Below are 144,179 nucleotides of genomic sequence, written 5' to 3'. Positions count from 1 at the left end.
CATAGTTTATTTGGATGAATACTCAATGAATTTGTCTCAGAGTAAACCTAACAAGTAGTGTGCTGTAATCTGTGTAATATATCACAACACACATTTAAAGATCCCAAAATATTTTAATATTTGTTCGATGTTCATGTTTGGTATCTCCCATAATATATGGAAGACTGAGAACTGGATTATACTGTAAGTGGGATATGTATAAAGATCATGCATTAAATTAATGAAAAAAAGAAAAATAGTTATGTTGTGTGTTTAGGAAGTTAGAGAAAGGGAGAAAAACTAGTAGCTCAAGTGGCCTAATGTTATGGAATGGGATTGATAAAGACATGTTGGGAAGTGTAAGTTTAACTATGAACAAAAAAGGGCTAAAATGCATGTTAGAAAATATTAATTGGTGATGGTGATGGTGATGGTGATGATGATGATGATGATGATACCACAGAACTCCTTAGTTTACCAAAATGCTGAAGGAGATGAAATGATATAAGAGATGCCTAGAGTACCACTGGTGAAAAACAAAGAGTAAAATTGTCTGAGTATAAGTAAGACCTTTTATTAGAACTAATTTTGTGGCAATAAGAGCTGCAAAGCATGCTTATTACTTATTAGACAGCAATTTCTCAGTAATGGCCCCTTCCCTTTGCACCATCCTTCTTCTCGAGATTCAGCAGGACTTTACTCTCTTAGCCTTCCAAAAATTTGAGAAAACCTGGTTTTCCCTAAAAGCCTTGGGACACTATGAGGCTGGGACCCTAAAGCTCTATTTGTTTTTTCTGAATGTCCAGACATGTATTGTGTTTGCGGGCATTGGGAGATTCTTTATTGGCTTTTATGTTGTTTTACTGCTTTTATTGTTTTACTATTGCTTATAAGCCACCCAGGAATATGCTGCGTAAGATGGATGGCTATACAAATCGAATAAACAAGCAAATACATACATAAATATATAGGATTCTGACAGGGTTAGAAATTTCACTGATAGGAAATTTCTCCCTAGTTCTGGGTTGAATCTCTCTTTGTTAAGTTTCCACCCATTACTAATACATAATGATGTTCTCAGGTAAAAGATAGAATTAATTAAACCATGATTTCCTTAGGTGATTTCTGAAGTTTATTCCTTAAATATGGCATGTATAAAAATGTGGATTTACCAGGGTAAACCACTAGGTTGATGCCACTTCCAAATGTAATTTTATTCCATGCATTACGGTCACACTGTGATACCATACTTTACAAAATGGCAACCTTTAGAAAGAGGCTTGTAGGTTTAGGAGAGGAATAGGATAGAGCAGAGCAGAGAATAACAAAGTTGGAAGGGACCTTGGAGGTCTTCTAGTCCAACCCCCTGATCAGACAGGAATCCCCATACCATTTCAGGCAAATGGTTGTCCAATCCCTTCTTTAAAACTTCCGGTGTTGGAGCACCCAGAACTTCTGGAAGTAAGTAGTTCCATTGATTAGCTCAATTTCCAACTACAAGGTCTCACACGTTGTATCCAGGGGTGGGCTTCAAAATTTTTAGCAAGGGGTTCCCTGCCTGGTTGCTGGATGGACGTGGCCATGGTGGGCATGGCCTAGTCAGCCTCCTGCACCATGGGGGGGGGGGCATTTTTGCCCTCCCTGGGCTCCGGAGGCTTTTCTCGAGCCTCTGGGAGGACGAAAACAGCCTCCCCAGGCTCTGGAGGCCCTCTGGAGGCTGGAAATGGGCCCAGAAACGGCCTTCCCAAACTTTCAATAGGCCCATTTTTCATCCCCCTTAGTCTCTGTGTGCGCCCTGCACTTACCTGCATCCAAAATGGACCAAGTGGGGACTCCTGGAAGGGGCGGGGTTGGGTGGGCCGGGCCAGCCAGGAGTGGGATTTGGGGGTTCTCCAAGTGGCACAGAATCTTAGCTAGAGGTTCTCCCAAACCCCTGCGAACCCCCAGCAGCCCACCCCTAGTTGTATCTCCACTAAACCTATGCCAGAATTTGTGGACATTTTGAGCCAGTGTTTGTTACAAAGTCTAAGTTTTATATAGTCAAGTTTGAGGCATTTGGGGCTCTTTGGGGTTGAAAACCTTGTTCCATGTTGCAGATCCAATCTGAAATTGACAAAAAATTGTAATGTTAAAATATAAACAGGCAAATGTTATAGCAAACTACCAATCCTATAAGAACTTCACTGATATCTAGGGAAATGTTATGAAATGCCAGATTGTCATATATATTCTTTCAGGTACAAGTGAACAGTCTATTATATACTACACACTGCCTCAAGCCTTACTATTACTAAAAACTTTAACATGTCTTCCTCTGGATCAAGATGGACCAGATGAATCTAGCACGTCCCATGATCCTTGCACAGAAGATTCTGAGCCTTTCAAAAGTTTGTGTAACCCTGAACAGAATGCAGTCAAGGCAAACACACACCTGGAATTCCATGACATGAGACAAGGACAATACCAATTAACTGATATAAAACAGAACATACAATAACTTAACTAGAGACACCATTTGGAGTTGAACCAAAATGTCTGAAAAACTAATAGCTTTTGAAAGTAATTAGCATCACAAAACTGTTTAGGATCTGGAGATATTCCAGAATACACTGGTTTAAAAGACCACAAATCTTTTGACAAAAGCACAGTCTAGATATAGAACTAGGAATTAGTTCTTAGCTGAGACCTTAGAGATAGAGATAGAATGTTAGATAGAGATAGGGATAGAGATGTTTAATATTAAGTACAAGCCCTTTGAGAAATGTTTACTTGCCAAAAAGTAATACACCAAGTTAAAAAAAATGCAAAAAGTGAACTGGTATACTGATTATTATTTTTTTGTTAGACTTTCATCATGAAATGAGATGTGGAATGACATAGTGACAAACCATTAGTACGATGTTTTTTAAAAGGCTAGGAGCTGCCATTCTTTTCATCAAAAAGAGACAAATTTGAGGTAATGGGTGTACAGAGGAAGCAAATCTAATCCTTTTTACGTTGGCAGCATCTGGTTTAATAGCTGGAAAGTGTTTTATTGTATTTTAGACTGTGCTGTACATTTCTCTTCAATTTGGATTGCTAAATCTTCACCAAAATTAGTGCACTTGCCTTTGAAAACTTGGAGTCCGTCACTATGTTGCCCCTTTCCCTGACCTACTGTTCTTCCTCATCCATTCTGCTTGTTTCTATGAGTGGAAAGCATTCACCTAACAGCAAGATGAAAATCATAGCAAATGCACTGCTCGCTAGTTTTCAGGCTTGTAAAGGAAATAGGCATGAGAGTGATCAAAGAAAATCTGTTGCCTAAAGGCAAATTTAAGACTTACTTTTTCTTTTTCTTTCTTTCTCATTCATTCATTCATTCATTTATATTAAATTTCTACATTGCTCATCTCACCTTAGCAACTCTGGACAGTTTACAATAAAACCATAAAAACATAGTAAAAAATAATATTGAAAATGTTTAAAAGAGGGAGTTGACGGCAAGACTTCCGGTGGCTCCACGTTCCCTGAATGGACACTCCTTTAGGAGCTCCAGCCCCGTGATTCCGTTTGCCGCTAGAACAGCGAAAATCAGCTGTTCTGGCGGCTCGAAACTCTCCCCCAGGGAAAAAGGGGGAGAGAAGAGCAGAAGGGTCTGGGTAGAGCTCCCCTAGACCCCCAGGCTTTTTTTTTAAGCCTGGGGTTTGCTCCCTGAAAGCCCTTCAGTGCTCCGGATCCGGGACGATTCTGCTCTATGCAGAACAAGAGGTCGCGACCACACCAGCAGTGCAATTTTAAGGACTATGAGGAAATTTGAATCTGGATGCTGGCAGAGCAAATCAGGAGAAAAGAAAATGGAAGTATTAAACTTTAACTCCGTTTAAAAGAAAGAAAAAAGATGGTGCTTACGGGTGTTAAAATGAAACTTACAAGTGAAAGTGATCGTTAAAGCTGCAACATTGTAAAAGCTACTGGATTACGTGGCAAGAAAAAGATTTAAAGTGCTAGTGAAATGAAAAAGACTATGGTATTGACCTCAACTACTTTATACTTCTAAATTGTGTGGAAAATTATTGGATTTATTGACCTGATAGCTGAATAAACTTAAACTGGGAATTGAAATATGGCTGACATCAAGGATGGAGGATCATTACTATATGAGCCAGCAAATTCACAAGTTGTGACTGTAGAGGTTTTACAAGAACTTTTAAATTTCTATACCTCTGCTATACTGGAATCAATTGAAAGGACTATTCAAAATTATAATCTGGAGAACAACAATGATTTGCTGGCTGGAAAAGAGGAAGAAAATCAAATTAATTTGTCTTTGGAGCAGGGAAAAGAGGCTGTCAGGAACACGATGGAAGTTAGCACATTGAAAACAGAGGTTTTGGCAGAGGCTTCTATGCAGTTAACTGAAAAGCAGCAAATAGACTCTTTCCTGCAGACTGATAAACTTTATCGTGACAATTCTTGGTTTTATAGACAGAATCAATCTTTAAGGAAGGTAGTGACTGATTATATAAGCAGGAAGAGTCGAAATGGAGGTTTCAAAATGAAGGAGATAACTTTTAGGAGAGAGCGATTTTCAAAGATGCATCAGTCTCAAATCTACATTCAAAAATTTTCAAAAATAAAAGCAGGGGGAGGAGCAATGCTGAAGGAGAAAGTATTACTGAAGAAGAAGGATTGGAAAAAATATAGAAAGAAAGGAAGAATTGAAGATTAATTTCTTTTGGGGAGGATCTTAATAATACATTTGAAAAGTCTATTGAAATTAGTATTTTTTTTAAGTTTAAGTAAAAATGTTTAACTAAAAACGGATAGCTTTTTTAAAAAAAATGACTGTGGTATTAAAATGGTTAACTTTAAAGTTAATGGATAGTTTTCTGAAAGTTTTGAAATTGATATTTTGAAGAATTAATTTAAGAGTTAGAAATAACTAAACTTAATGGATTAATAGTATCTTTAAGGTTATATTCTGAAGAATATTTTATTGAAGTATTTTTTCTGAGAGAGAAAAAAGAACTTAATGAAGTACTAAAATGGTTAATTTAAAATTGAATGGATGCAAAATAATATTTTCTTTTTTTTCTTTTTCTTAAAAACATATGCTTTAAAGAAAGTTTTAAAATGTTTAAATTAGAATTTTAAAAGGGGAGGCTGATGAACAATTTTTAAAAGAGGAGTTAAAGAGGGTGAGGGAGTTTTGAATCTTGTAGCAAGTTAGTATATTTTAGCTTATGTTTAGTTTAATGCTATTCCCTGTTTTTGCTCTGGGAAGTCGGGGGTGGGAGTGGGGAGGGGGGGTTGAAGGTTGTGTGGGGATAAAATGGTTGTCTAATTTTTAATATAATTAAAAGATAGATTAAGGTATTAATAGAGAAGTAAGAAAAATGGGGAAAATGTTATAATAAAGGGAATGAAAATATTAAGATATGATAAATATTGGAGGAGTAAAAAGAAGATTTAAAAGATGTATCCAGAAGATATATTGAATGATTGATTATGCATTATTTGTTTGTTTGTTTACAATATTAAGATATGATAAATATTGGAGGAGGAAAAAGAAGACTTAAAAGATGTATTCAGAAGATATATTGAATGATTGATTATGTATTGTTTGTTTGTTTGTTTATAAAATAAAAAAAAACTTTTTTATGAAAAAAAAAGAGGGAGTTGACGGCATTGTTGATGTATATTCAGTTACATTTCATTGAGAGCCTAATTATACTTTTCCAACAACTTAACATATTTGATGTAAGATGCCTGCTGCAAAAAGGGCAGTCTCAATAAGAGGTTCCAAAAATTTGGATCCTTCACTATTACTACAAGAAATTGCTCCTGTGAACTTACTTCAGGCCAGGAACTAAGGATGGCAACAGAAGTGCAACAGCAGGAACATGTGTTCAATGTTTAGAGTGTGGGACAACCCTGAGCATTTCACTTCTGTCTTTTATGGGGCCTTCTTCCCACTTCCTGTACACAACATGGCTGTGTAGAAGAAGGTAACTGTGGCTGTTCAATACCAAAATATGATGAGAGCTATTAACATTTCTATATCCCATTCCAACTGAAAGAAGACTACAACTGCCAGCAGCAGCAGGAAAAAAAATCTCCACTTTATTCGTCAGCCATAGGGAGCAAGAAAAGCTTGAAAGATAAAAACTTTGAAAAGAACATAAAAATAAAAAGGATAATCCTGAGCTAATACATCAAACTAATGTTTGCTTGGGACTCGACTTACTTGTTTGTAAACAGTCAAGTCAAATCAATGTTTTTGGTAGCTCTTTGGAACCCACAAGTCCACCGAAGGATCAAAGGGAGAGGGTGGGCTGCAGCAATTGTTCCCAACCCCCCCTATAAATTTGGCACTAGCATATCATTTTTCTAGAGTGGCCAGCCAGAATCTTTCCTTCCTCATCTGTACATGAAACAGTTCTTCAGAGGCTAAAGTGAGATTGAATAAGTACAGCATTTCCATTGCCACTTTTAGCTTAAGAATGACAGGAAATCATTTCGCCTTCCCTTCCTCAATTTCTATAAACTAGTAATTCTACTTTGCACTATATTTTATAGCTGATATTTTGGTAACTCTTCTAAGCTACAGCTTCTAGGTCAGTGATGGCTAACCTTTTTGCCGTGGTGTGCCAAAACCAGGAGGAGTGCGGGGGGGGCACACGTGCATGCCCACACCCATAATTCAATGCACTCCACCACCACCCCGCGCATGCATCCGCAACCCCCCCAGACTCCAGAGGCCAGGGCAAAAATGGACTTCCCCACGCCCCCGGAAGCCCTCCAGAGGCTGGAAATAGCCCATTTCCCGACTTTCGGTGGGATTGGAAGGCCCGTTTTTCACTCCCCCCCAGGCTCCAGAGGCTTTCTAGGAGCCTGGGGAGGGCAAAAATGGCCTCTCCCCCCCCAGAAGCCCCCCAGAGGCCAGAAACAGCCCATTTCCCAACTTCCAGTGTGCCCAGAAGGCCCGAAAATCAGCTGGCCAGGAGCACTGATTTCATGAAAATCAGCGCACTGGAGCTGAGTTAGGGCAATGCTCAGGTGCCCACAGATATGGCTCCGTGTGCCACCTGTGGCATGCATGCCATAGGTTCGCCATCACGGTTCTAGGTCATCCATTCTCCTTACTGTTTCTAGTTCTTCACTGTCTGAGTCTGCAGCATAGAAAATCTTTCCCATATAAGTAGAAACATAGGGAATAATTTCTTGAAGACGAAATATGTGAATACTGTCAATCTATTTACCACTTAGAGAACAAATCTACATCCATAATTAAAAAAAACCCATTATATATGGAGTCAAAAGAAAAGAACCAAAATATACATATTGGAATATTTGTATTCTTATATACAAATCTTTTCCAATGTTTGGTTGTGCAATTTTATCCTTCATTCAAGCATATCATTTTTTAGGTCAAGATGGCCTCCTATCTGCTTTCATTGCTCCTCTGAGTATATTGTATTTATTAATATTAAAGTATATTACTTTGATGGCTTGTTAATAATTTATGATGACCAACTAATGCCTCATCAGTGAAAACTAATGGGACATTCTCTTCCTCACTAGGAATCTCTTTACTGCTTTTACAATCTAGTTATACTTCATATGCTCTTCATATTTGGAGTATCAGGGGACTGTGTGGAACTGCTTTAAGATGTTTAAGAGCGTCTGCCAAATTCAGCAGCTAGTCAGGGTACAAGGAATGTATCACAGTTAGGGTTACTAGATATCTGAACAAATAAAAGAGGACATGGGCAATTGGGAAGGAGAACAAATGCTTAATTTTCTTGGCATCTGTCACAAAAATTACAGCAAAAAATGAAAGAAAAAAAAACCCTTTAGGCCTAGATATATACTTTCCAGCATCAGAACAGCTTATTTTTCAATTGCAATTTTTTTTTCCAACCAATCTTTATTTTCAAAAACATACTCTAGTGATAATATATAATTGACAACGCACTTTTTTCATTGCACTATAGAAATCTACAATGAGTTAAGTGATCTACAGTGATCATAGATTTGAGGGGGCTGGATTGAAGCCAATTGCTGCAATCAGGAAATAAGTCAGATAAGGTAAATCTAGGCTGCTGTGGTTGTCCACAGAAAGAAGCAACTTACAAGTTTACAAATGACTATCGTGAACACAGTTCAAAGGGTTTTTTTTAAAGCAAAACATTAAAAAAGCTAGGGAATATTTGATTTTAAGACTGCCTTTTGGATGAAGGATATGTCCTCCTTTTGAGATATCTAGTAACTGTTAAGTCGTGGGCGCAAGAATGGACAGGACACGCAGTAGAACCTAACACTCTTTATTAGCTCTGTAATCGCAATGGGGAATCCTAGCCATGGCAGCTCCTTTTATAGCTAGGAGTTGTCCGCGGCTTCATCCACTGACGTTACTCTGAGTTTCCCGCTCTCATCCCTGATTGGTCCGTTCAAATCTGTCATTCAATACTCAACACTCCTCCCCTCTAGTTCAGCATAACCAATCCTGAAATCTCTAGGCTACATAGTCCCGTAAGTAGGTGGGTCATCGTGATGCACGACTTGACCTGCGCAGATCAATAATCCTGGCGTTCTCGGAGTGAGAGGTCGAGTTCCGTGGCTCTGCTGGCTCTTCCTCTGGAACTCTCTCGAACTCGCTCGCTGGTGTGGAATTATTTTCCTGGGTGTTACTTCCTTCCTTCCCCAGACGACATGGTGGGTCGTAGTTGATGTTCGATTCCTCCTCCTGGACTTCAGGTAAGTGTCCACTGCCTCTTCTCGGGTTTGAGTCTTTTCCTGTGCTGTCTTGTGTTTGTGCCTGTGGTAGGTTCTGGTTTCTTTCTGTGCATTTTTCCTTCCTTTGTTCCTGAGTGTATTCCGGTGGGCTTGTTCGTTCCTGGTCACCCGGCCTCGTATTTGGTCAATGTGTCGCTTCCACTGCCTGCCGTCCTCTGTCTGTAGTCTGTAAGATAGTGGTCCTGTGACCTGGATTATTTCTCCGGGTATCCAGAGTGGGTTACCGCTGAAGTTCTTCGCGTAAATTTTGTTGCCCACTTGGAATTGTTGGACCTTGCTCATGGAATCGGTAGGCTTTTCCGTGCTGTACTGTGGGTGCAGTCTGTCCAATGGGGATCGTAACTTTCTCCCCATTAGTAATTCCGCCGGGCTTCTGTGTGTGGATGCGCTCGGTGTGATGTGTTGGATAGTGAGCAGTTTGTCTATTTTGGCCTGCATGTCCCCTGGCCCCAGTCGTGCCAACGTCTCTTTGGTCGTTCTCACCATCCTTTTAACAAGTTCGTTCGTGGATGGCTTTCCCAGTGCGGATAATGCATGCCGGATTCCTTGGTTGGCCAGGAACATTTCCAATGTATTAGCTGTGAACTGGGGCCCATTGTCGGATACTAACAAATCCGGCAGTCCATGTGTTGCAAACAGTCTTCTCAACACTCAGATGACGGTCTCCGTGGTTGTTGATGGCATTAGACACACCTCCAACCATTTGGAGAATGCGTCCACTATTATTAGGAACATGTTGCCCTGGCATGGCCCCGCAAAGTCTATGTGTATCCTTGACCAGGGTGTCCCCGGATTCTCCCAACCGTGTGTGGGTGCAGTGTGTGGTGCCGGTCGTGATTCTTGGCAGGGTGTGCATGTTGCCACCCATGTCTCTATCTCCTTATCCATTCCAGGCCACCACACATAGCTTCTTGCCAATACTTTCATTTTCACTATTCCTGGGTGCCCCTCGTGTAATAAGTTTAGAATGTCCTGTCTCAACACCCCAGGAATTATCTCTGTCTCCCCACAAAATGCACCCCTTGAGTCCCGACAGTTCGATTTGTCTGGCTTTAAATGGTTGAAATTCCGTGTCCACGTTCACTTCCGGCCAGCCCTTCCAGACCCAATTCAAAACGTGCACCAGGGTTTTGTCTTTCGCGGTGGCTCTTGTGATGTCTGCAGCAGAGATTTGAGCACTTTCCATAGTCTCAATGAGCAGTGTGGTTGATACTGGAGCTGGATCTTCTATCTCCGGAAGTGGTCATCTGCTGAGGACGTCAGCATGGTCGATTGTTTTGCCAGGCTTGTATTTCAGCTGGTAGTCATAGGCTGTTAAGAACTATACCCAGTGAAGCATTCTTGGTGATAGGAGGGGGGGTGTGGGTTTGTCTCTGGCGATGATGCTCAGTAATGGTTTATGGTCAGTGATGAGTTCAAATCTCCGGCCGTACAAATACTCATGGAATCTTTTTATTCCGGCTACTGCAGCCAGTGCCTCTTTATCTAGTTGGCTGTAGTTCCTCTCCGGCTTGGACAACATTCTGGAGTAAAATGTTATGGGGGCCTCTCTTCTGTTTGGCATGCAATGGCTCAGTACAGCTCTGATGCCGAACGGCGATGTGTCGCAAGTCAAACGGATAGGCAGTGTTCCGCTGTATTGGACTAATACTCTGCCCGATGTTAGTAATTTTTTAATTTCTTTGAATGCCGTTCCTTCCTTCTTCCCCCACTTCCATTCTGTTGTCTTATCCAGTAGCCGGTGGAGCAGTTCAGCAGTTGTAGCTTTCTATGGTAGGAAGATATTATAAAAGTTCAGTAATCCTAAGAAAGCTTGCAGCTCCGTTTTGTTTTTTGGTGTGGGTGCCTCTTTGATTGCCCTCAGCTTTCCAGGAGTGGGTCATATTCCTGATTCATCAATTAAGTACTCCAGGAATTCTACTTGCTTTTCTGCCAAGTTGCATTTATTCTTTTTCACTTTAAGCCCCACCTCTCAGAATCTAGATAGCACTTCTCTTAGGCGTTGCTTTAGCTGGTCTAAATTCCTTGCCGAGATGAGTACGTTGTCGAAATATGGGACAACTCCCTCAATCCCTTGTAACAATCGTTCCATCAGGCTTTGGAACAATCCTGGGGCTACACTGACTCCAAATTGTAATCGCTTGCACTTGAAGGCACCCCTGTGCATTACGATTGTTTGGGCTTCGGCTGTGGCATCATCTACAGGAAGCTGCTGATATGCCTGTGCCAGATCTAGTTTTGCGAATATCTTCCCGCGGCCTAACGAGTGGAGCAGATGTTACACCACTGGCACCAGGTAAGTGTTCTGTTGTAGGGCCTTATTTACTGTACTTTTGTAGTCACCACAGATGCGCACCGACCCATCTGGTTTAACTGGGGTGATAATGGGTGTCTCCCACTTCGCATGGTCGGTAGGCTCCAATACTCCTTGAGCAACTAGCTTGTCTAGTTGCTCATCTATTTTGGGCCTTAGAGCAAAAGGAACCCTCCTGGATTTAATCCAGACAGGGGCAACTTGGGGGTCTAGATTAAAGGATATTGGGGACCCCGTGTACTTGCCTAATTCGCCGTTGAAAACTTCCGTGAATTCTGTCATCAGTTCTTCTTCCCAGCCGCAGTCATTGATGTGGTCGATGCCTGTTACCGCCAGTCCTAATGGCTCGAACCACTCCAGACCCAATACACTAGGTCTGTCCTGGTCCATGATGGTGAGGGTTAACTTTGCCTTGAAGGTTTTGTAGGCAACGTTGAATCTTCCCGTGCCAACTACTGGGATTTGGTTCCCTTGGTAGTCTACAAGGGTCAGCCTTTGTTGCTTGAGTGCGCTGGGTTTGATGCCTGGAACCAGCTGCTGGATTGTTGTCCAGGAACCCGAATCAACCTCCATTTTGCAGGGTCTCCCCTCTATGAGTACGATCACCGCCATCTTGTTGGATTTTCCCACGCTTGCATGACCCACTATTAACATTTGGTGGGTCTCACCTCGCTCCAATCCAGAGTCCTCGCTTCTGCGACTTCTTCCAAATGGTTGCTTTTTTCCTCTTGGCTTGAATGATCGGTTGGGTGGCAGTGAGCTTGGTGGGCAGTTCGGGCGGCTTCTTTGGGCTGCTGGTTGAGATGCTCTGCAGGCTCTTGCTATATGTCCTCTCCGGTCACATCTTTGGCATATAGCATCGCGGAATCTGCACTCTGCCCTGGAGTGATTTCCCTCGCAGCCTGCGCATCAGAATTCTAGCTTCCCTTTTCCTCGCGGCTTGCCCCTCCGCTCTGCTTGTAGGTGATGGACATCATCTTCCTCTTCTTCCTCTGATTCCATTTCCACGTCCTCGTAGTGGATTGTGGATTCCTCTTTTCCTTGTGGCCCCTTGTTCACCTTTTTCATGGCTGCTGCAGATTTCTGGGATGCTTCTGATGCTGAGGCTTCTTCCAACGCCTCTTTGAATGTTATTTGAGGCTTGGCAGTAGCCTGCTTTGCAACGTGAGGTCTTTTAGTCCCAACACTAGCCGGTCCCTCATAGCTTCTTCTAGATTTAAGAAGTCGCAGGCTGCAGCGATCTTCCTCAGGGTCATGACGAATTCACTGATGGGTTCACCTTCCCTCTGATCCCTCCGGTAGAATTCATGTCTCCTTACCAGGGATGAGGCTTGGGGAGTGTAGTGTGCCTTGAGGATGCTCTGTAGATCCGTCCAGGACATCGTTCTCAGCTCGGTAGGGGCTGCGAGTGCTTTTGCCATTTTGAACACAGCGCCTCCGCAGTGTGTAAGGAATATTGCTCCCTTTCTCTGCTCCGACAGGCTTAATAGGTCATCTCCTTCCATGTATATGTGGAATCTTTCCATGTAGGATTCCCAGTCGTCTCCAGCCGGGTTGAATGGTGCGGGTGGGCTGGTTGAAGGCATAGTGGTAGCCGATGATCTGACCGATGCTCGTGGCCGTTGATCTGGGTGGCTGATGATTGCTTGTGGAGGTTTAGTGCTTTGTTCTTTGTCCTAGAATCCCACCTTCGTTGCCAGTGTTAAGTTGTGGGTGCAAGAATGGACAGGACACGCAGTAGAACCTAACACTCTTTATTAGCTCCATAATCGCAATGGGGAATCCTAGCCACGGCAGCTCCTTTTATAACTAGGAGCTGTCTGCGGCTTCATCCACTGACGTTACTCTGAGTTTTCCGCTCTCATCCCTGATTGGTCCGTTCAAATCTGTCATTCAATACTCAACAGTAACCCTAATCACAGCGGCCTTAATTAAACTACAGTAACTGCTAGTTGACTGCTGAGCAGCTTTAAAAGCATGTATCAGTCATTGATCTCCCTTAACTTACTTTAAAAACCATCCTGTCTGTCTGCTTGTTTACTTCTTCTCCAGGGGATATTCTCTGGAATCCCAGTAATGTGGTGATCAGGGGAAGGACCCTCTTGATGGTGACATCCAGACTTAGACATTCTCTTCCTACCTGTTATAGAATTCAATATCTTTCAGCACCAGGTGAGGCTCTTTTTAGAGTTCTCCCATGCCATTTAGAGGTGTCTGTTGATTGATCTTCTTTGCTTTTTCCTTGTATGTTCTGCTATTTAACTGTTTTGCTTTTATTTTACTTTTTCTAAATTCATAGAATAGTGGTAAATGGCACAGTCTAATCCAACTCTAAGATAAACTGCTAGCCATCATGATGCCACTGGTATAGAAATCATTTTTTTTAATATTATTATTTTAGAAACCTTGAATCTGGGAGAAAAAAATGTAATAGCCCTGAAAATCCTTGGCTTGGCAATTTATAGCTGAAAATAATTGAAAAACCTAAAGAAATCACTGCAGATTTGCTAACTGTATGTGTCAGACACATTCAATTACACACACAAACACATAGCATATCTATGGAATTAGTGGGAGAGAAGAGATGGAGTGAGACTGAGAACAATCTTTATTCCATTCATGAAAATATCAGTTTCCCTCTTCTTGCCCTGAATGAGTCATGATGGATAAATTCCAAAATATCACTCGAGTCTGAAATGCAGTTTTCCCTAGGCAGATACTGAAATACACCAATTCCATCAGCTGAGGACAAAGTGAGCTGTAATACTGTTCATTACTCTCTTCAAATAAGGAAATAGGTCTCCTACAGTAACCCTGGTTGTTTTTCAAACTAGCTAACTAACTAACTAACTAAATAAATAAATAAATAATTTTATTTCTATACCGCCCTTCTCCCGAAGGACTCAGGGCGGTGTACAGCCTATTTAAAAACACAGAAACAAAACAATAATTAAAATTTAAAATCATTAAATAATTAGGCTCCAATTAAAATCCCAGAAATTTAAAATACCCCAATTTAAAACGTCATGTTAATAGCCCGGCCTGGCGGAACAACAGGGTCTTCAGAGCGCAGCAAAACACCCGGAGGTCGGAGATCTTACGTATTTCCGGGGGCAGTTCATTCCACAGGGCTGGGGCTCCCACAGAGAAGGCCCTCCCCCTGGGTGTCGCCAGCCGACATAACTTGGCCGATGGCACCCTGAGGAGACCCTCTCTGTGGGAGCGGACTGGTCGGTGGGAGGCTATTGGTGGCAGAAGTCGGTCTCGAAGGTACCCGGGTCCTATGCCATGGAGTGCTTTAAAGGTGGTAACCAACACCTTGAATCGCACCTGGAAGACCACTGGGAGCCAGTGCAGCTCGCGCAGGAGGGGTGTCACGTGGGCGCAACGAGTTGCACCCATAACCACCCGCGCGGCCGCATTCTGGACCAGTTGGAGCCTCCGAGTGCTCTTCAAGGGGAGCTCCATGTAGAGAGCATTACAATAGTCCAACCGGGAGGTGACAAGGGCGTGAGTGACCGTGCTCAAGGCGTCCCGATCCAGAAAGGGCTGCAACTGGCGAATCAGGCGAACCTGATAAAAGCCCCCCCTGGCCACGGCCATGATGTGCTCTTCTAAAGACAGCCGTGCATCCAGGAGGACACCCAGATTGCGAGCCCTCTCTGTGGGGGGCAAAGATTCACCCCCAATAGTCAGCGATGGCACCTGCTGACTATATTGGGGCACCGGAAGCCACAGCCACTCGGTCTTGGAGGAGTTGAGTCTGAACCTGTTCCTCCCCATCCAGGCCTGCACGGCCTCCAGGCAGCGGGACATCACATCAAGGGCATCGTTGGGGTGGTCTGGGGTGGAGATGTACAGCTGAGTATCGTCAGCGTACAGATGACACTTCACCCCAAAACCACGGATGATCTCACCCAGCGGCTTCACATAAATGTTGAACAGGAGAGGTGAGAGGACCGACCCTTGCGGCACTCCCCATGCGAGATGCCTCGAGGTCGACCTCTGTCCCCCTGCCAACACAAACTGCGAGCGATCGGAGAGGAAGGAGGAGAACCACCGCAGAACGGTGCCCCCTATTCCTAACCCCTTCACCGCTGCAGCATGATACCATGGTCGATGGTATCAAAAGCCGCTGAGAGGTCTAATAGGACTAGGACAGAGGAGCAACCCCTGTCCCGAGCCCTCCAGAGATCATCCACCAACGCGACCAATGCCGTTTCTGTGCTGTACCCCTGCCTGAAGCCCGACTGGTACGGGTCCAGATAGATAGCTTCATCCAGGTGCCAGGGAAGTTGTCGTGCCACCACGCTCTCAACAACCTTCGCCACAAAACGAAGGTTGGAGACTGGACGATAGTTGGCTAATTCAGCCGGGTCCAGGGAAGGCTTCTTGAGGAGGGGTCTCACTACCGCCTCTTTCAAGGCGGCAGGAAAGGCACCCTCACTCAAAGAAGCACTTATAATCCCCTGGAGCCAGCCTCGTGTAACCTCCCGGGAGGCCAGCACCAACCAGGAGGGACACGGGTCCAATAAACACGTGGCGGCACTAATCTTACCCAGAACCCTGTCCACATCCTTGGGAGTCACAGGATCAAACCCCTCCCAGATAACATTCTCAAGACCTGCCCTCGTCTCCTCCCGTGGACTCATCCAGTCGGAGTCCAAGCCATCCCGAATCCGAGCGACTTTATCATGCAGGAATTGCACAAAATCCTCAGCACGACCCTGCAAGGGGTCTTCCCGCACTCCCCCCCGGAGAAGGGAGTGGGTCACCCTAAACAAGGCAGCTGGGCGGTTCTCTGCAGATGCGATAAGAGCGGAAAAGTGGTTAGACTTTGCCGCTTTTATCGCCACTAGGTAGGTCTTGATATAAGACCTCACCTGTGTCCGGTCGGAATCGGACTGACTAGTCCTCCAAATGCTCTCTAGGCGTCTTTTCCGACGCTTCATCTCTCTCAGCTCCTCAGAGAACCGAGGAGCCAGTTGAGATCGGCATCGGGTCAGAGGCCGCAAAGGCACGACGCGGTCCAAAGCTCCGGCGGCCGCCCTTTCCCAGGCGGCCACCAGCTCTTCAGTCGAGTCGTGTGTTAGGGTCTCAGGAAATGGCCCAAGCTCCGTCAGGAACCTTTCAGGGTCCATCAGGCGCCTGGGACGGAACCATCTGGTTGGCTCCGTCTCCCTGCGGTGGGGGAAGGCGGTAGGAAAGTCTAGTTGGAGGAGCGAATGATCTGTCCATGACAAGGGTTTAATATCTAGGTCCCCTCTACCAAGATCATTCAACCACTGACCAGAGACAAAAATCAGGTCCAGAGTGTGTCCCCCTATGTGAGTTGGGCCTTGAACTAACTGGGTCAGGTCCATGGCCGTCATGGAAGCCATGAACTCCCGAGCCGCCTCTGACGCCTCACCCGTGGATGGAAGGTTGAAATCCCCCATGACGATAAGTCTGGGGGTATCAACCGCCACCCCAGCAATGACGTCGAGTAGCTCGGGCAGGGTCGCTGCCACGTGGCAGGGAGCCAGGTACGTAGTCAGCAAACCCATCTGCACCCCACGGCCCCACTTCACACAAAGGGACTCACATCCGGCTATCTGAGGAACAGTGGTCTCCCTTGGACAAAGACTCTCCCTAATAATCACCGCCACTCCCCCACCCCTCCCCTGGGCCCTTGGCTGATGAAATGCACGGAAACCTGGCGGGCACATCTCAACGAGGGGGACCCCCCCTCCTGGCCCAACCAGGTCTCCGTAATACCTGCCAGGTCCGCACCCCCCTCCAAAATAAGATCACAAATGAGGGGGGCTTTGTTAACCACCGACCTGGCATTACACAACATCAGCCGCGGACCCTGGGCCTGAGACTCTACACAACCCAGGACACGAGTCACGCATTGGGGGCCGGAGTGCGCAATCGCTCGTAAACAGCGTATGCGCACCCCCGACACTTGATATGACCCCCTGCGTCCATCATACCTGCCCCTCCCACTCATTATTTCAATTTCACAGCCCTTCCTGTCATCCCCCTGCTCCCCGGTTAAATTTCCTTTCGCGACCCTCCTGCTGCAACTAATCGACCCATCATCCCGCTCAGTCGCTATCCGGACCCCCCCAGGTCTGCTTTTACAACCCCCACCCGCCCTCCCGGGTCCCCTTAAGATTTTCTTTAAAAATTTAACTAAAAAACCCCTCAACCCCCTCTTCGCTACATGCCATCTCTCGGGGTTCCAAAGCCCGTCATCAAGATAGGCCCTCGATAATGTGGAGGGCCAGGCCTGCGAGAGGGGGGAGTCTCGCAGCGCGAGAAGGTCGTCTTTTTGGAGCATCAACCGAACCAAAGATGGGAAAGAAAGGCCAGTCCGGGGGTCTATCATAGTCCAAAGGGATAACTGAGCATAAGGATCACAAAATGTCCATTTGTAGAGCTGGACTCCACTGTCCTCTCACGACAGGGAGAAGGTCCAATGTTCTTTTTCTCCAACAGAGGCTAATAGCCAACCATCCTCTCACGACGGCCGGTCCCGTTACAAGAAGTTAACGGGGACAGTGTTCTATCCTCCCCGTTGGGATACAAAAAATCCCTCAGTTCTTTCAAATGGTGCTCAGTCTCTCCTGCCAGCGAGGGCATGAGTGGAACATGGTGGGGGGGGTCCAAAGTGTCCAGAGTGCAGCAGTTCGTAAGCCCCTCCCCCCATAAAAAAAAGGGGGGGGCGGGAAGGCAGGGAGAGGGAGGGGGGAAACAATATCCCCAGAGGAGGGTAACATCTCTTCCTCTGCCGAACTATAAGTCCAGGCCTCCTCACTTCAGCTTCTCCTCTTCATTCTCAGCAAACTACCATTGCAGCATTCTGCGGCAGACGCCATCACCGGCGCCAGTGTCACCCCCCCCCACCCCAGCACCGTAAGAGATGCATGGGGGGGGTCACACTGGCTAAGGGGGGGGACACTGGCTAAGGGGGGGGGGTGACACTAACTAAGAGTTAACATTCTTCTGGCACATCAGGGAAAACACCAGCTTAATTTGAAGACACATGTGGAAGAATAAGAATGGCTGCTATTAAAAATTGTATTGGCAGAAGGCTCTTGTCCTTAAACTAAGTTTCCACTGCACTTAGGATCCACAGCCCAGTGCACTTTTTATTTCTATTCCATTGCAAAACAGAAACTTATCCAAATCTAGCTAGCCAGAATTGTTGCTAATGGATTGCATTCAATTTGTTGGGAAACCATTTGTGTAGCCGTTTTGGACCATTAAATATGCTGTCTTTGGATTGCTATTTTCAGCATTCTGATCCTCTCAAGTGTCCAGCAGACTAGATAAGACACTCTGGAATCCTTCCGTGACAGCTGAATTGTAATGATCTGCTTTCTCCTGCTCACAGATCCCATGGGAGACAGAGGTGGGGTGGGGAGAACCTCAAACCAAATACGTGATATCATACGTATTTTCTCACATTTTAAACTGGCATTTAGCTCACTCTCATTTAAGTACTGATCTAAGACTGCCATTTGCAGAAAGGATTTGTTCTTTATTTAGCTGGCATTAAGCCAATGGGGATTGCATCTTACGATGGAGACGTGACACTCTGGTTGAGCGTGCTATAGTTACAAAACCAAGCTGCTGGAGATCTACTCATGAAATTATAAGAAGGATTTTAACACTTCCTTCTCTGACTGTGCTAGGCATGCCTCTCTCTCTCCCTCCCCCCCCATCTCTGTGTATGTATTTGTACTCACTTATTGTATAAAAATAGTTCTGAGAAAAAAAATCATATAAAGAGGAAAGGACATCCAACAGCCCAAAAATGTTTATGGCTTAATATAGAATTGGAATAAAATATTGCTAAGATCTACATAGTTTGCCTTGCCAAGCAATATGTGGATTTAATACACTTCCGTCAGTGAAATTGATTAAATAAAACCCTGAAAATAGGCAGGAGATTCTATATCCAACAATGCATCATCTTCTCCTTTTGCATTGCACTTAAAAAAAACAGAAAGCTTCAATCATACCATACAGACACTATCTCAATTTTTTTTTACCAAACTGTGCAGACAATCCTGTCTAGAATGCCTGTTGCTAAGTATTAGCAAGAAATCTGATTGTGATTTTGATATAATAATATCAACATACTCATTTTGCTGCCCCATTTACCATATTCAAAAGATAAGTTATTCCGTCTTGATGAGAATTTTTCTGAAACCTGCTTTTATTTCCATAATCAGAATTTCAATTTTAAATACCAGCAGAGGAGGGGAACTCAACATAGCAGAACAGTACATAGTGGCAGAATTGGAATTTTCTCTGCATGCTTGCTTGTAAGTGTATTTCATGGACTGTACATTCACTCTTTCTCAATATGAACAAAGAGGAAGATTTAAAGCTAGGACCAACAGCAATACCTTCCTATTGAGAACACTTTGTACCTCATCAGCTGAAAGGCAGTTGGGAGGTGCACAGTTCATATTGGGATATACAAACTGTGGAAATATACTTTTGTTTTCCATTTCATTTTGGTTGCCTCAAAATAGCTCACCATAAAGCTACAGACCATATAAATTGCCTCCAATTCCCATGGGGACTGTAGTTCAGGGATAGTTAATATAATTTCATACAAAACATAGCAACAACACTTATATACTGCCCCTTAGTGCTTTACAGTCCTCTCTAAGTAGTTTACAGAGTCAGCATATTGCCCCCAACAATCTGGTTTCTCATTTTACCGACTTTGGAAGGATGAAAGGCCTCAAGGTTGACTCAGGAGTCAACCTTGAGCCAGTAAGGATCGAACTCCTGGTAGTGGGCAGAATTAGCCTGCAATACTGCATTCTAACCACTGCACCACCATGGCCCCTGTCATCTCAAATTCACTCTCTGGTCTGGTATAGGAAGTTAACAGCCACCCCTCTCCTAGGAAAATGAAATATTCTAGGAAATATTAAAAAGGCAGAATATTATATTTTCCCTAAGGGAGAAGCATGTTTCTAAAGACAAACTCAGAGCCTGAGAAACGGCAGTAGAGTTGCCAGCAGTACAATTGGAAAAAGCCTCCTAAATAGTCAAATTGTACACGTATACATGTCCATATACATGTCCATGGTAGTGATAAGAGCAGCAAAATGTATTTATTTTTCCATCCTTATGGCATCCAAATGAGGACTGAGAAACAGGAGGAATATCTTAAATGTTATAAATTAAATTCCAGGCATTTCATGGAAGCGTCCTTTGGATTCTTTCAGAGTTGGACTGGCTAGGCAAATCTTATGGGAGGAACTTACTCTAACAAAGGAGAGACTTACTCTATTATCTAGAAATTTTAGCCTATGAATCCCAAGGAAATTGACAGGATCTTCAGGAATGTTAAACTACCAGCAATATATAAGATCATCCTGAGTAGTTAAGAACACCTGGAGGGTGTTTTGTACAATTGAGCTCAATCATTAAGGTAATTAATTCATCTTTGAATGAGGACGTTGTGCCACCAGCACTAAAGGAAGTGGTGGTATGTTCTGTCCTCAAGAAGCTATTACTGGACCTGGCAGGGTTGATATCAAATCTGTCTCCAACGTCTCTTTTTTCAGTGAGGTTGATATCAGTCTGGATATCACCTCTATGTGGGAGCAGAATTCTTATTATATTGGCTATTTTTGCTAGTGGTTGCTTATTAGTTTGATTTTTATAATGATTTCAAAGTGCTAAATTGCTGTAAGATCACCTTTATATGAAGTACTAATCTAATATTGCTTTGAAAATTCTTATTCAATTTTATACAGTTTGTAATTCTTATTTCTACTCTGTTGCTGATTAAGTTGTTCCTTTATGTCTCACAGCAAAATATAATTTCTTCTTCTCCTCCTTCTCCTTCCCCGTCTCCATCTCCGTCTCTGTCTCCTCCTCCTCTTCCTGCTCCTGCTCCTGGTCCTCTTTCTCCTCCTCTTTCTCCTGCTCCTGCTCCTCTTCCTTCTCCTCCTCCTCCTCCCATTGTCTATCCACTGCAGGTTGAAGGCCTCTTCCACATGTTTTCAACCAATATGGTCCTGAGCTTTCTTTTGTGAATTGGGCTCACAATATCTGCTGATGTCATTGATCCATCTTGTTTTAGGTCTCTTTCATGGACGCTTTTAATCAAGTGGGATCCATTCTATCACACCCTTGGTCCACCTTGTTAGATCAGGCGCAGGAAATGAAGACGTGACCAGCTCGATACATTTAGTAACTTTATTAGCTACAGTAACAAGACAAGACAAGACTGGCTGCGCGCTGCCGGAGCGCTCCTTATATTCGCTCCGGCAGTCGCACCGCCCCTGACAGAGATTCAAACTTTCCCGCCCGATGGCTGGCAGCCAATCCGGGCGGATGTCCTTATAAGGACATAACACTCCTCCCCTCTTAGTCCGGGAACTGTCAATTCTCGTTAATAAACGTCACGTAATCACGCAGGTACGTAGGACGCCTCGGCACCCTAGTTGACATGCGCAGTCTCACTTCTTCCTCGTCCCCGACCTGGACGGACGGGGCTCCTGTGTCTCCTGGTTCCCTCCCCGGAACCGGGGTGGCGGTGGTCTGCCTCGCAGGGGTGTGGTAGGCCTACTTTGTCGGGGTGTCGCAGGCCTACCTCGCCGGGGGGTTGTAGGCCTACCTCGCCGGGGGGGTTGCAGGCCTACCTCGTCGGGGTGTTGCAGGCCTACCTCGTCGGGGTGTTGTAGGCCTCCCTCGTCAGGCTGGTTTTCGTGCGCTCCCCCCACCTTTTCCGGAGCTGGTCGATGTGACGTCTACAGACCTGTCCATCTTCCAGCTCCGCGGTGTAGGACTTCGGGCCGGTTGTGCTGTGTCTTCCCCTTCAGCCACTTAGGAGAGCCGTTGAAGTTTAGCGCGAAAACTGAATCTCCCTTGCTGAAGGCGCGAAGTGGGCGGCTGACCATTGCGGTCACTTCTGGGCTGTATTGGGGGTGCAGCCAGTCCAATGGTGACCTCAACCTTCTGCCCATCAACAGTTCGGCTGGGCTCTTGTGGGTGGTGGCATGCGGTGTGATGTGCTGGGTGAGGAGGAAGTTGTCTATTCTTTCCTGCCAGTCTCCCGTGCCCATCTTGGTGAGTGCCTCCTTGGTGAGTCTCACCATTCATTCCGCTTGTCCGTTCCCAGCCGGCCTGTATGGGGTGGACAGGGCATGGCGGATGCCCAGTCCTGCCAGGAATGCTTCCATGGCCAGGGATGTGAGTTGGGGGCCGTTGTTGGAGACCAGCACATCCGGTAGTCCATGGGTGGCGAAAAGGCAGCGCAGGGCCCGGATCGTCGCTTCCATTGTGGTAGATGCCATGGGTACCACCTCGAGCCACTTGGAGAAGGCATCTACCACGATGAGGAGGTGTCGCCCTTGCATCGGACCCGCGAAGTCGATATGGATCCGTGACCAGGGGTTGCTGGGGGTCTCCCACTTTGCTGTTTCGGTTTGTGGCGGCGCTGGGTGTAATTCTTGGCACGGGTCACCTCTGGAGACCCACTCTTCGATGTCTCTGTCCAGTGAGGGCCACCAGACGTAACTCCGTGCCAGGGTCTTCATGCGGACGATGCCCGGATGCCCTTTATGTAAAGTCTCTAGCGCCCGCCGTTGCAGAGTGCTTGGGATCAGCACCCTGTCTCCCCATAGCAACCAGCCCTTCATGGTGGACAGCTCCTTCTGCTTCCTGGCGAACGGGCTGAACTTCTCCTCCGTCTTCTCAGATGGCCACCCCCTGAGGATCCAGGACTTCACTTGGCGGAGTGTGGGGTCCTTTTGGGTGTGGACGGCCACATCAGCAGACGAGACTGGACAGCTGGCGTCGTCATCTATGTGGAAGAGGTGGAGCATGGGGGCTGGGTCTTCTACTGGATCCTCCAATGGGCATCTGCTCAGCGCGTCGGCGTTTCCTATGGCTGTGCCTGGCTGGTGCACGAGCCTGTAGGAGTAGCCGGCTAGGAAGATGGCCCATCTCGTCATCCGCGGGGACATGAAGGTCGGGGTGGGTTGGTCGCCTGCGAGGAGCCCCAGGAGTGGCTTGTGGTCGGTTACTATGGTGAAACGTCTCCCGTAGAGGTATTCATGGAAGCGTTTCACTCCTGCCACGATGGCCAGAGCTTCTTTGTCCAGCTGGCTGTAGTTGCGTTCTGTGCCGGACATGGTCTTCGAGAAATATGCTATGGGGGCTTCTGAGCCATTGGGCAGTTCGTGGCTGAGGACTGCCCCCACCCCGTAGGGCGACGCATCGCAGGTTAGCTTGATGGGGAGCGTCTCATTGTACTGGATGAGGACGCTTTTGGAAGTTAAAAGTCCTTTTATGGCTCGGAATGCTGCTTCCTCCTCTTGGCCCCACTTCCAGGAAGCCGCTTTCCCCAGCAGGCGGTGGAGTGGCTCAGCAACTGTGGCTTTCTGTTTGAGAAATATGGCATAGAAGTTAAGCAACCCAAGGAATGCCTGAAGTTCCGTTTTGTTTTTTGGGCTCGGAGCTTCATAGATTGCTTTCACTTTTGATTTGGTGGGGTGGATGCCAGTGCTATCTATGAGATAGCCCAGGAACTCGACTTCCTGTACTCCTAGGATGCACTTATCTCGCCTGACCCTCAAGCCCTTGGCCTTGAATCGCTGCAGGACAAGCCTGAGCCTTTCAAGGAGTTGTGCCTGTGACTCTCCGGAGATTAGTACATCGTCAAAGTAAGGCACCACCCCTGGAACGCCTTGGAGGAGGTGTTCCATCATAGATTGGAAAATGCTGGGGGCAGCGCTGACTCCAAATTGGAGACGGTTGCATTTGAATGCCCCCCTGTGCGTGACAATTGTTTGTGCCTCCGCCGTTTTTTCGTCCACTGGCAGTTGCTGGTAAGCCTGGGCCAGGTCCAGTTTGCAAAAATTGAGCCAGTTCCCAGTGAATGCAGCAGATGTTGCACTACTGGGACTGGGTATGCGCTCTGTGTCAATGCCTTGTTGATGATACAATGGTAGTCGGCGCAGATGCGCACAGACCCATCATGCTTCAGTGGGGTCACAATGGGGGTCTCCCATGAAGCATGATCGATCGGTTCCAGGACGCCCTGGGCGAGCAGCTTATCCAGCTGCTCGTCTACTTTCGGCCGCAGAGCAAATGGAACCCGTCGGGGCTTTAGCCTAATTGGGGTGATTCCCTTGTCCAGATTAAATGAGATTGGCCTTCCCACAAATTTCCCCAGCTTACCATTGAAGACTTCTTTGAACTCTTTGATGAGGTTGTCGAGTTCATCGCTGCGGATTTGGTGGATGCCTCCGATGGATAGCCCCAGCGGCTTAAACCACTCCACTCCTAGCAGGTTCGGTCGGCTGTTCTCCACGACTGTGATGGGAAGGTAGCCTTGGAACTCCTTGAAGGTGATGTGGAGGGTGGCTCTGCCCAGGACTCCGATGGGGTTTCCGCTGAAATCCACGAGCCTCGACTTCAGGGGTTTCAGCTGGGTCTTCTTGTAGGATGGCTTTAGGTGCTTCAGCTGCTGCCAGTCCATGATGGAGTAGGCAGACCCAGAGTCTACTTCCATCTTGCACGGTGACCCCTCTGTCAGCAGTGTCACGTTGAACTTGGTGGCGCCCTCGTCGTTTGTGTGGGCGATGGTAGTCTGGTGCGCTGCTCTGCTATGGGGATATTCCTCATCTCCGCGCCTGGACTGGTTCGAGGACCGTTTGGATGTCCTCTGGGTTTCTCTGCGGTTTTCCCGGAATCTTGGCCTGGGTGGTTCCGGGGCTGGATCTGCTGCTCTGCATGCCTCGGCGATGTGTCCCCTCTTCAGACAGCGGCGGCAGGTTGCGTCCCTCCATCTGCAGGTTGCCCTGGGGTGGTCGCCTTTGCAGCTGCCGCAGCGTTCCTCCCGGTTGCCATGCTGGGGGTTTTCCCGCCTGGGAGGGCGGGAAACCTTGTGGACGGCCATTTCCTCATCGGACTCTGATGGCGTGGTCGAGTCATCTGATGAGTTCAGGCCGGACTTGTGGATCTCTTGCCTTTACCATTGTGGCGGCTGCTTTTTCGGACGTCTCGGCGGCTGTGGCTTCTTCGAGGACTTCCTTGAGTGGGATCCTCTTGCGGCTCAGGAACTTCTTCTGGAGACCCACATCCCGCATTCCGAAAACAACGCGGTCCCGGATGGCATTGTCCACGTTGTCGAATTCGCAATTGGCAGCGATTTGGTGAAGCGCTGCCACGAATTCTTTGATGGATTCACCTTCCCGTTGATTCCTCTGTTGGAAGGTGACTCTGTTGGCGATCGGGGTGCCTGTGGGTGCGTAGTGTTCCTGTAGGACTTCCTGCAGGTCATTCCAGGACATCTCCTCAATGTCCCTGGGCGCCATGAGGTCAATGGCCATTTCCAGGACGTCGGACCCGCAGTGAGCCAGGAATAGGGCTCTCTTTCGCTCGTCGTCGAGGTTCTGGTATCCGTTCCCTCGAAGGAATTGCCGGAATCTGACCATGTACGACCTCCATTTCTCTCGTGCCGGGTCGAATGGGTTCAGCGAGGCAATCGGTGCTTGCGGGTTTGCCATTCTGAAAGCAGCTGCGGTTGAGTGACTTCAGCTCGGTTGGGCGATCGTGCCACGAGTCTTGCTCAGGTTCTCTTCTCTAGTCCTTCGTCGCCAGTGTTAGATCAGGCGCAGGAAATGAAGACGTGACCAGCTCGATACATTTAGTAACTTTATTAGCTACAGTAACAAGACAAGACAAGACTGGCTGCGCGCTGCCGGAGCGCTCCTTATATTCGCTCCGGCAGTCGCACTGCCCCTGACAGAGATTCAAACTTTCCTGCCCGATGGCTGGCAGCCAATCCGGGCGGATGTCAATATAAGGACATAACACACCTGCTATCAGTTCTTCTTGCTATGTGACCAGCCCATTTCCATTTCACTCTCTTAATGATATCGTATACTTTTGTTTGTTCTCTAATCCATGTGCGGGTCTTTCTATCTTGTCTTATAATGTTGAGCATGTATCTTTCCATGGCTCTTTGCACCACTCCTAGCTTTTGTATCGATTGCGAGGTTAGTGTCCATGTTTCACTGGCATATGTTAGAGCAGGTAGACACACTGAACTATATAAATATAATTAAGAATATAGTTAACTAAAATCTGGTTCTTCCAGGCTGAATCTTTAATTGCTTCTAAATGGTCCCTGGAACAAGTTTCAATTATTATTTTTTAAGTCATATTAATCTGTTGTTCTATTCCTGTTAGCACTAATTCTTCCTTCCAACTCCTTTTTTGCTTTGTTTCATCTCAATGAGATATAGTTTCATCCAACTATCTCTGTGGTGATAGAAACTCACTATTAATTAGTGCTCTAATACAGTATTAGTAACTGGGTAATTCTGGAAATTTCCAGTGCAGAAATGTTCACAATCTTCCAGTCCTCAAAAGGGCTGGTGTTTGCCAAATAAACCATAGCAGATTAACTGAAGACATTTTACTGCAAGAGACATGTGCACACTAATCTTTAGACTTTTTCCACATAGCTACTGTTATAAATGTTTCTAAATTAAAATGGATTAATTGGCCTTCAAAAAGTTACAGCAATGGAGAAGCATTTATTTCTCCTAGGAAAAAAATTGAGCTGTAGTCAGCTAAGCAGAATTTACTTCTTAATGTAGGTGGCATCGCCCAGCTGACTTCAGTAAAAGTCAAAAAGTTTAAAGTTAAGCAGAGTTGGACGTGGTTATTTCTTGGGCAGGAAATTGTGTCTTTTCGATCAGGCAGCTGAGTGGGGGGGGGGAACCTCACAGAACGATGGCAATCCACTTTTGTATTGTTCCTAGAAAATTGGTAGATTTGTCATGAGAAGTCAAACTCTTTGGAACGGAATTTTCACATTTTAGCTGCCTCTCCTATAAGACCACTTGTTTATTTTTATCTTATTTATATAGACAAGTGCAATGTACTTGTGAACCAGTGGTGGGTTTCAATTTTTTTTACTACCGGTTCTGTGGGTGTGGCTTGGTGGGCGTGGCATGGTGGGCGTGACAGGGGAAGGATACTGTAAAATCTCCATTCCCACCCCACTGCAGGGGAAGGATACTGTAAAATGTCCATCCCCACCCCACTCCAGGGAAAGGATACTGCAAAATCCCCATTTCTTCCCGATCAGCTGGGATTTGGGAAGCAGAGAATAGATGGGGGTGGGGCCAGTCAGAATTTTTACTATCGGTTCTCCGAACTACTCAACATTTCCGCTACCGGTTCTCCAGAACTGGTCAGAACCTGCTGAAACCCACCTCTGTTGTGAACTTACTGAAAAGGTGTATAGGTAGTCCTTGGCTTATGATCACAATTGAGCCCAAAATTTTTTTGCTAAGTGAGACATTTCTTAAGTGAATTTTGGCCCATTTTACAACCTTTCTTGCCGCAGTTGTTAAGTGAATCAACACAGCTGTTAATTTAGTAACACGGTTGTTAAGTGAATCTGGCTTCCCCATTGACTTTGCTTGTCAGAAGGTCGCAAAAGAGGATCACATGACCATTGAACACTGCAACGGTCATAAATGTGAGGCAGTTCCGAAGCGAAGGAATTTTGATCATGTGACCATGGGGAATGCTCCAAAGGTCGTAAGGGTGAAAAATGGTCATAAGTCACTTTTTTCAGTGCCGTTGTAACTTCAAACAATCACTAAAGGAACTTTTATAAGTTGAAGACTGCCTGTAAATGGTTCTCTTGTGGAAATTATTGGTTTATTTGTTTTTATCCAGTTCGCTTTAGATGCAGTCTGACTTCATGCAAACATTGGGTGACTCACAATATAATAAAGAATAAAAACACAATTTTGGAGATTAGGCGCAATAACAAGCCAAACTTGTAGAAATCTGAAGTTTCCTCTGCCACTCCGAACATACTGTATGTGTCCAACTCCAGCTTCAGTTCAGATGTTACATCCGGCCTTTGGTTTTCCAAAGAGGGGCTGAAGTGGTTTTAATGCTCCCTAAGTGGTTTTCTGCGTGTAGAAATCAAATGAGTTTTATGTACTTACGGTTCAGGAAATGAAAATGGGCAGGTTTGAAAAAATAAGAGATACAAATTCAATTAAACCAAAGACAAACTAACTGTTTCATTTCCAGCTTCCTCAAGAGACTAACATAAATACCTAATTGCTGTGATTAGGGCCTTGGGGAAAAGCTGCAGGAAGGGTCTTGGAAATTTCTGCTTGACATATATGCTTCTAATTGGAGAGACCCGCATTATCTCATAATTTCACTGAGGTCTGTCTCTTGGCTTAAAGTTCTTGAAGGCCAGATCATGGGGAAGTAGGCTGAGCACATGGAAATAGGTAATTATAACTTTTTAAACATATCCATGCTCTAAAAATGCTCACGATTAAATTGGAACATCTTATTGCATTCCAAGAGGGTGTATGAAGACACAGGAAATGATCTCATCTGGAGAGAAAAACACGGCCCAGTTCTTCACATTATCATGTAAAAATAAATTACAGGTAGCCCTTGACTTACCATCACAGTTGGGACAACAATTTCCTAAGCAAAGCTGTTTCTGTATGAGTCACACCTGATTTTTATGAGCTTTTTTGCCACCGTTGTTAAGTGAATCAATCCAATCTTAAGCAAATCCCACATCCGCCAATTTTGCTTGTCAGGAGCCAACTGCAAAGTAAAATGGTGATCATATGACCTGAAAACATCACAATCATTGTAAATAGATGTAGGTTGCCAAGTACCCAAATTCTGATCATGTGACTGTGGGGATGCTGCAACACTCGTAAGTGCAAGGACCAATTGGAATTCACTTTTTTCAGTGCTGTTGTAACTTCAAAAGTCACTAAATAAATGATTGTAAATTAAAGATTGCCTCTACTACCAAGTAAGAGCATGCAGGGTTGCAGTGCCATGTTTACTGATTCATACAGGTAGTTCTCGACTTACAACAGTTCATTTAGTGACTGTTCAAAGTTACGACAGCACTGAAAAATGTGACTGTTTTTTACCGTTTTTTACAGTTATGACCTTTCCAGGATCCCCACGATCATTGTGCCCAAAATTCACATGCTTGGCAACTGGTTCATATTTATGACCATTGCAGTATCCTAAGGTCATGTGATCATCTTTTGCAACCTTCTAACAAGCAAAGTCATTGGAGAAGCCAAATTCACTTAATAACCATGTTACTAGCTTATCAACTGCAGTGATTCACTTAACAACTATGGCAAGAAAGCTTGTAAGATGGGGAAAAACTCACTTAACAAATGTTTCTTTAACAACAGAAATTTTGGGCTCAATTGTGGTCGTAAATCAAGGATTACCTGTACTTATATAGGATAATGCAAAATCTAGTGACATTATAGACATTGTTATTTTCTTGACAACAGTACCGAAATGGTTTATATGTAAATGTTGCTTTAGCAGTCCTAATTTTTTGTAAACTTTTCCAGAGTCACTGGGAATGTTTGGACAGCCATATAAAATTTCTACATAAATAAATAAATCCTGAGAATTTTGGAATGTTCTCAAATCCACATACTAACTAGGTTGACCCTGCTTAACTTTGCAATATAAGATTGGCTAGATGCTTGAAATATTGGAATAGCATGAATAGAGGTCATTGATAGCTCTCTTAAACTTGGAGATGTTATATTAATGTAACAGTAACAGAGCATCAAGATAGTGAGCAAATGTACCGGCGGCACAATGTATTTGTTAAATGGGGGTATTCACTTCACCTGAACTTACAGCAGCCCAGGACTGCTGTGGTAACAGCTATATGAAACTGAAAGAATGAATTATGTATATTTTTCTAGAATATAAAATACAATAGTTACACTAAAAATATTTAGTTGTAAGTAAAAATGGTGGAAGTAATTATAAATGTAAAACTCTCACTTACTGCTCTTCAATACTTATGTATATATTCTGAAATCATGAAATCAAATATCACTGGCGGTTTTTAAGAAGAGATTGGAAGCCATTTGTCTGAAATGGTATAGTGTTCCTGTCAGGGTTAAGGAGAGGGTTGGACTAGAACAGGGCTGTCAAACTCCCGGCCCACGGGCTGGATGCGTCATGTGCTGGCCACAAATATACCCGATTTAGTGAAGAGGGGAAGTCCCGATATATCACGTGATGCTGCCGTGACAACCTGAGTTTGATACCCCTGGACTAGAAGACCTCCAAAGTCCCTTCCAACTCTGTCATTTTGTTATTCTGATATTTTGTAAAGCTTAGTAAGAAAAACATAGGGCTGTTTGTGAAGGCAATCTGAGCAACTGTTCTTACAGCTGCAGTTCTTACACTTGTTTGTAAATCCAGGGGGTGGGAGAGAGAGAGAAATGCTAGCCTGAAGAAGGAGGGGTTCTCCATTTGAAAAGATGCCATAAGCTCTATAAACACCATTTGGACACCAAATAGGATCTAATCAACCACAAGACACTTTGGTTTATGCCTTATATGTAAAGATTAACAGCATGCTGGGACAAAAGAGCTATTTAAACCATTCAAACTTTAATACCATAAATCTTAAGCACTGTTAATTCATTTGTTAACATGCCTAGAAATTTCCTAGCTATAAAAACAAAATGATGGTTTTACTTCCAAAATAGCTATGCATAAACTGAAGTCATCAATCCCAACATAAATATGAGGTATTACCCTAAGGTTATAGGGCAGAAAAACCAAAATACAACAGACTTTCTAACTCTGGCTAAAAATGCATCTAGTTCTTTAAGTTATAATTAAACGTTTTAATGTTGAAAATAAGATTTAAATTACTCTTCAGGCTTGCTCTCTGACGTGCAAAATTGGCAGTCTGTCAGACTTTGATATTATTAAGCTTTGAAAGATTTTACCAAGGTTTTTTTTAACTTTAAAGCCACATGTTGCTTCTGGGTAGTCCAGACATATCTCACCAATGAGAAAAAGAAATCCTGACCGCACAGTTATGTTCACCAACTTCTTTTTCCCTCTCTCGGCCGTTCTTCTCAGTGGCAGCTCCATGAGCAAACCCCCCCCCCACATTTCAGTAGAATGTATGTGTTTCATGTCACTGTGGTCACTCTCTCTCTTAAATTCCTTCCTTTATATGGTTGCTTCTTTCAGACAACTGTATAAATATTATATATTTAAAAGTTTTATGTTCCTCCATTAGCTTTTAAGAACTTCCAGGGTGGGCTATAGTACAGATTATAAACATATGCAACAAAATTACAATAGTAGAAATCAAATTCAAAGAGGCAGAGATAAAAGAAGCAAGGGGAAAGTTAAGAAGAACCCCAAAACCTCAAAAAATGGGAGTGCTTTGATTTACAATCCAGTAATAAAAATTAGGGTAGATATCATCCAAACTGGGGAAGAACAGGATTCCACAAGGACAGCAAGGATATGTTCTCTTATTTTTATCATGGCAACAACCCTGTGAGATGGAACCTGTCAAAATGTTGGAGTCGTGGAAAAGCAGCAAGTTCCTGCCTTCCACACTAAAGAAGAAAATCTTGTGTGTCTAACAACAACATGAAGCAGTCAGTATGTTCTTAAATTGCAACGCTATTTAAGAGATGTAAAAATCACTGCAACCCACAAGTAAAGGGAACCACAGAAAAATGACAGAGATCAAAATGGTTGCAACAAAATGCAACCAAAGTCACTTGTGGTTAGGGAGGAGTAATGCAAGTCTTTTAAAAATACCCCAATTTTTAATTCCCAGCCTCTGATTTTAAAGATGAGCTGGACGGTTATTTTTGTGTTAATGACAAGAGAAGTCTACCATCAAAAGTGCTTTTGACAACAGTTGGGAAAGAGCAGATGTTTGCTCATAAATTAGAGCGTTGGCCCCACATATTTGTTTGATAATTCAGGCTTCTTTTTTCTCTGCAAGATTCTTAGGTAAAACATCCATAATCCTACCTTTGCTGTTTGAAGAGATTTTAGAACTAATTCAGACTCCAGTTTGGAAAACCTAGGCCTAAAATGGGTTAAATAGCCACAGAAATATTTACTGAAATCAGAGCAGTGCCCTGGCATCCTTTTCTCCTTTTAGTTCTGTCTAAAATTATTCTTTCATTTAAGTTGGTATTTGCTTGACATCTGAAGTGTCACTGACTAAGGCAATGTTTTTAAAACTTTAAGATGTGTGGATTTCAACTCATAAAATTCTGGGAGTTGAATTCCATACATCTTGAAGTTACCAAGTTTTTAAAACAATGTGGTAAGGTATGGTGGGAAGAATAAAATCCCCTGTAGGTATGGAATCTCATTATGTTATTCAGGGCCAGTCACTCATTCTCAGTTACGTTGTTATTTCAACAAAATGTTTTTTTCAAAATTTTGGTTTGTCGGTCAATGACACTAATAGGGACTTTTTAGCCTGTCACACTTCTTGGGTTCCGAGTGCATGCTAATATTTTTGTGAGATGCAGTGAAGACAAGGGAATTTTTGTTGCTATAGAACTGCATGTCTTCCACTAATATCTATAGAATCTATTCCTTCTTCAAACATAATTTGAGATGCATCTCCTTATGTATTCTACTCCAACCACTGTGAGAACAGACAACCATCCTTACAACCATAGAAAAGAAACCGCTTTTTGCAAAAATGATGGCCCATAATTCATCCTAGCAATCTGCTTTGAAGTGCAGTGGAGGAATTATAGATTGGTGGTAGCTTTTCAGCTATTCCTTTATAGCAGTGGTTCAGAAGGCACGCAGTCTGTTCCAGATATGTGAACGGGGAGGAGCCCTAGCATTTCATGTAGTTTTTTTTCATTTCATTTTATTTCATGCCGTATCATGTCATTCCATATTATTTTATTTAATTTTATGGAGTAAGGAGTGAAGGGATGAAATATTTGAAATTGGTCTTGGACTGAATGAATTTTTGCGCTTTCTTTTTGGCCAACTGGAGGGCACTAATTCTACTCCTGATTCTCTGCATTCCAAGAATTTGCAACAATGAAGAGAGTCAAATGATTATGTTCCATCAAGACACTTCTGACTCTTAGATACCACACAAATAGATTTTTCTCTGTGGAGATCTGTCCCTAACCTCTCAGCAGTGCACTCATTGCCATTGCAACAGAATCTGTCCACCTTGCTGCTGGTTGTCCTCTTCTTCTGTTTCCTTTCACCTTTCCCAGCATTACAGTCTTTTCCAGAGAGATACATCCTCATGTAATGTGCTCAAACTAGGATAATTTCAGCCTGGTTATTTGTGACTTGAGTGAAGGTCTCATGGAGGCTTCAAAATGGATTCAAGGGACTGGAGAATGGCAGTCATACCAGTGGTGGGTTGCCCCCGGTTTGCACCAGTTCTATAGAACCAGTAGTAAAACGGGAGCGGGGGGCTCTGCCCACTGACCCTGACATCATCAAAATGCTTCTGCACATGCACATAAGCTTCTGCGCATATGCGAGTGAAGCAAGCAAGTGTGCGCAGCCCCATTGCAAACCGGTAGTAAAGGTAAGTAGAACCCACCCGAGTCATACAGTGAGGAAATACCCACAGTGTCTGTTGTGCCCCATTAGCAGCCTGTGCAGCTAGTAGCTGATTCCAACAGTGAGGAGGCTGGTGTGGTGCTGCGCCAGCAGCCTGTGCAGCTGGCACTTGAGTTGGACAATGAGGAGGCTGGAGAAGATGTGGTGCCAGAGGTGGGAATTCAGCCAGGGCCTTCAGAACCTCCAGAAGCTCCCATAAGTGAAGAGGAGGAAGAGGAGGAGCCTCTTCTCGATGCACGGGCGCGCAGAGCTGCCAAAAGGCAAGAGTGTCTCCTCAGGAGGAGGTCTCCTCAAGATTAAGTCTTGGGGCTAATTGGCCACTCCCTTAGCCTATTTAAGGAAGGACGACTGAGGCAATTTGCAGGGAACAACTTTGTTCACTCTCCTTCGTGTCTTGATCTTAGTTCTTGCAAATTGCTTCTGGGCTTTCTGCCAATCATAATAAGATTACGATTATTTATTCTTTAGATTCTTGTAGGCTGTTAAGAAAGTTAATTAACAGCCTTTGTTTGAAAAAGACTGATTTAATTTAGTAAACTAAGGTTTGTACAGACTTTGTGTGTACTGTGTTCTTTGGGGTCCGTAGCTGGGGTAGAACAGTATCTCAATATTCCAATAGAAGTACAAATATCAGGCTCATCATTTCTAGTAGGACTAACATGAGTATGGGTATTCAGAGATGGAAGGGAAGGGATGATGAAACAAGGACTACAGGTAGTCCTCGACTTACAACCACAATTGAGCCCAAAATTTCTGTTGCCAGCGAAACAGTTGTTAAATACATTCTGCCCCATTGTGCGACCCTTCTTGCCACAGTTATTATGTGAATAACTGCAGTTAGTAACACAGTTGTTAAATAAATCTGGCTTCCCCATTGACTGTGCTTGTCAGAAGGTCGCAAAAGGTGCTCATATGACCTGGGACACTGCAACCATCACAAATATGAACCAGTTGCCAAGCATCCAAATTTTGATCACGTGACCATGGGGATGCTGTAACAGTCATAAGTGTGAAATATGGTCATAAGTTACTTTTTTCACCATGATTGTAACTTTAAATGGTCACTAATGGTTGCAAGTCGAGGACTACCTGTACACCATCATAATACAAACACAAGTCCTTTGCTTGTCATGATATCATATGGAGATACAAAGGGAGCAGAGCTTGTGACAGTGCAACACTGCTTAGACATTTGGACAATATCAGATACTTCCGGTGGAAACCCATTGTTTTGAGATTTGCCTCTGAGATGCATTCAGACTCTCTTGCTCAAAGAGTTTTTTAGGCAGCCAGTATTGATTCTTTATTTGTTTTGGATGTTTTCATTTTAAGCACCATCAAGAATATTAGTAATAAAGAAAAATGTCTGTAGGTCTTTTTCACTGATGCAAAATGTTCTATGCAATAAACAAATGCACTAGAGGGGGATGATAATTGTAGGACTCTAAGTAACTCTTGGTTGGCAGAGTCTCAAGTTGCGTTGGTGCATGGTCCATGCTACTGTTTGAGCACAGTAGCATGTTAAGTCGGATTCAGTGGCATGCATCTAATCTTCAGCAATTGTGTGAGGAGAAAAACCACAACCATAAAGCCTTACAGAGAGAAAGGTTTAGGAGTGATATGCTCTTGCCGTCATATGCCAGGCTGCCAAGATCACAATTCTAATATGGAACATAGAGATTAGTTTCAGACAAGCAGATTAATAACCCCATAATAAGACTTAATCAAAACTCACTGACAACATGAGAAATATAATGTGGCACATTAATATCCTTTGGCAAGTCTGAAATAAATGAGATAACGCATCTGGCACTTGAAATGGGACCAGCTGGAGAAGGACAACTTGGTTTCTACATATTTAAGCATTTGGCATTTAATAGCTAAAAGAGAACACAATTCAGTGATAATAAATAACAACCTAACACTAACAAATTGCAGTGATATAATTTCTTATGGCCTGGTTAATCCTTAAACTCATCAAAATTTTCAAAACCATCTGTCCTGCAACTTATTTTCTTTCTCAAGTCTTATGTTTACATGTATCTTTTCAGTTTCATAAGCATATGGATGCAACAGTTCTAAGGACCATTGCTAACATCATTATTTTAAAATGATTGTTCTAAGATAACGGAATTTTTATATTAGCGGTCTAATATTGAATGACACCAAGAGGACACATTCATTGACATCCTCAAAGAATGAGGCTGGAAATTATTTTTAGATAGGTCATATTCATTTATTAATGAAATCAAGTTATTGAAAATAAATATTAAACTGAAGAGTTAAGTTGCTGTATATTATAAATACCAGTCTTATTGATTCCAATTGACCATCTTCTCTGCTTAGTCCCCTTATGTAATGGTAAGCAGTCTTTCTGAATAAATGAGTAGGATTATATTGATAGCATGCAATTCTGAACAATTTGCTAAGGAGTAATCCAAAGACCAGGTCATGAATTCTATGCAAAGCAGCAATGTCTTCTGTTTAATTTTTAAAAATGCATTGTTAGCTGAATTAGTCAGAGTTCAAACTATTATGTCAAAGGAGTAATGAAAAAAGGCAAATAGTTAGGCTACATATTATGGCAAATGGGCATGTTAGATAACCATAACTGACTGGTGAGCATTACTTAATCGGAATTGATAATGATTAAATTACATGCAAGAGAAAAAAATATACAAATGATCTGTGTGGTACAAATTTAACAGAATTTTAATGAAGACACTGAATATAATAAAAAAAATACCTAACCTATAAAATTTATAAAATATTGCTGTCTTCTACTTTATAATATGAAATTCCAAACCTGTTATGTATAGATCTGTGTGAGAAAATTTGCATCAGATAAGAATATCAATCATTTTTTTTAAAAGGCTTCAAAGGGATGTAAGATGATAGGAAAACATTATCTTTTCTCTTGAGATCCATTAAATTGGGAAACAGCCAGGTCACCTACATGTTTTCCAATCAGCTGTGAAAAATTTCAGAGCCATCACAGCTTGATTATGTTCAGCTCAGACCAACAGGAGGATTCCTTTATACCAAGGTATCCTTAAATCAGCCAGTTTGTGCCATTTCCTGTTCATGTGTTCTAATCAGAGTCCTAAGTGGACACTAACCATATTCCCACCGTACCAGTTACGGCCAAACTGTTTTTCTGCTCTGTAGAGGAAACTGACACTGCCACCACTTCCACTCCCCAAACCCTCAGATTTGATTTATGACTGCTTTCAAACCTGCTGACCTTATAGTGCTGAAAGCAAGGAACAAAACTCAAGGCCCCACCCAAACTGCTGCAGGTCATATGGTAACAAAAACCAATTCACCTCTGTTCCCTACAAAAGGAAAATAAAATAAATCTGGTATAACCTAGCCTTTTGCTTCATGTTGGGTATGTCTGGTTGTATGCAACATGAAAAAGAAAAACAAAACTCTCCTAGGAAAAAGATAATAAGCTACCTTTTTACTTGAGCCTCAGGAATCAGGAGGAGTGGTGGGAGAGGAAATCCAGACCATTTTTAAAGAATCTAATTTTATTATGGTTGCAAATACACAGTGATACTACCGGAATCAAGAGAGAGCTGAGTAGTTTTTAGACTGGCTCAGAGTCCTTGATTCTTTTAGCTTTGAGTTACAAATCAATACAGATCATTCTTGCCCTGCAACCATTTGTATTCGAAATTACAATGGTCATGTGTAAAATGACTTATGACCATTTTCACACTTTACAACTGTTGCAGCGTTCCTGTGGTCATGTGAAGTGTGCATGTATTTATGACAGCTGCAATGTCATTGGGTCATGGGATCACCTTTTGCGACCTTTTGACAAGCAAAGTCAATGGGGAAGCGAGGTTCCCTTAACAACCGTGTCAGTAACTTAACAACTGCAGTGATTCACTTACGTACTGTGGTAATAAAGGTCATAAAATGGGGCAAAATTCATTTAACAACTGTTTTGCTTAGCAACAGAAATATTGGGCTCAGCTGTGTCATAAGTCATAAGACTACCTACATATCAGTTTTATAGTACTAACTGCACTATTTAGGGCGCATGTTTTTGTTCATGGAAGATCTATTGTACAATTATGGCAGAGTTCTTTTTAAATATCTAAAAAAACGATGTCGTTTAAATACATCTGAAACACGGTAACAACTGCAGTCAAGAGATGGCGATCTGCTTTTTTCCAGCTAATATGCTTCAAAGGGACAAAGGACTCTTGGGATCAGGCTGCATTTCTCTTCCACACTAGACAGATGGTGAGATGCAAGATACAATATATTTCCAACTGCTTCTTTGGCAGTTTCTTGATTGAGGTATTGTTTACTTGATTGTTGGATTGATGTTGATCTTGGAGTTAATCTATGCTGATCTGGGTGCTGATTGCTGCTGGAGAGGTGCTTGGAAATTTTTCTTCCTTTCTGGGTTGGGTGATAGCATCTTTTGCATAATTTATACATGTTGTTAATGTTTATGAGTCTATTGGTGGCTGATTTGTCAGAGTGCCAGGCTTCTAAAAATTCCCTGGCATTTTTTGGATTTGGTTTGGTCTAGGATGGTCACGTTCTCCCAATTGAAACTATGGTTAAATCTGTCTATATCTTGTGAAATTAAAGAATTTTCATCATGTCTTCTGATAGCTGGTGTTCGTGGATGTGTTCTGCCAAAGAAGCCAACAGTAAACAGCCCAATCAAAGAAACTCTAAGACCATCCACACCAACACTGACAGGCAAGCCACTAGAACAATGGTGTCAAACTCAAGGCCCACGGGCCGCATCCAGCCCGCGCTGAGGCCAGATCTGGCCCGCATGGCCAACCTGGAAACTGTAATGGTCCAGCCTGTGTCACTTCAGCCCGGGCCATGCCATCCCGTCATGCGTCCACGTTCACAGGCCTAGTTCTCTGTCGCCACATGCAGGGCAACTAAAGTAGTCTATGGGACTAAGGTAAAACGAATAGTTCAGACCTTTCAACCCTACAAGATCTTTTTTTTTTTTGTGAGAAGTTGGAAAGACTGAACTAATTTTTTACTATAGTCTCACAGACTACTTTAGTTGCCCTGCACATGGCAATGGAGAATGGAGCTGGAAAGCAGGTTAGTGAAGGGATGTGGTTGCCCTGGGAGTGGGGGTGGGGGGTGTGGGTTTGGCATGGGTGGCCTGACCGAAGGGCCCTCAGGTAAGCCGGGGTGGGGTGGGTGGAGCAGCTCCACACTCCCTGCCTTGCTTCGTCCTCCATCCCCTCTACTGCCTCGCTTTGTTCTTCATTCTTTGCCACTTCTCCTTGCTCGCCACTATAACCTAGCACAGTAATGGCGAACCTTTTTGGCACTGAGTGCCGAAAAGGGAGCGTGTGTGCAAACAGCACCAAGTGCCAAAAAGGGAGCACTTTGTGCGCACTCGTCAGTGCCACGACCAGCAAGAGGAGCTGCCCAGGGGGCATGCGTGCACTAGATATGGTACTTTTGGTTTCCTGTGTATGCATGTGCACCGGCCATCTGGTTACCAACCAGTCTTCTGGTTACTGCCACGCATGTTCTGCAGACAGTTCTGCAGAGAGAGAGAAGCGGAGAGAGTGGGAGGGGGCCTGAATAACCAACTTGGGCTTCTTCTCTGCATGGAACTCTCTCCTCCATTGGGTGAAGTCAAGGGAGGCTCTGCCCGGAGACCGATGATGCTGCAGAAGGGAGAATTCCCTTTGGTCCTTCTTCTTTCTGGACACTCCCAATTCTGAAGTTCGAGGAAGCCCTGTTTCTGGCTCACAGACCAGCTCTTCCGGTTTCTGGCACTGCCACACACACAAAGGCCAGCTGATCATCACACGCACATGCACGCCAGAAACCCGGAAGAGGAACGGGTGACGCCGCACATGCCAGGCAACATGGCTCCACATATCACTTTGGGCACACGTGCCATAGGTTCGCCATCACGGACCTAGGAGGAGGCTGAGCAATGCACTGGTGCGGCGGCCACAAAGCAAGGTGATGGGGGATGGCAGATAAAGTAAGGTGGGGGGCGCAGAGCTGCCCCCCCCCCACACCCTACACTGGCTTACCTGAGTGCCCCACCAGCCAGGCACTGAAGCGCTGCAACTGCCGTGTGGCAAGAGAAAGAGAGAGAGCAAGAGCAAAAGAGCTCTCCAACCTCCAAACTGTGTGTGTGTGTGTGTGTGAGAGAGAGAGAGAGAGAGAGAGAGAGAGAGAGAAGAGAGAGAGAGAGAGTGAGTAATCCATGCTTCAGTCGAGGCATCCAAGCTGCTGGCAGCAGTGGGGGTGGCAGGAGCCACCATGATTCCCCCCTCCCCAACCAGACAGCCCCACCTGACCTGCTCCCTGCCTGGCCAGCTGGCTGGCGCAAAACATCACTGTTCTCCTTGTCATCGTCATCCCCGCTCAAGCAGCAATGGGCTCTGCGGGACAGGGTTTCATTCTTGCCCCAGCATGGCGAACTCTGGTGGGCTGGACATGGCTGTGAAGGGACTGGCCCCACTGTGCTTCTTCGCTCAGTTGAAGGCTTCATTCAGCCTTCAAACAGTAAGGCCGGCCGTGGAATCAGAATTGGCTGGGCACACGAACCAACGCCATCCGTGGCCCTGGTGCTCTGCTCACTTACTGTTTGATCGTACTTGTCTTTATTCAAGGACTAGCTTTATTTCATATGGACACGGTTTTACTACTAAAAGTTTTACTACTAAAAGATTTGCTAGTGGGCAGGAGACACAAAAAGAAGTTTTATGTCTTTGGTTCTAGATTTCATACTTTAGCATGTCAGACATGCACACCAAGTCTTTTTAGTATGAGAATTTTTTATTAAAAAATTGCCCACACATTGCAGAACATAATAAATATTTTAATAGCCATTGTCTTATTTGGCCTGATTTTATTATCAGGTGCTGTTATTGCTGTATTTTATGTCACTGATAACATTTCTCATTCTAAATAATTCCGTACCGGATAATGGAAGAAAAGGCTCTTCCTAGCAATTGTCCGTTGACTCACTCCTTCCCAAAGGTGAATATTAGTTCAGGAAATTCCATTTCCACTGCTCCTCTGTTCCCAGTTAGATATTACAAAGCTCCTCTTGATTTTTAAAACTAGAATTCTTAGGAAATTCGCACTATTAAAATAAAACAACTGACATGTTATTTGTTCATTATTTTAATACCTTGCATCACTTTGATTGCTAACCAGTAGAAGGTTCAGTTCAAGAACATTAAGTTGGAAGCAGAATTTTAATAAATAAGTGTAGGAAATATTCAAAACCAAAATATATTATTTATTTTGGCTTTAAGAAATAACTCTGAAAACAATTTTGTTGCCAAATAATTTTGCAAACATGTTTGCGATTTTGATTTCTAGAATATTTTAAAAGATTCTATTCTGGCCAGATTCTACCTGTGAGTCATAATGCATTTTTATAATATACAGAAAGTAATTTCTCAGGAAAAGTACATTAATAGAAATATCACATCATAATACATTGTAACTTCTACTTTTGTAGAGAAAAATAAAATGTAAAGTTTTCTTATTCTTTGGGCTCCCATGTTCGTTTTAGACTGAATTACCTTAAGATTCCAAGACCTGCAGGCCCCCATTAAGTACAAAGAGCCGTTGGAGGCAGTAGTATAGGTACCTCAATTTACAACGTGTAAACTTCAACTAGAAAGGATACTGCATGTGGCAGATTATCTGGTTCCTTTTCAGCCTGGGCCTGGGATGGGAAATATGCTGGTCACTCAGGTGGATGACATGATGGGACATGCTAGAGCTAGCACACTTCTTATCTCAATAGAACTTTTAGCTGCATTCATTGATTATGGTATCCTTTTGAGAGGGGATTGGATGATACAGGTTCCTACAATGGTTTCATTCCTTTCTATATGTACAGTCCCAACTAATTCAATTTGCTAATGGTACCCAACTTTAAATCACAATCCACTTAGAGCAGTGTTTCTCAACCTTGGTAGCTTGAAGATGGGTGAACTTCAAGCTACCAAGGTTGAGAAACACTGACTTAGAGTCAGTTTGAACTAGAATGGTTTATAACCCTTGTAAATAAAGTAATAAAAATAAATAACTCCAGGCTAGTCACACAGACTGGAGACTGTGAGGGACTAGGATAGAGTGAAACAGAATACAAGTAGTCCTCAAATTACAATAGTTCATTTAGTGACTGTTTGAAGTAACAACAGCTCTTAAAAAAATAACTTACGACTGATTTTCACATTTACAACCATTGCAGCATCCCCATGGTTGCATGATCAGAATTCAGACACTTGGCAACTAAATCCTATTTATGACAGTTGCAGTGTCCTGGGGTCATGTGAACAGCGTCTGCAATCTTCTGACAAGCAAAGTCAGTGGAGAAGCCAGATTCACTTAACAACCATGTTATTAATTTAAAAACCACAGTGATTCACTTAACAACTATGGCAAGGAAGGTTGTAAAATGGGGCAAAACTCACTTAACGGCTGTCTCACTTAGCAACAGAAATTTTGGGCTCAGTTGTGATCATAAGTTGAAAATTGCCTATATTGCTGAATCCCAGCAAACTGGAATTATATATGTAGCTCTTGATGAGGTAGCATTTCTTCTGAAGGCACTGTTGTTCAATCAGAGGGCTCTCCTGGACTTTCATCTGCTGCTGGAATAGCAGGTAGGAGCACAGCCAGAAGAGCTTCATTCTGCCTTTCTTGGTGCACAACATAACCCGTGGCATAAATGGTGGATCTTCCAATTTGTCAGCTATGACACTGTAATTGAGTCACATGGTGCTGCTCTTCGAGTTGACTTGGAAGCTGACACAGAATATGGGAGCCTGCTTGCTGACCAACATGAGGTACTTCAACAGAGTAACACTATTCTACAAGAGATGCATTGGTTGCCAGTAGGCTTCCATGTCCTTTTTGCAAGTCCCATTCAAGATGATTGAGGCCCTTAATGTCTTTTAGAAAAATGGTGAAAACACTAAAATAGTCTTCTAACTGTAATAGATTTTTTTTTACTAATTGCTTATTATTTTAATGAATGTTTTTAGTTTTAATACTATAAATCTGGAGTTAATAGAATAGGTAGCATACCCAGGGATGTAAAAAAAAATAATTAGAGCAATTCTGTCTCTTTATAGTTTAACTGGTAGAGAGGGAGGAAGGTACGTGCAGAATCCTTGACAGAATCCATCCTTATATCCAACATTTTTAACATGTGAATGAACATTGTGATATAAAAACAGTTTCATAAAAAGGCACCATTATGTCTATGAGAATTATTTATCCTTCCTGAATCTTTTAATATAGAAAAATCAATTCATCTAAAAGCATAAAAATACATTTCTTTCTAGACAGCTGTAAAAAAAAAAAGAGATATTGACTAGAAAAGAAGGAACATACAGATCAAATAATGACATATGAGCAATTCTTTCGTAAAATTAAGTCGGAAAAATACATGGAAATGTTTGGAGAAATTGGCTTAATACATTTACAGACATAAACAATATGTTAATTTTTAAAAACCCTTAAGCATCTCCAAACATTTCTTCATCCTTTTTAATGGAAAAAATATCCATTATATCAAGGCTTAAGTATATGGACCACTGCTATGGATCAAAATGCAGGACCTTCCAACTCTACGTCATCTCTCTAATGTAGCATGTGAGATTTCAGATCTTAAAGAGAAATTATTGTGAAGGTTCTTTTTCTTCTTCCATTTTTTTCACCTCTTCCAGTAATGCATCATGATTGTGCAAGTAATATTTTAAGCTTGAAAGAGTGCTGTCTTTTATTTGTAATGAGTGCAGTGAATTAAATGCACTTTTAAAATGGTTTCAAAAGAGTAGAATTAAATAAGTTGATTGTTTGTTCACTGTCAATTACTATCCTGTAGGTTTTTGACAAAGCTTTCATTACAACACTGGATTTCAATTTTTTTCTTTAAAACTTCATCTCACTAATTCTAAGTTCTATTTGGCTTGAAAAGTTACTTGTATATTCAGTCTAACGTTTCATTTATAATAAAAGCATGGAAAATTTAAGTGACTAAAAATGGTAATCTTAACACTTATTGAAGTTTAGTTTAGTGGCAAGAAGCTTAGTTAAACTCCAGCCAAGAGAGCACAGTAAACAGTGGCGCATTTTCCCCATATACAAAAATGCCTGTCCATATCTGCCATTTCGATTCTCTTTTCATTTTCCTCTCAGGTGAAAGAAGACAGAACAAGCCACATCTCACTCACTCTGTTAAGGCTAACTTCTTTGTTCTTGATTCCCATTATGACCACAAACCAGTTTCACAGGGATTGGACATAAAGCGGAGCTGTGTTTTATTAAAAAATAAAACCAGAAATACAGAGGTGAAATCTATTTACCTTCCCAACTGGTTTGGAAGTGTACACGCCATGCACATCACGTGTGCACATGCCATGCACATCACATGTGCACATGCCACGCACATCAAGTGTGCGCGCTGACCCTCTGCGCATGCACAAGGGTAAAAACCAGGTTACTTCCTGGTTAAAACCAGGTTACTTCCTGGTTAAAACCAGGAAATAATGATGACTGAGCGGGTGGGCAGAGCCTTGTGCCGCCATCACTACTGGTTCTCTGAACCACCAGCCGCCATCACTACTGGTTCAGCCGAACTGGTCCGAACCGGGAGCATTTCACCCCTGCAGAAATATCAATCACACATCTGAAGACAAAGAAGAGGAATGGGGAACATACAGAAGAGTGCAACTTACACAGAGTCATTCTCATAAGTGGCATCTGTGATTTCTGAATAAAACCATTACATTAACTGCCTTGTTTGTGTACCTTGTTTGCCACAGGATAGTCAAGAGCAGATGCTTGGCCAATATATGTTATGACCATCTGGAATTGTATTAATAGAAGTGAGTAGGCTAATACCCAGGATGCCAAAGGGTAAATATGGAGAACATTTCCTTTAGGCTTTCAAGTAACTGCTTTTATAACATTTTGGTTTCACATATTTTTTCTCATAATATATTCTGTTTACATGGCTCTCATGTGACATCTAAGATCTCTTCATAGCTCCCTGTTTTAACATGTGCTGTCTTTCATGTGTGTTTCCTGAGGCATTTTTATTCTTATAATTGTATCATTTTAACTAAGCTATAGAACAGAAAATGTGAAAAAATGCATAATGCTACTGCATAGCATTACAATGTTTCTTGTAATGCATCATTTGTTGTTTCGAAAGAGATTTTAATTTTATCTAATAACAGCTGCATGGAACAATTTAATGCCATACTATTAATAAGAGGAAACATATTGTTAGTTATGCATAATATTCATACCAACCACCAGCAATGACTTAGAATGGGGGAAATGGGATCACTAAAATACATGGAATGGTTTGCAAGCTTTTTATTAAGAGGAATTTACCACCTGTCAAATTCTCCTCTTAGCTCAGGTCAGTTGCTCAGTTTTGCACAATATATGGCATGAATGAGATTCAGAAAACAGCATGGGAATGTCCTTAAATAATCTTATACCAAAACATTTTACAGCATTATATTGCTCATATAATCTCTAAATAGAATACAGTTCATAATATCAGTCACCAAGCTACTTTTAATCATGGGAACATTGAGATTTCCATCAGAATTTCCATCTTTTACAAAAATTTCCACTGAAGTCTATATAGTTTTCCATTCACAGTGGCAGATGAAAACTGGATTTGTTTTTTCAGGAAAGCTACTTATACCACTTATACTTTATTATATTTACAAATACTCATAAACTAGAATTTCTTTCTATTTAAACTCAACTTGTGAAAATTTCACAGAGAGACTGATGTAGCTTTCTTGGCAAAAGTATAGAAATGGTTGCCATTGCTTCTTCTTCTTCTTCTTCTTTTTAAATCACAGTTTATCCTACAGGATTGACATTCTCTGGAGATTTCCACCAAGTTCTAAGCAAGTCCTGACCCTGTCTAATTTAAGAGCTAAGACAAGATTCCATAAGTTCTCCCAACCTGCCAAGACACAAACATCCATACTTCTATAAAATATACTCGAATTGTATGTAACATGTACTATGCTTTCATTCCGATTTATAGAGACAATTATAATTGTTAATTAGGATAAGATGGAAAATATACATTCATGTTTTCATATTTGCCTAATATAAAAGTATGTTTTTCTATATACAATCAAATATATTAAAAAATAATCTCAGTTTGCAAAGTTATTATCCTGCTCAAAAGATTATAAAAAAGCACTATATAAGAGAAATATTTGCAAAAATCATATACATTAGACAAACTTTACCCAAAATTCATTTTTTGAGAACTGTGCTTCAAACTATACACAACTGATAATGCAACATTTAAACAATCTCACTAAGCAGACTCATTAAGTAGACTTTTCAAAAACGAGAAATAGAAGGAATACCCCCTTCTCCAATTTGATAGATTCATGAAAAACAGAAGAGCCAAAGAGGTCAAATTCTTTCATTTTTAAAGGGGAGCAAGATTAGCAAAGTTTCATTGTATCAAATACATAAGTAAAAACTGGGTCCTGTGATATCAGATACAAACAAATGAAAGCATACGTTACATTCAGCATTTTACCTCTATGAGAAGTAAGACAAATGGATGTTGGCCTACCTGAACATCCCTTTTATGCTTGATGCACCGGCAATCCTACTCATGGGATCTTTGTACATTGATTGGATGAACTGAGTGCCTGTAATTTTTCTTGCAGCTTTGGCTCCGCCCACAATGTCGTTGCCTCGTCAGTCTTTTTCACGAAGCCAGTACTCATAAGTACCCCAACTCTTCTCCAGCAACTGCAATTCAGAGACCCAATTCTTGACAGGCATCGCCAACGCTGCAGAGGAAAAAACAAAAGACACACCATCCCACAGCAGGAATGGTCGGCCAAAGGGTGGGCCGGATTGCCGGTGCATCAAGCATAAAAGGGACGTTCAGGTAGGCCAACGTCCATTTTCCTGACTTGATGCACCGGCAATCCTACTCATGGGACATGCCCAAGTTCACTAATGCTTCGGGAGGGGCCGATACCATTCTCTGACCATGTGTGGAGATTACAGATTGTAGTACACGTCTGCCAAAGGCAGCATCGGCAGAAGCAAAGGTATCCAATCGGTAGTGGCGCCCAAAGGAAGTTATAGAAGACCAGGTGGCTGCCTTACATATGTCCTCAACAGATGCCTGGGTAGCCCAAGCTGCTGAAGTAGCAGCGCTATGTGTTGAATGGCGGATAATGCCACCCGGAATTGACACCCCTTGCAAACAATATGCTTTTGAAATACAAGCTTTAAGCCCTTCCCACCGTATGAGAAGAGACTTTCTGACCCATAGAAGATGGCAAAAAGGAAACTAATAAAGCTTCCGTTCGTTGAAAGGGAGATGTGTGTTTAATGTAACGTTTCAGGGCTCTACGGACATCTAACGTTTGCCACCGTTGTTCCAGTGAATGACGTGGATCTGGACAAAAATTGGGGAGTATAATCTCTTGACCCCTATGAAATTTTGAATTTACTTTAGGCAGAAAGGCAGAGTCTAGGCGGAGCACGACTCTATCTGGAAAAAAGACACATAAGTCTGGGTAAACGGACAATGCAGCAATCTCCGAAACCCTGCGAGCCGAAGTCACCGCTAGAAGAAAGGCCATCTTCAGAGACAAATATCTCAATGAAGCCAAAGCCAAAGGCTCAAATAGTTCGGATGTAAGAACCTGCAGAACTAATGTCAAATCCCATGTGGGAAAGCGGTGTATTACAGGTGGGGAAAGGTTGACTACCCCTCTCAAAAAGGCTTTAATCTTTGGATCATGGGAAAGAGATTGTCGACCCTCGCTAGTCAGTACCGTTGCCAAAGCCGCCACTTGACATCTAAGAGTAGAAGGAGACAGACCTTTGTCTAGGCCAGATTGTAGGAATTGTAGAATTTCCGAAATTGTGGCAGAGGTAGGATCTACATGCTTGGTAACGCACCAGCACATGAAATAACTCCAGGATGCATTATAAATTCTTATAGTTGAAGGTCGCCTGGCTGCTTGAATAGTCGAGATGATGTTTGATGGAATATTATCCTTTTTTAAGATGATGCGTTCAAGCGCCATACGGCCAACTTCAGCCATCCTGGTTCTGGATGACGAATGGCTCCTTGTAGCAGAACAAGTTGGTCTTGGGGAATCTGCCAAGGGTCTTCCACTGATAGGTCCTTCAGATCAGTGAACCACGTCTGTCGTGGCCAATAGGGTGCTACCAGTATCAGATCGGCTTGTTCTAACAATATCTTCCGAATAACCTGTGGCAGAATCGGGCTTGGAGGAAAAGAGTAAAGTAGACCCTTCGGCCAAGGACACCGAAGGGCGTCGTGACCTTCTGCAGTGGAAGTTGGAAACCGGGTGAAGTACCGTGGAAGTTGTGTGTTGTGTGCGCTCGCGAAGAGGTCTACAATCGGGGTTCCGAACCTGAGAGATAGACTCTGAAACAGACGGGGACGTAACTGCCACTTTGAGGGGTCTAATTGTTCCCTGCTGAGGTAATCTGCCTGTAAATTGCTGGCACCTGAAATGTGCTCTGCTTTCAACGAGAGAACATTCTTCTCTGCCCAAGACATCAAGCATTCTGTTTCTGTTATCATGTCTTTGGAGCGTGTGCCCCCTTGTCTGTTGATATAGGCCTTCGTGGCCATGTTATCTGTCAGAATAAGAATATGCTTCTTGAGCACATGTGGTTGGAAATGCAGTAATGCCAGTCGGACAGCTCGGAGCTCCAACCAATTTATATTGTGTCGGAGATCGAGCGGGGACCAAACCCCTTGCGCAATGTGTGAGTCCAGGTGGGCTCCCCAGCCCTGAAGACTGGCATCCTTCATGACAGTGACGCGGTCGAGTTCCAGAAACGCAGTTCCGGCCAGTAGAGCATTGGTCGTCCACCATTGCAGTGACTTCTTCACTCTGGTCGGGACTACTACCTTGTCTAGTGAGTCTGCCTGTCCCGTCCATTGGAACAGAAGCAGGAACCACTGCAGATGGCGAGAATGACGACGAGCCCACGGCACAATCTGTATGCAAGATATGAATTTGCCCAATAGTTGAGACAGTAGCAAGACGGTCACTTTTTTTTGGAGCATCACTTGGCTCACCATATCTCGTATACTGCACTGTCGATCCGGTGACAGGTACACCTTTCTTTGAAGAGAATTTATAACTGACCCCAGGTGTAGAATACGTGGCACCGGAATTAATTGGCTCTTGGGAATGTTGAGTACAAATCCGTGACTCTGCAAGGTTTGAAGTACAAACTGTCTGTCCTTGTGTGCTTGTGCCATAGAAGTTGAAAGTATCAAAATATCATCCAGATAACAGACCATACGGATAGAACACTCCCGCACCAATGCCGTCAGGGCCGCCAGGATTTTCGTGAATGTTCTGGGTGCCGACGATAGTCCAAACGGCATGGCCTTGTATTGAAAGTGGCATTCTTCGAAGGCGAAGCAAAGGTATTGTCTGTGATCTGGATGAATCAGAATGTGAAGGTATGCCTCCTTTATGTCCACAGATTGCATCAAATCCCTGCGTCGAATGCATGCTAAGATCGATTGGAGCGAATGCATTTTGAAACGTCGATACAAAATGTAGAGGTTTAGTTCCTTCAGATTGAGAATACCCCTCCAGCCCCCCGAACTTTTGGGTACCAGGAAGAGTACCGAATAGAAACCGGTCCAAAGTTAATTGTTGGGAACCGGCTCTATCGCCTCTATGTCCAGTAAATGTTGTATTTCGAGGGACATGAGATGACGTTTCTGAGGATTGTCTGATCTGGGACATTGAAGGAACCTTGTCGGAGGAGGGGAGGTGAATTCCAACTTGAGGCCATAAGTAATTGTGTGGAGGATCCAGGCATCAGTGGAGGTGGTTTCCCACTGGTGGTAAAAAACTTGAAGCCTGCCCCCAACCGGAAGATGAGACTGAAAGTCATTTGCCTCGACGGAAGGACCGGGATCCAGTGCCTCGGAAGGGCCTCCTGAAGTTGGTTTGACGCCGGCCGCGGTCACGAAAGGCAGATCTACCAGAAGAAGAGAAATACCCTTGATTGTAATTTCTGTTGAAATAGGACCCACTGGGTCCGGGATCAGCCCGAAAGGGCTGGCGGCCGTAAGATGAAAATCTGCGATCCGGTCTCCTATAAGAAGTAGAAAGAATCTTTCTCTTATCATGTCCCTCCACCAGGACAGGATCCAGAGCAGCTCCAAAGAGCGATGATCCTTTGAATGGTGCAGCCGTGAGTCGCCATTTAGACTTTGTGTCAGCCCGCCAATGGCAAGCCGCACAAACGACGAGAAACTACAGAAGAAGTAAGGGCCCATGAAGCAAACTTTGTTGCATCTAACGACGCATCAGCCGAAAATTCGGCTGCTGCAATCAGTTTAGTTACATCCTGTTGTATTCTGGCCTCCTCTGGGGGCACCCTGTCTCTCAATTGGCAAAGCCATATAAGGGATGCCCTGTTGAAAAATGAAGCAGCAGTAGCCGCTTGGATGGCCCGTGCCGCTGCTTGATGTGTTTTTCTGCAGGACATCTCAGCCCGCTTGTCCTCCATTCTCAGACCATCTCCAACATCGCCAGCCAAAACTGAGGCGGAGACAAGACTAGCCACAGGCTCGTCCACAGAAGGTAGTTGTAGTAATGTCTCTAGTTGAGGGGTGGCAGAGTACATTCGTTTGTCATGGCCAGATGGGCCAGAAAGAGAACCAGGACGGTCCCGAGGACTTTGGATAACCTGGGAGAATAAGTCCGGGAACGGAATATAATCGTGCTCAGGTTGAGGCATTTTAAATAAGGCAGCAGAAATATTGGGTTGTTCTTGAGAAGAAGAGACTGGATCAATTACTTTGGCCATGTTAGTGGCCACCTTTGCCTTATGCAGCAAGGATGCAAATAGAGCAGGTCTGAACAGTCCTGGAAAGGCAGGCTTATCAGACATATTTTCATCATCCTCAGACATATCAAATTCATCAAAATAATCGTCATCATGTTCAGAACCTACCACACCTTGCTGAGCGTTAGTAGACTTAGAAGTTGAAGGGTTGGCCACTAAGCCAGAATGCATTGCTCTCGGATTAGTCATAGGTAAGGAAGGTGTTGTATTATTTTGCAACGTAGACTGCAAAAAATTGGCAAATGCTTGAGACAGCATAGCTTTGAAATCAATCACCTGACCAGAATTGGAGGTACCTAGTACCTGTGGCTGAGAAACAACTGCAGCAGAATTAGTGTCTGAACTTACAGTTTGCACTTGCGGTGGCAGGGACTGACCATGAGTACCTTGACTGCATAACAAATCGTGGCCCTGAGGAATGAGTATAATGTCACCCTGAGGCCAGGTCACAATATTGTGTTCCTGAGAAACCGCGATAGGAGGCACAGTTGGCTGGGCCTCATTATCCACAGCAGGTAAACTAGGCGGATCCTCATTATGCATTGTAGCTTTAGCTCTATTAAATTGCTTCTCTAAAGCATTATGGCATCTAAGAGCATGTTTGTCCATAGTCCCCTCAACTGGAACAGCTTTTGAAGTTGTTTTAGATACACCTCTGGTCTTGGCCTTTCTCTTCCCCGCAGGTTTAGGAGAAGGGGCCCTACGAGGAGAAGCTTCCCTTTCAATATCAGAGGACAGAGGGGAATCCGCCATAACTGTGGAACAGATTTTTTTTTTTTTTTTTAGAAAAACTAAGACAATTATATAAGAAGCAAAATAAAGGCAATAATTGACTTCCCTTTAATCCACTGGCAAGCAGGTATATGAAAGAATGAAGCAGATGGCTGCAGGAACTGTCAGTATGCCATGCTTCGCTGTACTCGGGAGCTGTCAAGGTAAACCTCCTCAACAAAATGGCGAATGGAGGAAATCTTAGCAATTTTCCAGGACACCACACAACCTCATAAAGAGAAAAAAACACACAAATGTTAAGCAGAAGTTGATCAATTAATTAAATAATTAATGCAAACCATAGGCAGTTACAAGTAATTGTACTGGAGATCTCGCCCTTAGGCAGAAAATTTTTTTCCATTTGAAAATGGCGGGAAACCTCAACCGCCACGAAAACCAGCGTTCTATCTTCAGGGTGTGCCTCTGACGGGCAGGGACCCTGGAGCTGCAATCGATGAGAGAGCTGCGTAGGTGGGGGTGGTTAAATCGCAGACCAAAACCAGCTCCACCACCTGCGGCAACCACCGGGGATATTTTAAGGCGTGCCTCTCAGCTGGAGCAATTACCACACAAATGACGGCTCGGCAAGACAATTCCTCTCCGAAGCCGAGGCTACGTGAACCAGCTCCCTTGCGCCGTCCCCTCAGCCGGGCAAATTTGATAATAAGCGCCTCTCAGCTGTCTGTCGGAGCAATTAAGGGCTGGGTTGGTAGTTTAAAAACTGAGCCAAAACTGTTGCCTGCGCCTCTCAACTGTCCGGCGTATCGTTAACAAGGCGAATCGGCAAGCGAAAGTCAGTGCCGAAAGCGCCGCTCCAAAACACACACAAGCTCCCTAATGCAGCTCTCTATGCTCAAAGAATTAAATCAAATTAAATAAAATGCGAAAATAGCTTAAATTTATAGAAAAATAGTCAAAACACTCAGTAGCAAAGGCACTCAGGTTACTCCAATCAACTGAGTGAAAAAGACTGACGAGGCAATGACACTGTGGGCGGAGCCAAGGCTGCAAGAAAAATTACGGGCACTCAGTTCATCCAATCAACGTACAAAGATCCCATGAGTAGGATTGCCGGCGCATCAAGTCAGGAAAACAGGAGTCATTATCCAAATTTAACTCACTGACCTCTCACCGGCCCAGCCAGAGGTGGTTTCAGCAGGTTCTGACCAGTTCTGGAGAACCGGTAGCGGAAATTTTGAGTAGTTCAGAGAACCAGTACTAAAAATTCTGACTGGTCCCGCCCCCATCTATTCTCTGCCTCCCAAGTCCCAGCTGATCAGGAGGAAATGGGGATTTTGCAGTAACCTTCCCCTGGATTGGGGAAGGAATGAAGATTTTACAGTATCCTTCCCCTGGAGTGGGGAGGGAATGGAGATTTTACAGTATCCTTCCCCTGCCATGCGCACTAAGCACGCCCACCAAGCCACACCCACAGAACTGGTAGTAAAACATTTTGAAACTCACCACTGGGCCCAGCCCTCCACAAATCATTTGGTTTACAATCATCACCAAATGCATATTTCTTCATCTCCCTCTGCTTGGCAGGGACATCTAACTTTTTCCATATGAGTGCTATTTATTTAGCTTATTGATTCAACCAGCTGCTTCAGTTTATACAATATATATGAGCCTCTAAAGTTAGGATGGAGAAGAAGGTTCTCACTGCTTTGCAGAAAACAAAACACTCTTTGTTGAATGGGCTAGCCTACATTACACTATAAACTCACAGAAATGTGCATCTGAAAAGGAAATAAAAGTGAGTTATTCTTAGAAGTGATTTCTGTAGGATGTTGTTTTAAACATGGAATTATTACCCATTGTAGGGGGGAAATAACAGATAGGCTATTATTGCTTCACTAGCCACATTTATTTGGGGAAAATATAAGATTTGTAGAAATAAGTAAAAATTATGTATTATATTGATGGCTAGTCATGTTCCATAACAACTTTGGAAGAATGTATCTTCCCAAAGAACTTCACATTTATAACTTTAAAAAAATTGCATAAGAATTTCAGCTGTAAGCATAGACAATGCACAGAGATAGAGGCAGCCCTTACCAAAAAACAGACCAAACAATGGATGGTCTTTATCAGCTCATTATAGATCAACTTGGATCAGTGGTGGATCCACTTACTTTCATTACCAGTTTGCAACTGTGACCACACACACGCAGCGCTTCAGTGCATGCACAGATCGTCCGTGATGATGTCCGGGCAGGTAGGTGGAGCCTCCCACCACTGCCGCTACCGGTTCACAGGAATCGGGGTGAACCAGTAGAAATCCACCACTGACTTGGATACCATCTAAGTTTCCTAGTATGATTTAATTGCTTATTGTACCTTATGATTGTCACTGGGTGTTGTGCCTTGTGATTCTTGACGAGTGTATCTTGTCTTTTTATGTACACTGAGAGCATATGCACCAAAGGCAAATAAAGAATTCTATTCTATTCTATTCTATTCTATTCTATTCTATTCTATTCTATTCTATTCTATTCTATTCTATCCTATCCTATCCTGTCCTATCCTATCCTATCCTATCCAGCAGGCTTCAAGATGTGGGGTCTATGATGCAAATTGATTCAGAAATAGCTTTAGATGACTCAAGTAATAACCCAAACCACAACACTAGAAATAATTACTGTAAATCACAGAGCAAATGGTACCATATTGATCAGGACATCATTAAATCCAGCATACTGAGAGAGACAATGCCTTCATAGATAGTTATGATTATAAAATACACCAGAGTGAAGGGTTTCCATGCTAAAAAAAGAGACAAACTATGCCTTCACAGGGTAAAACACAATTGAGAGATTTATGATAGGACATTATTTTGATTCTTACATGTGTGTTTAAAGCAGAGCAAATGTAACTGTTTACATTGGAGAAATGATGTAAGGAAAAAAAGGTCAAACCCTCCTTTCAAACAGAACTCTCAAGAGCTGGGTATCTCTTATTTTATATTGTTTGATCCTAGGCCTGTAGGTTTCCTTTTATAATTTGCTGCTCTGAATATTCTATTTGTGAACCAAATCTTCCTCTTTGCCATGATCTTTCCTAAATTACCATATTTAAATTGGCACCTACATTTCTTATGTCTATTTGATTTGCATTTGGTATTAATAATTTATTTTTCCATTCACCTAAGCTTTTCAATTAATTCTATAAACAATGGGCTTGAAATCTTTAGGTCAGGAATTACTTTTCACCACTATTCACTACTACTCAACCTCATGCGCTGTTTTTGATTCTACATTCCACCTTTGAACAATAAAAAAGTATAATGGTACTTTTCATAAGCTTCTGAACAGGAAGTAAATATGTTTCCTTTACTGGTCACCAGAAAACAGTTTTCTGAGCTACTAACCACTGACTAGGAATATATATATATATATATATGAAAGCTCATTCTCATTTAATAGGATAAAATTAAATTGTAACTTTTTTCATTTTTTAAAAATTGGAAATTTCATTCAATGATAGATTAAGCTGTAACACACTGGATTATCCAATCAATAACTGATACAGAGGTTTACTCTTAGAAATAATGGATCATTTTTTCCTCAATCAGAGGATCTAGTGGTTCTGAAATAAATGTGTTCTGTATCTAATCCTTTTGAAAGAATGTTGGTTTCTTTCCTTTGAAGTCAAGGATCACAATGATTTGTTCGGAATGTTGATTGAACATTTATTAGCAGTCATTCTGGGTACCCAGTCTTTATCTGGGTAGATAGTAAAGTTGAATAGTAAAACTAATTAGAATCCAGCAGGATATTTTTAAAATATACACCAAGGCCATCAATTTTTTATTATTAAAAGGAATGTACTTTATTATTAAAAGGAATGTATTGAGGCAGAAGACTAAAACTGAATATATGTCAGGGCTTGCTACATCCCCTCTTTATAATGTAGCATCTTTAAAAAGTGACATAATACAAAATTTAATTGTTTTTAACATATATTTTAACAAATGAGTTTGGTTAATTTCTGCTTACAGAAAAGTGATTAATCTTTGTTTTAGAACCTATTGAAAGTTTACAAAATTTCAAAATAAAAAAAGAAGTAGATATTGAAAAGAATGATTAGTTTGGGAGGATTACTCTACAGCCATAAATACATATATATCATTCATACCTATAAGTAGTTTTTCATCTAAATTGAAGATAGCGGTCATAAGAACAATATTATAATCAACTTGATACACTGCTCTTTATGCTGAGAGATATCACCACACTATATCCATACTAGTAGTAAGCGGAAGTAGATACAAAACTTGAAAAATTTATTCAGTTATTTTTACTTAAGATACAAACAGAATATTTTTGTCAGGCAAATATACGCTTCTTCTGTAACATTAGTTACTTTGTGGTAAAATGGGACAATACATTTTAAATAAATAAATGTATGTTACATTAGGGTTACATTTTGTAATCTGGTACCATCCAGAGACATTGAGTAACAGTTGCAGCCCACCTGGTCAGGAATTCAACACATCTACAGAACACTAGTTTGCATTAGAAGGACTTGGTTAAGCTAAATAGAATACTTTATCAAGCTGTACAATTTCTGATCATTTTAATATAGGGGCTTTCAAGTGAGACATGTGTCACATGTGGATGGATTTGTTGTGGGAATCAACATGAAGCTCAAGTTGTAATTGGGATGTCTCCCTTGGACGACTCCTCAGATTCTTCCTCGGAGGTCAGCTCAAGGGAGGATGAGCTCATTCCTGGCACTTCAGAAACTGGGTTAATTGATGACTCTGAACGTGGCTGAAGGAGATTTATGGGAGGTTTCGGCTGAGGACAGCTTGCAGGGGTGGATGGTCAGTGAAGAGGAGGAGGAGGAGGAGCTGCCTTCCTGTTGTGACCTAGGCTTACTGAGTCATTACAAGACACAATTAGTCCCAAACAAACCTATTTTATTGTAAAAGCTGAGAATTACGTTCATTCCCAGCTGAGTCCCAATTAGTTGCAAAAAAAGTCCTCTGGAAGAAGTCCTTCGGGATAATCACCAACCTTTATCTTCTCTGATACCCTGCCAAAGGCCTTACTTGGCAAAGCCCCACGAAGTTCAGAAACAAACAAGAGACACTGACTGGAAACAGAGTTAGCAATGTTGCTTTCCTGCAAAAAGGCCCAAGTGCCTTTGTTTTTTTTTTTAAGCCTTATGGGAGGGGCCAATCATCTCCTGGCCTTACTCCCGAGTCGTCCCTTTTGCTTTAGCTGCTCTTAGCTTCTGGCAACTCTGTGCATGCGTGCACTAGGAACAGGGCTCCTCCTGTTCCTCTGCCTCTCTGCTGTCCAACTCTGGGGGCTCCGGAGTCCGTGCATCATTTCCAAATGGCACTGGCCCCATCTTTGCCTCCAACACAGAGCCCTTTCCGGGCCTTTCCCAGATTCCAAGACTGGCCCATGTTCCTCCCCAGCCTCTTCACTGTCTCTGTTGCGAGCTCTGCAGGCTGCTGGAGGACCACTTCCATGATAGATCTGAGAGCACACAGGTCAGAGAAAGGACAAGAGAAATGGAGATCTGCCAGATTACTCAAGAGAAGACCCCGCCCATATTAATGGGATGCACTGGAAAGCTATTTATTGTAGCAGGCAGAAGGAGGTATTGCTGGGGAAATGTGTTTGGTTTCTGGCTGTGTGTTTGTTCCTCTTGCGTCCTGCTTGATTTTGTGCCTTGGAGACTGTGAGCTTCTCTTGCCAAGTGAGCTCTTGTGGATGCATCTCAGTTTAGCCTGGTGGATTTACGTGGTGGACTTATTTGTTGGAGCGACTTTCCATTGTTTTATGGACTATTGGCCATTGTTTTCTGGCCTGCTTGTGACTGGATCTATTTGGGACAGTTCTGAGGCTGGTTGAAGGGAATTGCTGGGGAACATTAATAAAGTCTCTAAACCACACTTACGTGTGTGCATAAGTGAGTGGGGCAACACAATAATCTGAAGTTGAGAATGTGCAGATTTACTGCTTCATCTGCTGTTTTTAAGAACTAATTGCAATTCTAGTGTTAATAGTATTAGTAGTGTTTGCACTAAATGTCTTTAGTAACCAGCAATATATTGACTGGCATTCTTCCCCAATAAAATGGCATAATATCATTAAAACCTAAAATGGAGAATATAAAAAATAAAGTAAAAACTGGTAAAAACTAGTAAAACTTGACTAGTTTACTAGTCAACTACTAGTTGACTAGTAAAAACTTTTTTTTCCGAAGTAAAAAAATGAATACAATTGAATTGAACAGAAATGTCTCACAAAACATTTCCAGTTAAGTAGTGGATTGTTAGAAAGATTTATTTATTTCGATTTAGCTGTAAATTTGAGGAACCAATGACAAATTAATGGGCCATGTATCAGACCTGAAATAAAGAAACCATAACAAAACTAAAAGGCCAAAAAGAATAGCTAGAGGGCAAACATGCCACCTTGTGGTAGAAGACACAATAGACAAATATAAAATTGCTGTTTTAGTGATCATATCAATGAAGTTAAGTCTAATATACTCCTAATCAGTAACACTAAAATAATTACCTTCCTTCCTGTTCCAGAATATGAATCTATATGCTTAACATTTTTGTTTCCAGAAACTCAGCCATGGAACAGACTTCTCCGGCCTGGGTATCTTATGATATATTAGAATTATAATCTGCATAAATCCATGTTGTGCAGAGAGAGACTTTAATTATGTTACCATATTCAGGCTGCAATCCCATTGGCATTTACCTTGAGAGAGTTCTGCTAAACTTAAAATATTTGAAATTTTAAGAGCATGGACGGTACTGATCAAAAAATAATCCCTACGATATACAGGTTAATTCAGCGGTGAAATCTGGCCAGATCTATCTGGCTCATGCGAACCGGTAGGGATGTCATTACACCCCATTTTTTACCCTCTGTGCATGCGCAGAAGGCTCTGCGCATGTGCAGAAGAGGCACGCGTGCTCACATTTCCGAACCAATAGCGAAAGTAAGTGCATTTCACCACTGGGCTAAATTACATACATTCTAAAAATCCGTCAGCAGGATTTGACAGCCAATGTGTTCCTTACCATATGGGATAGTAAAATTCATTTCATACTAATATTCATATAGGAGAACCTAAATTTGGGGAAACAATATTGCTTTCAGACATTACATTTGTGTATTATTATTACTGTAGCTTAGTGGTTAGGTTTTAAGATACCATCACTGAAATGATGTCTTATTGAAATCCTATGTATCCATATTTGGGAATAAAACCCTTAGCATACAGAACTTCCTTTGAAGAAAGCAAACACAAGATTGAGTAGTAAACCATCTAGCAGGATAGCTTCTTCAAGTACAGTTACCTTCTCTCCTTAGATCTGCCGTGCTTTTGCCCAAGCATCCTGTAGTATTCAACGTAAGTTATTCTTCTCCTGAATCAACATCTCATACTGCAAATTCACATTAGCTATACCTTTGAACCAAAGAATGACTGGACATCTCCTTAGTTTACATCTCCTTGATTTTTGTATGATATTTTGTGATAAGCTAAATATTAGTAGTTTTAGGAACCATTCTCCTACAGCATTGTTTTCATCTCATTCTTTGAGCAATTTTATGTTTTTTTAATCAGTTTGTTTCTAACTAGTATTTATTTAGAAATATTGTTAGTGGGAATTAGTAAGGTCCCAACTCTCAATTTTGCCCTATTTGTCATATTTTACCAAATATGTCTAGCCATTTTGCAATTTTGGCAACAGTGTATAGATGAGAATGAAAACAAAAATTGTCTGGAAGGTAAATCATTTTGATCCTATCAATGCACCTGCCCAACATTTAATTAAACAGCCTAGAGTTATGGTTTCTTTTGACACCTTTTGCTTTCAAGTAATGTGTGAGAAGAGAATAGATGTGGTTTCCTGCTGGAGACCTCCTGTTACCATGTCCACTGGAGGGGAAGGCCACGGTGATAGCCACGGTGGCAGTTGATACATCCAGGCTTATGGTCATGGGTGATTTCAACTTGCCATCCGTTGGTGAAACGTCCGAGATGGCCCGGGAGTTCATGGCTTCCATGACGGCCATGGACCTGACCCAGCTAGTTCATGGCCCCACTCACAGGGGGGGACACACTCTGGACTTGATTTTTGTCTCTGGCCAGTGGTTGGGTGGTCTTCTTATAGGGGATATAGAAATGGAACCCTTGTCATGGACAGATCACTCGCTCCTTCACCTGGAACCACTACACCCCGCCGCAGGGAGGCGGAACCAATAAGGTGGGTCCGCCCCAGGCGCCTGATGGATAGGTTCCAGACGGAGCTTGGGCCATTTCCTGAGGACCTGGCACACGACTCGGTCGATGACCTGGTAGCTGCCTGGGACTGGGCGGCTGGGGGGGCTCTAGATCGAGTCGTGCCTTTGCGGCCTCTGATCCGGTGCCGATCCCGTGGGGCTCCATGGTTTACCGAGGAGCTGAGGGAGATGAAGCACCGGAAAAGACGCCTAGAGAGCAGTTGGAGGGCCAGTCTCGCTGAATCTGACCAAACACCGGTAAGGTCGCATATTAAGACCTATCTAGTGGTGATAAAGGCGGCAAAGTTTAATGACTTTTCCGCCCTTATTGCGTCATCAGATAATCGTCCAGCTGCCCTGTTCAGGGTGACCCGCTCCCTGTTACATCTGGGAGTACGAGAGGACCCCCTGGAAGGCAGGGCTGAGGAATTTGGACAATATCTGCATGACAAAATTGCACAGATTCGGGGGGATTTGGACTCTTAACTGGGTAGATTCAGGAAGGGTGGCGAGGAATATCTTGAGAATGTTATCTGGGAAGAGTTTGACTCTGTGACCCCTGATGATGTGGATAGGACTTTGGGGAGACTTAGTGCGGCCACATATTTACTGTACCCGTGTCCCTCCTGGTTAGTACTGGCTTCCCGGGAGGTTACACGAGGCTGGCTCCAGGGAATTATCAACGCTTCATTGAGTGAGGGTTACCTCCCCACGGCCTTGAAAGAGGCGGTGGTGAGGCCTCTCCTCAAGAAGCCTTCCCTGGACTCGGCAGTATTAGCCAACTATCGTCCTGTCTCCAACCTTCGCTTTGTTGCAAAGGTTGTTGAGAGTGTGGTCGCACGACAGTTTCCACAATACCTGGAGGAAACGTCTTATCTAGATCCATTCCAGTCGGGCTTCAGGCCCGGGTACAGCACGGAAACAGCATTGGTCGCATTGGTAGATGATCTCTGGAGGGCTCGGAAGAGGGGTTGCTCCTCTGTTCTGGTCCTGTTAGACCTCTCAGCGACTTTTGATACCATCGACCATGGTATCATGCTGCGCCGGTTGGAAGAGCTGGGGATGGGGGGCACCGTATTACGGTGGTTCTCCTCCTTTCTCTTGGACCGGTCGCAATTTGTGTTGGCAGGGGGGCAGAGGTCAACCTCGAGACGCCTCATATGTCAGGTGCCTCAGGGGTTGGTTCTCTTGCCCCTTTTGTTCAACATCTATGTGAAGCCGCTGGGTGAGATCATCCGTGGCTTCATGGTGAAGTACCACCAGTACGCTGACGACACCCAGCTGTACATCTCCACCCCGGGCCACCCCAATGATGCCCTTGAAGTGATGTCCCGGTGCTTGGAGGCCGTGCGGATCTGGATGGGGAGGAACAGGCTCAGGCTCAACCCATCCAAGACTGAGTGGCTGTGGTTCCCGGCATCCCGATATAGTCAGTTGACTCCATCACTGACGATTGGAGGCGAGTCATTGGCCCCCACGGAGAGGGCTCGCAACTTGGGCATCCTCCTGGATACACAGCTGTCCTTGGAGGAACATCTGATGGCTGTGGCCAGGGGGACTTTTTATCAGGTTCGCCTGATCCGCCAGTTGCGGCCCTTCCTAGATCGGGATTCCTTGTGCACAGTCACTCATGCCCTCGTCACCTCTCGCCTGGACTATGGCAATGCTCTCTACATGGGGCTCCCCTTGAAGAGCACCCGGAGACTCCAGCTGGTTCAGAATGCAGCCGCGCAGGTAGTGACGGGAGCTACATGGCACTCCCACATAACACCTCTCCTGCATGAGCTGCACTGGCTCCCAGTGGTCTTCTGGGTGCGCTTCAAGGTGTTGGTTATCACCTTTACAGCGCTCCATGGCATAGGACCTGGATACCTTTGGGACCGTCTGCTGCCACCAACGACCTCCCACCGACCAGTGCGCTCCCACAGAGAAGGCCTCCTCAGGGTGCCATCGGCCAAGCAATCTAGACTGGTGGTTCCCAGGGGGAGGGCCTTCTCTGTGGGGGCACCTGCCCTCTGGAATCAACTGCCCCCAGAGATACGAAGAATTCAAGACCTCGGTGCCTTCTGCATTGCCCTGAAGATTTTCCTTTTTCAGCAAACCGGGCTGGCTTAATGCTTTTTAAATGTTTTTAATATGCTTTGTTATTGTTTTTTAACTTTGGGGCCAAACTTATATATATCTTTTTAAATTGTTTTTAATGTTTGTATCTATGTTTTTTACTTTGGCTGTACACCACCCTGAGTCCTTCGGGAGAAGGGCGGTCTATAAATTTGGTAATAAATAAATAAATAAATAAATAAATAAATAAATAAATAAATAAGAAGTGGGTAACTGAAAATCAGCTATTTTGCCACTGATTGAAAGTGATCAGGTGGGAGGAGGGTTATCCTAGAGTCTCTGTAAAGGGGACCACAGAGGAGCCTATGACTCAGAGACACTACTGAGCCATCTCCACATGGGCATAGGCACCGGTGCACTGGAATATTTTTATAACCTAGCTAATATAAAAGTCCTATGAAATTTCGGTATTATAATAAATGGCAAATAGGCAGTTAATACACAATTGTTTGGAAGAATTTTCCCAAATTATAGTAGTAGACAATAGGCTTAGTTTAAATTGAAGATGTGTACCCCAGATCCATGGCTTGAGAGTGGATCTGGTATTTTTAAAGCCTAAATATAGTACAGAATCTGAAAGGCAGTCTTGGCCACGAATACTTTATATTGCTCACCCAACTCCAGTGGACACTGGGCAGTATACAAAATAAGGGGAAACATAAACAGCTAAAAACATGCTCTGGCTGGATGGTAGGAAATGGAAGGATTTATACTCCTTGAAGACATCTGGTCATTTGCATTCTTTTTAGCAAGTCGTTGAGGCCACCTGGAGGTTTATCTGTGTCTTCAGTGGTGCAAAAGGGAGTGGAGCCTTCCTGGAACTGTTGAAAGGACTTATTGGAACTGTTGAATGGACAGTCCTTTCAACAGTTCCAAGAAGGCTCCACACCCATTTGCACTACTCAGGTGATCCAGACAACACAGAAAAACCTCCAGGTGGCCTTAACAATTTGCTAAAAAAATGCAAATGACCAGCTGTCTGTAAGGAGTATAAATTCTTCCATTCCCCACTATCCAGTCAGAGTTGAAGAAGCTTCTTGGATGAGAAGTGAAATGTCTTCAAAGAAAAACCAGAAAGTCCAGTTATCTCTTGAAAAAGCACTTTTGGGAAAACAATGACCTGGATGATTCTCTATAGACATACAGTTAAAAACAATTGAATAGCTCTGGAGCTAGCCTGAACACCACCAGCCTAGTAGAAAAGATGTGCATTTAAAGATAGATTGCTGTGCAACAGCACTCCAAGGTGTTGATGCTCAATGGGAGTCCCATTAATTGTCATTTATGCCATTTTATGGTGGTGTCAAGCAAATAGAATGCTTGTTTTCTGTTAATTATTAATCTTCTAGGCAGAAAAAGGCAGTGCCCTTCTCATCCCTACCAGATAAAGATGAGCGATCCATACAATCTGCATATAAAAGTGCAAAAATCACCAGTTCTGCCAGAACAGGAAGATAATAACCAGGGACCATGAGCAGCTTTATTATTGGATTAATCTAGAAATTGAAAAGGGGGCTAGTTTATGGCCTTGCCTTACCCCTCTTTCAGTTGGAACAGCTTCAGAGAGATGACCTTGAGGAAAGATCTAATTCTCAGTTAAATGTTAGAGAGATTGTATAGGTATGTATAAGTAAGAGCAAACTTTTGTCAATGATTGATTGCCTTAATCTGTTCCAGTCTTTCCCTTGGGATTAAGTCAAAGACTTGGTCAACAAAAGTTGCAAGGGGAGTTTGGGGAGCTAATAGAGTATTTTTCAGCCAATGACTAGACAAACAATGGTCCAAAGTTGACCTTTCTCCTCTTCTTAAATCAAAATTTCCAAACCCAAAGGCAGATAGTACATGCATTTTGAGACTGCAAGAGTGCTACTAGGGAACTTAGATTTAATAGCTTCAATCTAAGCAGACTTAGATTTAAAGCAGACTTGGGCATTATAGAGTAGCTGGGAGATGGCTGTGGTGATGAAGATCTTACAAGCTGCAAAGATAAAATGGACTCTTTTCAAATGAAAAAAAAAATCTCAGGATAGATGAGTATATTACTTGCCAGGTGTAAAATTATTGTAATTTTATACAAAAACTACTAACTTAAAATCATTAACAATATTCCTTTAAGGAGGCCAAAGCCTGGACATGTTATCCTGCTTGGATAGCATGCAGCAAAATGACTTCCTAATAAAATGTCAATCCAATTCTATCAGAATAGCTGCTGCAATTATTCTGTCATCTATTTACCTGTGCGGGACATCTGAATGCACCCCTATGTCTTCTTAAGAAACCTTTTACAATGATTGCTGTTTAAACAGCAAATTCTTTTACAACCTTTCAAAACTAACATGGCTGTTATTATCATACATTAGGGATAAAAAACAAAAATATTCTCTCCATGGGATATTATCACTTCTGTGTAAATTTTAAAAAGCCTTCATCAGTCAGTACAAGTAAAGTACATCCTAACACTTGGCACAAATTTACAATTAATCTTTGGGCTTCAAGGGGAAAAAAGAAACTAAAATCAGCCATGCTCTAAAAGTCTACACTTTTAATCCATGAAAACAATTAAAATTCATGCATGGTTACCCTTGACGATTTCTGCCCACATCTTGGAATTTATATTAACATACTTAAAAATGCATTTCTAGATCTATTTTTAAACTGAACTGATATATTCCAATCATTAGATTTATAAAATGATTTGGTGCATGCTAATTATTATAATTTACTCAGTGCAATCAGGCTTATTCCAATGAAGTAATAAGACTGCACTTCTAATTTAACAGATAGAACAGTAACAATGGGAAGCATGCTGAAAATTCCAAACTCCTCCTAGTAACAGGCTTATAAGGTACCAAGCTTTTGCTGCCTTTAAAAAATGTAATTGATTTTATAAGATATCCCTTTGTATTGTTCCCAGAGACACGGTTAGACTACCTCTAATAACAAATAAGATCAGGGATGTTAGCCGAGTTATAATTTCATGTTTTTCAATAAAGACACCAGCATAATGCATTTTTGTTACTGATTCAGATCTGGAAGAAAATGCTTGTGTGAAGAAGAGCTTCATCTCTGCCAATATTTTGAAGAGCAGTTAAATCTTAGTTTTTCTATAGATTTTGGAGATAAATTTATGTAAATTTATCTGTTCTGGAAGTATTAAGTGGTTTGTTACTACTGTATGATATTCCATGGTTTTAAACCTAATTAGCAATGGTTAGCCACTTAAGTCTTTGCACTGAAGCAGCAGTGTAAAACCTCATGTCAATACAGATTGTTTTATTCAACATACCCCATTCTATTTAAACAAATAGAAATAAGAACTGATATTTGAATATACAAGCACACATACATACTTTACATATCAAATTATAGCTTGATGAATAGTAGCTACTTTTTCCATTTTTAAAGAAGAAAAAAAATAAGAATAAACCAGCATGATGTGTTCTATTTAGATGAACAAAATGTGCTACAACATAATGAGAAATCTGTGATGACTAATCCCACCTAGATTTATTTGGAACATAAAAGACATTTCAGTATGGCAAACTACATGTAGCTTCTATTCTATTCTTCATTACAGAATAAAGTAATAAATAAGCATAAAGACTTACAAGAAAACTGAATTTTAAATTGCAGTTTAACTATAAATTTTTATTTGTACTGAAACATATATATCACTGTATTCAAGTATTTTGATTTTTAAACAACATTCCTGATATTAGAAAACAATTATTCTAAAATACAGTGACAAAGATTTATATTATATAACTTTTACCACTTTATTTTGTAAAATAACTAGTATAGTCAATTTATTTCTATGCTTCATTTTTGGTTAAGAATTTCTTGCCATATTGTTCGAATTTTCTAGAAGTTATTTATATTTGAATATTTCAAAGTACAGTAGAAAAAATCATTGGAATAACACAAATTAAGAAATATGTATGTATATAGCCCCTGCCAGTATATTACATATACTGTATCAATATCTTAAACTAGCAGACAATTAAATGGCTGCTACAATAAAAGCTTCAACTGTAATGCCCTGTAAACAATTAGGTATCCAAAGCAATAATCTTTTCCACAAAAAGTGGATTAACTACATTCCAATCTAAACTGCCAACCAAAGTAAGAAATTGTACGTAGTACACAACACAACAAAAATCACAAAAATACAGACAAATTATTGGAATTTCAATTATTTAGAATGTTTAAGATTTAAAAATATTGTAAAAGGACCCACGTGGGTGTATTTACAAGATTTCTTCAACTCCAGAAATTTTGTTTTTGTTTCTAAAATGTCTGTATTCTTAATCAGAAGACTGGGTAGACTTTTATAATTTGCAACTAGACTCTTGCAGTAATCCAACAATTTTACAACAGTAAATACAAAGGTTTTATTAATATTATAAATATTAATGTCAGCAATATTTTTCAGCCAATATTGTGAAGAATTGCAAAACTTGATTCCACTGCAGATAATCGTTGTTCTAATGCTTTCAGTATTCTTTCTGCCTGTTAAATAAAGTTTTAAAAAATCAATTTAAAATACCACTTTTCTCCTACTTCATCAGTACAATCAGAGAATTCATAGTGGATACACCTTTCATATCTTATAACTGATATAAATAGGGATTTGGAACTGCATGATACATTGGTCTCAAACAAGCATTATGCAAAGAGCATAAGCAGTTGCATGAACAGTTGCATGTAGTGTTAATGTGTTTAATCAGAAAAACAACTTTATTTTCACACAGAAGCACACAGCAAAGAACAAAGAAATTTATTTCTTTTCTACCCAAATTTTCCCTTAGCTGTTATTGAATGATTTTACTTGTGTATAAACAAAAGATTTAAGAATTCATCATAATAAAGCTAAATAAATAAGTATAGAAGGCAACATATAAATACCAAATAATTATTTTACCTTTCCTAATGATTCTTCTAAATTAGCTCGACTTTCAAGTGTGAGAGGTTCCTCATCAATGTTAGCTTTTTGTTCTGATGACCCTAGGGTATAACTTAGACATTTGTACAGTTATAAGCAACATAACAATCATTTATTACAATTTTATTAAATGGTGTAAGATTCTGTGATCTGTGTTTTAATGACATTAGTTAGTTAGAAAAGGTGCTAATAAACTCATTCTTTTTCATTTGCAGATGATTCTATTTTATCCCAATGAGGTTTAGAACCAAAAACTTTAAAAAAGAAAAACCATTGTGATTAGAATTATGCAAACACCAGAATTCTAAGTAAACAATATACACAATGTCAACAATTTTGACGTACTAGTATAAATATGTGATAATATCTCTGGAACTTATATCTATTTCATAGACTTTTTTCATAAAGAGATGGATATAATGTTTGAGGGGGAAAGGAGAAATGAATAGAAACTCAATACTTGGGAAAAAAGTGGGCCATTTCTGATGTAGTTTTCTTGTTCCACAAAGCAATAGCACAAAGAATGATGCTCTATAAATTTAAAGCAACAAATACCGGTAATAAATAATATTCCATTAGACTTGAAACATTCCATTTGCCTTTGAAAAAGAAAATCTGTAATTGAAGAAGTTAAATCCCCAAAGTAACCAATTATATTTAAGAGATTATAAGGAAAATGTGAAAGGTTTGCTTACCTCTCTAGGGAGTCTATGTTTAAGCAAAACAAATCTCGTTTATAGTCAAGATGTTTTGGGGTACACCTATAAATATTTCCAAGTTTCATATTGCAGCCAGAGCAAAATAAGGTTTCAAGAATACTGTAAAACAAAACATCAGATTTATTTTTAATTACATGCTATAATTTAGAATTTTCTGCAAATGAAACAAATAATACTGAAAATTCCTGGAGAAACAGATACAATCTCTACAGATTTTATCCACACATTCCAGTGGTGGGTTGTTCCTGGTTCGCCCCAGTTCGGGTGAACCGGTAGTGGCAGCGGTGGGAGGCTCCGCCCACCCACTATCATGCGCAGAAGTAAGTGTACCTATACGCTACCGATAGCAAACCAGTAGCGCTGGGATTTGAAACACACTATTGACACATTCAGGGTTTCTTCATCCATTTTCCTTCCTCTTGCCTTTTGATTTTACACTTGGTCTGATAAAATGTTCAAAAATGAAAAACAATGTACTATATTATGATATTGAATGGTTTAACACAAATATTACTATAATATTAATTTGCTGGGTTCAAATAAAAGAGTAGGGCATCTAAATATGGTTACTATTAAACTACATGGGCATTTCAAACAAAAAAAAAGCTTTGATCAAAAGTAATCAGGTACAGCAACATGAAGTTCTGCTACAGGTCAATTATAACTTTCGTGCTGTGCCCAGGCCAGAAGCCTGGGCACGGCTTGGGCAACGGCATTGGTCGCGTTGGTAGATGATCTCTGGAGGGCTCGGGATAGGGGTTGTTCCTCTATCCTGGTCCTGTTAGATCTCTCAGCGGCTTTTGATACCATCGACCATGGTATCATGTTGCACCGGTTGAAGGGGCTGGGGGTGGGGGGCACCGTTCTGCGGTGGTTCTCCCCTACCTCTCTGACCGGTCGCAATCCGTGTTGACAGGGGGGCAGCGGTCAACCCCGAGGCGCCTTGTTTGTGGGGTGCCACAAGGGTCGGTCCTCTCGCCCCTTTTGTTCAACATTTATGTAAAGCCGCTGGGTGAGATCATCCGTGGCTTTGGGGTGGAGTTCCATCAGTATGCTGACGACACTCAGCTGTACATCTCCACCCCAGGCCACCCCAACAATGCCCTTGAAGTGATGTCCCAGTGCCTGGAGGCCGTGCAGGTCTGGATGGGGAAAAACAGGCTCCGACTCAACCCTTCCAAGACCGAGTGGCTGTGGCTTCCGGCGTCCCGATATAGCCAGCTGGTGTCATCGCTAGCTATTGGGGGCAAATCACTGGCCCCAACGGAGAGGGCTCGCAACTTAGGCGTCCTCCTGGATGCACGGCTGTCTTTAGAAGAGCATATGATGGCCGTGGCCAGGGGGGCTTTTTATCAGGTTCGCCTGATACGCTAGTTGCGTCCCTTTCTGGATCGGGACTCCCTATGCACAGTCACTCAAGCACTCGTCACCTCCCGCCTGGACTACTGCAATGCTCTCTACATGGGGCTCCCCTGGGGTGCACCCGGAGGCTGCAGTTGGTCCAGAATGCAGCCGCGCGGGGGATTATGGGAGCGACGGGGCGCTCACATATAACACCTCTCCTGCGCGAGCTGCACTGGCTTCCTGTGGTCTTCTGGGTGCACTTCAAGGTGTTGGTGACCACCTTTAAAGCGCTCCATGGCTTAGGGCCGCGGTATTTGCGAGACTGCCTTCTGCCGCCAATAGCCTCCCACCGACCGGTTTGCTCGCACAGAGAGGGCCTCCTCAGGGTGCTGTCGGCCAGACAGTGCCGGCTGGTGACCCCCAGGGGGAGAGCCTTCTCTGTGGCAGTACCTGCCCTCTGGAATGACCTGCCCCCTGAGATACGCACGATATCAGACCTCTGGACTTTTCATCGGGCCCTGAAAACGCACTTATTCCATCTAGCTGGGCTGGCTTGATCCCATCCTCTCAGTTTTTAATTGAATTCGGTTTTAATTGGGTTGTTTTAAATCCGGGCCAAAATTATTTAATTGTTTTTTAAAATGTTTTCAAATTTTATATGCTATGTTTTATCCTGGCTGTACACCGCCCTGAGTCCCGCAGAAGAAGGGCGGTATAGAAATAAAATAAAATAAAATAAAATAAAATAAAATAAAATAATAAAATAAAATAAAATAAAATAAAATAAAATAAAATAATAAAATAAAATAATAAAATAAATAAAATAAAATAAAATAAAATAATAAAATAAAATAATAAAATAAAATAAATAAAATAATAAAATAAAATAAAATAAATAAAATAAAATATAAAATAAAATAATAAAATAAAATAAAATAATAAAATAAAATAATAAATAAAATAAAAATAAATAAATAAATAAATAAATAAATAAATAAATAAATAAATAAATAAATAAATAAATAAATAAATAAATAAATAAATAAATAAATAAATAAATAAATAAATAAATAAATAAATAAATAAATAACTTTCATTCTGAAGTTCTTATCATAACTTACCAGCCAGTTTCACCTGCCTGGCTTGAGAGTTTTTGCTCTTTGTCTATTGAGACATTGAGTGTAACACCTGAAATGTGAAAGATACATATCAAAGCAAGCAGAAACAAAATGTTCTCATAAAAAGACACACCACTTTAATAAACCAAAGAACACAGAAAGCAATGTCAAGATTGTATGATAGTTTTCGGACCAGGAAAAGTTAACAAAGCTTTCCTTTTGACAATTAAACACTTATATTCCATTCGGAGTAGGGGGCATAAAAACCACCATTCAAATCAGAGGTGGGTTTCAGCAGGTTCTGACCAGTTCTGGAGAACCGGTAGCAGAAATTTTGAGTAGTTCAGAGAACTGGTAGTAAAAATTCTGACTGGCCCTGCCCCCATCTATTCTCTGCCTCCCAAGTCCCAGCTAATCAAGAGGAAATGGGGATTTTACAGTATCCTTCCCCTGGAGTGGGGTGAGAATGGAGATTTTACAGTATCTTTCCCCTGCCACGCCCACCAAGCCATGACCACCAAACCATGTCACGCCCACAGAACCAGTAGTAAAAGTTTTTGAAACCCACCACTGATTCAAATGAATATGAAGGGTCCTTGGTGCTCTCTGAGCTTGTTTTCATTATGCAGAGGTTTCATTACCCTAACTAGGCAACATCTAGCACTGATGATGTTACCTAGTTAGAGTAATGAAACGTCTGCAAGAAAACAAGCAAGCTCAGAGAGCACCAAGAACCCTTCATTTCAATCCTGAGCTACAAATATTCTCCTTTATTGTTATCAAATGAATATGTAACAAAAAACTAAAGATGAGTAAAAAAAACCCAATACAATGCAGTTCAACAGCATATGCAACAGATAAACCAGCTTTGTTGAACATGAAATTTGTTGAAGATCACCAATTCAACAGCAGCAGTGACAAACTACAATTTCTCTTGGGTTTGGGATTTTGACCAACATTATCAGGTTCTTAGAAAAAAATAAACCCTAAATAATCTTGCAGTCAAATCTAAGAAAGGGAGAAGAGTCTGGCCTAGAAGATATCACTGCCGACAATGACTTCAGGTACTCCTCGACTTACGACCACAAGTGAGCACACCATTTCTGTTGTTAAATGAGACATTTGCTAAGTGAGTTTTGCCCCATTTTATGACATTTCTTGCCACAATTGTTAAGTGAATCACTGCAGTATAGTTAGTAACAAGGTTGTGTTAAGTGAATCTGGCTTCCCCATCGACTTTGCTTGTCAGAAGATTGCAAAAGGTGATCACATGACCTTAGGACACAGCAACGGTCATAAATATGAACCACTTGCCAAGCGTCTGAATTTTGGGCACATGATACTGGAGAGGTTTACAAAGGTTGTTAAGTGTGCAAAATGGTCATAAATAACTTTCTTCAGAACGGTCACATAAATGAACTGTTGGAAGTCGAGGATTACCTATACTACTTGTTAACCCAGAACCGCAACCCGAGAACGAGCAAGGCAAGACGCCAAGGGCGGAAATTCTTTCGCCGGCGCCTCGACGGCTGGCAAGGCCGTTGCGCGCATCGAGGAATGGAACGGGGCGCTCGCGCACGCGCGGGAAAAGAATTTCGACCAAGAACGCGCAGCGTTGCTAGGCAGCCGCGCGCGTTTTTTTTTTTTTTTTGCACTGACTCTTGAGCAGGATGCAATTGGTCTCCTCGTCGTTAGTCTCCCAGTTGAGCGTGTCTCCTACAGGCCGTTTACATCCGGCGCACAGGAACACCATAGGCAGGTCCTCTGCACTCGGCCCTTCCTCGTTACCGGACCCTAGATTGTCAGAGAATGTTACCGCCGACAGAGCGCTTTCTTCAAACTGGAATGTCGCCATTTTTTTTCCCAAGCCACTCGCGCCGAACTCCGCTTCCTCCCTTGCCTCAATACCGGAAATAACGGGCGGCCCCTCTCTAGCACGTCAACAGGGTTGTTTCGTTTTCTTTCCCGAGGAGAGGAGGCAGAAGTAGTCGCGAAGCAAGGAAGGCGGGGCGGGGGGGGGGGGAGGTGGTGGTGGTGGTGGTGGTGGTGGTAGGATTTGTGCGCATGCGCACTAGCTCACGGTCTCCCTCAAGATGGAAAGACCTCCTCCGTTGATAGACTCGCCGTGGAAGCGCTTTGAACGCGATGGCTTAAAAGCCGAGATTGCTAGACTGAGCGTGTTTCGTCTGAAGAGCGAGAAATGTGGACGCCGGCTTCGTTTACTTCTGAATCATGGCTAGCATTAGACTGTACTATTCTATAATACAGCCCTGCCCTTAAAAAAAAAAGACTGCGTAAATGTATAAAAAGCAAAATAAACTGGTGGTAAAGCCTAAACTTGTGTTACAGATAGTCGTGGGGAGCCTGCTGGGCCAACAAATGCTGCCCCCTCAAACGTTTAATACTGCAGGTAGCTAAATCAGGCAAACCCTACCCCAAAATGAAGTTTTTAACAATCTATTCTGTAATCCTTGTCCTTGTCAAACTTGTTGGGAGGCAAGCACTTGACAAGCAGCATCTGATATTCTTAAAATGAATTTAAACAGTTGTTTTAACGATGTGGATGCAAAACATTTTGTTTACTGTTGGCATTAGATTATAGTACAAACAATAACACAGTGGGCCATGGCTGGTACTTCAAGCAAGAGACATTCAGTGTCATTTTAACATTTGGCAGCTGTAACAGCAGAAATGAAGGTCAGCCTGAATAGTTCTGGTATCTCAACCTATATAAGGATGTCAAATGAAAATTTATTTGCACAATTACAGCTCGGCTTTATGGGAACACTGTAGTTTTGTGCTGGATCTATTAAGAGTCCAAAGCTACCTTGGTTATACTACTGAAATGACCAATTCAACAAATTATACTGTGCACTATGAATATTACTTTGATTACTTTGATCTATCTCCAGTTGATGCAAGTAAGCTGAAAGCCAACAGATGTAAGTACTGCTGTTCTCTCCACTAGGCAGAAATAAATATTTTATTCCCCTTAACTGAAAGGATAAGTCTTTCAGATATATTTTAGATAGGATAGGAGAACCAGGGAAACCTTAAATTCTATGGGTGGAGATAAATTTAATCTTCCTTGTCTTCATGGAGGCAGGTTTTTGATGGCCAGTGTTACATCTAGAATACAAGGAAATAGATCCTAAGCATGTTTTATTCTTTTTAAATAAAATGTATTCAATTTAAAATCTTCTCTTGACTAATTAAACAGAATAAAGGACATATGAATTACTTGTATATAAATATGCTGATTTTTATACTCATTTGAAGAGTTTAATTTATTTTTCAACAGATTCAATTATCATAGGCTTTTGGATTGGACTTGTTTCTTTTGTGGCATTTCTCTTCTTTATTTTGTTCTACATATCTCGATCTGGTACAACATCCATGAAGTGAGTGAAATATCTTTTATTCTACAAATGATTTTTTAGTTATAAAGTTTGTACAGCTCTAGAAAAATTGGTATACACTGAAAAGACTGACTTTAACTCTTACATATGATTTAATAAATTACTGAATTTAAAAGTATATAATAAACTAAACATAGGAGAGTTCTTAATTATTTGCAGTTCAGTTTTTTGAAAATACTTTTCAACACCTTAAAGATGGTAAAGTCCTTGTGATGGTTAGAGTACTTAAAAATACAAATAAATAAATCCAAGCAATTTATGTATTTATCACATGTTGCATTTAGTGTTGAAATGTGGCCAATAACCAAAGAAATTTGTTGAATCTCAAGAAAAGATATTGAAGGGTATCTACTGAATATTGCAACGTATCAGATTCCTATAAACTTTCTAATCTCCTACCTCCTACAAAATTGGCAGGTTAGATCCATATTTATTCATTTCAATTTACTTTAATTAAACAGTTTTAATTAAAGTAAATTGAAATAAATTTGGATCTAATCTGATCTGCTAAATTTAATGCTGCTTTATTTTAAAGATTGCATCAATTTTTATGGGAAGAATATCTACATATGTACTTCGAATGTATAGTGTATATCTTAGGCAGTGTTTTATCAATTTGCCGAAAACATTGATCTGACAGCCAATCTCATAATCTACCTCATATTGACAACCTCTCAGAAAATGAGCAATAGTTCCATACAGATAAATATTGAATTACTGGGCACTGATCAAATAAACATTACTGGGACTATTATAGAGAAAGGTATTGTTATTAAAAACTGATTTAGCATTGAAAACATGCTAACTGAAATTCTCACTGTTATAAAGTTCAGTGTGATTTGAGCCAATAAATTTATTATATGAACTTTTGGTTATCAGTTATTACTGATCTCACATATTACCTGATAACAATTTAAAGATAATCAAACTTAATTTAGCAATTTTGTTCCCAGGACTGGAGGATCAAAGAAGTTTCCATGGAATTATTCAGAAACTATTCATCAAAATCTTGTTAACAATGACACTGTATGAACATCTGTAGATAACCAAGGAGAAGAAATTGAAGGGCTCTGTTCAAGTAATAGATTACCATGTCACCATATGGACAATTCAGTGTAAAACCTTCTCACAAATGAAATATGAAGCCTACTGCATATAATATAGTATAATGTGCTAGGAAGAATACCAATGTAAAAAAACATGTATTTCTTCTTTAAAAAAATACTTTGGCTTTTTCATTATATAACAATCATTGTAGTATCTAATACAAAAGGGTAGATTTACCAGAAAATATGAAATCTACAATTTAATTTATAAAAAAAAATCAAATGAGTTATACATAGATGAGACAACGTTTTAACATTATATATACAGATTAAAAGCTAAAAGTCATGCTTCAAATCATTCAGGAAATTGAACAAACCAGAACCAGATTTCTATTGAATTAGTACTAGAAATATTACATTACTTTTATTTTTACACAATACATGATTTTTATATAAAAAAAAACATGGCTGAATCTGCAGAATGACTTTTGTCCTAATTGCAAATAAGTTGTGATTGAACATTACTTAAGACTAATTAAAAAGTAGTTATGCCTGAGATTCAGTGGAACAAAATTCAGTGGCTCTATATTATAAATTATTCACTTTATAAAATACAAACATTTCTGTGTATGTATATATATGCAACATTAAAGTTGCACATCCTTTTATCTGAATAGAATATATCATGTATTGAAAGCAGCATTACTACAAAAAAATCAAAAATATTTTTTTTTCTGTAATGTAAAATATACAATAGTGTTGTATAATGTTGGGCAAAGTTTTACAATGACAGATATAATTCATTTTCTAAGAATTACTGGAAATCTAATAATCAGGTTGGATCATTTTTCCATATTTGGTAGCAATGTTGCACAGTTCAACCATGTTGAAAACCATTCTCTAATGTATTGAAACAATTTATAAAAGCTTAGTTTCCTTTCCAACCAATTTAATATTATCAAAGCTTATATCCCCACAAAGTACACTGGAGCAGCTTTGTACATGTTAATTGCTGCAAGAACTCTTTACACTTCTGATAGGAAAGTACACAGAATTCTTTCTCAGAAGAATGGCTAATTAACCCGTAGGAGTATAACTCTATGTCCAAAATAACTTTTATATTTTCAAAAGTAAATCTGATGCAGAATGTAATTCAACTTGGGAACCATTTAAGGATTATAATACTATATATGAGTTTATACCATATCTAAAATTTCAAGTGATAATATTCTAATTTTCAGTGATTTGTTTGAACAGAAATTATTATAGTTATTTATATTACTTTATGATTTATAATGTATTGATTTTACTGCTGTTCATATATTATTTGGATTTTAAATATAAATATGCAATTTTTCAAACTACGTAGAATACTCAATTATATAAATCTAATGTTGAAAATGTTTATCTTAATAAATTTCATTTTAGCCAATTTGATTTGCTTGTAAATTCCTATGATTCACTTCATGGTGTGTGTTTTTGGCCCCCTTTTTTCTTCTATTAGTTTCTTCTCAAAAATATTAATACTATATGTTAATAAATATAATAAATATAACATTAATTCATAACAGCTAATAAAGTCAGATTTCATTACACCCTTACAGAAAATAGCTAAGCATTTTTGCAAAATAATGTGGCAGACAATTTCTTGTAAATGAATATGACAGACTAGCCTGGTAACATGACAAAACAAAAGAAAGTATAACCCTGACACTATTGTGGTCTTGTTTTCTTTCAGCCAGTTTCTGGATCCAGATATGAGATTGTATGAAGCCTGTGCATTATGTACCTTTGAATTAAACGAATGGCTTCTTATGGTTGAGAAATCACATTTAGCTGAAGCAATTTCTGCATAAGTATTATTTTGAGGTTTTTATTTCACAATATGGACCCGTTATAAGCTTTCTAAAACAGAATAGTATTCTAACAAGAAATAAATACTCAACAGTAGTTACAGTATTTACACATGAAATCATTATGCAGTAATATGATTCAAGAAAACTATTTCAAACATTGGTTATTCTTCTTATGAACATTTCAGAAGCTTCAGAGAAGGAAAAACTCCCTTGGAGTGCGGATATATATATATATGCTAGGGATGTGCATGCTTCAAAAATAATTCAGAAAAATATCCTTTGTCATATTTTTTTTCAGGCTTCTATGTGATGAACTTGATACAAAGATACTGTTTTTGAAAAGATCACCCCATTAAAGCAACTTCACCTTTTAATGTGATTTATTAAAACAGAAGTCTGAAAAGAACTACAGTTGCTTTAAAATGAGACTGTCTCTATTTCTACATATAACAAAACATTACTTCTAAAACCATTTTCAAAGCATACACAACTCTAATGGATATATTTATTTCACACAACAGTAAACATTATGTTTACTTTACTGCAAAATTATTAACTTCAAATCAAGGTTTTGTTCATTACTTTTTCCAGCAGTTTATAACACAATATACAAAAATAGCATCTAAAACCAGCTTTGCCAAATTCTGAAAAAATATAAGTTTAATTGAAATCATGCCTATTATAACATACAATTGTACTACTCTTAATAGGAAAATAGACACTGTTTTTGAAACAATTCCTGTAGAATTGTATGCAATAGTTCTTTTTATTTTATTTTTTAATTTCAAGATAGGAAAGTTGACAAATTTTTGAGTTTAAGACTGCATATGACAATGAAGACTTAAAAATGAATATATGTCTTTGCAGAGAGAAACCATCGAATCTTCAAATTCCAACCTTTTTTTGTCATTTCGTTCAGTATTGGTTGCTCCACATATTAGTTTAATGTGTGTCATAAACATGTCTGGTTGCCTTGCTCCTAGCCAAATATCTCCAATATAAATTGAAGTAAGGAAAATGCTTGCAGCTAAGGAAAAAGAAAATGATAATTACAAAAGGGGTATGCATAACATGGGAAAACAACTTTATTTCAAACTTGAAAGAACCTATCCTATGATTGAAATTCTGTCATGGTATGGCAGGCCAAAACCCGTAACACTTTGGGTTTAGATGAGGGAGTTATATATGCTGTCCTCTGTCCCTTCACCTCTTAGCAAATCCCAACATAGCATATCCCTCTGGTCTACCCCTCAATTTTCCCAGTACCTTCCCTTCTCAGCCTCAGTTGATGTCCCAGTATGACATGTGCCACCATGCCACCCAAGAACTGTCCCCATCAGCTTTCCTCCCTTCAGCTATTGATGTCTTGGCTTCTCATGTGCTTCTCCCAGCATACTTCTACCCTGATTGAAACAGACTTTTTGGTTTGGTTTGTACTGGGAATGACTTGCATTGAGAATGTTTAGATACTGGATATCCAACCTTTTGGCTTGCCTGAGCTGCACTGAATGAACAGGAATTTTCTTGGGCCACACATAAAATGTATAATATAGTCAATGTGTATAAATCACATAATAAACCTAAAACTATGGTCTTGTGGGGGTGCATTACTAGCTGTCCAGGGCTACATGCTATCTGTATCTGGCAGGTTGAACATGCCTAGTTTAGATATTCCTAGTTATTAGTATTTGAGTATCTGATTTATAGATTTAATTTAGTCTTCAAAAGATCTACCATGAACATTTCATTTTCCAGCAGAACTCACCCACTCCAGTTATAACCTCAGTCCCCCAAAATTAATATTTGAATAGCTACTAGAAATATTGTATTGTCTTGACTTAAAAATAGCAGAAAAACTGCAGTACTTGAAGAGACAAACTGTTAAACATTACTGTACCTTTTTTAATGATATTAAAAATATCTATGGAGATTCTTAGTCATCCAGGTTGTGGTTGTCCCAAAGGTGCTTTTTCAAAAGACAACTGGACTTCCTTTGGTTTTCCTTGAAGACGTTTTGCTTCTTATCCAAGAAGCTTCTTCAGGTTTGAAGTTCTTGGATGAGAAGCGAAATGTCTTCAAGGAAAAACAAAGAAAGTCCAATTCACCTTTGGGATATTACAGATAATTATATACTAAAACCCAATGTTCTGAACTATTATTTGCCCTTGACAGTAGCCCATCTTCTGGAAATGTTAATTTATTATGATATATAGCAAATTCCAAGGTTTCATGAAGCAGAACAGCCTTTTTCAATTTGATTTCTAATCGTAACTATAAGTTAATAGACATGAAGTTTAGCATATGTCAAAGGCAACATGTAGGGAAAGGACAGTATTTTTTGTGTAAAAAAAAAGTTACCTTTGTTCACTTTTGTCACTTCAGTGAGGCAGAATTTTTTCACAGCCCCATGAAAATTATTTTCTGTCAGGCCCTGAGATTCTAGTAGATGGAGCATGATTCCATTAACCACAGAGAGCTCACTCAATTTCACAACTTCAGAGGCATTAAAGATGCTACTATAAAGCTTAAATATAGCCCTTTTCAGGGTTCCGTCCTTAAGAATATAATCCAATATAACGTTGTTTCCAAAACCACATTTTTTAAACCACCAGAAAGTCAGGAGTGCATTCTGAATGTTCAAGTTGCTATCAAGAAAGGCTGTCACAAGCCATCTAAATACTAAATAAGTAATCTTGCAGGTAAGATCTGGATTACTATATCCTTTCTGTTCTGTTGGAGATTTTGCTGATGTTTCCAGTAAAACAGGTTCCCAGTGGATAAAAACGGATCTCAGAAGAGTTCTACATTCATTTAAATAAACTTCTTTCCATACAGAGATTGCAGCTGCCTCTATTTCAATTTTACTCCTTCTCTGAGCTAGTCGGTTTGATGCTTGAGAATGTAATCGTGGTTTGTTCCTGTCTGTATTTCCTGAAGTAGATAAAAGGAAAACCCCTTTTATAAACAATGAAACAAGGGCAATCACTGAATAATTAAACAGTACTAAGGCTGAGATGAATTGACAGATGTTGTCATGCAGATTAATTTCCTAGTGAGTATGCTAATTACCTCAAAAAGTAGCAGATTTAATATTAAATAAATACCAGCAAGTTAACTATGGCACCTCAATTATTAAAAGCAAATGTTAATTCATATCTAACAAGATCTCTGGAACAGCACCCATTTTGTGCAGCAAAAATATCTGTATCAAATGCATCAAAGGCTTATACACGTCTTTAAAATTAACATCAACGGTAGCAGTTTAGCTAAACAGAATCAGATACATGTTCACATTACACAATATAAAGCTGTTTATACACTGTATCCCTACATATTTTCATAGTATTTTAACTCCCTTACAGTTTTCCTCAGTCATTCCTCCTTCATTAGGGATTGCATTTCCTGAGGTAATCTTTGACAAACCAAAACAACTGATGATGTCCCTATTTCCAATGCCTTTGTGTTATATAAAAAACGTTTGATACTGACTTTCGGTGAGGCTGAGCATGAAGATATTCAAATTAATTTGCCATCATGAATCAAGAAGATATTTTCAGATATATGCCTGCTGAATTCAATATTCTAGTGAAACACATCTGGCAAACAACATATTGTTTTGTGAGTTATTACAAATGCAGGAATCTATTTTGATCTCAGAATAAGTGGTTGTTTTTACAGCATTTGCTGAATCTAGACATTAATATTACATGGCAACTCTCTGAAGTACTTTGAGAATACTTACTAAGCAATTCTTTGATTTGGTATTGTTGTGCAACAACATGCAGGTCATCCTGAAGTTCCATATCTTTGCTAATTATACTCCACTTGTACAAAAGTGTCAACACATCATTGTTTGAAAGGATATGTTCATTTACAATGAATCTGCCCATTTCTCTGAAGGCTTCAATAACCAGAGTACGGTATTCCAATACAGAACTTAATACATTGAAAAACTGAATAAACTCAACAGGATCCAAGTTGGTTCTATTTAGCAGAAGACAGGGGACAAAATTAGTACAAAATATTTATATCATCTCATATTATGCACAATATAATTCACTGCTCTGTGTTGATTTTGTTAGGCACCAAAAGGTTAATCTCATTCCTGAATGAAGCAAAACAAGAAACCGATGAATAATTTATACATTATTGAAAAATATTACAAATATGACATAAATGTTGTACCTATATATTAATCTTATAGAAAATTAGTATAAAATGTGACTTGGAGCCAATGACTTATCACATTTTATGGCTTCTCAATCTGTTGCTCCCTGGATGTGGGGCAACCAACTTTGACTCAATCCTACCAAGACCAAGCCATGGGTTATTAAGGTCCATTGGATCTAGGAATATTAAATCGTTAACCAATGCAATCTGGGGTTAGATAGGTCAAAAGCCCACCTAAAACAAAGGCTCAAAAGAACGTATGTAGTCGATACCTATATATTCAATTCTGCTAACAGGATCCAAACTAGTGTGAAACAACCTTAAGAAAAGCCTCCTAAATCAGTAGCAATGTGAGATAGAAATTCCAAATGATACAAAGCATGAATTATGGAAGACAGGCCTGACTTCAGCAGAAAATATTAATGGCTGGGCTAGATTATGATGATGACAAATATTACTCTTATTTAAAATGAAAAAGTAATTCTTTTTGTAAAGGAAAAGTATATGCCAAAGCAGTACAACAATACAATACCTTAAAAATAGATAATAATTACCTGATGTGGTTAAGAAGTGTGAGCAGAACATGGAGAAATTCATTAATAAGCTGGATGGGAAGGAATTTCTGGTTCTCTTTTAATTCTTTTAATTGGCTAGATGAACTGAGTGAAGTTTGCTTATTTCCTAAATTAGTTTCCCAGAGAGTATTGATTAAGGAGATTATACGTATTAACAACTTGTTTTCTAGAAACCTAGACATAAAAAAGACAAGTATTTCAGGAAACATTTAATTTTATTACTATATGTTTTTACATTATAAAAGCTCACATTTTTAGGAACTGACAAAATAGTTGGAACATCTGAATTCAATTTCTTTTATATAACAATACTATTAATTAGCCCTTACAATTTGGTTTTAAAAAGTTACTTCCAAGCATTGTCGCATTCTGAATAATACAAGACTAGTTACCAGAGTTATTTTTATACTAATTTCAATTATACAATATTACAGTCTTCAGATAATATTACATTCTTCAGATTTTATTCAAATAAAATTTTGAGTAAGTCATTTTGCTTTAAATGAAGTCTGATATTTTTAAAAGAGGTGGCATATTTTGAATTAAGTTTTTATTTGACCCTGAAGTACTTCTTAAGCTTTTAATAAATTTACATGTCATTTTTCTGATTATTATTCAATTATATCAAAAAATCTAAATATGAAGAAGAAAACATGCATCTATGAAAGGCAATGTCCCCTGAACAATTAGGTAAATTAATTGCAAAAGTTTTAAACTGCTTTATTGCATACTGTGTTCTTTAAAAATAAATCTAATCTTAGTCATTTACTGAGTTACAGAGAGAGAGGGAGGGAGAGGGAGGGGGGGGGAGAGAGAGAGAGAGAGAGAGAGAGAGAGAGAGAGAGAGAGAGAGAGAGAGAGAGAGAGAGATATCACATCCCTGATTAGCATAGAGGCCTAAAGAGATTTCTGTGTACCTCTTCTCAATAACAGATAACAGCCAGGTTAAAAGGCTATGGTCCCTTATTAGTTCATAAGCAGCTTTAGTGATGTAGGCAGCATTTTGAAGTATTTCCAGAATCTGATACTGAAAAGCAAAACACAACACAACACAACACAAAACAATACTATTAATAAAAGAAGATGATAAAAGGGAATTTTCTAGCACCATGTTATAGATCCAGATAGCATCTAATGATTTAGTAATAGTGGCTACAATTCAACCCTAACTGTAAGAGCTGGAGTATTTGGAGAAATACTAATTATCATATTATCTGTGTTCATATACTATCAAACTTCCTAGGGAGGAGAATAAAGTGATGTTGCTGTAGTTGTCAGTGTTCATTAAATTTTCTAGATTGAATTTCAGTTGTGAGAGTAATCATACCAACTAAGAGAGGAGCCAATATAGGGCAACTAGATAGATATGCAAGAGTCTGGGATAATGAATTCTCAGGCAGACTACAACAATTGAAGAATATGTATGTGTGTGTGTGTGCGTGTCTGTGTACCCAAACATATTGGTAAATCCATGTCAGATTAGGCTTTCTGGAAGTTTTTCTGTTTCCTGGTCTATTTTTGTGTTGTACAAATTCTATACCTGAATACACAATTTGCCCATCATACATCAAAAAATGCAAATGGCAATAATGTCAGCATGCAGATTCTATATTCTCATCCAGACTAATTTGAAGTTGCATTCAATTATATTCTTCTACTTAAGGTAGTTTTTTGCTCCAAAGGGATCTATTCCAAACAGGAGTGGAAAGGCGGTAACCTTTCAAACTTGCTTCTTTCTCCTGGTGGCTTCTCTCTGCCATCTTCCACAGCATTTCACAGAAATGGCAACCCTCTGCATCAGAGTTTAAAATCTCTCTTAAACTGAAAAATCCAACTGAATGCAATAACATTTAGTAAGTCTCTATATTTTTTTGCTTCAGAGATTACATTTATTACAGAATGTATAGGCAAGCGTTCAATTTACACTGACAGACTCAGATTGACATCTTGGGATAAAAGTGTAAATGCAATTCCTGCTCTGAATGAAATAAAAACCATTTTATTTTTAGAAGAGTTTTACCTGTGTTGCTTCATCACACAATGGGCTATGGAAGAAGGACAGAATGACATGGAAAATTCTTTGATAATCATACAGCTGATAGCAGTTTTTATCTCTGAGACCATCTCCAATAATAGCTAGAACCCATTCACGCTCCATTTTGTGCTAGAAAACAAAGAAAATACATAAAGCATTATCAAGGGATCAAGCAAAATTACATTACAGTTCTTTTTCATGTAGAGAGAATGCTGAGTCCAGGCAACAGATGTACTTCAAAAAGGAGACTAAAAGAAAAAAAAGAAAAAGAAATCCTTAAACCACAGTTGAACCAATTAAATTCCAGATATACTAGCAGGTATTTTTCCGCTTACAATTTAGTAATTACAACTAATTTTATCCAATTTTTCTTTGAATCAGCAGATTCAACTAAATGAATATTAGCAATCCATAATGCCCAAAGATTTTCATAATAATTCTGCATATATGGTGAAATCAAATCTATTTTCTATCAGAAAGTTTACCTTTGGTTGCATGTGGACATAAAACAATATTACACATTTTTCTTATGTCAAATAAGCATGCAAAAGTTGTGAAGGTTTTTCAGGATGAGACTTTCTGGAGAACATGTTTAAAATGGCAACATAACAGCAGGAAAGTAACTGAATAGTAATAGCTAAGCAATGGAGCAAAAGAAGGTGAAAGAAAGATAGCTGGACATAAAATGTCCATATGAGTCTCTTTACCTCTGAATCAAAACTATAGAAAAGGTGAAAAAATCCTGGCACTTTTCTCAAATCCAAATACTGGTGGGATAGAAGAAATCTGTTCAACCTTGTGTACATATGTTCCTCTGTAAAAACAACAAGACATAATTAAATATTATAGCAATAGCAGAGACTTATATACCGCTTCAAGTGCTTTACAGCCTTCTCAAAGCGGTTTACAGAGTCAGCATATTGTCCCCATAGAACAGATGATCCTCATTTTACAGATCTCAGAAGGATGGAAGGCTGAGTCAACCTTGAACTGGTGAGAATCGAATTGCTGGCAGTCAGCAGAATTAGCTTGCAATACTACATTCTAACCACTGCGCCGCCACAGCTCATGAAAAAGTACTGCATATTTTCATATTCATTACAAAGCACATTATATAACTATATTTATGTTATATTCTTATCTCAACAATAAAAATATTTTTCATGCATAAAACATCTAAAATTTGTAATACAAAACAGGTATCAACTATCATTTTCATTTTCTTAATTTGTTTTGTTGTACATATATTTACACAGAACTAACTTCACTGTATTTTCCCCTCTACTATTAACTTTTCTCCAATGGAGACATAATCACATAGATATCTCAAATGGAAAATGGCCATTTGCCCCATTATTTTGTGAATTACAAATATTTCCATTGTTTTTGTAGTGGTTTGCTCTCTGAGCTTGCCATTTAATTCTCAAATTTTGCGTTACCAGACTAGGTAAAATCAGGAGTGAGACTTCAGAAGAAGTGTCTTGTTCTATTCCCCTTTTGCTTATATAACTCTACAAAGTTCTATAGTACCTGGCTTCAGTATTTGCTGGGCAACTCTAGCTATATACAGTGTTAAAGGGAAAGTAAATTTGAGGTTTGGTTGTTTTATTCCATTTTGCACAACGTCCATAAGGTACAGCAACTACAAAAAAAAGAAAAAGTAAAACTGGAAAAATATTTTTTAAAATTCCATTTAGAAACCTTTAATTGCACTCACAAAACTATTTTTCATAGAACAATATTTAGTTTCCTTTAAAGCCACTGCAAATAAATTGGTATTTATCCTAATCCCAGATTAACACACTCATTGAAACCACAGCATTTAAATATACAAAATCAACGTGGATGCATAATAAAATAGAAATTACTAGTAGTTTAAATCTAATTTAAAAATTGCATAAAGAATATTAATACAAACTTGGATTCACTTACCTTTTTTTTTATATATAAAGTTTTTTTAAATTTTTTAGACAAACACACATACAAACATACAATGTATTTTCTTTGAACAGAGTATCTGGCCGGCTCACAAATTTAAACAATGTTTAGTCATTTCAATTGAGTTTCATCTATTTTTTTAAAAAGACCATTTCAATTAAGTTTACAGATTCTATATTACCTTTTTGCCATATTCATTTCTCATCTATTTTTTAAGAACCAATATTACCCTTATTCTCACCTCTAATCTTAATCTTAATCAAATTCAGTTTTTCCCTTCTATTCTATATTTTGCCCCTTCCCATTGTCATTTATTTGTATATCTATCCTCACCTTGATTCATTATGTAATGTTACAGTAGTTTAATTCTTATAATAATAAGTCTGCTTATTTTATATCATGAAAATACAAATCCAACATTTTAGTATATCATAATTAAACATTTCTACTTTCTTCACATTACAATAATTAACTTAAAATTATTCTAGCTGTTATCCATTTCAATTGTTACAATTTAAACTTATTCATATTTCTTAAAAGAAAAAGAAAAGAAAAAAACAATACAAATATTCCAATTGTTATTCATTTCATTTTACAATCATAAAGTTTCCCATTTTTATACTACAATTCACAGTATTTCAACATTACAATTTATTGTAATACTAGTTATTTCAATTGTTACAGTTTATTATTCATTTCATTTTTGCAATCATATGGTTTTCTCTTTCTTTGTCTCCCTTCCCATTTTTATTTTCACCTTTTTCTTTCCCTTTTTTTTTGTATTTTGAAATCTTGAGTTCTTCTCTTTTGCCCTAAATTTCCCATTGTTTCCTATCTCTTTTCTCCTTTTCCTATTTCTCCATTATTTATCCCACTGTTTATCCCAGTGAAATCATTCTGTGATTCACAAATCTGAACTCTTCTATTTTGCCCTGCATTTCCTGTCATTTTCCATCCTTTTCCTCTCTTTTTTTCCTTTTCACTGTTAATCCCAGTGTAATCATTTAAGTTTTTTGTGTTCTTTTTATTCCTCCCTTCCCTCCTTCTTTGACTCTTTCTGCTTTTTTGTTTTTTCATTGTTAATCCCAATGTAATCTCTAAAAACCACCTTTTTATTATTACTATCCATATATTCAATTAATTTTCCAAAATTAATCTCACTGTCTTTATCTTCTTTTTTGTTTTCAGTCTCTGTGTCTTGCTTCTCCGTCTTTGTTTCTTTGTCAGCTTGAACATGCTCTCTCTCAGTTTTTGGATCCTCAAATTTCAATTCTCCCTATAGCATCGTAATTATTCCTCTTATTTCCGCTTTCCATGACAAATATGTCATTTCCATTATTTCTCTAATTTCCTGTGCCATTTTATTCTTTCTGTATTAGTATTGTTCCAGATTTAAAAGTTCCGTTGTTTTTCCTTTTGTTTTCCCAAAGTCAGGCCGCTTACAAACAAAGCAATCCTCCCCAAAAGTTCTCAAGGCCAGCACTAATATGATTCAAAGTTTTCCAAAACAAAAATTCCAAATTGCAGTACTCTTTTTTCTCCTGAAGATGTCTCTCTAGAATCCACAATTCTCTTAATTGTTTAACAGTGTCCATTTTGTAGCAATCTTTGTTAACAATCTAGCTTCTTTTTTACTTCTTTTTAACTCAGAAAATACCAAATCAATTTTATAGTCCAGCCCAAATTAAAACAATGCTCCCCCCCCACTTTTTTTTAGATATAAAGCACTTCTATTGCAGAGCTTAATATCCAATTGTCTTTTGTTTTATTTTTCTTAGTTTTCAACAAGAAAGGATCTATTTATTTTTGTTCCAACCCTTTAGCCAATTTTGGGGTTGTTTCTTCTAATTCTTAAAATTTTCCAATTAATTTTATTCAAAAATCAATTTTCTTTTTGGGTTTGTCCCTTTAAATTCCGCTTGCTTTCTCTTTTCTTCCCCTGTGCCCATTAGCCACTAATTTTACGCTGGGGGTTTCAAAATAAATTTTTGTTGTTGTTGTTATCTCGCCTGTGGATTGGCTGTCACTCACCCGGCTTCAAAAATTCCGTTACTTTCACCGCTCCTGCTCAATACTTAGTCCGGTTGCCCCAGCTTCTTGACAGACGTAATGGCTGCCGCCTCCACCACCGAATCAGAGAGAGATTCTTCTGACCTTCAAGGAACTTGCCTGTTCCTCTTGGTCTTCCGAGGTGCCTCTCCTTCTTCCCCGTCCCTACAGGACGGTTCTGGTCCGAAGACCCCTCAGCGGCGGTTTGTCAGTCCGGGTTTTTGCGGAGCTCATTAGAGCCCGCTAATTCCCTGACTGTCTCGCTGCGACACTTCCGGTCGAATCTCGATTCACTTACTTATTGATTCATACATAACCTCAAATTTCAGGAAGACAGATAAATTACAAAGTGTTCTAAAACATTTTCATGTTTAACAGAGGAGAAAAATAAGCATTCTAATCATGATTCCAGATTGGATTTAATTTAAAAAATTAACAATCAAGATATTCTAAATTACTGGAATAGAATGGATTTCATTTTAATCCAGAAAATTTATTTTTCGGTTAAGTGGTACAAAAATTAACTCATTTCTACCTGTTTCTGTTCTCGAAACCGAGCCACTTCCAGATGAGAGCGAAAGGAACTCAGGACATGGTAGGCAGCTGCACGCATGTTACTGTCATAGCTGCTAAGGGCAGCTACTGTCAAGCCCAATGCATTGACTTCAACAAACTTATGACATGCCACCACACATTCTACAAAGCAGGAAGAAAAGAAGTATGCATTTTTAATAAGAAAGTATTTCAAAAATAATTTAAGAAAATAAAATCTGAATGCACATATTAAAATCACAACAATCACCAGCAGAATTAATGATAGTCTCATTAGAAAAATAGTCTTCTCTGTTGCTCTCTCCTGTATAAAGTTGAATTACCTTAAAGTTCTCCTCACATATAAGGATCCCTACTGTACCCTTCTAATGGATTCTACATTCTGGTATAAATACCATTTTTTTCCTCCCTTTTTCTCAGTTCACCTCTATCAGAATGCATATTCATGGCCAGTAAAAACAGAGTAGTTATCTCTTACTACACTTTTCTATGTATCCTGTGAGAAGGATTTGAATTTTTATTCGATTAGTACACATATGTTTGTGGAACAGTAAGTCTAATGAAAATCACTGCAATTGTGAGGACAGAAGCAGAATGAAAAGCAGTTCTGGTTAATCCCCCAATTCCATTTTATAAAAAGACACATTCTGTCAAGGATAAAACCTTTTTATGGGCAAGGCCTTCATGAAATTTCTGAAGATTAATATGAAAATAGGTCTAGGACATACAAAGAAAGTACAAAAAACCCTGACCTTGCCAGCTAGAATTAGTTGCTAATGTAGCTTTAATTTATGTTGAACACAGAGCTTATTTACAGAACCTTGGAAAGATGGCTGCTAAGTAAACAACTGCTGATGCAATAATCAGTTCTGGAAACTGCCATATATTTCTCTTTTTTAAAAATAATATGGTTTAAAATAGTGAGAATTATTAAACATTTGCCTCACAGTGTTGTTATAACACCACAAAAAAAGAAACATGGGTCCTTTGGCCCACATCCATAGCTAAGGATGCTCAACTGTCCTGCAGAATTCTGTAGTCAAAAGATTCATGAAATGAACTTGTTTTAAAACTGTATCTGCAGGATAAAAGGAAGTATTAAGGCATGCGGGACATACAATGGAATCCTCGGTTTGAACAGCATAGAGCAGATGCCACAAAAACACAAAGGAACCTAAACAAGACTTGTAGAAAGAAGATACAGCTGAGACAAAAAGGAAGTCAGTAGACTTCTGGATTTGACAACATAAAAGGAAATTTTTGAGACAAAAACTGCTTTTTTTTAGCACTAAGTATCTTGGGGGCAAAGAGAAAAGTCAAAACCTATTACAACGATATCCAAAACACCAGGCAAAAAAGAAAAAAAAAGAATGTAGATAAGGAAATAGTAAGTCACCAAAGATAACAAAATATCATTCTATTCAGGGAAAATGTGGCCTCGTGTTTCTCCATTGACCTAATGAACTTTTCTGATTGAGAGCTACCCTTCAGATACACATAGGATCTACCCTCCAAAAAGCAGCTTGGGGATGGAACAACAACAACAACAACAAAGATAAAAACTGAAAGAAAAATTGAATTATATTTAAATTGTTAAATGTAATTATAATGTTGAAGCTACCTAAATTTCTTTTCTATTAAACATTTTCTCTCTTTTTTGTGATCACAAAATAATTGAATTAGTAGATTTCATTAGGGCTTCAAACTGAAATACTCCCGCTTTTTTCTTTCCCTCAAAATCCTTTTATAGTTTTGGGGATGAAATACAGAAATTACGACCTCAGGTCCCCTTCTGCCCCACTTGCTCTCTGTTGAAAATCAGCTAGTGACTCTGAATGGAAGCTTTTTTAAAAAAAAACGTTAAGGTAACTCCATTCATTCTGGGATATATTATTTTAAAATATTGTAGAATACACAAAACTGCCATTTTTCTTAAAGCATTATTTTATCTGTGTTCATTATAGACATTTGCTCTTTCTTTCAAAGCAATCATATTTCTAATTAATCAACTCTTTTAGATCCTACTACTGCTGGATAAGTAAAAGCCAGTTACCTCAATATAATATTTACCCTGAGAACAATATCAGAAACAGCTGGAAAATATTCTCAAGCATAAATCAGTTTTTCTTTAACTCAGATAAGGGAACGTAAATCCCCTTAATTAAAAAGACACACTTCAGAAAAAGTCCAAATCAAACGACAAAATCAAATTCATGCTGACCAAGAAGAAGGTTGTTTGATTCAGCAGGTTTTCTGGTAGCTGCCCCTAAGAACTTGTGAAAGATCCCGTCTTAAGATCTCACAAGTTTAGAACTCAAACATTTTTTGTGAAAACAGTGTTTATAGTATTTTCCCCAATATAAAGCCCTCCCCAAATGCTGAAACTCTTGGAACAGCAGTCAGCCACTTACTGGCCCAGACTGGGAAAGACTGGTCCAAAAGTTCATATTGTACTGAATGCTTCCAGACAATGCAAGACAATCACTTTATATACCTGGCCTTAATAATTCACTGAATAGCTGGAGAAGAAAACATGGATCGTAGAGATCTTCAAAAGCCAGATCACTTTTCCCTTTGCTTTGGAACATATGTTCTTCCTAAAATGAAAAACATAAAAGAATGCATGCCTGAATTTTGATTTGCTTCTTGGATTTTAGGTCCCTTGGTTGTTTTTTCTCTGAACCTACCATACAAATCCTGCAAAAAAAACGGTACAGCTTATCTTCCACTTATGACTATAATTGGGTCTGGAATCTCAGTTGTTGAGCAAAGCGATTGTCAACAGAGATGCTATGCTATATGTACCTTTAACAACTGCAATTCTGGCTTGCCCAGTTAAGCAATCACATGGGTCATTATGCAAAGTGCCAGGGAGAGAGCTCAAGCCTCCTGGACAGGATGAGGCAGGGAGAGGCCTTGGGTCTCCCACCATACCCAGGTGACTAGGGCCCTCTGCCTGCCCCACCAAGGAGAGTAAGGATGAGAAAGATAGCATGTGCTAACTTTTTCACCAGAGTTGAAGTGCATTCCTTCAGTGCACCAAGGAATTTCCCCTCTGGGGAAAGAAAGCGTTCTGAAAGGTGCAGAATGCTGGCATTCACTAGCATTTTTGCCAGATTTGAGGTCCATTCCTTCAGCACATGGAAGGATTGCTCCACCTTGCACAGAAAGGAGGGGAAACTCCTCAGTGCTTGTAGGGCAGAGGTCTCCAACCCTTCTAGCTTGGCAGCCTGGGGGGGAGGGGATGTTTGTTTGAGTGGCGGGTACACACATGCGTGTGCACAGCTCCATTTGTGCAAGTGGAGTTGAGCATGTGAGCTTGACGCTTTCCACTGCCCAGTTGCAAACTGGCCACAGCCCTGAAGTGGGCAGCAGCCCAGGAATTGGGGACTCCTGTCATAGGGAATTCAATGTCCCCCCTCCCATCAGCAACCTTCCTTGCTGGCTTCCCTATTAATGTTCTGGGGAAGGTCAGAGAAAAGAGTATAAATTGTGATCACAGGGCACTTTGGCAACTTGTTATAAATTAGAACAGGTTGCCAAGGGGCTGAAATATGATAATGTGATTGGGGGAGCCCTACACAATGTTTTACAACAGTAGAAGTGCTTTATGGGCCATAGAGCACCTGTTTCAAGACCATCACCACTGTGAATGGTTGTTAAATGACTAATTATAAATTGAGGACCACCTGTAAACTTAGAAATTACTGCTACATGTTGGCTTGACTGATTTTTCTTTTTGCAAAAACATTTTAACTGTTTTTTCAATAGTCAGCTCAAAACTAAACAACAAATCCTGAACAGGTATCTGATGCGTAATCCCTGAGCATCAAGTTAAATTATATATAAAAAGAACAAAAATCTGCAGTTAAGTCCAAGGCACCTCAGGGGAAAGAAGACGCCGATCCTGGGGAAAGTGGAGTATGGTCCTCATCATTATTTCTCGATCCAGAAGGCACATAATTTCTTGCATGCTTGGTTGCTGCCACAGTGACTTCCCCAAACTTTTGCATGTTTTATGATGCTCCACAGCAGCTGGACCCCAAAGCAATATTCTAGAATTTTACCAGTAGAAAAATATGTGTATTTATGTTGTACTTGAAGAGAAGATAGCAATTAAAATATTAATCAGCTTATTAACAGTAGAATAAGGCTAGCTTTTGCCTCCACTTCTTACAAGAATGTGTTTCCTTTGGACTTCCTGTTTGCTCTCTGTCGCTGCCAGACGGTCCCTCAGGACCGCCAGCCCCGTTGCCTGTAAAGAGCCACCTTTACAGCTGAAAGGCGGCTCGAAAAACTCCATTTCCATAAGGAAATGTGAGACAGAGCAGGTGAGGGCAGGTAGAGCTCTCTGCGAAGCCCCCAGAGTTTTTTTTTACTCTCGGGGGATGAAGCAGATGAGGCTCCCTATTTCCCTCGCCGCCGCTCTGGGCTTCGGGAGACCTCTGCCTTTTTGCAGAGCCAGGCGACGAGAACAAGCATTTTAAAGAAAATTAACAGATCGTTTATTGAAAGAGGATGAGATCTGGACCTGGGACCCTAAATCGCAAGTATTTTCATTGACTTTATAAATGATATTGAAGAAAGGAAAAAAGAAATTTAAAATGGCGACTGCTCAGGCTTGAGAAGGGAAAGCTGAAAGAGAAAGTCCTTCCGTTTCAATAGTTTAACAAGCTACAAAGTAGCGGAATAAATACTGCTGGCTACAATCGAGAAGAAAAAGTTTTACTTCTATGTTTCTTTTTTCCTGGAGATCTGATACTGATCTTGTTTGGAAAGAAGCTTTCTTTTCTTAAAAAAGAGTTTGTCTGTGTGGAAGGATGGAAGGAATGATTTTAACTTAATTGAATTTCTTTTGGAGGAGATGGTAAGAAGGGATGAGATTGTGAACCAGAATTTTGAAAAATTCAAGCAGGAAATTAAAGAATTGATACAATTAAAGTATGACAATTTGCAACGAAAGATTGTAACAGTGACTAACGGTTTTTCAGAAATTGCTATAAAGTTGGATACAAATATCAAGTTATTAGAGTCTAAAATGGAGGAAATTGATGACAAGATTTACAATTTGGACAATAAAATACAAAGAATTGAAAATGATTTGATAAATACTCAAGACAATAGCTTAGAAGAAAAATTTAAAATGGAAGCTGATCATAAGACTTGCAATGTAGAAAATATAAAACAATGGATTGAAAAAGAAGTTTTAATGATGCAACACAGGTTCACAGAATTTGCGATTAGAATGAGAGGATTACAGGAAAATAACAGAGGTGATTTAAGGAAAATATCTGCTGAAATTCTGGCTGGGATTTTAAAGGTTCATCCTGAGGAAGTATTTTGCAGGATTGATAGAGTCTACAGAGTAAATTCTTGGATTGCAAAGCAAAGGCAACTGCCTAGAGATGTGGTGATTTATTTCACAGACAAAGAAATAAGAGATAATATTGTGCAAAAATCTTTTAATTCTACTTTACAACTGTATGGAAGAAAGATTTGGATATATAAAGAGCTACCGCCTAGGATGTTATTAGATAGAAAGAAATTTGGATTCCTGGTGACTGAGCTTAAAAAACAAAATATTTTATTTAGGTGGGATGTTCCAGTTGGTATAATATTGAGATATCAAGGAGAAAGATATCAACTAAATACTGTTGAAAAAGCGGAAGAATTTTATTATAAGACTTTGAAAATGAGTTCAACATCTTCATGCATAATACAGGATAAGCAGAAGGAGTTGGAAATAATGGAAAAACATCGAGCTACAGAGGTCTTTGTAGATGAATCGCCTTTGGATCCTTTAGATGTCTCAGATGGACTACTTATAAATACGAGAGAAGCGGCGTTGGACTCTAATGTGAAGACTCATCAAGTCACAGACAAGCATGAAAATCAATCAGTTGATACACAATTTGTAGAAAAGAAACTTGAATGGCGATCTAAGTTACAAAAGCAAAACCAACAAGATCAAGTTATAGATCAGAACGAAAATCGGACAGTTGATACACAACTCATAGAAAGGAAATTAGGCCGGAGATCAAACCCACAAGAAGTCAAGAAAAAAAAAAAGAAATAGGTCTCACAAAAATAAAAATCTTTAAACTAGGCAACAGTGAAGCCAGTTATCTAAAAGATGACTGAATATATGAAAAGACAGTTGAGGCGAAGTATTGGTTAATATTATCCTGAGGAGAGTGACAGACCTCTGCAATGCCGTATTTTTGGGATGTGAAAAGGGCCTTAAACTGTTGGATTGGAATTATCTATTTCTTTGATAAATGTATTACGTTTATGCTGAGTTATATGGCAAGAGAGCTACGTTGGGGCATGCAGAAGATCTGGTTGTTACCCCATTATGATGGCTGGAATTAATAATCTTGAAGAAAGCCACCACTACAGATACTATATGGAATACAATTATAATGTCACTCAGGTGGTTGTTTTCTTTTTTATATATATACATACATGAAGATATTTATTATTGATGGGGGCAGATGACAACTGAGGATTCCGAACATTTTGTTGGAATTAGGATGTGATGTTACCCTAATATGGGTGAAGGAGTTAACAATCCAATTTAAAGACTTTACAGAAGACATTATATGGATTACAAGTTTAAAGTTATTGATTTTATCTATATAAGGGATATAATTTTTTTTTTTTTAACAGGGTGGGTAGAAGAATAAAGACATTAAGAATTGTTATTTTGTAGGAAAGTGGGTGGAGACAGGCTAGTTTATTGATGGTTTAGTTTAAGAAAAGAGATGTTCAAGAGATATATTTAAGGGAGTGGAGGAAATGGACAGACTATGAGTTGAATAAATGTTAAATTAGGATTTATTATATAGTTTTATAGTGGAAGGCTGCTTTGAATTATATAGTTTTAAAGTGGAAGGTTGTTTTGAGATGTTATATTAATATACATAACAGGTTTGATTTAAGAGATATATGTATGGGGGAGGGGAAAAAGGGTAGATTATTGCTAAATTGGGAGTTATAATAATATTACTATGTTAAACCAGAAGTCATTATACAATGTTATAGTAGAATGTTATTTTGAAATGTATAGTAAAAGGGGGATATAATAATATTATTAGAAAGAAAGGGTCAGTATTTGGGGGATGGAGTAAGGGAATGGTAAAGTATTATATAATCTGTTATGAATTTGGATTTTACTTTGAAGAAGTCACAGGGGGAGGGGTGGTGAGGGGGGGTTAGGGAGGAGGGGGGGAGAAAAAAGGGGGAAAAATCTGTATTTGAAAAACTTTTTCAAGAATGTGTTTCCTTTCCCTTCCTAAGCCATTTCAAACAAAATTAAACCATTATGAAATGACATTTAGTCCACTCTGTTCGTTTTGGTAAATTGCAGAGAGAAGATCACAGTGAATTATTTTTACAAAGTCTTGACTCCTGCAAAGTGTGTCAACAAAAATCACAGAAGCAGAAGGCTTCTTTTCATAGCCACAATGTTATTTTTTAATTAATCAAACAAAAGCTTTAGAACAGAACTCAAACTGTTGCCTTCAAGATGTTCTTCTTTAATGATTCAGAAAAATATGTCAAAGACAGGGGAGATATTCCAACAGTATTTCTAGCTATCATAAATATTGCTTGTCCCAGGGGCAAGATGATCCAGATATTTAAGTGCTACCATTATATTCTTGACCACTTTGTAACCAGGAGAGATGACAAGCATCTGTCCTAGAACTTTATCTCTTATGGGAAGAATATTTATATAACAGTGTTTCTTGATCATTGAAGTAAATTGGGAGAATGATCAGAAGAAAAGGCAGTCCCTGAATTTACCAGTTCATTAAGTTTATACTGAAACCCATAGCCAAGTACCAGTATCTGAAGGCCTGCAAAGCAAAGAGAAAGCAAAGTGCCATTTTCCTACCAAATAAAACAACTTTATTATCTTATCTGTCCTTGCACATATATGGTAGGTAAGGAAGGTCCCATTCTACATTTCTGCTGCTTCTAGTTTATTTATTTATTTATTAATTCAATTTGTATGCCGCCCCTCTCCGAAGACTCAGGGCGGTTCACAATGCATTTAAAATCATTATAAAAAACATTTAAAAATTAAAACATTAAAAACATTAAAACTCATTCACACTATTCATGGCCGGATCTCGCTGGATCGCAAGAGCGAGATCAACGGCCCCAGGCCTGCCGGAAAAGCCAGGTCTTCACCGCTTTTCGGAAGGCCAAAAGGGTGGGGATGGTCCGGACCTCAGGAGGTAACTGGTTCCAGAGAGCTGGGGCAGCCACAGAGAAGGCCCTCCCCCATGGGCCCGCCAGCCGGCATTCTTTAGCTGACGGGATCCGGAGGAGACCAACTCTGTGGGATCTTACCGGTCGTTGGGAGTTATGCGGTAGAAGGCGGTCTCGAAGATACCCTGGCCCTAAACCGTGTAGGGCTTTAAAGGTAATAACCAACACCTTGAATTGTGACTGGAGACCAATAGGGAGCCAGTGCAGCTCGCGGAGAATTGGTGGTAATGTGGGTGTACCTAGGTGCACCCACGACAGCTCGTGCGGCTGCGTTTTGGACCAACTGTAGTCTCCGAACACTTTTCAAGGGTAGCACCATGTAGAGCATGTTGCAATAATCTAACCATGAGGTGACGAGAGCATGAGTGACTGTGAGGAGAGCCTCCCGATCCAAGTAGGAAATTGGAGCAGTCAGATGATTCATATTACCTACTGTACTTTGAGTTAGCGGCCACAGGCAATTATAGCAGCAGTAAATAATTTAAGAAGAGACTGTAGATATAGGAACTCCATTCTGGTATCACACTATTCCAAGACGGTATAAATATTTCTTGACTTTGAATGGTGTAGAAAAGGCTTCATTCCAAAAATAACAGGTGGAGCCAGGCAAAAACTAAACAATTTCATTTAGTAAGCATATAGCCTTAATTAAAATTAAAATTGAATTGAATTAAGATCAGACTCATTACATATTTAAATAATTTTCCTATTTTGCCATACTAAAAATTACTGTTTGATAACAATGTTTTGAAGGCTTCTGAGAATCACAATTTTTTTGAAAGCTTCAGGTGGCCTATAGTTTTAGGCTATATATCATGTTGCTTCCTTGATTTCGACTTATTATGCATTGTAAACCCAAACTTTGTACTTTGTAAATAGTTTATATTTATATAAACTATTTTCTATAAATAGTTTAAATCTTAATGTATTTTATGAACCCAATATATATTGGTTTATTCAACCAATTCTGGTTAAGCAAACCATAGCAAAATAAGGCTGACAAGATATGTACATTTTTCACCTATTACAATGACCAAGATGTATAAACAAACCTGAAGTCAAGAAGGCTTAGACCATTATTTTCATATAATTTAAGTAGAAATAATATCTTCTGATCTAAAAAAAAAAAAAAAGAAAGACTATGTAAAAATGACATATACCTAGGGGAAACCAACATTCCTAAGAACATAGCCATATAACATTTGCATGGAGGCTAAAGATAGGTGTGTGCCCATCCCATTTTCTCCATTTCACGCACTTCATACATTCAGGTGTCTCACTCAGGGCTTAAGTGAAAACTAGCATCTTTGACTCATTATTGTTATTCTCAGTTTTGAGCTTTTATATCCATTCTATCATCATCTTGAATTCTAATATTTTATGGAAACATTCATCATCTAGTAACGCAGAAAGCTGTGAGTCCAACTGAATTTCCTGAACACCTATCACAAAGTGTATTCAATATCCTCCAGGTTCAGTCCACCCCATAATACAAGCCCCCATCCAGTCATCACTACTGCTATGTCTTAAGCAGCGTGCCCTTCTTTCTCGAATTTTTGCTGTGTTAGTTTAAAAATGCAGAAAAAATGAATGTTTCGTTCAAGCCCTTAAAGACACAAAATCTTTTTTAAAAAGATTAACTTCTGTTTTCTTGATTGATTTGAGAACTACAGTTGAATGGTTTAAGTCAAACATGCACAATCGATTACCCCTCCTCTTCTACATTAAACTTTTTTGTTAATAAACATCACTCTCAAGAGAAAATTCGCTCACCTGAAATGTTCAGTGTTGCACCATATGCTCCAAGCAGCACAGCAAAATGATTACTCTCACAAACTTCAGGGCAGAGTTTCACAAGAGACAACAGGAGGTTCACTAACGTCTCTGAAAACAAAAAGGAAAAGTATTTTGCTCTTTCCCTCCCATCATACTAGGCACTTTTTTTCCAGCATTTTTTTAACATAATAATGCTGCACAATAAGTTGACTACTCAGGATCTTCTGGGATAAATAAAACATCACAACAGCACCACACTAATTTTCTGTGGCGTTCCCATTCATATGAGTTAAGCTACACAAAGAACATTCTAGTGTCTAAATTGGAAACCTATAGATGTATTTCCAACTATATGCTGGCAAGATATCCTGGGAATTGTAGTCCAAGACATCTGAAAGGCAACAGGTTGGTGAGGACTACACAAGAATAGTGTTTGTTGGTACAAACATTACAGACCAATAATTATTTAATAATAATTCCACATCCATACCTTTTTTTAAAGCTTAGCATACAGTTGCAAGAAAAAGTATGTGAACCCCTTGGGATTATGTGGAGTTTTGCATGAATTGGTCATAAAATGTGCTCTGAACTTCATCTAAGTCACAACAATAGAAAAACACAGTCTGCTTAAAATAATACTACACAAACATTAGATGTTGCCATGGTTTAATTGAACATAACATGTAAACATTCACAATGCAGGGAGGAAAAAGTATGTGAATCTTTGGACTTAATAACTGGTTGACTCTCCTTTGGCAGCAATAACCTCAACCAAACGTTTCCTGTAGTTGCAGATCAGACCTGCACAACGATCTGGAGTAATTTTGGACCACTCCTCTTCACAAAACTGTTTCAGTGTAGCAATATTCTTGGGATGTCTGGTGTGAATCGCTCTCTTAAGGTCATGCCACAGCATTTCAATCGGGTTGAGGACTGGGCCACTCCAGAAGGCATATTCTATGCTGTTGAAGCCATTTTTTTGCTGAATTACTTGTATGCTTTGGGTCATTGTCCTGTTACATCACCCATCCTCTGCGGAGCTTCAGTTGGCAAACAGATGGTCGTACATTTTCCTGCAAAATGTCTTGATAAATTCTGGAATTCATTTTCCCATCAATGACAACAATCCGTCCAGGCCCTGAGGCAGCAAAGCAGCCCCAAAACATGATGCTCCCTCCGCCATGTTTTATAGTGGGGATGAGGTTTTGATGTTGGTGTGCTGTGCCTTTTTTTCTCCACACATAGTGTTGTGTGTTCTTCCCAAACAACTCAATTTTGGTTTCATCTGTCCACAGTATATTTTGCCAGTAGTGCTGTGGAACATCCAGGTGCTCTTTTGCAAACTTCAAACATGCTGCAATATTTTTTTTGGACAGCAATGGCTTCCTCCATGGTGTCTTCCCATGTACTCCATTCTTGTTTAATGTTTTCCTTATTGTAGATGTGTCAACAAAAATGTTAGCATGTGCCAGAGATTTCTGTAGGTCTTTAGCTGACACTCTAGGATTCTTCTTTACCTCATGAAGCATTCTGCGCTGTGCTCTTGCAGTCATTTTTACAGGACGACCACGCCTAGGGAGTGCTAAACTTTCTCCATTTGTAGACAGTCTGTCTTACCATGGACACATGAACATCAAGGCTTTTGGAGATACTTTTGTAACCCTTTCCAGCTTCATGCAAGTCAACAATTCTTGATCATAGGTCTTCGGAGAGCTCTTTTCTGCGAGGCATGGTTCACATCAGACAGTGCTTCTTGAAACCAGTAAACCCAAAACAGGTGTGTGTTTTTAAAGGGCAGGACAACTGTCAGCAACACATCCAATATCATCACACTGATTGGAGTCAAGGTTGGCTCACTCCTGGCTCCAATTAGCTCTTGGAGAAGTCATTAGGCTAGGAGCTCACATATTTTTTCCTCCCTGCACTGTGAATGTTTACATGTTATGTTCAATTAAACCATGGCAACATCTAATGTTTGTGTAGTATTATTTTAAGCAGACTGTGTTTTTCTATTGTTGTGACTTAGATGAAGTTCAGAGCACATTTTATGACCAATTCATGCAAAACTCCACGTAATCCCAAGGGGAGTTCACATACTTTTTCTTGCAACTGTAAATTTAATTTGTTCAGGACCTTCTGGGAAAATGATCTTGAGAGAATGATGAAAACTAATTTGCTGGGAAATCAGTTTTTATGAAGAGAAAGTATTTCTCACTTTTCTCTCACATACCCCCTCCTCTTTCTACATTTGGTAACCACTGTATGATTATCATACAGTGCAAAATGCACTGTATGATAACCATATGTAATCATTTTTTGAAGTCCACTGACAAATTAAGTTGAGCATTATAATAATTTATTAAACTTGTATGCTGTCTGTATGAGTCTATAAATTATCATGAAAGAAACTGACTTTGTATAAATATACAAAAGTATGAAGGCTATTGCTTAACGCATTGTAAGCCGCCCTGAGTCTCCAGAGAAGGGCGGCATATAAATCAAATTTAAAAAAAAACAAAACTGATCATACTAGATAGATACAACTGCCAAAATACATCAGTGGGTAACAAACAAAATGTATGGGAAAATGGTTTGCAAATATATAAGTTATACATAGACACCAAAGAAGCTAGAAAGAAAGAGAGACCTCTTAGATGAGCATTTGTGTCGCTGCCTTCTTGTGGTCTCAGCATTGTGGACAAAAACAGTGAATGCTGTGTGATCATCATATAAAGCACTTCAGGTTTGGTTAATCTCTTTTTAAAAGAGTTTTCTTTCTGGTATAATACATTTATAGCTGCATTCAGAGTTTTCAGGAAAGTTTGGTCTTTATAACGATACCTGCATGACAATTAAAAAGACATTAAGTCAAATATCAGACTGTTTTGCTAACAAGCTTGTGCAAAGATATATACTAGACGTTCTTCTGCATGCTGACATTATTTTGGGGTCTGTAGAAACAATGAATGTGCTTCTGAATTGCCTTCCCAACCTGGAGCCCTCTAGAAAGAATAGATTCTATCTGCCTGCCCATGTTACTCAATGGATAATTACAGCTGTCATTCAACTCATCCAGTAACTAATTTTTCCAGAACTTGGCTTTTTAGTTGCATGCTGGACTTCCTAGTGCAGGGCTGTCAAACTCGTGGCCAGCGGGCGGATGCGTCACGCACTAGCCACACCCACGCCCGGTTTAGCAAAGGGGGAAAAAGTTGTGATACATCACATGACGATGCCATGACGACGCGAGTTTGACACCCCTGTCCTAGTCGGTTGGACCAGAAAAAAATCAAACTATTTAAATTATTTTTATATTTAATTAAAATTAAATATACTTAATATAATAGGAACTTGTCATTTAGTGACCACAATTGAAAGCCACAACTCAGTTGTTGAGTGAAAAAATCACTAAGCAAAATCGCAATTGTGCTTAAATCATTGTTCTTTGTTTATAGAATTTGGAAGATCATAAATGCGAGGACTGGTCAAAAAGTTACTTCTTCATCGCTGTTGTAACTGTGAAGAGTTGCTAAACAAGGACTAGCCATTCAATCATATCATAATTATCCTTGTTTGCCACATTAACAATTATAATTTAATAGCAATTTTTGCAGATCTATAGAGACCAAGGGGTTTCCGGTTGCTCTGGGTATTCAGATTGTGTGTTTCAGCTTTAAAGGATAATAACGAGATGTATCAGGTATTATTTCTTAAATTAAAAGAAATTCCATAATCAGGAAACAATTTTGCATTCAGGCAGTTGTTATATTTCATAGATATTAACACCAATGCATCCCTATGGTCACTTCTGTCAATATTTAATCTCATATTCACATTACTATAGAAGTGACGAATTTTAGTGAAACCTGTACTTTATTCAGGTTGATTGAAATAGTGCAAGTTCTTCGTCCAATGGCTGAAGAATCAGAAAACAGAATTCTCTGCATGCATATAATCTGTGCAGAAATTATTCTAAATACACAGAGGGAGAGATAATTCAGTAAAATAGCTTGCATAACCAAAAACACTTCATTTGTGTAGAAGTAGGGAGTACTGGAAGTAGGGAGAACCAAAGAAGCTTCTTGGATGAGAAGCAAAACATCTTCAAAGAAAAAGCAGAAAGTCCAGTTGCCTCTTGAAAAAGCACCTTTGGGACAACCATGACCTGGATGACTGAGAATCTCATATTAAAGCAGTGTGTTCTCAGAATTTTTCAGCTTGGCTATCTGAAAAAATGCATCATTGCTATAAACATAAATATGCTTACTTGAGCCCCAGCTTCACAAAACTATTCCAGTCGTCTGGAACCACTTGAGTTACTGAATTCTGAATAAACAAGAAAAAATAATATATCACACACTGCAATATAATAAAGCTTTCAGAACTTATTGGCCTAAACTAGAAAGAGAGATCATTCAAAAGGAGGTCTCTGCACTCTGTGAAAAGAATAATCCCATTCTTTCTTCATGAATTTAATGCAGCAAACTGACAAATATTAAAATTTTTGGCGTAACACTTTTTAGAAAGTGTGTATTGGTTCCTATGATGTTTCTTCTATCATTTACAATAAAGTTTTGTGTGAATTAAATCTCCTTCCATGATTAACAATTTTCATAAATTTTAAAGGGAAAGTACTACAGTAGAGAATTTTAATGCTATATGAAGGAGTTTGCAAATGATGTTAAGTGTAATAGCAAATAACTTGCATTCCTACCTTTTTCAATCTCATGTTTTCATAATTAAAAACACTATCAAATCAAACTTTTGAGTAGTTGCTTCTTAATAGAAATTTATGAAAAGTTAGGTTAGAAAAGTTAGAAGTACTGACAGTATATTACTTGTCTTCTTTAATAGAATGCACAGCTATAGAGGAAATTGGTAACATTTGGAAACCCATCTGGAGTAACCATAGTGGGTATAACCATAGTGGGTCCATGCTCTCCAAAATTCTAGCAAAATTGAAAAACTAGCATTTGCAATTATTTGTATACTTATGGATCCATTATGGATATACACTTCCTAATGAAAAAAACCTGAAATGTATTGCTGTATTCAGCATCTTTTGCCTGATACTTCACCATTTCTTAATAAATTAATATACAAATGAATGGAAAATCCCAGTCCTCACCAATAGGTTTTCTAGCTTCAATAGCATAGTATTCTCCACTTCTGAATATGTTTCTTGCTCTTGGCTACTACTGAAGGACAGGATCAACCACTTCATACAGGTAACTAGTAGATGTTTCCCCCATGAATGCACTTTTTCTGCAGAGGTCTCCAGAGCTCTTGATACAGCATCAGCAATTATCCACCTGGAGAGGTTGAAAAGAGTAACAGAGCAGAGGCAATGTCTATTTCAATTCTTCTTTCAATTCTTCACATGCCCCCAACCTTATCTCATTATATAAACTCAATTTAACTACAGGTAGTCCTCAATTTACAACCACAATTGAGCCCAAAATGTCTATTGCTAAACGAGTAGAAGGCAGCAAGGTGGACTGGGCCACATGAGGGAAAAAGTGGGCTTAGTTCCTTTAACTATTATATATCTACATTAAACTTTATGATTTTCATCCACACTTCAAAATACACTACAAAAAGGATCCTGAATCTCTACTCTTGTTTTTTAAAAAAATTAAATATTAAATTGTTCATGTGCATAATTCTTTCACAGCTAGAAATTATGTAAGCTTACTGTTCGTGATTTCCAAGTCTCTCAAGAGTTAGAGTTAGTTTTTCTGTTAAATCAGTAAATGCCTCTGTATCGGATAGTGGCAATAATTTGGAAAGAACATGACATTCCATAGTAGATGGCTGTGATGAATCCACTTTCAAAAGATTATTCAGCAGTTCTGGCCATAAAGCTTCTCTCAAGACAGACTTAACAGCTGAAAACAAGATACAAAGTTAAAGTATAAAGGAACAAATCAACATTTCCAAAATTCAGGGGATTATGTATGCACCAGGGCCCACAGTAACAAACTTAAATCCTAAGAAGAGCTTCTTAAATATAGACTCAACAGAAGAGTAGGATTTCTAGCCAAGACAGAACTGTATCTGGAGAAATGCTTATTTGCTTGGAAAGAAGGTTCATGATACTACACAGAAAAGCTAACTGAATAATATCTAGATAAATGCTCCTTGCATCATTTATCCTAGGCAATATTATAGAAGCACAAATCAGCCTAGTAGATGGCTTCAAAGCAAGAAATGCAAAACAAAATATTCAAAAAATAAATGAATCAGAAATAAAAGAATATTTCAATGTCCTACTTTTTTAACAATGTTAGGATTAAAAGGCTAACATATTATTCCCGAGGCACTCATAATATGGTTAGAGTAGTGTTAAAAATCAGCTGGCATGATTACCTTTTGATAAGCATTTGAAATGTTGCTTCTCTTGACAGTCCAAATACACGTTAACAAGGGGCATAAAAAGGGCTGCATTCATTTTTAGAAATTTGCTTGTACTGCTCTTCAGACACCAAAGCTCAAAATGTAGCAAATGAGTGTGAGAGTACTGAATCAATAAAGCTACAATAGAAAGAGAAATTTCTGTGGAACGCTTAAGGCACAAAAGCTGCACATCAATGTCAACTGCCTGGGCAAAGATAGGTTCTTTCTGTATCATACACATAAAGACCTTTTCCAACTCTTCAGTGATAGATGCAGACAACAGAATGCTCATTCCTTGAATGTGCTCTCTTGAAAAAAAGGAGTCTCCTTTCAGAGAACCTCTCTGGTAGCCATCTGTGAGCAGCTGCATCAAAGTTTGTCCATGAATGTTCAGACAGATTTTTTTTCCAGCTAAAGTTTCAGATTTTAGGTTGGCCTTGCAAAGTTGTAGCATGATTTCTTTCAGCTGGTCCGTATTCATATAAATGTGCAGCTCTTGTAAAGCCTCTATCTGCAGAGATTTTTTGGGAGATATTCTGCATCCTTCTTTTCCACCACAGTGCAGTTCTTCCAAAACAGTCTTTGTGACGGCTTCAAAATATCTGTAGAGTATATCTAGCTGATTCCTAAATTGTAGCAATGGACAACTCATTTTCAACAAGTCAAGAATGTTGCGGTTTAGATGACTTGAGAGCAGTTTTACTTTAATTGGATTAAGACTGTGTGGAGGGAGGGAATGTTGTTCTATAGCCAGGAACCAATTTTCTAGGATAGGGTGTTTGAAGACCAAAGAGAGCATCTCTTCCATGATCTAAAATAGAAATAATTGCAATAAAAGACTTTGTCCAATAAACATAAGAACTTTATTGCATTAGATCAGTGTCTGATCAGCATTCTGTTTTTCACTGTTGCTAACGATGGTAGATCCCTAGGAAAATTCACTTACTAAGTAAGAAAGCAACAACCTTTCTAGTATGATTAAGAGTGGGATCTGAAAGCTTACACCTGATAATACATTCAGCCTGAGTAATATATATCAAATTGAAAAAGAATATTTATCGAAAACTTTGACTGAAAAATTGAGGAAAATGGTTCCACAAAAAAGAACTACTTTTAAACAGTAAATGTTTTACTGCAAAACCAATTTCTAAGGGAGGTGCCAAGTTCCTCTTCACAGGCTATGCTGAAATGAAATCTAAACAGAGGTCAAGGATGCTTTAATCTGGATTTCTGGACTGAAATGGGTGTTGCACACAATGGCTTACATGTTCCCTATCATTCTATGATTATGTAAAACTATCTCTGGTATTTTGCCATATACTGACCAACTATAAGCAGTGTATAAACAGTTACCGTATTTTTCGGACTATAAGATGCTCCAGACTATAAGACGCACCTAGCTTTTGGGGAGGAAAACAAGAAAAAAAAATCTGCCTCTGCCTCCCAGCAATTTGCCTCCTTGCAGCAAACAGCAAACAGCCTGGTCAGCTTCAGCACACCCTGATTTAGCACAAGCAGCTGAATGGTGGTTGGATCTGCCTCCCAGAATACCTCCCATCAGCTGTTCCAGGCTGCAGGGATCGCCATTGCTCATCACCACCGTTGCCGCCCATTGCCGCTGCTGCCTATCGCTGCCTCTGCGCACCCCATTTTTGGCCTCCGTGCACCCCATTTTTGGCCTCCGCACGCCCCATTTTCAGTCTGTTCCAGGCGACGGGGATAGGCGATCCCCACCTCGAGGCCAAAAATGGGACACGCAGAGCCCAAAAATTGGGCGTGCGGAGGTGGTGATAGGCGGCAGTGGCAATGGGTGGCAATGGCGGCGATGATCCTCGCAGCCTGGAACAGCTAATAGGTGGCATTCCGGGAGGCAGATCCAACTGCCAATCAGCTGCTCATGCGAAATCAGGCTGTGGTGAAGCTGACCAGGCTGTTTGCTGTTTGCTGCAAGGAGACAAATTGCTGGGAGGCAGAGGCCGAAGGGTGGGGGCTGGTGGGTGGGCGGGGCTTCAGCAACATTCGCTGTATAAGACGCATAGACATTTCCACCCACTTTTGGGGGGAGGGGGAAAATGCATCTTATACACCAAAAATATGGTACATTCTTACTTGAACTCAGTATAATCAATCTTAGAGGGCACATCTTCCTCTACCAGGAATTGCATGTCCTACCAGGACCATGGCACATTTTGAAATATGTAGGCTAAATACAGAGTATCATGTCATGAATTTAATGTTTAGATTACTATCTAACAAAACCAGTGCATGAGAGATTTTTTTTTTCTCATTGTACTCAGAACATAAGCACTCATGACTCATTTTAAGCAAAAAAATTCTCTCTCATGGATTTTGTCCATGTAAATGCACAGTAAAGAGCATGCATGAAGTTTTTTTTTTCTCCAGAATATCCACACAGAAAAATTAGCACCTTGTCATTCTCAGAGTCTTGTATCAAAATTTCTGCTTCCATAAAAAGTTCAGGTTCAATCTGGGTATTTTTCTGCTCAGGCTGACCACGCAACTCTGTATCATCACCTTTGCGCAACAAGCTCTTCAACAAATCCATGTAGACAGTAACAAGGGAAAGGCCAGAATTTTTGCCCAACTGTTGGAAAAAGGATAGACATTTCTAAGTGAAGAAAAAAAATGGGGGATTGAAAACAAAACACCCCAATTATATATTTTATCAAAGGGACATATTAATTATCATATATAGGCTCCATTTATTTGCTTTGCAAGTCTGGCAACATACTTTGCATCTCCATTCAACACTGTAATCAACACTTACAAGTGGACACTATTACAAGCATGTATCTTAGAAGCCTGAATCAAGAGATTATATGTATTTTTTTTAGCTACATACAGTACACCTGCTTCAGAAAGTGCATGTTTGCTGTCATCTAAAGTTGAGGTGGTCCTTAATGAAAGGGACTGTACATAACTATTAAAGTTGCTTTCAAAAAAACAAGAAGAAAAATAGCTCACACTGCCGAAGTTCTCCACAGTAGTTTTTAGGTACAGAAGAACATGTTTTAAAGCCAACGAGAGCTGCTGAGGTTGGAGCTGGGAAATAGCTTCATTTAGCTTTGTTTGAATATCCTCGTCCAGTAAAACAGCAACACCTTTCTGATAGCTATTTTTTAACAAGGTAAAAAAGGAGGAATCTGATGACCACACCTCATCCACACTCTTGTTCCTGTCTTGCTGGAACTGAGTAAGAACAAAAGAAAATACAATTACATGTATGTAAAGGAAACTGTTTGTACTCCAATATCTTTTACCTAAACAGAAGAAGCTTGGAAGAGGAACCAACTCCTCTTGCCAGGGAGCTAAACTGCCTGTAGGAGGCTTTTGAAATTAGGCAAAGACATCAAAATGACAAAAGCAGCATCAGGCTACTGAAACACAAACTCACTTGTATGGGGTTTTGTTCCCCATTCAGTTGTGTCCAATTTTTGGAGACTGCCAGGACAAGTTCCTACAGTTTTCTTGGCAAAGTTTTTCAGAAGTGGTTTGTCACTGCCTCCTTCCTAGGGCTGAGAGAATATGACTGGATCAAGGTCACTTATAGCTGGCCTTCATGACTAAGATGGGACTAGAACTCATGGTCTCCCAAATTCTAGCCTGATGCCTTGACCACTATACCAAATTTGCTCTCTAAAATTTGTGTACATGCAGGCAGTGTCACAAAACATATACCAAAGTAATGTTGATCAGTTGCCTCATCTTTTTTCTAATTTCTCCAAACAGCCCTGAAATTAAGGTCAAAGTTATGTGAAATTTAAGTTTTAGTTGCTAGCTCTGTTTTGGATTAAGCTTTCAGACAGATTTCTTTTCAATTTAGCTTTTAAAAGAACAATGTGCTCTTACATCAAAATTTGTAACAAAACACATATTGTTATTCCAATAAAGGAGAACATTTGTAGTTTAGGATTGAAATGAGGGGTCCTTGGTGGGGTCTAGGACCTTCAGGCTCCCACCCTGTGCCATGCCTCCTTCGCCTCCAGCCTCAGCCCATTTACAGCCAGCTTTCCTCCTCAGCTGGCCTTCCCTGGCCATTTGCCCTAGCCAATGGGCCTCTGGCCCTCCACCCTGCACCTTTTGGCCCGGCCCATTTGCCAAGATACTGTTTGTCCCTGGCCTTTGGCCACACGGGACAATTAGACGCCACCCAATCAGGTGACAGGCAGAAGCCATGCGATCTCCCTACCTCCCTCCCCTTCCTTCCTTACCCTAACCCATGCCTGAAACCATGAACCTCTGCTGTTCTACTGCCGTACCCCCACATGCCAGAAGGCACTTTCCCCTGTGCCTGAAGCCATGAGCCTCTGCAGTTCAGCTGCTGCACCCACCCCCATGCCAGTAGCCGTTTTCCCCCATGCCTGAAGCTGTGAGCCGTTGCCATTTGACTGCCATGCCCCCATGCCAAAAGCCACTTTCTCCCCTGCCTGAAGCTGTGCCCCACCACCATTCGGCAGCTTCACCTTCCCCATAGCTCTACAACCCCTGCTATCACCTATTGCTCATTGCACAGTGGCAAGCAGAAGCACCATGGCTTCTGCCTGCCACTCAATTGCGTGGTGGCTAATTGTCCCATGTAGCCAAAGGCCCGGGACAAACAGTGTCTTGGCGAATGGGCCGGGCTGAAGGGCACAGGGCGGATGGCCGGAGGGCCAGAGGCCCATTGGCCAGGGCAAATGGTCAGGGGAAGACCAGCAGAGGAAGAAAACTGTCTGTAAATGGGCTGAGGTGGGAGGCAAAGGAGGCATGGCCAAGGGTGGGAGCCTGAAGGTCCCATTTCGCCTTGGTGCTCCCTAGCTCCACATTACCTGGTTTGGGTAATGAAATGTCTGCAAGAAAACAACCAAGCTCAGAGAGCACCAAGCACCCCACATTTTGTGAGTATTATTTTTCTAGGAAAATCAATATAAAAAATAAATCAAAATAATCTAAAAGCAATTCCATGGACAGGAAGAATTGTTGACTGAAAAAAACAGGGCTGATTTAGCCTGGTTTTGCTGCTATCAGACTTAAATGAGCTCAGTTATAATAATGTTTTGAAAAAATATATATATCAGACATCACTTTTCATCACACAGTTCCACAGTGCCACTGATTGGTGATGAAAAAAGATGCATCAAAAAAGAGCAAGCTAACAGGATGTCTGAATTTCAAATTGTATAACTAAATTTGAGCATGTTTTGCTACGTATAATTCTCCTATGTGTTATAATGTTAACTAACACCAAATTATGCTGTTTAATATACATTTTGGCTTGCTTACCAAAGCTTCCTTAACTTGTTGTGGTATCCAAAGATTATAGTAACAGTTGAACTGACAAAGCTGAGCAGTAACAGACTGAAGTTCTTTATCATAATGTTGAAACATCAGGCAAAGGGCTAAAGGATCTCGTTGAGAATTCAGGAGGTCAGTGAACACAGCAATGAGATATTCCACAATACTTTCTTCTATAAAGACAAAACAATAACTATAACAAAACTAAATGCTTGTGATTTCTGAAACTGAAGGCTTCAAATTCAGAGAGCACCTTCAGCAAACTTCTATTAGGAAGATTAAAAATTGCATGATTATCTGTAGAGTTATCTGCATGTCGTTTACTTTTCACAATAAAAATCAAACAGCTTCTTGATTTTGATTGTGAAATTGAACATTAGGGTTTTTTTAGCTGCTTATGTGCAAGTTCCCCTTTTATATGTGCTTTTACAAGAATTTTCAATATGTTAAATGCATTTTATGAGAAGGCTGATTATCATTATTTTTGTGAAAAAGCAGGATAGAAATTACAGAAAAGCAAAAATACCTCTTGTGTTTTCATCAAGAAGTAACTTATTTCTTGCTTCTAAAGAAGCTGGGACGATTGCACTAAATGGAAATGTGTTCACAATCATGTCCTCACTTAAAGTACATCCAATTTCTTCATTTAAACCTTCTGTGTCTTCCACAAGGACATCAATCATATCTAGAACGTCTAGTTTAGTAAGGAAAAAAAATATATAAAAAGATATTTCTATGATACAGCAGCAAACGAGGTAACCTTCTAAGGAAAGAGATTATAACTGTTAATTTTATAGAAAGAAAATAACGTGTAGTATTAACATATGCCATATGAATATAGAATCTCTTACAAATTTTTAATTTAAAATAATATGGCAAGTAGTAACTTTTTTAACAATTAACATTTCACATTTTATTTAACAATTAAATATTTTATAGTAACATACAATATTATTTGTAAATATTATTAAGAATTTTAAGAATTTTAATATTATTAAGAAAATAAAGAATATATACTTTACAATTTCTATTGTAAAACAATTACAGCAGTTACTGGAACTGAAACTTCATAGAAACCCACATTTGACATCAAGTTTATTGAGACCCATCTCATCCACTAATTTAAATGAAAATCTGTTCCAATTTATCGTACTTTGTTTTGACCAAATCCAATGCATGTTACTTCCCATTGGTATAGCAACAGGAAAAAGAGCATTTCTTTATCAAGTATGATGTGGAAACCTGATTACGGTTCCTTACCAAAGTTTGGAAGAAGCCTTGTAAAAATAAATCCCTGGGATCTACATTATCAAAAGCAAACTAATTCACAATTTTTTTTTAAATCCAGAAAATCCTAAAAATCTGTATCAGTAAATGGAAACTAAAACAGTCTTTTGTTCCCAGTAGATATGCAATATATTAATTAATGGCTTTAACTTTATACGAGATTTTATAATTGGTGGCCTTTTTTTAAAAATGTTGCTTTTTTGTAAATTTCCAAGAATATTAGTGCTAGATTAGGAGAATAATTTTGAAAGAATTGGGTTTACCATCAATATGAGAAATGGGTATGCTGATATTATCAACATCTTGTTTAAATAAGTTGACCTGAAGAATGCTTGCTTCTTGAACAAAGTCAGCTGCTTTATCCGTATATGGATATGGGTTGGTTACCACTTTGACCAAGACCTAGAAAAGGGAACGAAAAGATGAATAGAAATAAGGCATTTGAAATCAAGGTATTATAGAGAATAAATTCTTTAATCATCCAAAGGAGAGATTGGATGTTTTTTCTATAACAAAAAAAAATCAAATCCATTTTTGAAAGAGATTGCAGTACTGTTTGTTGGTTGTAAAAGCAATTGATGTCATATTCATGTAACTCAGCCGAATAAAAATACAAGGAAAGGAGTCAGATTTCAGAAACCCATATTGGTACTTTATTCTTCAAGTAGATTCCGCAATTATTATTTTTTTTGCAGAAGTTTATATCAACCAAAATAATTTCCTGATAATCCTTTGAATGATTCTACAGCCTTTTTATTATCAAAACACAATTTAACCAAGAAAGGTAACAATGATAAACCAAATTGTATTGTGGCACTTTAAGATCTAAATGCCCATATATCACTTTGTGAGGTTTTGATTTTTTTTGCAATTACTAAACTATAATTAGATACAAGTTCATACATTATACTAACCATAAGGAAATAGCTTGTGATTTACTGAACTGGACTGAGACAACTTAAATCAACTTAAATTAAATATATTTAATAAGCCATGGTAAGAACTAAGCAGGATTAAGTGTGATGTGTGAACCCAGCTGTAATTGCACTACATATGCAAACTCATTTCATGTTCTGGTAATTCCAAGTCTTAATTAAATATATAATACAGAAATAAAAACTAAGTGTATATTATTATTGCTGTTATTATTTTCCACTCTTCTAAATGGATTATTCTTGAATATTTTGGGCTATCTTTGAAAATAGCAATTTATTTTTAGTCATCTTTAATCAATTAATTCTATAAGAAAAATTAGCAGATTATTTATTGTTCTTTAGTAAAACAAAAGATTTATAAGATCTGAAGAGAGGTCAAAGTACTATTATTCTTAATCAGTGAGCTGTTTGAGAAGTAATCCTTCAGGGCTGTATTAGGTCTTTCCTGCATGTCAAATTTAATTACTGCTTTCACAAGGGGGAGGAAGTAATATGCACATCAAAAATGTCACTGGGAGAATTAAGGCAAAGTTTACATAACGTGCCATTCTTTCCAATGTCCTTTGTTAACTTTGCCACATAAAACAATATCATGTGTATAGGAAAAGAGAGCCTACGCCTTTGTCAGTAAGATGTAAATCTCTAACAAAATCTTTGTTTATCTCACTTTCTTTGTTCCATCTTCCCTGACTACAAAATGTCAGGTTCCTATAATTCATTCATAACTTTTGAAAGATTTTGCTATTAGCAAAATGTTACTCTTGGCATTGTTAAACTGATTAATTAGCATATTGTTTACCCTTTCCAAAAACTGAATCACGATTTCCTTTTTGGTTTCAACTGTATTATCCAAATGACTGAGCCACAGTTCAAGTTCCTTCCCAGTGTACTCAAATACTCCACTGTCGTGCAAAACCTATTAAGAAAACAAGTATTATACATACATTTTAGCTGCTATTTCTGTACAGCAACTTTTTACACTGCTAATAAAAGCTAATGGCAGATTAGTCATTTACCATGACCTTTTCCATAAAAGTCTGTTATGCTTTGCTAAAAACAGTGTATTGTCCTATAATACAGATTCTATTAAAGAATTGTGAAAGCCTTCTGCTTCTCCTCTCTCACCATTTTACATTACCTATATCATTTCAGAAAATTGGTTTTTGTTTGTACCAGCAATTAATGCAAACTGCAACTTAAACCTCTAAGATAGATGCAAAAGCAATGGTAATCACCAACAACCTGTCTAAACATATATAGCTTTCACACATGCATCTCTATTAGAGAATCGTATGAGCAAACAGGTTCTCGAGAAGTATTTCTTCAATCCAGTTCAATAGTCAAGAATTGTGCTTCCATCCAAACTGTTACTTGTTTATAAGAAAGCAGTTGTTGAATGTTAAGCAAGCAATTTATTTGTTTTTTATGATAGCTTACAAAATGAGTCATTGGAATGTTTATAAGAACTTAGCGCCTATCTTTAGCATCTAGTTATCAGATGACAAGAGAGTGGGAAATAATTACTATCTCTCCTCCAGAGGCTGCTGAAAAGAAAACCTCAAATTCCCAAAGGTTCACCACAAATGCATCTTCCAGTTTTAGTTCAGTCCTAGAGAACATTCTGTATATTACTCCATGCACTGATCCAACAGCTGTGCAAATGTTAAATGCAGATTTGCTAATGAGTCTCACAACCACCATACAATTGAAACAAACCCTTGGCAAGCTAAAGAAGGCATTCACGGCTTGCCACTTTGAGACTATGCAAACAGTGGCTCCTGAAGGATGGCATGCCAGCATTGTATAGGAAACAAAACTTGGCATCCGTGGAGCCAGCAGGGTGGAAGCTTCCCACATTATTATTATTATTTTACTCACTTGCTGAAAGAAACCCAGATAAAGAAATAAATTTGTTCCTATTATCGATAGAACAGTTGATAGGACAGTCTATTAAAAAATGGAGGATTGCTCACTGAAATGTAAATGCAAGGGTTGCATGTGTTGATAGGCGTTAAAGAGAAGTATAGTTTATTAAAGTAAATATTTCATGTTAAATGGATATGATGAATGAAGAATAAAGAAACTTGAAGACATCCTTGTTGAAATTATTCAGGAAAAAAAAATTACTTGCTTAGATGCATAATTGGTTTCACATATCAAACTAAGTTATCATCTAATTTATATGGTTTTTGTAACATGCAAACCTAACTACTAAATAATGATAATACTTAGTATAAGGTGTAAATCTAGCCATTGTTGATCATTCAGCAAACCATAATTAAAATAAGCTATATATTTGCCTGATATATGAACTCAGTCAGTAACTATGTCCTGTTCCAATTGTTATGGACCCTGATTGGGAACAATAAAAGTAACCAACTAATTCTTTGCCAAAAATAGTTGAATAAAAGTCTTAATTGAAAAAGTCAAGGCAAAGCCTTTTCTTTTAAACAGTCCCAACAATATGTCACTTTTGTTATACTGAGGCTGCAAACATCTATCAATTTAATTAGTAAGTTAACAGTCCAAAATATCCTAGTAAGTTCCATGGAGTTCACTGGAATTTAGTTAGATACAGGGCCACAACATTGCAGCTGAATTTAAAAAAGAAGTTGTCATGTTTGCGATATTTATTTTTCATACTTTTTAACCACCCATCTCCCTCAGATGGTTTTCAGCCCTACTGCTTCCTTTTTTTAAAGCCGCAATCCTAAGCATATATTAAAAAGGGGCTGCCATTTAATTAAGTGAAGTTTATTTCTGAATGAATATGCAGCAGACACTAAAATATTAAATATAGCCTTCATATTCAAACAAATAGTAGCTTCTATTAAGAACTTATCTCATATTTCTGTCAATGTAATCAAAAAGCCCTATACCAAAGGTGATTTTTCAGGAGGCAACTAGATTTTCTTGTTTTTCTTTTGAAGACGTTTCACTTCAATAAGTCCAGTTGCCTCCTGAAAAAGCACCTTTGTGACAACCAGGACCTGGATGACTGAGAATCTCCATAGACATTTAGCTATTCACTTTGGGATGAACACCCTTTGAATGGTGCAGGAGTATGAATGGATTTCCAGAAAAATTGCAGACTACAGGAACCATTTGCACTTCAGTTTGAGATGCAGACAACACAGACTCATCCCCAACAGCCTGTGCCTGTCTTGAACAGTGAAGGGACACAGGGCAGAAAACATCCTGCAGCCAAGAAGGCTCCACACACATTTGCACTACTCAGGTGACCCTGAAGATACAGATAACCTCCAAGTGGCCTCAATGACTCTCTAAAAATGCAAATGACCAGCTGTCTGCAAGGAATATAAATCCTTCCGTTCCCCACCATCCAGTCAAGAATTGAAAAAGCTTCAGAAGCTTCGCAAAATGTCTTCAAAAGAAAAACAAGAAAGTCCAGTTGCCTCCTGAAAAAGCACCTTTAGATGACTGAGAGTCTCCATAGACATCTAAAAGCATCTAGCAAACCATGGTTTATTGTGACTAAACTAAGCGGCTGATCCTGAAATAGGAGACCACCAATAAACCATTGCTATGGTTGGAAGTAGAAAAATAAATCCTGGAGAAAAGGTAGCAGCAAGCCACTTGTACGTATATTATTGTCAGAGCAACTACTGTATATCAAATTACATCCAATTTTATGACTTTTTGCCATGATTAAGCAAGCCATGCAGTTATTAAATGAATCATGTCTTCCCAGAGGGCCTCTGACAAGCAAAGTCGGGGGGGAGGGCTGGATTCACTTAATGACCACAAGAACTACCTGTACATACTTTATCTTTTATATAAAAGCTATTTTAATATTGAACATTGCCTGGAGATATTTGACATGCCAAGCAGAAGATCGTATTTCAACCTCATAAGCCAGTCTGGTACAGTGGCTAAAGAGACCAGACTAGAAATTAGGAGATTGTGAGTTCTAGTCCCACTTTAGCAGAAAGTCACTCTCTCTAAGAAGAAGGCAGTGGCAAACCACTTCCAAAAATGTTGCCAAAAAAACCCCATATGGAATTGTGTAGTTGTTGTCCAAGACTGAAAAAAATCCATATAATTTTTAAAACTGTTAATGGATCCTCATCTGGGAACAGTACATTCAAATAGCAAGTGGTATGTTCTTCAAAACATAAAAAAGGGGGTTGCTTATATTGCTAACTTCTAAACCCAACCTTCTAAGGCAACATTTCCCAATCCAGGGCTTACAAATACTTCTACAGATGATGCCGGTTATGTATAAGGAATGGTATGTGGAATGGAACCTAATCAGGAAAGATCAGTTTCTATGGCATGATCTCTGCTTTCACTAGACAAATAATAACTCACCTTAAAAATCAATTTCTTGGTTGCTATTTTGAGTTGTAAATGGGGGCTGGTGACAAACATTTTCATCAGTAGGTAAAATACAGATCTGTCACCACAAACCTTCTCAGATGCATCCTAAAAGAACACATTTGCATTTGCATTGGTTATAGTTGAATTATTCTAGTTCTCACCACAGTAACTAATATTTTACATTAAATACATACAATAAATACATTAAGTAAGTATATAGCAGGACCAGATAAATACAGGTAGTCCTCGACTTATGACCACAATTGAGGCTAAAATTTCTGTTGCTAATGTTGTGGCCCACCGGCAGCCAGCAGAGCTGGCAGCAGAGTCGGACAGTGAGGAAGTTGGGGAGGAACTTGGGCCAGTCCTGGGGGTTGAGGAAAGCTCGGACAAGGGCTCTGCATTGGAGGCAGAGACAGGGCCAAGGCCATCTGATAGTTATGTGCTGCCTCTGGAGCCTCCGAAGCCTCCGGAGTCTGACATCAGCGTGGCAGAAGAACAGCGGGAGTCTGTTCCCAGTGTGTGCATGCGCAGAGCTGCCAGAAGACAAGAACAATTAAGAAAACAGGGTCGACTTGGGAGTAAGGCTTGGAGATGATTGGCCCCTCCCATAAGACATAAAAGAGGAGTGATCGGGACGTGAGCTTTTGCAGGAAGCAATTAGTTCATCTGGTCGGTTCAAGCTTTGAAAAGTTCTGTTTGACTCTGTGCCAAGTTTGGCCTTGCCCTATATTTGGCAATTAGTTCTCTGGTAGCATTCCAAGCGAGATAAGGTGGGTGTTTATAAACATTCCCCGAAAGACTGTTTGTGAACCCTTGCGGACTGTGAATGACAATAATTCACAGCTGTGTAAATAAAAGAGGTTTTGACAAGACTAATATTGTGCCTTATACTATCTAAGGAAGCCTAGGTCAGAACAGCTAAGTGAAACATTTGTTAAGTTAATTTTGCCCCATTCTATGACCTTTCTTGCCACAGTTGTTAAGTGAATTGCTGAAGTTATTAAGTTAGTATCTTGGTTGTTAATTTTTTTTTTTTTATTTGATTTATATGCCACCCTTCTCCGGAGACTCAGGGCGGCTTACAATGCGTTAAGCAATAGCCTTCATACTTTTGTATATTTATACAAAGTCAGCTTATTGCCCCCACAAACTGGGTCCTCATTTAACCTACCTTAGAAAGGATGGAAGGCTGAGTCAACCTTGAGCCTGGTAAGATTCGAACCTGCAGAAATTGCAGGCAGCTATGTTAATAACAGGGTGCATTAAACCACTGTACTACCAAGGCTCATGGTGAATTCCTCAATGGGGAAGCCAAATTAATCTGGCTTCCCCATTGTCTTTGCTTGTAAGGTCGCAAAAGAGGATCACATGACCTTGGGACATTGCAATGGTCATAAATATGACTCAGCTGCCGAGCAACTGAATTTTGATCACGTGACTATGGGGATCCAGCAATGGTTGTAAGTGAGAAAAATGGTAATAAGTCACTTTTCTGCCGTTGTAGCACTGAACAATCACTAAATAAATTGTTGTAGGTTGAGGACTACCTGTAATGAAGCATAGCATGAATCAATATTTTCATATTCCATATTTTGAATTGGAGGAACAACAAACAATGTGCTATTTTCTAAAAGCAAAATACAATATGTACAAATGTATCTTTGTAAGACCAATCAAAATGTCACAAAACAGTAAAGAAGCCTGCAAATCTTGGCAACCCTTGACTATGTGCCCTCAGACATATTTCCTACAAGCTGATCATTTCTCCAACATGATACACTGGCCAGAGTCACTCCCTGTGAGATGGAAAGCCATATAAATGCATTCTATATAATAAATAAAATATAATAACGTTCCAACAATGTACACAGCGCCGCTGTAATTAAGTCCATCTATAATGCTGCTGGTCTCCCTCTTCTTCTTTCTTTCCCACTTTCAAACATTATAGAATTTATAAGAGAGTAAGACTTTTGCATAATGTGTCCAAACTAGGATAATTTGAGTATTTGAGCATTTCTCCCTTAAGTGAAACTGTAAACTGAGGATTATTTGTACCTGTTAATTTAGTCTTTTTCATATTTAAACTTAGTCCAATTTTTTTCACTGTGCTTCTTGACTTTCATTACTAAAGACTGCAGGTCATTTGCATATTGTTACCCTGTTTTCCACAAAATAAGACATCCCCTGATAATAAGCCCAATTGGGCTTTTGAGCGCATGGCAATAAAGCCAAGCTTATTTCAGAGTTCAAAAAATATAAGACAGGGTCTTATTTTCGGGGAAACATGGTATTAGAATACTGTCACTAGTATAGAGAAAGCTACTAACATTTTGCCCTTCTTTGGTATTGGCATATAGACTGGATTTTTTAATCAATTACTATCTGTTCATGGACACCCTTTAGTATACCAATTCAAGGTTGGCATCACCTTCTGAGTTCAGAGATCTTTCAGAAGGCTTTCTTTCTTTTTCCTTATCTATTTTCATTTTTACCATCTTTACATGTGGTAGTAATATTGCCCCTTGTCTCTTGTAACAGCTCTCTGAAGTTCTTTGTTAAGTTCCTTCCTGATATCTTTGGCTTTCTTAGTGTTGGTTTTTCTCTCCAAGGCAAATTTTGCAATTTGCTCTAAATCTAATTTCATCTAATTTCTTCTTCATCTTTGTAGCAATCTCTTCATATTTATTCCTAATTTTTTTAAATTGCATTTCACATTATGGTTCCCTCTCAATAATGTTCAGGACTTTAAAGCAATTTCAGGACTTTAAAGCAATTTCTAACGTTCTTCAAAATGATGAGTATATGTTCAAAAGGCTAGTAGACTTTATTCTTCTGTTTAGATTGACTTGCACATGCGCAGTTTGTGATGTTTTCTACAACACCCCGGGCCATATCTTCACTGTTATAACTGACTTCTTTTACTTCCTTGTATCTATATAGTCCATTTTATTCCTGTTTACTTCCATCTGGGGAGGTCCATATACACAGACATAATTTTGGTTGCTGAAACTAAAGAAATTGTTAGATTGGCAGAAACCAGTAAGTGTTCTCCTGCTTCCTGTTTCCTAGGTCATACAGTCCAATTACGATCTCTCATTATTTCCAACTTTGCATTCCGATCTCCAACCGAAAGCAGCATATTTTGCTTGTATGTTCTCAGTGTTGTTGATTTCAAATTGAACTCATCAACCTCCACTTCTTGCATCAGTGGTTAGAGCATAAACTTGGATAATTGCCACAGTAAAGATTGTCTGCAAAGTTTAATTCGTATTACTCACTCATTGATTTCACTGTATTCAAGTACTGTTTTTGCAACAATCTTCCAACAATGAATTCAATACCCTTCTGTGTCTTATATCCTTAGTAAGTATGGTAGTATGTTCTTCTAACTGAAAAATGCTCACTAATCCATTTCAATTTGTTGAGGCGTAAGTTGTCAATGTGAAGTTCGTTCGTTCGTTCGTTCATTTAATCTTTTACTATGGTGAACTTTCCCATGTTCATGCTTTTTATGTTCCATGTTTCCAGCTTCAAAGAGTCCCCCCCCCCCAAGACAGCAATATCACTGCTGCCAGATTTAGGTTCTTGCTTGCTGTAGATTTTACCACTTCAAGGACCAAATTTTCCTCTTATGTAGTGTAAACAGAACCTTAAATGATGCAAAAATCTCTTTTCAAATGATGTTTATACAGCATTACAGAGATGGCAGAGACATAGAAAGTCAGCACAGCAATGGGGACAGCCTACAACTGGTGATAAATACAGACACAGACACATATCTAAACATCATAGATATCACTCTTACCTGTATTCTGAACCAGGAAAACTTATTTGCAGGCAGTTCAAGAGCCAGTTTGAGAATATGATAATGCAGAACAGGAGAAATTTCCTGTTGCAGTCCTTTTTCAGTAAAAATACCTATGATTTGAAAAGTGTACAGTTGCTGATTAAAGTTAAGTCAAAGATAAAATAACCAAAGTAAATAAAAAATCCAAGCAGCATTACACATTAAGATATTTGGACAGCAAGATGGGCAGCATATATTTAATAATAAATAAAATAATTTAGCATCACAACACTGTTATCTATCTATCTATCTATCTATCTATCTATCTATCTATCTATCTATCTAGTGTAATTATTTATCCTTCTTGTTATCTTCTTTACTCCCCTCCTCTTATTGGTATTATTATTATTATTATTATTATTATTATTATTATTATTATTATTATTATTACTATTATTCTGTTGCTTTACATATACCCTGAGAGCTTCTGCACTGGAGACAAATTCCTTGTCCAATCACACTTGGCCAAGTAAAGTATTCACTTCAGTTCAATAAATTATTCAATTTCTAGAACTGCTTGACTCCAAAAAGATTGTGGGTGACTTATACATTTAAACAGGGAGAGAGTATCAAAAAGACAACACAAAGAAGACAACAAAAGCACAATATCAAAAAAGACATCAGCAGCCCAGATAAATACTTCGTCTTCCATATTAAACCTAGCCTAAAGGACCTTGACAACTACCCTAATTCAAGATCTGCAGGAACAGCCAGGTTTTCAAAGCTGTTTAAAATCACTGTGGAAATGATGTTCCAAGAACGCAGTCTCTCACTCTTATTACAGTTGAGTTTGATCCTTTCTCAATACCCCCCCCCAAAAGTGCTGGAACAAGATTTATCATCATAATTGAACCCAACAAATTATCTCACCCAGTAGGTTCACCTGGAGAGGGACAACCAAAAAACCCTGAGGCACCCATAAAGAAGGCCTTTGAATTTTATCTTTTCTACCAATTATCAAATGAAACTGGCTGAGGAAAAAGAAGAAGCACCACAATTCCATGTCTCCCACTTCCAATTCCTGTACTCAGTCCAGAAGATACCACAATCAATTATATTGAAAGCCACCAAGTCATCAAGGAGAGTCAGGATAATTATTCCTCTCCCATCCCAGCTTTGCATTCCCAATTCCATTAATAGCATCGTAGTGCTATGCCTCAGCCTAAAACATAACTAAAGGGATTCACATCCTGTCTCCCCCTGTCCATCACAATACTGATATTAACATAAATTTTAAAAGTTTGGGAAAATGAAAAGTTCTTCATCTGGAATTGAAATCACCAAATGTAAGATTTCCTGGGGAGAAGATTCTAAAATTTTAGGGCACCAAACTCAAGAGTTCAATCAACTTTTTCAATACTCATCTGCATCTTTCAACTGTGACTGTGGTTCCTGAAGTTGCAAAGCAGTTGAAAAGAAGCTGCAAATCTTGCAAGTTTACCCTGATCCCAGGAGCCCCAGAAGAAAAAACAGGAGTCAACCTATGGCAGTATAAGGACTATAACAGCCACTATGTAGGACAAACAGACAGAAGACTAACAGAGCACATCTATGAATACCAAGCAGCAGTCAGAAGACATGATGAAAACTCCTTAATTTCACAACACATGGACAGATTCAACCATAGTTTCAATTGGGAAACTGAGCATCCTAGATCAAGCCAAGTTAAAAAACAACAGAGAATTCCTAGAAGCCTGGCATTCAAAAAAATCAGCCATCAACAGCCATATAGAGATAAACGATGCCTACATATTGTACAAAAGAGACAATCAAAAAGCCAAAAAGAAACAAAAAAACCAATATACCTCCCCACCCGAAATCAGCATTCACATGAGCAAAGAGTAACACCAAAATTAACCTTGGAGCAATAGTCAAGAAGTAAACAATACCTCAATCAAGGGACTACCAATTCAGACAAGCTAACCATAAACAACCTAATCAAGGAACCACTAAGAACAATCCCACTAACACTGACAGGGCAAGCCACTAATATATAAAAATAAGAGTAAACCCAACTCCCTTCTAGCAGTGATGATTTACCTAGTTTGGTAATGAAATATCTGCAAGAAAACCACCAAGCTCAGAGATTACCAAGGACCCCACAGATCGATCTATCTATCTATCTATCTATCTATCTATCTATCTATCTATCTATCTATCATCTATCTATCTATCTATCTATCTATCTATCTATCTATCTATCATCTATCTATCGCAGCCCATCTCATGCAGTGGTGTAAATATACTTATCTTGCCGGTTGCTAGCTAAAGTGCTAGACAAGACCCTCTTTTATAAATATTATTTTTGGTGTAGTCCCATTTAGCTAGAGTATCCTTAACATTACCTTTTATTAATTTGCTAAAATCAAAGTTGCTCTGTGCTACTAAGTGAGGAACAACTTGTTGATAAAGGCATATAACTTGAAGTAAAACAGCTTTCAGAAGAGTGATTTCTACATCATCCAAGCCTAGAAAAATCACAGATTGACAGATATTAAAAAAAATCAAAGAAGTGCCATAAAATAAAATCCCATTTATGATATGAGTGATTTTTTTTCTCTACACATAGTACAATCCTGAAAAATAGAGGCCACCAATATATGTAATTTAAAAATGAATCAACTGACAGCAAATCTAGGGAATTAAAATGATAGTTCTAAAAGTTTAAGCCTGGCTCTTTTGGTGCTTGGAATGAATTCTACTCCCTCTTCTGGGTCAGTAACCACTGCCAGCATTGTTATAGCACTCTTTGGTGGAAAACGAAAGAAATTACAAAGTATTGATGCATAAAACTTTTTTGTCTAAATGAGAAGGAATGAAACATTAGCAGGGTTGTTTCTCTGCCAAGTCAGAATATGCAAAATTAAGAACTCTCAAGGAATATGTCCCAAAGGTGCTTTTTTCAAGAGGCAACTGGACTTTCTGTCTTTTCTTTGAAGACATTTAACTTCTCATCCCAGCTCTGACTGGATAGTGGGGAATGGAAGGATTCCCCACCATCCAGTCAGAGCTGAAGAAGCTTCTTGGATGAGAAGCAAAACATCTTCAAAGAAAAACCAGAAAGTCCAGTTGCCTCTTGAAAAAAGCACCTTTGGGACAACCATGACCTGGATGACTGAGAATCTCCATAGACATTCTTAAGGAATATATTTCTCAAGAGACAAGTGATTCTTGCTTTGTTCTAAATAATACGGTTTGCTAGTTAGTGACTTTGCATGGTTTGTCAACATAGCCACTGTAGGTTATAAACCATGGTTTATTAAATAGCCAATTCTATGAATCCAAAAAACAGTGATTCGATAGTGCTTTACACTATACAGGAATTAGTGTGAAATGTAAAGTAGGACATTAAGTTGCTTTCTGCTTGCCTTCTATAGAAAACTTCCTTAATTGCTTTGCTGCAAGAATCTATTCATTCAGAATTTTGCACAGGACCGGGTTGTTAACACTCTATAAAACAAGGGTTTTAGAAAGGATATCTAGTAATTTTATTACATATTATTAAAATATAACTTTCACATTAAATAGAGCTTGTCAAAGATCAGCTCAGGGCCAACATGAATTATCAGATATTTTCAGTCACTGGATTAAGAGAACAAATCTGTAAGTACATACAATGACCAAAGATTCCTTACCATGCTCTTTGTTTGTTTCATTTGTTTCCTCCATATAAGAAGCAGCTTCTGTTCCTTTCTCTTTCTGTCCTTCCTGAGCCTTATCTTGCTTTAGAAAGGACTGCCAGACGGCAATTATGCTAGTCATATCTGGTAAAAGCTAGGTTTTAAACAAGATCATTATATTATGTTGTACAAAGCAGAAGTACAGCAGAAAAATCAGAAATCTGAATTTATGCAAAAATTTGCAGGTTATTTACCTGCAAATGTTTTGAATATATTAACAAGAAAGATTATTTTTCCTGTAAATTATTTTAATCTATTATTATTCCCTTATTCAAATTTGATTTGTCCCATTTAATATCCTACTTGTTTGCTCTTAAACTCATTCCAATGTAGCTCCCAAACAACTTCTAAAGCATAGGCGTTTGTAGCCAGGGGGTAAAACGGATTCATGTGTGACAATTATCATACATACTTATGACAGATGTTGGACACAAGGACATATATATGTCATTAGTATGACTATGATTAAGGAGTGCTGCAAATGCTGCTAGGATAAGGTAATAATAAAAAGGGAAACCGTAAATATGTACTAGCTCCATTAGATCTATGGCTATGTCTGCTGCCCCATATTTCAAATGTATAATTAAGAAAATGTTATTTTGCCTTTTTCACATTATTCTAAGAATTATACTTTTAGACTCGGCACTAATATAAACATGGAATTAAATTTGTGAAAACAAAAGAACATTTACAGTTTCTTCCAAATCAATAGTACTATATAGGCCAATATACTGAAGAAAAAAACACCTAATTAAATACCTTTAGATATTTATATCTACAGCTGCCAGAAAAAAAAGAGAAAGAATCAAGACAGAAGCATTTCTTGTTCATCAAACAGCAAGTCAAGCCTGTTTTCATTTCTTTTTTTAAGACTGTACCTTACTAAGTGCTTCCCGGTACTGCTGAACGAATTCCTTCATGATTAGTGGAGTATAGATTTCTGACTTCTCCCATATCTTCTCATTCTGACAATAGTCAATATTTTTCAGTGCTCTTTTCAGAATAGTTGTTATCAGTGAAAATATAGTATGCTTCACTGTTTTACTGGCTATCTAAAATTAAAACATGGAAACAATCACTTAGCTTTATCTTCATCTTGCACAATTTAACTATGTTCTCTAAGGTTAAATAGTAACAAACTAGAGACATGAAGGGAAAACAATTCAACTATAAGTATAGACAAGAAGAAAGAGGGGAAAAAGGATGCATCAAATGAATTCGAATCCAAAAAAGATATAAACCCAAAATGTCTCTTTAAATATAAAGAGTAGCATGCTCAGTCTCTTTTGACGTAGTGCCTTTCTTAGGGAAATCAATTATCATTTTCTGCAAAATAGTATGCTTTGGATATGTTGGACTATCAGTTGCATCATCCACAGCCAATATGATCCAATGAAATATTGCAATTAATTGCTGTTTAAAATTAACAGAAGATGCCAAGCAAGGAACTGGAGCTACTGGTTGTATTCATATACTGTACTATACGATAATGTGGTTTGTTTATGGCGTTACTGCAATATTTGAACCAGATTCTTCTTTGGCTTATTCAATAAATCAGGTTTTAAAAGTCCTGATGTAGTATGTTTGTAAAAATAATATAGGTGGGATATAAATAAAAAAGGAACAAACAAATCACATGATAGTGAAGATACTGATTGAAAAATGTGATACTAACATGAAAGCATCCATGTTCTTACACCCATAATTCTTAAGGTAAAATGAAAATAGACAGGAAGAAATGGATATTATGTTGTGGACACAGATACCAAGATAATAAAAGTTTACAAAACAACAAAGCTGGAGGGAGAGTATATATTTGGTTAATAAACTTTCCTGTCTATCTGCTCAGTTATAAACAGAAATTGAAATGATTTACTTGTTACATGTAACAGTAGTTCTCTGACAATAAATTTATTTTAAAAAAACATGTCTGTTTCCACCTTGTTTCAAGAATTTCAGATACTGCACATTTCTACTTGTCCATTTTATCTTGCATGTGGATTAGGCAAACAATGTGGTCTCAAGCTGCCCAAAGATTATTATTACTTTTCAATAATATAGCAATATACAGTACTGTGTTATTCAGAAGCATGGAAGATTGCAAAATGAAGTAATGCTTTAAATGAGTTCAACTTATTAAAACAATGGTATCTTTTCAAACTCATTTACAAACTTGGAAAAATATACAGCTGCCTTAAAGAAGTGCCACACACAAGTGTTTAAAAATATTTTTTCCAAATAATGTTCAAAATATAGAGTAGACCTTACCTAGCTAGGATAATAATGCTAATATTGTTAATAATGATCTCTTTCTACTATATGTTCAAAAGTGAAGTTCTTTATTAGTGCCATTCAGAGCAAATTGGAAGCTCTGACTTTTATTCTTACTGTTAGCACTGCATTCTAACACTGAGGTTATTTTTATTTGCAGATTAATAAAACAAACAACATGCTACATTTTAACGGGGCCTTGTTTTAATAAGCCATAGTTAAAATTAATTGCTGGACAGACCTAATGCTATTAAGACAAAAATCTCCACATGCCTTTTCTGACCACCCTGAAGGAGAAAGTGGGAGAGTATCAGCCTAAGAACTGCATGGATTGGTGCATGATGCAATTCTTTTTCTTTTGTTTTGTTTTTCAAAATATACTGTAAGTACAGTAGCAGAGGGAAAGTAGGAGAGAGAAGAGAAAGATCATACTTAAGAGTGTGGCAACATCAAAGCTGACACAAGCCAGAGCATAGAACAACTCAAAGAAGTAGTGCAAAATCAGAAGATATGGAGACACTTGGCCCATAGAATCGCCAAGAGTCGGACACAATTTAATGGAAAACACCATCATCATCTTGTGGTCTAAGTTCTTACATTTAAACCTTGGGTAAACATGGCTTTGTTGCACACTGCAGGTACTGTAGTCACTTTCACCATAGAAAGCAATTTAGGAAGTGGAATAAACTCAGTGGTTTTAAAAGCATTGGAAATGTCTGGCTGAGCCTCATAGATCTGAAATTAAAAACACAAAACACGTATTTACAAATAAGTATATAATATAGATACACAAACCCAAGTGATGCAATAGTGGCTGTAGCCAATTCAGCCAGATTCATGATGGTCTAAATGCCCAATTGCACATGAAAAGAAAAAATGTAGAAGTGAAAACACTGGCAGGAGAGATCATTACTGAAGCAGGAAAATTTACTAGTTTTACGCTAATTAGGGACGTATAGCATTCAAGTATAGCATTTGAATCCCATGTTTGCAGATCTTGCTGAAAAAACAATATTCAGCAAGTTCTGAAAACATGGGATTCAAATGCTATACTTCCCTTGCACTAAAAACCAACTTAGGTCTACATGCCAGAACAAAAGTAATCATCAGCAAAAATAGGCTTCAGCACTGCAGAACATACATGGGTTTTCTTGCCACTGTAACATGCCACAGCAGTACATTGCTGGTTTTCCTACTTGGTATGTTAGAAGTTTATAGCAATAGCATTTATGCTTATATACTGCCCCATAGCACTTTACAGCCCTCTCTAAGTGGTTTACAATGTCAGCATATTGCCCACAGAAACATGAGTCCTCCTTTTACGGACTTCGAAAGGATGGAAGGCTGAGTCAACCTTTATGGCTCTTACTGTGGTGTTTTAGTGATTTTTGTCATAAGGCACTTCTGTCTGGGCCATACAAATTTGACATTTGATCAAGAATCTCTCAATATACTGTATATATATATATATATTCTCTGCATTTTCAGATTATCAGCAGTGAGCGGTAGCATAGAAGACAAGATAAAAAGAACAAAACCCTAGAACCCCTCAATGCTTTTTTAGGCATACTAAAAATAAATTGGAGGGATGGGGGCAGGGGAGAAGGATTAGAGATATGAATAATCCTTTTCTATTAACTCTACTCTCACTTGATTTTGAAGATTTTACTTAAATCATTGTCACCGTTTGAAATCAGAGAAGCATCTATTAATGATCTTTCCCAAACATTCTCCATCATCTTTTATTACATTTTCCTATGTCTGTCCCCCACAAACCACACTCACATAAAATTATAGCAACCAAGGTCCACCAAGCTGGTAGGATACACAAGAGAAGGCTGATCTAATATCTTTCAGGCTGGCTACATTTTCCACAAATAACTAGTGATACGTAGCACCAAATAACACATTACCAAGATAATCTTTAGTTCAAAGGCTTACCAGTAATTCAATCTATAGAGCGGATCTGGTACAATGATATAAGAATTCAATAAACACAGGGAAAGATAATCATACATTGGCCACTACTATATTTAATCACCTCTCCTGAGTTAATAGTGCACTCCTAAAGGACTGTGAGCAGATTACAGCAATTAAGCACTGAAAACACACAAGAATACATTTAGCTGCCCACATATTACAATCCCACTTCCTGTTTATTGTTCTGGCTCTTTTCATTTCAAACTTCTGAAACGCATGAACTTCAATGGAAACTTCTCTATAGGATGGTGTTCTTAGTTCTCATTTAGTTTGATGAAAACAGTGTGCTTTTGAAACGTACTCAAAGAGTAGAGAATCTGCATGACTTTTTCATGGATTTAAGGTGGCATTTTTGTAATTAAATTAAGAGGCTGCCAAAAGGGATTTTGTCTTTTACTATAAATGTCATCTCTCTAGCTGTTGTATCCGGCTTCCCATACTTCTATCAAATCCCATGAGAAAATATCATGGGAATCATTCCTCCATTGGGAAGTTTCAGCAGTCAGGGAAGCATCTGCAAGATGAGGAGGATTGTAACAGAAAACAAGAGCAATGGTCTCCACTTCCTTCACAATTAAAGAAATTATGCAAATGTTGGCATAGTGTGGCTTATCCGTGCATTACTGGAAGCTAGGCAGGATTATTATAATAGACTGTACAAGGAATTGCTTTTACAGTTAATTTATAAAACTCAGCAGATGCATAAGTGAGGGGGCTCACTTATTAAATCATAAGAAGCCTATATTATACCAATTGCATTGGCACTTCCAAACCTAACTGATATTTTAACAGGTTGAATTTATAATTACTGGATATGACTACGATGATTTGATCAGAGGTATGAATGGCACTGAGTTGGAATGTTTTTCCAACTTTTTTCCCTTTCAAAATAAACAAAATCTAAATGCATAAGTTTGCAATCTTACAGATGTACTGTGATTTACTACGTGGGAGAGGAGAAACCTCACTGAATTCACTAATATTTTTTTCCAGGCAGAAATTTATATAACTAGACTATAAATAATCCCAACGAGTTAAGAAATATAGATCTTTTACATTTGCATTTTGATCACAATATTAATTTGCATATTTGAAACCAATACAAGCTTACAATACACTTCTGCATTATTTATTTATTATGTTTTTATCCTGCCTTTATTACTTTTATAAGTAACTCCAGGTAGCGAACATACATAATACTCCTTCATCCACCTATTTTTCCACAACAACAACCCTGTGAGGTTAGACTGAAAGAGTGATTCAAATCTGATTTGAACTTACTCAAATTAAGCTACATTTGTTTTAATATAGCCTTTCTTTCTGATCCTGTCCACATAAATAATACAAGAATTTTTAAAAATAATTCTTACCTGTGAGATCTGCAGTGATTTAAAATCTGCAGATCAGATAAAAAATGCAGATATTATTTAGAAGAGGGGGGGGGGAAGGAGATTTGTACAAGTTGAGATTGTGAGATTTTTAAATTATACTGTATCTAAATAATATACTTTTGAATTACTTTGCCCTCAATTATTTGATGTAATATATGCAGGATAGATAGCCAGTTTGGTCTAGTTGTTAAAGTGTTGGCCTAGAAATCAGGATACTGGAATTCTAGTCCCACCTTGGCCATAAAAGCTGGTTGGGTGATTGTGGGCTAGTCACTCTCTCTCAGCCCAGCTCAAGTTATTTACTTTTACTATTGTGCAAAGTCTTGAGAGAAGCACAAGAGAGCTCCGAAGTCTGATTACTTTGCCATTTATCCATCCTTCCACAACCCATTAATTAAAATGAATTTCTTTCTGACTTACCATCAAATATAAGAGGGCAAATATAGTCCTGTTCACATAGAGACACTTCAATAACTGTCATTATAACAAGAGAAATGTTGATAAGGGTCATTTTCATGTACTAAATACATACTTTTCAAGTAGTTCTTACCTTTCTCAGCAATTTCATGTTGTCTAGCCATGCAGATTTTAGTCTCGGAACAAAAGAATACTGGGATTCCTTAAAGTATCTGTTCAGTAAATCTGGGCATACTTTGAAAATGTTCACCATAAGATCAGCAATCATCTCATCTTCTACAGCAGTCTTTAGACTCAGAAGAAAGCGCAGCAGAACCAAATTACCTCCTCTAACAAAATAATAAGTTTGAAAGAAGCATCACTTTAATAGAATATAGTAATATATCATCGACAATCAGTGATCAGAATCTATGCTGCAGATGCTATCAATGGGCAGGAGTTATGGTAAGTTAGCTTTTCTCATCTATCTCATCTATTTTGGAGGATAGTAGGATGGAGAATTATAAAACAGAGTTAACCTTTCCAGCACTGGGGACCAGTGAGAGTGGGGATGGTTCTGTGGGAGTGGCTGGCAAGCGGGAGTGCATGCACTTGACTACTGCTTGTGCAAATAGGGACACATGCGCTCTCGCACGCTACATCTGCAGCCTGGTTCCGAATGGCTCATGGCCCAGAAGTGAGGGTTGGGGACCCCTGTTATAAACCATACATATGGGGGGAGGGGGCTGAACTTGTTCAATGAAGTATTTATTTTTGTTTCCTTTTGGAGTCAGATTTACCCATTTCATGTACTGCTTTTCAATTTTTTTGCATAACAAGAAATAAAAAAATTAACCTGCAGTGTATAAAAATGACTAACTTTGCTGTATTTCAGCAGGTCAGCTACATATAATAGCAGATGATCAATCATGCCAAACCAGTAGAAACCCTAAGTGACTAAAATTACGTTGTCAAACACTGTGAAAGGCATTCAACAAACCTCTGCACTCACAAAATATTATGAACTGGAATGAAAAAAGAACATATTTAGAACATAATTTTGTTAGCCTGAGATTTACCCCTTCTAAAATATCTTACTACTATTGCATAAATCCTTCGGTTATTTATGCTATCATGTGGTAATTCCAATTTACATGCAAACATGCAGATTAATTAACTAAATGCTATTGGTTTAATATGCAGACTTCAGACATTGCCCACTGTAGAAGAAGTTGCCAGAAAGATGGAGGAAAGGAAAAAGAAAACAGGACTTAACAGATTTTTATGCTTAAAAGATGCAGTTTGCTGAAGACTATATGACCAAAACCAGTAGAAATTTTGCTTCTAGAATAGACCAAGGGATAAAAATCTTGCTCTTGTCCTGTGAAATTACAACATAGAATAACCAACACTCTTACCATTCACAAAAGATGAGGCAACACTGAAGAAAATACTTCAAACAATTTAGCTCTAAATAAAACTACAAAATATAACTGGACTTTAACACTGAATAACTGAATGCTTTACCTGCCAGATGTGCCAAGACTTGGATCATAAAAGTTAATGCCATGTTTCAGAGAACAACAAAGATTCATTAAAAATTTATGAACCAGTTCTCTCACTAAAAGCTTTCCTGGTTCTTCACACTCCTGGGAAGCCTGCATCAAATTAACAAATTGAAGAAAAACAGTCAGTTTACCACATTTGCTTATTCAGTATTTTCAGAGCACAAAGTAGAAGATTGCAGGTTCTGCTCTTAAATGTTTCTAGTGCTTCCCCAATCAGGCTGGGTAATTCTGGGTGGTGCAATTTCAACATACCTGAAGATACCCATACTGTGTCAGTCTGGTATAGATTCTGCCTGGTTGTATAAACCTGGCTGCTGACATTGGAGCATTGAAACTGGATAACATTTCCTCAAAAATAGCCCAGATTACTATTCCTAATGGCAAACTATTTTCACCTTACTAGGCAAACTATGAGCTTGGTATGGCCTTTCATTTTCCTCCTTTTTTTTTTTTTTAATTTGATTTATATGCCGCCCTTCTCCGGAGACTCAGGGCGGCTTACAATGTGCTAAGCAATAGCCTTCATTCTTTTGTATATTTATACAAAGTCAGCTTATTACCCCCACAACTGGGTCCTCAATTTACCTACCTTAGAAAGGATGGAAGGTTGAGTCAACCTTGAGCCTGGCGAGATTCAAACCTGCAGTAATTGCAGGCAGCTGGTCTTAATAACAGGGTGCTTTAGACCACTATACTACCAAGGCTCCTTGAGTGGTGGCATGTAACAACATGTCTTATTATAAGATTGTTATAAGAAGATTATTATACCTTGACATCCACTGTGCTGACATCAGTAATTCCATTCCAGCGATAGAGTGAAGCAATGTGGTTCAGTATTTCTGAGGTAAAAAAGTGTACTTTCTGGGTCTTACTGATATCTTTATTGAGAACCACCTACAAATAACACAACATTTTAACACAATAGTTCAAAATTCTTAAGTCAGGCCACAAGTGTGCTATTACATCTATGGGAACTGTCAGAAGTATCATAAACAATTTTAATGCCACTGTTGCATTCATTTGCAACTTTAATTTTTTGTTTATTTAAAAAAACATAAGTTACTTAAAAGTATAAGCAAATCAAGCAAAAAGCTCTACACCTGAAATGCTGATAAGTTCTTAAGTACAGCAAAATAAAATGGTAATCAGAGATTGCCTGAAAAACCACAATGAAGATATTTCAACAGTCAAAGAACATACAGTATAAAGAACAAAAATATTTGCAGAGTATACCTTAGTTTCCAAAGTTGAAAGCAGAAGGTTAATTGTGGAAATTCTATCTTCTTTTAACCCTGTCCTAATAATATCTGGAATGAAATCTAAAAAAAATTAAAAAGGATAACATTATGCCTGAAATACAGTAAACATTTTAATTAAATCAATTTTGCAAAGCTTTGCCAGTTACATCAGAATACAGTATGTTGACAACATAAACCAAACTCATAAACAGGGAGCATGTAACACAGCAAAAAGAAAGTTAATATTGTGAACTAATTCCATAGTGCCTTACAGAAATATTTATAATTCTTGGGCAGATGCTTTCCTGGCCCTTAGCACACTCTCTGGTTAGAGGAACCCTAGTTTTTTTTTATTACTGCAGTGGTGCTTGACCCTCAACCCCAAGTTTATTACTTTAAGAGCCACAGAGGCTTTCCAAAGCTTTTCTATTATTACATTATATGCCTCAAGAATTTTGTTTTGTTTTGATGGGAAAACAAAACAAGAACATATGGAAATAAGCAATGATTGCAAAAACCTTGATCTAGGTATCATGAAATCCATTATACATATTCTTCCCACATCAACAAATAATTTAGGAATACTTGTAAAATACCTTTTAACTCCAGAACCTGCACAAGGATAGAATGGTCGCCAGCAATTAAAAAGGAAATGGCATATTGGATGTATGCTGTACGGATATCAGGTTTACCCTAAATAAATATTAAAAGATGTTCAGTATATATGAGAATTAATTCATAAAAGTACCAATATTTGTGTATCTATTGCACATTTCATAAAATACAGTACCTTAACTTTCTTGTTTTGTACTTATCAGGATCTTACATCTATATATCTAAAATCATGCTCTTGACCGTGAGCCCATAATAGTTTAGATAAGTAGAAGTTTCTACTATTCTGGCTGCCTATTATGCTTATTTGACTATTATGCTTGCATAAAACTCAAATGACACAATTCCCAAGGATGCAAGAGTCACATGTATTAAATCAACCTTCTCTAATTACCTGCCATTCAACTATGTTAGACTGCAATACTCATAATCTTCAATCAAGATGGCCAAAGGTTGGGCACAACCAATTTAGAACAAAATTCTGCTTGCATACAGAAAACTAGCATATCAAAAATCTAAGTAAGCTTTTTTTTTTCTAGAAGTGATAGCTTTTCTTCTTTACTTCAAATGTGTGATCTCTCCAGACAAGCATGGCATTTTTCAGAAATCTATTCTGTACTGTACTTCTTAAAATCTGAATGTACAGGCTGAATTTACATATGTCTATGGGTTTGCTGTGAAAATCTCATGACTTTGCTTCATTGTCTTTTTAATTTTAAGGATTTTTATATGAACTAGGGTCCCTGCATTGCAAAAAATATGATTTATCTCAAAATTGTAGCTGCCAACTTTTTTAAAAACAAGGAGGCTATTTTGTACAAATGGTATATGAATGTACTAAATCATGTAGAGGATGACAAGTTTCTTTTATGAGTTGCACATGGGTGACTGATTTTTTTAAAAAGGAACAACTTGTCTCATAAAAAAGAGCTTTTCTTTTGACCACAGCTTTGTTTTGAAAATGAGATGAAAAAGCATAAGCCATCAGTTAATTCTCATGGCAGACTTTTTGCTTTCTTACCTTATAGTCTCTCTTCTTCACTAAATTAGGTAAGAATTTATTATTGAAATCGAAGTGGCTATAGACATCTCTGGCAGCATCTGATCCCTGTGTCACCATTGCTGATAGCAAAGTTAGACACAGACGAGACAGTCTGTAAAGAGAGACAGTTAGAACAGGGAACAATATTTAAGCAATGTTGGCAAACAAACTAATGAATGAAAAATTAAAAAGTGAGGACACCTTTGGTGTTTGTTCATTTTAGTTAGCTAAGCGAGCAGATGCCTCAGTCAATCTAAACACAAGTACTTTAACCAGACACAAAAAATTTCAAGGGAACTTAATTACAGCAAGCTGTATTTCATGTTACTTTACATGTATAAATATAGATATATGCTAACTACAAAGCAATACAAAAGTATTACCCTATACAGAGTTCATATAGTATATAATGGAAACACATTAGCCAGTTATGGGCCCAGATTAAATAGTAATATAGCATTGCTAAAGTTATTATTCATTTACTATGATCTCGTATATTTATCTTCTATATTTAAAATATGCCCCAAATATTTTAATAGGAAGATGGCTGTATGCATGCATCAATATGCATGAAATGAAGATATCTTGATTATTACTAAAGCTTTCATAGTAGATCAAAACAGATTTGATAAAAGCGCTTTAGGACTGAAGTTTGAAAAAGCCTAGCGCTTTATGGGAAGCACCAATAACTGCCAAAATTCAATAACCCTGTCAGATTTTTTTAAAAAAAATATTTCATGAATATAGTGCCATTTTGCAAATGTGTATGGGTTTGTCTGTGTCTGTCTGTCTGTCTGTCTGTGAGAGAGAAGAGAGAACGGAGGGGAGGGGAGGGAGGGGGGAGAGAGAGAGAGAGAGAAAGAGAGAAAGTAAGTAAAGACTTATGAATGAACACTGTAGTATAAATATTTTTCTGGTTAAAATTCATTAAATTCTGATTTCAAGACAGACCCTGCCATATGAAAATGACAAGACAGAACACAGCAGATTTTTGAAGTAACACCATTTTCAGTTCTATAAATGCTGCACCATCTGGGTTTTATAATATCAGAAAACATACGTAATTTCAGACTAGATGAACGTTGTAAATATGAAGCTATATATTTAAACTTATTCTTTATTCTAGATTTTTTTTTAATGTATGGAGAATAAAACGATAATCAACGAACCACAAAGCAAAATAAAGAAGTTTATACAAATAAAATGTTCCTAAAGTGACAGAGACGGGCGTTAAAATTGATTATTCTAGTCTCCAGATTCAACACAGGATTACAATGTAGAATGTCACTACAGTTTTTCTGTAAAATAGTTTTAAATCAGTATTAAAGAGTGCTTTGTTATTCCTGGTGGACAAAGCATAAACATAGTACTGAGCAATGAAAATTTTATTCTACCGCAGTTCTAAACAATGGTTTGTTTTAAACAAGGAACTTACCTATGAGTTTCAGAATACAAGGCAGCATAAATTAATTTCATGTAACTGTTAATCAACTTCTTTACTATATTCATCCCCACAACACGAAAATGGGACAGATCACTTGCTGTTCGCAGCAAAATATTTTCTAGAGCTTGAAAAATTAGCAGCATCTGCAAAATTTCAAACATCCCAACATGTCTTTTTAAGATACAAATAGAACTCAGCATTCTAAACAAAATGTACTTCAACAGGAAAGGAAGCTTTGCAATGTTCTTAGAAAAACCCTCTGCTGCTAAATTAAATTATACCCAGACAAGGCTTTGGATTGCAACAACACTCAAATTCAAATTCAAATTCAAATTCAAAGCTTTTATTGTCATTGTACATTATGTATACAATGAAATTGGTTTAGCCTCTACTGGTGCGGTCCATACAAGAATATAAGACAACATGATCCTAATGAAAATTTCCAAAGCTTTAGTTACTAGTTACTATGGTGTTTTTGTTTAAAAGGCATATGGGAAACCTATCTGCCTATTTTGTTTAATTCTATGAACTCTTTAAATATCTTATTAAATAGGGATACTGGAAAGTCTTCACTTGAAGTCAACTTGAGGACAGACTGATGAACAGCCAACTTATTCCTCATTTTTAAAGGGAATCCTATCAGAAAACAGTATGGAAAATGTTTATCCAGTCAGTGGACAGGACTTCCACAGGTTCTACACTTGCACTACATCAGCTTCAGATCAAGCTGTTTACTATCCTTTAAATACTTTATGAGTGACTGTGACTAGATCAATGATCCAGTAGAAAAAGATTTTGTGTCCCTGGTCTAAAACATAAAGGATAGTAATATCTTTTATAATTGTTACAAAAAGGATGTTGCTGACACGTTTAGTACAAATTGTACAAATAAATTATTGAAACCTTTCCACTAATGGGACAAATGCTCATCCATGCCAATTTCTTTGCTAGAACTCTACTACCTCATTTAGAACGCACATTTATATTTAGTATCTACTCTAGGTCCAGTCCAGTACCAGAAGTATAATACCCCATCTCTAAAACCCAAAGTATACTGCTATTTGCAACACTTTATTGCAGGAACAGCAATATGGGGACAAGCCTAACCAACGTGGCCAATGGGAATTACAGTCCAACAAGACCTGGATGCATTGCCCATTTCTGAATTAAAAGTATCTCCATGAGCATCCCAGCACTGTAAGAAACAGCTAGGAAATTCATTATTCATAAGAAGAAAAATACTTTTAAAACATTGCGTGAAATTTTTAGAAAGGATTGCAGAAATAAAATTCACTAAGGGTTAACTCCCTAGCAAGTATAGGAGTGCAAAGACACTTTTAAATGAGTAAAATAATCACAAATGGCACACAGCAGAATTCAGTGTTCATTCTTAATAGCACAAAAACACTACCTAACAGGAGCCTGTGACAGCTCTCATCAATTGAAACACTGACCTCACTGTCAGGACGCCTTTCACCATCCAGAAGTTTAAAAATTTCTACACATTCAATCGAAACTTTTATGTATCCTTCCACTACATCATATTGCTCATTTGACGGTAGTAATTTAGCTTTGGCTATGAACATCTCCAAACCTGGAACAAAACATACATTTGATTCTTCTTTCAAATCATGCTGGACATGTTCTTCTTTACTTCAACTAATTATAATTGGCAGGTAAATTGGTTTTATTCAAGTAGTAGTTTGTATTTCAGGCTCCCAATTTATTAACTACCTCATTTTTCCATAACAGAGCTGGAAAGTGAACTTTGATTTCTTTCTTTATTGTTATCAATATTTTACCAATACAGCCTTTGGGAAACAAGTTATGGAAAAAAAGACCTTCAAATGCAGAGGTTGACAAGACAAACGTAATACTAGGAGCAAAAGCGAAAAAGTTGGCAATTTGTGTTAAAACAATGCAGGAGCATGCCATGATACCAAGGATGGCAATTGGAAAATCTATCAGTGTTTACTATATCTATTGAAGACTGCCTGCCTTCCAATAAATGTAACCTTCCCCACCCCCCACACGCTCCCTTTTATAATTCTTTTTATCAATTGTAACTCGCAATAACAGCTGTCTATACAAAGAATTCACAATCCTTTTGCTCAGAATCGAAGGACACAGAATCAATTTTAAGCTTGTCTCTCGCTTCTGGACACCACGTTGTTGTCCGGGACACATGTATTACAGACAACTTAATTTGCATTCAAATATTCAGCTACTGTTCGCATATTAGTAACATGCAGCTTGTGGCCACCGCACAGCTCTTTGCAGCGGAGAGATCAACTCGACTGAATCCACGTGGGGACGTTGAGAGCGGCGTGGCTGGCTGACCTTTCATCGCGGTGTTGGAATCGCGGAGGAGGAATTTGAACCGGGCGCCGGTGAATTCCGCGGCATCGGTGCTTCGAACCCGCTTGGCCGGGGGCGGGTCCGGCCGCCCGGCCGAGGCCGAGCTTTTGCGTTTGGTGCCCATATTCCAGAAGTAAACGCGGTTCGCCGCGACACCCGGTAGAGCGAAGGGAAGCCGGGCTCGCCTTCGCCGGGGTTGCCCGTCTCGGCCGGAAGTGGTCCGTTTCGCTTATTCTCCCCGCATCCGCGAAATTACAACTGAGACGGGTTCCTAGCCTGACTAAAGGAGGCGATCAGTCTGAGCTCTGTAGGGCAGTGGCGGAGGCCAGGGTCACCCTCGTTGCCCAGAGGAGCAAAAGATGACGTAATCCATTGCAATTTCAATATATGTTCCCAAGCTGAGTTTTTTCTCCTTCTGCAATCTGCACCCATCAAGTGAAATCTGTATCTCCAAGGAAAAACTACTTTTAGTTCCGTTGGAGTTTTAAACGAACAAAAAAGAGAAAAAAATGCTTGCTGTCAGTTATAGGGGATCAAATATCTTGATTTAAAATAGTATTTTTCAGTGGTTAGGGATAGCTGGTTGGGAATTCTGGGAGTTGGTCCACACATCATGTTAAAGTTCAGGCAAGCTGAAAAAACGCTGATCTAAAGTGTAATCAAGTACAGACAAATTCAGAGTTCAGAGTTATCTATTTGTAATGGCTATGTAAAAGCTTGAAAATTAATTAAGTTCCAGATACTTATCCAATTGTATTGAAGTAACTATATACCAGTGATGGGTTGCCCCTGGTTTAGTAAAACCGATGGGAGGCTCTGCCCACCAACCCCGACGTCATCAGGAAGCTTCTGCACATGCGCAGAAGCACGTGTGCGCAGCCCCATTGCAAACCGGTAGTAAAGGTAAGTAGAACCCACCCCTGGCTATATACTATATCAGGGGTCTGCAAACGTAAACACTCAAAGAGCCATTTGGACCCGTTTCCCACAGAAAAGAAAACACCGGGAGCCACAAAACCCTTCCCATGCCTGACTATTTCTTGAGCGGCCACAAAACTAGCATATGTAGTTGAATTAAATGTTCTGTTTTCTTCTGAAACTTTTCTTTACTTGGATTTATTCATGGTTGGCCTACTGGGGGTTGAAAAGCTCAATAAATCGTGTGCCGATGGGTGTCACACATTGGCGGTTGCGACACATATTTTGAGTGACAGGGAGCCACAGCAGAGGAGTGAAAGAGCCACATGCGGCTCCAGAGCTGCAGATTGCTGACCCTTGTACTATATAATAGTATGGGAAGAAATATCCATCCGGTTCAGTTCCAAGCTGGGAGAAAGACACTGGAAACATGGAAGTTGATTGGAAAGATGGTTTATTGATGAAGCAGAACCACCTGGATTTATGGTTCTGGTGCAGCTGACAGAATGGAGTTGAGAGTTGGGGGGAGGGTTACCTTCTTTGGGTTTTGTATTTGAGCTTCCTGTTCCTGTGCAAGAACATGTCCTTTAATATTCTATTGGCTGTTGTCAGATTCCTATGGGGTCGTTTAGGGGTCATAGCTGACTCTATAGGCAAAAGAGGAAATACAAATCCTAGGTGTTTCTCTGAGCTCCCAGGTTTGGTTGAAAGTTTGGACTGCTCTGAGATGATGTAATGAAGGGGCTTGTGTTCTGAAAGGGTGTTGGGCAATTCCTATTGTGTCTTAATGGTTTTGTCCTGTTGGATCTTGAGTGAGGGCTAATCCCTCTGCAGGGAGGAATCAAAATCCCTCTGCAGGGAGTTTCAAAATATCCTGTCTTGAATGGATTTCTGCCTGTAGTATTTGCTTTGCCTATGAATAGAGCTATCTAGATATTTGTCTTCCTTTTTCAATAAGCTCTTTATCTCTTAAGTGCTGACATCTGCTGTGGGCTATTAAGGAAAGTGGGGGTTGTTTTCTGCCTCTAAAAACATGTTTTTCCATTTCTCCCTCTGGGGAAATATAATATTCTGCCTTTTTATTATTTCCCAAAATATTTCATTCTTCTAGAAGGGCAGTAGGTGCTGACTTATACACATTCACATATCGATAATATTTCAGGTGAAGTGCCTTCTAAGATAAAGCAATTGTCAAACCTAATTGTCATTCTCAATGCACAGATTAATGGTTTTTAATCACATTTATTTTATGAAACAATATGTAACAGATTTCTATTGGATATTATCCCAAGCTTATTTATCTCAGTAAATGGATGTCCTTTTATTAGAATAATTCAGTCTTCAGTTTAATGTCTCACTGATTTAAGTGGCGCTACTATTCTTTGGCGCAACACATTGTGTGTAATACAATCCAAGCCATTAATTTAAGTTAGTGGGAACCTAATTAATTATATTCTAGTCAATTAATTATAATTTAGCAAGAGCTTTTCCTTAGGATGATACTTCTATAAGAACTTTGTCACTGTTCAAATATTGAAAGCAATTAAAGATCGCTATCCTTATTGTACTTGATTGAAAATTTAAATTTGATTTTTATTTTAATAAAAAACTGACATTAATTCTGATTTAAAAATGGCTTGTAACATAATTTTCTGAAAAACGGGCTCATAAATCATTCTTAATCAGTTAACATATTACTTAGAGAATATACAGTATTAAAAAGTTGGCTCCCATTTTTATGCTACAAATGTAATAAATTTGAGTAATTATGGCACATATGAACTTGTCCATTTATAATCCATATTGGCTAGATATTATTATTATTGTTGTTGTAAATTAGATCCTTCCAAGGCAATTAAGGATTAAATATGTCAATATTTTGTTATAATAAACTTTGGTTATATCACTGTGCTGTAGCAAAAATTTGAGTATATACTCATGGAAGAATATCCATATTCCTAATCTGAAATGATATCTTAATTTTGTGAACTCTCAAACTTTGAATTAGTATCAATGGAGAAGCAATAGTCTAGAAACAATTTGTTGTTTAGAAATATTGTATCACAACTACAAAGGCAATTGGAGAAAGGCATATATTCTTAGAAGATTGATAGCTATGTATCTACATACATATACGCATTTATCTTTAAATGTATATGGGTGTGCATGTGTGAATACATAGAGATAAGTTATATCATCTTCATTTTTTAGCGTTGTGTACAATTTTCTATTTTGATCTTAAGTATGTAGTTTAATATAGTATTTCCATTTTTTCTTCATTTTGTTTTATAATGGATATCTACTTGGCAATTTATTATAAATATATTTCATTAGATTTAAGATTTCAATAACCCAAGGCAGCATGATTTCTATGGAAATCATGAAACTTAGAAAAAATATTTAATGGAAGAATATATTATTTAACTTTTCCTGAGTTGTCACAAAATGATAAAAGCAGTTTGCTGTTCTTATTGCCAGTTCCTATTAATTAATTCATTTTTATGCAGTAATTTGTCTCTTTGGCCTATAGGTCTTTTTTCTGTGGCTTCTAAATAGCTTAATAAAAGCATAATAAGAAATGAACCAATTAAAAAGAAGTACAGCCTCAGAAAATAGTTTACTGTTGTTTGACTAATTAAGATTCTCCCAATAGTCCTGTGGAAGAACGGTCTAAATGTTAACAGGGTACATAAGTCCTGATCTTTTGGGATAAACTTTTCCACAATGGAAAGAATACAGAGAGAAAATCTTCCTCCTGGCTCCCAATCCTTTGATCTCTGGGATGGAACTCCAGAGCTTCCTCCCACCTAAACATGTATTACATGGCAAATTCCATCTAGAGTAATGGGGTAATGGTGGCCAGGGAGTCCAAATGAGCTTTAAAGAAAATAAAAAGTATCATGAATTACACATTATAACTCTATTCACCACCAGGGAAATTCCTATAGCACAGATGTTGCTCCCCTAACCAGTTCACACCAGTTAACTCATAGGCAGCTTTCAAGGGAAATTGAATTAAATCAAGATGTATAGATAGAATATGTTGATTCTTGAAATCTTCTGCACCAGCAGTATTTCCATCTTGCTAGAATTCAGTCTTAGTCTCTTCCACCCTTTTTATTCCTTCACATCCTGTAAACACTGGTTCAAGATTTCCACTGCATCTCCTGTTCAGCTTTGTGCTCTAATGGCTTCATGTAGGTGTTAAAAAAATAAGTGAGCTAATTGTTTCCACTGAACTGCCCAGGATTTAACTTCTCCTCCTTCCATCTCTTCTGATTGGAACCACTTGCTCAAAAAGCAGCAAAACCACTGCAAAATAATATCTCTGATTTCCAGCTGTTACAGGGAATCCAAAAAGATATGATGGTTGGCAGCATCCAATGCTGCTGAAAGATCTAATAGGATCAGGAGAGATATACCATGGTCATTCAGGTCATGCTGAAAGTCATCCATAAAAGTGATTAATGTAGCTTTTACCCCATGTCCAGGCATAAATTCAGATTAGTCTGTTTCAACTAGAAACCCCTGTACTCGTTGCCCCATCTTCTCTACAGTTTCCCATAAAAAAGGAAGCATTGGCCCAATAGCAATTATTTAATGTGATTGAGTCAAGTGGTGGCGTGTCCAAAAGAGGGCACATTGTTGCCTCTTTCAAGCCTGATCGCATCACCATAAAGAAGCTTATAATTAATTTTCAAGAGGTTGCCTCTGTGTGTGTATGTGTGTTTGTATGAATATCCCTAAGAATCAAATAGCTGAAAAGTGAGTATTGAACTGGCAAAAATAGGTCAAACATAATAGTAGACATCTCTTCTCCTCCATCTTATTTGGATCTTGGAAAGATGTTTTCTCTAGAAATAGTGAGGCAGGGGATAACAAGTATCAAAGAACTTGAGAAACAAAGTACTAATGGAAGGTGGGGGGGGAATCCTAGAAAAACACACAACTGCAATGAAGACAGTGTCACAGGATGTCCATTTCCCCCTACATGCCTGCAACAGGCCACTTGGTCTCATTCACAAGATACTAAGTGGCAAAGCATTACAAGTTTTAAATATGTTGAAGCTATGGTGGGACAGAATCAACTTGATGGGAGAAAATGGAAAGTTGAGAATTTTAAATTATAAAATAGGGCAAGATGACAACAAAGATTGAGGTTGTTTAGACATGGTAGGTAAACACTCAATGATAGATCTAAATAGTAAAGTGCTACTTTAATGGTATATAAGGCATATAACCCTTATGATTAAATGGTGAATACTGAACAAAAACTTTTCCAGAACCCTGGCTCACATTATTTGCAGTGCCCAGCCCTACCCATAAGAGAAGAATAGATTGACTCCTCTTCAGAAAGCAGACTTGGAGAGTGTTATTTATTTAAACCTAAACATTAACTCTTCCCTCAACCTAGTATCTTTCAGGTGGTTAGAATAATGCTATACTGTATCAGAATCATAAATATAATTATCCTGCTAAATAATAATAAATAGAATAGTCCTGTTCAATAAGATGCTAATGCCAATAATATCTACATTGCCATCCTGGCTGTTCCAGTAATTCAGTTGAAGTCTTATCCTGGATAAGAAGAAAGACACTGCAATTGAATACAAATAAGACAAAGTTGCTGTTTGTCCATCAAATCCTTCTGTCAGTTTTAGTATTATTTCTTGAAAGGGTAGCACTGTCTCTGAGGGGTAGGTCAGTGGACTTACAGTCTTCCTAGACTTATTGTATGACTACTGTTGGATAGGCAGATGAAGGCAGTGGCAAATGGAAAGATCTTGCAACATGGGAATGTTAAGACCACTCATGTACTGGAGGTGATTCAAAATACAGCAGCTCCTGTGCCAACTTGCCTTGAACATGTCATATTGCTGCAATAGACTCATACGTTGGGTATCAATAGATTTCTACTTGATCAAATTTATTGGAATTGAACCTGATAGTTTTAACTTATAAACCCCTATATGTCATGGTACTAATATCTCCAGAACTATTTACTATATCTAGAGTTAATCTGTCCAATGCACCATTTTGTAAAAAATAATTCCACCCCATAGAGAAATTGGAGAGCAGACTGGAGGAGTTGTTTTGTTATGACTCCCAAGCTGCCCCAATTCTGTTCACCTTCCAGAAGCAAGTTAAACCTAACCTATTCCAGGGGACTTATACAATGATCTGGGAATTTGATTTTGGAGTTCTAGTTTGCTGATTTTGTTATTTGTACATTGCCAAAAGTTGTAATGGTTGCAGAAGAATGAATGAATGAATGAATCAGTAGTGGGTTTCAAAACCCCTTGCTACTGGTTCGCTTGTGGGTGCACTCACATGTGTGTGCGACGTGCATGTGCAGAGATGTCCAGGCAGGTGGGCGGAGCCTCCTGCCACCGCCGCTACTGGTTCGCCCGATCCGGGGCAAACCAGTAGCAACCCACCACTGGAAGGAATGAATGAATGACTCAATCAATCAATCAATCAATCAATCAAAAAGCCTAATTCACAAACAGGATGGAAGTTGAAATCCAACTCACCCAGAAGATAACCAGGTTGGGGAAGGGTCAAAGATGTCACCTATCTTAGTCTTGTCTCAAAGAAAGTGGCTGAGATAAGAAACTAAACTGAAGGAATAACCAGAGGGATTGCTCATGTATTAAAAAACTGTTTCATTGATTGAAATCCAATATATAAAATTGGAATGTCATGTTCATTTCCATTTCCATCAAAAT

The 144,179-nt window shown here is 39.1% G+C and overlaps 2 protein-coding genes and 1 long non-coding RNA gene across 3 annotated transcripts; 1 reads left to right on the top strand and 2 right to left on the bottom strand.

Annotated features, from left to right (window-relative positions):
• Positions 1 to 64,890: 64,890 nt before the first annotated feature.
• Positions 64,891 to 71,749, bottom strand: MIS18A (MIS18 kinetochore protein A). Its single transcript, XM_070943561.1, has 5 exons — positions 71,415 to 71,749; positions 69,759 to 69,825; positions 67,270 to 67,392; positions 66,554 to 66,647; positions 64,891 to 66,141 (listed from the first exon to the last, which is right to left on the bottom strand). Exons 1-5 carry the CDS (start codon positions 71,608 to 71,610, stop codon positions 66,061 to 66,063), a joined length of 561 nt encoding a protein of 186 aa, XP_070799662.1. The 5' UTR covers positions 71,611 to 71,749; the 3' UTR covers positions 64,891 to 66,060.
• A 75-nt stretch (positions 71,750 to 71,824) lies between these two features.
• Positions 71,825 to 75,699, top strand: LOC139316707 (uncharacterized). Its single transcript, XR_011600384.1, has 3 exons — positions 71,825 to 72,697; positions 73,057 to 73,156; positions 74,128 to 75,699. It is a non-coding gene; the product is annotated as an uncharacterized lncRNA (long non-coding RNA).
• Positions 75,700 to 76,891: 1,192 nt separating this feature from the next.
• Positions 76,892 to 137,656, bottom strand: URB1 (URB1 ribosome biogenesis homolog). The gene is made up of 39 exons (XM_070943560.1): positions 137,515 to 137,656; positions 136,629 to 136,768; positions 135,166 to 135,317; positions 133,710 to 133,842; positions 132,673 to 132,769; positions 132,072 to 132,157; positions 131,607 to 131,732; positions 130,798 to 130,928; positions 129,425 to 129,620; positions 126,101 to 126,238; positions 124,111 to 124,284; positions 123,188 to 123,326; positions 121,898 to 122,020; positions 119,511 to 119,623; positions 115,694 to 115,807; positions 112,161 to 112,277; positions 110,690 to 110,828; positions 109,666 to 109,833; positions 109,128 to 109,312; positions 106,830 to 107,054; positions 106,273 to 106,449; positions 103,818 to 104,655; positions 103,144 to 103,336; positions 102,577 to 102,760; positions 101,716 to 101,774; positions 100,096 to 100,289; positions 97,446 to 97,556; positions 96,725 to 96,788; positions 91,279 to 91,450; positions 89,890 to 89,992; positions 87,379 to 87,539; positions 84,387 to 84,498; positions 83,564 to 83,670; positions 82,842 to 82,985; positions 81,739 to 81,848; positions 80,801 to 80,995; positions 79,819 to 80,060; positions 78,435 to 79,007; positions 76,892 to 77,103 (listed from the first exon to the last, which is right to left on the bottom strand). The coding sequence occupies exons 1-39, from the start codon at positions 137,654 to 137,656 to the stop codon at positions 76,892 to 76,894; spliced, it is 6,789 nt and encodes a 2,262-aa protein (XP_070799661.1).
• Positions 137,657 to 144,179: the final 6,523 nt, after the last annotated feature.

The sequence above is a fragment of the Pituophis catenifer genome, unplaced genomic scaffold (assembly GCF_029215685.1).
Source record: "Pituophis catenifer annectens isolate HBS135680 unplaced genomic scaffold, rPitCat1.0.hap2 SCAF_4, whole genome shotgun sequence".
NCBI lineage: Eukaryota > Metazoa > Chordata > Lepidosauria > Squamata > Colubridae > Pituophis > Pituophis catenifer.
This window is presented reverse-complemented; position numbering and strand designations above follow the sequence as displayed.

Excerpts from the sequence above, each read along its gene's own strand:
- MIS18A (XM_070943561.1), bottom strand. The coding sequence starts at position 71,610 with ATGGCGACATTCCAGTTTGAAGAAAGCGCTCTGTCGGCGGTAACATTC. Across the intron at positions 69,826-71,414 it reads CAATTGCATCCTGCTCAAGA|GTGTTACACTCAATGTCTCA; the intron begins GTCAGTGCAAAA and ends TTCACATTTCAG. Across the intron at positions 66,648-67,269 it reads AACATAGACTCCCTAGAGAG|TTATACCCTAGGGTCATCAG; the intron begins GTAAGCAAACCT and ends CAAATGTCTAAG.
- URB1 (XM_070943560.1), bottom strand. The coding sequence starts at position 137,656 with ATGGGCACCAAACGCAAAAGCTCGGCCTCGGCCGGGCGGCCGGACCCG. Across the intron at positions 131,733-132,071 it reads TTTCAACTTTGGAAACTAAG|GTGGTTCTCAATAAAGATAT; the intron begins GTATACTCTGCA and ends TGTTATTTGTAG. Across the intron at positions 80,996-81,738 it reads TTATCTGTTATTGAGAAGAG|GTTTCTAGAAAACAAGTTGT; the intron begins GTACACAGAAAT and ends TTTTATGTCTAG.